Source organism: Rhipicephalus sanguineus, chromosome 8 (genome assembly GCF_013339695.2).
Source record: "Rhipicephalus sanguineus isolate Rsan-2018 chromosome 8, BIME_Rsan_1.4, whole genome shotgun sequence".
Classification (NCBI taxonomy): domain Eukaryota; kingdom Metazoa; phylum Arthropoda; class Arachnida; order Ixodida; family Ixodidae; genus Rhipicephalus; species Rhipicephalus sanguineus.
Window position 1 is genome coordinate 28,634,375 of NC_051183.1, and position 144,179 is coordinate 28,778,553.

A 144,179-nucleotide genomic window follows, 5' to 3' on the forward strand; every position below is an offset into this window, starting at 1 on the left:
TGCGCGCCCCTCCTAAGTTTTTCTTCCTCCGCCATGCTGCAAATCGACATTTTGTCACGGGCAGGCAAAGTCAGTTACATAAAGTCTTGCCACTTCGACCAAAAAAAAGAAAGAAAGATTGCCCGCAACGTACGATTAACGGTTCGTTCGCAGGCTTAACAATTGCAGCGATAGAGCGCTGTCAACATGCGGAGCGATATGCCAGGAAATACCCGCAAGAAATAAAAGGTCGAGCAAGCAAAGATAAAAAGAGAAGTCAAAATAAAATCAAAGGAAGCAAAAAAGAACGCGCTATCAGCGCTCCCTATCTTGGGGCACTTACGCGAAGCTCGATGTAAGCCACGGTGCGGCAATATCCAATAAGGAAGCAGAGAGCTAGCCGACTCGAAACGCCGCGGATCCCTCCGCCTCGGGGAACCTCCGTTATCTCTTGAAGGTCGTTACGTCCGTCTTGACGCACTCACTACGAGCTAAAGTGAACTACAAATGTCACGCCCACGAAACCACCTCAAAGTGACGCCGAATGCATCACTTACAAAATCGCGCGACACTGCTCCGATTGGGTGGGGGACTACTTTTCGTTGCGTAGGAATACCGCTAACCCGTTGGGCACGTTTGTTGAACGCGTGTGCTGCGTGTTGTGATATGGTCGTGGAAACAACGTGGACGTTTGACGTCAGCCCCGTCGGCGCTGCGTGAAAAAAAAAAAAAGAAATCGACATAACAAAAAAACTGCATGCGTCGCGTAAGCAACAGATCCTCTTGGCTAGCTGATAAGATCCATACTGCGCGTTCGCGTACGAACAATGGGTAGACATGGCGATCGTGTGTCCTCTGCTCGCCGTGTGCGGTATCGTCTGTTCGGTGGCGGCGGCAGCTAAAATGGACTTCAAAACTCGTAAGTTTTGGCGGATCCTGCCCACTGGATCTATTTGTATCTCTACAGACAAAACTGTAGCCGCGTTTCGATAGAGTTCTGGCACGTGCGGCGGCGCAGTGCGTCAGTGTTGCCAATTCGACGCGTATGGATTTCAAGAGGCGTTAGGACCGTGACTTTCTTATCTAATGTAATAAACAATGACGGTAGTCTGATTTGTGGAGGTGGGCGTGCATTTAAGAAAGTGGTGGATCTTGCGAACATATATATGTAAGCCACACGATGCGAAGGATCTGCGAAACCGAACCGTTGTCTATGCCGGCGGCGTGACTTTGTCTAGCCTTAATCACTTGCAACTCGCGGCATATATAAATGGTCCGACCAATAAACGGTTAAAGAACCGCTGTTTACACGGCACTCATACTTGCCCGTTGAAATAGCTAATCTCGCTGATAGGTTTCTTTTTCGGTCATATACCTCCGACCTTTGACACAAGCCGTTATCTAGTGAGTACGACAAAAAGCGTACGAAGGGAAAAAAAGGTTGTACTGTTATCAGTGATAATTATTATTTTTCGCAAAATAACTACACCGCATGTAAACATTCGTCGATGATTTCTCGCGGAATATGTTAAAGAAAATTGACGACAGCTTACTGAAGTCGATGAATCAAAGGCGATGCCACCCAGGGGCCTCTTAACCTACCCCATTATGAATATAGTTTCTCACGGAATTAAACTGGTCTCGAGTAGTTGCAAGCTTGATTAGCTGGACATATTACAAACCTCATTTGCATAGCCATGCACGTTAAGGCGAACGCAGTTTGTGCCAACAAACGAAAATATCGCGTGACATTATTGTGAATATTTAGTGCGAACACTTCAGTTCTGTAAGAACACCAACCACCTAGTTTATTTTCATCAGGTGGCAGCCAGTATCAAAAGAAAGAAAGAAAGAAAGAAAGAAAGAAAGAAAGAAAGAAAGAAAGAAAGAAAGAAAGAAAGAAAGAAAGAAAGAAAGAAAGAAAGAAAGAAAGAAAGGCGGCAGACATTGTCGTTAGTCAATCTCATTGCAATATGGGTATACGACTTTGTGACTTCAGTGCGAAGATGGGTGTATTATTAATTATTAAAGATACTTTCAATGAAGAAAGTATGTTTATACGAAAATAAACAGAACATCTTTTAGAGCACAATCATCCGCAACAGGCCCAACAAAAAAATAGGTGTTCTTAACCATTTTTATATTCGATAATGAACGTCCTACAATTAGTATAGAAATTAAAATGGAAGATTATCAAATCCTAATGGAATAATATATTATTCGACTCTTATTGAACATAAACTGAACATTCGCGCTCTCGTAGCCAGGCCGGCCTATGGCCAGGCCTATTTTGACTGCCTGCTCAGTTATCTCAAGAGAAATCTGCGCACTTCGATATTGAAACAGCACGTTTCCCCTCGCTGACATTTCAAGGTGGGAGTGCAATACATGGCGCAATGGGTGTGACATTTGAACGAGGCAGTGACGTTGATTGACCCGACAAGAACCAAGCATAGAGTTCCTTGTTTTCCGAACATTCCTCCACGATGAGCATGTTCGTATCTCCGAGACTATCGCGTCAAGTTTTTATTTTTTGTTTCATCAACACACTTACATCGCGAGAAGCAGAGTAGCAGAAATACAGAGTGATTAATTTAGAACTGACCTATTTCAGTGCGCTGTACTTTTGTTATAAATTATCCGATTTTAATGCGGTCTGCGGCAAAAGATTCAGGAAGGACGAAAATTTAATGACCCGCTCTTTTTTTATGTACAATGCAGATAAAAAAAGAACAACTAAGAAATAACAAAAAGTGTGACATTCCGCGAAATTTCATACAATGAGGGATGTATATTGTTGAAGTCAGAAGTTTGAAGTTTCGGGTTTTCAACATCTGCTGTAGGATAAGTGATTATAAACCCGCATAACCTTTATGAACCTTTACTAGTCACGTTTGGCATGTCGCAATGGAATCTAAATTTTTAATGTTTTATAGGTGCAAGCCATCTCTTGCAGGATAGCATTTCGCGCTGTTTTCGTTATTTCATAGTTATTCTTGTTTCTTTGCGTTGCACGTCAAAAAACGGGACAGTCCATTAAATTTTCGTCCTTCCTGAATGTTTTGCCGCAAACCGAAATAAAATCGGATACTTTGTAACAAAACTGCAGCACAATGAAATATGTCAGTTCTAAAAGAATCACCCTGTGCAATAAACAATGGTATCAAAATGGCGGTAATATGCTTATTTCAGGTTATTGCAACCACTTCCGCCGCCATCAGCCCGCAAGGACGTGGCCTTCGAGATCGGTTTCTAATACTGCGTAGAAGTGGTCGCTGGGATTTTAGACGCCGCGGCCATGACATTGCACGTTGCTCAGAGTGACAGGAATATGCGCGATGATTATCTCAGCGATGTGGATCGACAGAGGGAAGCGTGCACAGGGTTCCCCCCAAACCCGGTCGTCGATTCTGAAAGAAAACTGGCTTCGCCATGGATGCAAAAATGAAAATGAAGCTGTGACGTGCTTCCTACAACGGCATGCCTTTAATTCCCGGCTTTCAGAGGTTAAAGGTGGGAACTAAACAGTTTTTAGGATGCATCATCAGGGGCCCTGGGCAGCCATTATCGTCAAAAAAAAATCACAGCATATCCACGGAGTGAATGATGATGAGTGGGCGAAGCTGCGGAGGTTCATCGGTAAACCGTGAATCTTCCGTGAATTCTGCCCAGTACATCATCACCGACGTGAGATCGGGCGCGTTTATACTAAAGGTTCGATGAGTTATGACGACTTGCAGCTCACTTTAATTTTACATGTACGCTGTGAATTTTCATTGTTTAGAAAACCATTGCTTTAGGAAACATCTGGCGTCTTTCGTTAAGCAGCTGGCGTCTTTTCGTTTTGCTTTAGAAACATCTGGCGCTCTTTCGTTTTGCTTTTAGAAAACATCTGGCGTCTTTCGTTGGTTTATTTCATCAATCAACGGTGTTTTGAACAAAATTTTTATTGTTTAATCACGCACAGGAGAAATCTCACCAGGCACTACCTTGGAGGTAAACAATGGCTGCTAATGAGAATGAGACACAGAAGAAGTCGGCTTTTAGCTAACACTTACACTTCTACTTCTACTAACGTTTCCTACTGGAACATGCCAATGGCTGCTAATGGGGAATGAGAGACAGAAGAATTCGGCTTTTAGTTAACGCGCACGCTGCGAATTTTTTATTGTTCAACAACGCACAGGAAAAATCTCCCACCGGCACCACCTTGGAGGTCAAGATCTGGTACTAGCGTTACTACTGGTTACGCACTGCACGTTAAAGGTATGGGACAGACCTGGCGGACATAACGGACACAATTCCGTTGTGGTTTGAGGGCACATGCATGTGGCGCCATTCGTTAATAACCCTTTGCGACACGGCGTCCTCGTTTGGGGACGCGAACTTCGGAGGCGCGTTCCCCGCCGCGTTTTTCTTCATGACCTGAAACTCAGTGTGCACATTCGTGCACGCTTCCTGATTGGACAACTAGCGGTCATTTAACTTCATTGTCCTGCGTATTGCTGCAGAGGATCACTTCGCTGGAGGCACTACCATGTTAGACGATCGTTCGACGTGCCGCGTTCCAGGACCAACGTCAAGAGTATTTTTTTTCTCCGCTCGAAACGAATACAACCAAAAAAGCAAGTGTGCATGCTTTTCGGGCCTAATGATTGATTCTTTTTATGCAAGTATTGAAGCTGACTGATGGCAGAATAATTAGATAATGAGTTACACGCTAATTGACATTTTTTACTGAAACTCGCACAAAACAACACATTCCTTCGTTTTCTTTCTTGGAATGTAATAGTGAGCGTCTTGAAATGATGCCATGCGCATTTGACGCATTTGCAGACAGTGCATCATAATTCGTGCCTGAAGGGAATAAGTTCATCATTTTGTTCCACCAGGTGCCTGTCTTATTGAAAAAAGATTGACATCTATCTGTGCGAAACCACTTCATGAAAATCATTGGAGAGACGCAGATGAAAGTATGGCGATACTATGAGCATTTCGGGGCGTATAATTGATTCAAATGATGCGAAGCACATATTTAAACATAGGTCTCTGGGAGCAACATTAGTCGTGGAATATTATTTCATTAGTTGTGAAATTCCGTCATCTTGTAGACTCTGAATGGCCTTTTGAGAGCCGCTATATGGCCTCCCCGACTGGCTGAAAATACCGTCACATTATGCATAATCTGATTATATTGTAGAAGTTGACATGTTTACGCGGAGGGTTATGTCTCTGGAAGTTCAGCGGTCGCCTTCATAATGTTATATCTCGACCAGTCGTCATCAATTTCCATGCTTCCCCACATCTACCAAAGACTGAGAAACTTAGTGGAATAAAAGAAAAACGCCGACCAAGGTAAAAGTAGCACGGCTAATTGGACTAGTTGGTACTCGTTTATTCTGACAGGATTAGGCGCGCACGCGAACACGGACACTAGAAGAAAGACGCAAACAACACAGGCGCTGTGTTGTTTGCGTCTTTCTTCTAGTGTCCGTCAAGGTAAAAGGCACAAAAATTTTAAAAAGCCGTTTCGGCTCCCATAGGGGAGCCTTGTTCACAATGACCGCCTATGACATGACACAATGACTGTCATTGTGAGCAAGGCTCCTGTGCGGGAGCCGAAACGTACTTTTTAAATCTTTTGTGCCTTTCACCTTGGTCGGCGTTTTTCTTTTATTCAATCTACCCAAGACATCCCCTCAAAGCGTGCGAAGTGTCCCATGTATTAACAAGATTGTGACTGTGATCCCAATGGAAGTGATGATCTAATTTTACAATGACTGCCGGGTGAGTGTGGCATCTAACACCTCGCTCTCTCCTAATATTTCCTTGATGGTGTTAGGGTTAACGACACATCTAACATCATGAACGAATACCAAAGATATCCTATATTTTACAGGGCGAACTGGCTGTTGAAGTCCTTAATGTATAGTGTTTCCTTGCTTTACGATATCCAAGAGAAAAGATGAAACGACATCGAAATGTCTGATGATGATGATGATGGTGTGTTTCCGCTGCGCAGTCTACATGAGCGACACCTGTAGGACGAATGGACACCAGCCGTTGCGGTTTAAGCTCTCGAACACGGGTAGTCTCTCCATGCTCACGGTCCGGTCCCAGCGCGACGACTCCGCACCCTGGTGGGATATTTCGGGAAGCTGCACGTCCACTCTCATAGTGACCAGTCCACGAAGATCACGAATCACAATGACCATTGAGGAATTGGACATGTACGCCGAACCAAAGGAGAACTACTGCATCGACTTCCTAGATGTACGTAACTTCGCCGCCCTTCACTTTCTATTTTTTTTTTTTGTGTAGTACATTTTACCACGTACCTATAACATGACACGATTCTACGTTCTCTACCGAGTATGCTCAGGAAGACGAATATAAAGTTTACGTTTTGGCTTATAGCCTGATTTATGGGTCACAAAGATGTCACAACTCCTTTCTCAAGGTGATAATTTAGGAAGGTCCTCCGGCACTACCTATCTATCTAAATAACTTCTATCTAACTAAAAATTCCATAGGTGTTATTGCTAGGGGGTAGCGCCTAGCAAGAACACCTATCGAATTTTCTATTGGTCCAAAAGAAAATGGCTATAGGTTCTATAGGAGGAGGAGGAAGGAAAGACAGGGAGATCAACCAGACGCGCGTCCGTTTTGCTAGAAAAAAGCGAAGTAGAGGGAAGGAACTACTGTCAGGCTCTACAGGAAATTATCTATAGGTCCTATAGGAAATTTATGGGCGTTCTATAGGCTGCATAGGAATTCTAAAGCGACCTGCGGAGATCAACAGGGGCGTAGGCAGAAATTTTTTTCGGGGGGGGGGGGGGGTAGGGGGCACCACCTTGATCTGAAGTGGGGGCCGGGCAGGCAGGCGTGGTTGAGTGCCGTTTAGGGCTCTGTATGCCATGGCAAAAAAGAGTTTCGGGGGGGGGGGGGGCACAGGCCCGGTGTGACCCCCCCCCCCCCCCCCGGCTGCGCCACTGGAGACCAATAGCCGCCACCTATTATAATGTCGAAAATTTCTGGCTACGTCCGTGATATGCACCTACTCATTTCTTTATTTTGTACAGGCGAACAGTTTCGAAACGCTGGTGGTATTGACATTGATGTAACTGTCTTTATCCGTCCTCGTCTAATTACCTGCAAGGTTCGTCCCCTGGACTCCCTTGTGAGTCGATTCTGCGGTTCCCTGGAGGACACCTACCCAAAGACGTTCGCTTCAGTGGGCAACAAGCTGCACTTCAAATGGAACTTTTACACAGGCGCGGCTAACACGAGAGGCTTTACCATTCTGCTCACGGCCTTCACAGAACCAGGTATGCAATGCATGTGCAGTTGACAGCGTCGGTCGGCGTTCTACTAAGTTCCTGGAGTACGCAGAGGGCAGTTTAAGAGAACGCCCATATATAAGTGCGAGTGCATATATGTATATTCAGAGAGCTTATATCACTGTATAACTTATGGCTTGAATAGATGGATACAATTGCGCCTCGGGACACTATAGGGACGCAACCAGATTTTCTTTCGGGGAAGGAGGAGGGGGGATGCCCGACTATCCGTAATGCAGGGGCGTAGCCAGGAGGGGGGGGGGGGGAGTTGGGGGGTTGAAACCCCCCGAAATTTTTCGATTTTACATGTTTATATATACACGCACACATACAAACGCACGCACGAACATAAAAAAGGACGGTTCAATTCCCCCTCCCCCCCACGAAAAAAATTTCTGGCTACGCTTCTGCCGTAATGCACGTGTTTGCATGCGTGCGTGTATACAGGGTGTTTCAAGAAATGTGTCCAACGTTCTCAAAAAATCAGAAAAATGAGATATTTGCTCGGGGCTTTCAGAATTGCATTTTCTGTAGCGGCGGGAATCTTGAGGTAGTTAAGGACATCATTTAGGGCAGTAATTATTAAAGTTACACTAATTAACTTTTTAATTAGTGGAGTTGGGGGATTGTGTCAAATGGGAGAATTGAAGTTCTTTCCTCTAGTAATTGTTGTGGCGTAATGAAATTCAACGAAATGCAACGGCTTTCAACAGCGAAAGCCATCGAATTCGGTTGAATTTCATTACTTCATAATTATCAGGGCTGGGCAGAGATACTCAGAAAAGTATTCCGGAATACAGATATCGAAATACATGAACTGGAAGCCTAAAATACAGATACTGAGATACATTTGCCATTAACGTAACGGGATATTTCGGAGATACTTCTGCAATAAACGAAAAAAGTATTCCGGAATACAGTTACAGCGATACAGATACTGGAATACTTTTTTTATTTCGAAGGATGCTCATACTACGCGGACACTTATTAGTGCAGCATAATGTTGTAATTAAAGTTACAGTGCATCGAAACGTTCAGTTCATTTATTTATTTATTACAGTACCTTCAGCGCCATTAAGACATTGCAGGGGAGGGGGTGGACAAAGTACATAATTAGCAATAATGACATAATTACAAGTATCAATTGCAATAAAAATACATTATTTCACAGCAACAGTAACAAGGATTGGACACCGAACTCGACATACTTGGCGAACAAACTAAGCTATGCTAGAAATAGCACACTTTAAGCAAATCGCTCAAATCACTAATGAACACCAGTGAATTGAGAAAAAGTATGCATTTACTTTGCGCATAAGATCTGCTTGGCTGAGAAGGTTGCTGTGTGAGCATCTCAAATAGGCTGTCTTCTAACAGCGTCGGTTCAGCATCAGCACAAGACTCACGAAAGAAAAAAAGTCTGTCTACCGCTGAAGGCGAGCACATATTCGTGTTATAGTGAATAAATATCGCCTCCATAGCGGGATTGCCCTGCAGCGTGGCGATATCTCTTCTCGGGTCATCTAGATACCGAAACGCTTCCGCCCTCACTTGGGTTGTTCTGACTGTTCAGAATCCGAACTCTGTCCCCATCTTCGGAATCTTAAGCCGTCTGACCCTGTCGGCTTCAATGAAGCTGTCACCACCACCGACGCTACCAGCACCCATTTCAAAAAGCCGCAACAGGCGAAGTCGGCTCCGGCGGTGGGGGAGCCTGCTACCACAAAAGACCGTTTCACGCATGTAATCAATTAGGAACGCACCCTGACATTGGAGAGGTGGCTGAAAGCGCGTCAAAGATAGCCATCTTCTAGTCCCTTCCGCCGCGACTACGGGAACTGCTTTTGGAAGTGCCGCCGCTTTGAGAACGGAATGCACGCGAAGCATTGCAAAGCCTGTTCCAAGACGGTATCCGCGCGGGGGGTCGCGAAGTAATAGCTTGCCACCTGAAAAAAATTAGGCGTGCTGCACTGACCTTGAGAGACAGCGACTTTCGTCAGCAGAGGCCGACAACACTGCCCCCGCGATTCTGCCGTCTGCGACGTCGCGCGCTTTACCACATGGACCATTCTGTGCTTGAGCGGAAACCATCGCCGCCCTATCTGTCGGCGACCGGCGGCGCGCTTTTGCTTGTCTTGGTACGAAAAAGAAAAAGAAAACGCCATTCCCCCATTGGAAACACGCCTCAACTCATTTCCGACACAAAAAAAAAAAATGTAACGAGATACCCGTGTCCAGCATAGTATCGCGATACAGGCGATACATCGTAAATGTATTTCACTACTGAGATACAAATACATTTTTCAAATGTATCTCGATACAGAAATACAGATACTCAAAAGTATCTCTGAAATACTATCGCAATACTCTTGTATCGCGATACTGCCCAGCCCTGATAATTATTACCAGAGGCCGCTTTTTGAAAATCTCAATGTTGGGATGGATTTCTGGCACGAGGAACTTCAATTCCCCAATTTGACACAGTCACCTAACTCCACTAATTAGAAAGTTAATTAATTTAACTTTCTTAATTACTGTCTCAAGTCATGTGTCTAACCATCTTAAGATGCCTAGCGCTACAGCATAAAGTCATTCACTCATTTTGGATGTCTCAGAAGAACACGGCCCTTGCGTTCTTCCACGTTTATGTTTAGGTTTCGCCATTGAATTTGGTTGAAATTCATTACTTCGTAATTATTTCTGGATGACACTTTTCCGAAATCTCAAAGTTGGGTTGGGTTTCTGGCATGAAGAACATAAATTCTCCCATTTGACATAACCACCTAACTCCACTAATTAAAAAGTTAATTAATTTAACTTTTTTAATTACATTCCCAAATAATTTATTTAACCATCTTAAAATCCATGCCACTACAGAAAAAGCGATTGTGAAGGCAGCAATCCAATATCGCATTTTCCTGATTTTTTGAGAAGGTTGGACACATTTCTTGAAACACCCTGTATAGATGCTCACAAAATCTAAAAACACCCGGGGTGTTTGTGATCACCCCCGCCACCCTTAAAGAACCAACCCATCGGCTATACCCAGTTGAAAAACCCACCAGAGTGTGTTTGGCGTGTTCTGGTGTGTTGTGGTGTTAACACCAGAACACACTGGTGTGTTCTGGTGGACACACCAGCCTGGTGTGCTGTGTTCTGCTATTGTTTGGGCGCAGGCTGTGTATCTTTTTATTTTTTTATGGGCGGCAAATAACACTCCCCCCCCCCCCTGAAAATATTTCATAAGCCTATGCACGCGTGCAGCGTCTATATGTCACTAACATAACATCAAATAACGTTTTGACTCATTATTATAAAGATATACAGATATGTATTTAAACAAACCGTGCCCCTCTTCTAAATGTGATATAAGCTTCCAGCAGTTCTCACCCCAAGGTATCAGCACTTCTCCATGGAATCATAATCTCGCGAAGCCGTGGTTCACATATGTAAGCCGCGCATTACCCTTATTTTTAAAGATAATTCACGTTCCCGATCACGGTCGTTAATGCATCTCCCAGTCTGACATATATGTAGACTTTCTCACACAATGGTGGAATGGAATTCACGACGTCAAAAGCTGGCAGGCCTATGTGCACACGTATGCCAAGCGAAAGATAAGCACGGGCATGCTAAAGAAAGCATCCTAGGCAATGAGTGCGCTATCGGTGTCATGTGTGCCATTCCGCTGTTGTGTGGAAAGACCTACGTAGGTCAGATATATGAATTGTTTTTGAAACATAATGAAACACAATGTGCTATAGATGACCTAAAAACAGAGATAAGATGCCTCAAACTGGCTGGCCGACGGTTCGACAGCACGATCTATCTTCGTCAAAGCCATCACGCGTCATCATTGGCTGTTAGTTCTATAGGGGTTGGTTGTTGTAGTTGTTGTCCTCTCCTCATGGCACATACCCAATGGAGGGGATCGGCCGAGTATTTGGTGAATTCTTCCATATTGAACAAAGAATGAAAAGACGAAACGTTTCGCATCCACCTACGCTGACATATTCATGGAGACATCTATGATTGCCTATATTGTTGTTCAGACAAACATAACAGATACCTGCGGCACATAGACGGCATATTTATAATATGGGGACACGGTCACGACAACCTATCTATGTAACGTTCTTCAACTTTTTTATCGTCCGAAAATTCATCTTTGTACGTAAACCGTTTGTGATACAATAAATTTTTCTAAACATAACTACTGCATTCAACCACGTATATTGAGAACGAGATGACCCACAAGCCGACATTGTACGACAAAACCCGCTTAATTCGTGATTCACTTATAAGGAAAAATAAATACGTGTGTTTTTACCGCCACTCAGCTTCGAAAATTTTCGCATGCAAATAAAAACCGTTACCAACCATTGCGGACATTTTTGTTTTCGTTCCGGAGTGCTATTGCGGACACTGTCAAATTTCGCCATATTGTAAAATTTCGTAATGGAGGCATTTTAAAGGGGCACTGATACAAAATTTCGAGGCCGAGATAGCGTGCGAGATCGATTCCCGTGAACATGCGTATATCATCTGCGAAATACCGACAGCGAATGTTCTGTGTGATCGAGCGCTGCACCCGCTGGGTGGTGATAGTTGCACCCGGAGGCTTGTCGCTTTTGAAACCGAAACTGACACTGGTCGGTAATGAAGAGCCTGTAATTAATTATCTGTCGCGCGCTGCAGCAAACGATGTGCCGTGTTATGACTAACAGGACCGCAGTAACACATTGCAGAAAAAAAAAACGCGAGGCCAAAACTTTTGTGTCAGTGACACCTTTTTTTCGGAGGCGAGTTTACTCTGCCATATAAATCTCAAGATAGATTTACCAGCGCAAAAAAGACAGGACATTTAGGAAGGACACACACACATAGCGCTGCACTCACAACTGATTTATTACTTCGAACGCAGGGCCTTTTTGTAGGCACGCGTCGAAGCAACAGAAAGATAACATCGAGAAAAGCCACGCCACTCTCATGCGGCAAGTACTATGTTGGACAAACGGGCAGGTGCCTCAATGTCCGTCTCAGAGAGCACCAGCAGAACCTGTCAGCGGTCGCCTGCAGTCATTTAGCCATGCACTGCCGAGACTGCGGCTGCTCCCCGCTTTTTGAGGGTTGCACTGTCTTAGCCAGGCATAGTGAGCAAATTGTTAGAGAGATTTTAGAGGCAGCCGAAATCGAGAGGCTGGGTGACAAATGTGTCAGCAGGCCTTCCATTTCCCTCTCAAATAAGGAAGTCAGGTACCTACGGCGCTTACCTTTTTAATAGTTTTTACCCTGTCCTTTACACAGTAGTTTTTACCATGTGCTCTACACATTTCTTTTATTTCATTCTAGTTTTTAACGTTTTATACCTTTTTTTATCTTTCTTGTGTGGCTGCCTTGGCTTTTCTGGCTTGCCGGTTGGTTTTAAGATCAATTATAGTGTCACTTCTTTCATTTCGGGGGCGTACTTTGTAGCGTAAGAATTTTACGACTGCGCGGTTACCGTCGGTAGATTGTCTTTTCGGCAAGCAGTGTCACGTGGTTCCCACCGTTTCTTTTCTCGATGTTATCTTTCTGTTGCTTCGACGCGTGCCTACAAAAAGGCCCTGCGTTCGAAGTAATAAATCAGTTGTGAGTGCAGCGCTATGTGTGTGTGTCCTTCCTAAATGTCCTGTCTTTTTTGCGCTGGTAAATCTATCTTGATCATGAACCAACTCGCCCAAGCAGCCGTTTTAGCAATATAAATCTCCTCTATGCAGAGGCGGCTCTGAGCAAGTGTGAAGTTCGAAGTTCAGCAAATGCTGATAAGATATTTTATTTTGATATTAAAGTCAATTTTTCCATGGCGCACCTATCGACATCGACACTAGCTTGACGTCAGGTATCAAAACTTCCAAGATGGCCGCTTGTGCGTCACCAAAACTATAGTGCCTAGAATATACTGGAACTATACCAAAACATTGCGGAAAAGTCGTGGAAACGTCACTATATATTGTGCGAGCACATGACAAGAAGCTCAGAACCGTAATTAGCTTTTAAAAACGTACTGCAATTACTTTTTCAGGGCGCACTCGCGCTTAGCACTACATTTTCTAGGCTCTTGAGGGTTTGGCCTTTCACTTGACGCAAAAAATTAAAGACAACTGAAAAATTTCGTGTCAGTACCCTTTTAAACACCCGGAACATGAGGGAAGGAAAAAGGCAAAAGGATTAAGGCAGCGAGACTAACCAGGTTGCACCCGGTTTGCTACCCTAGACGGGGGAGGGGGAAAGGGAGGAAGAAGGAAAGAGAAGACAACTAATATACTAGCGTGCATTGCAGCGGTCACTGCGTATAGCCAGACGGTTTGAAACTGCGAAGTGCCTGTACGGTTGGACTTTCGCTTACTGGAACATAAACAGATGCACGGAGTAAATTAGCGACCCATCTGTGTATCTATATACCGGGTGTCCCAGCTATCTTTAGCCAAGGGTTAAAAAATACAATATTAGAGGCAGGCGAGTGAAATCAGTTGTAAATTACTGGCAGTCACCTTGTGCACTACAGACAATTTTTTGTTTGGTAATTATCTAATTTGTTAATTAGGATCATTTAACTAAATTGCTAAATATTGACTTTAGGCAAGAAGAGCGTCTTCAGAAAACCCAATTGCATTATTTGCAACAAAGAAAGTCTCACGTATACCATTTTTTCCAAGCTGCAAAGAAAGCCCGCGAAATACAAAAAGAACCACGTGACTAGCGCATTTGAGCACCGCGAGAATGCTGCCCTCGGCCGTGGTTTTAGCGAACGAAATCAGCTGCGGCCGCGACTCGCCGTCTCCGTTGCAACGGTAGGCGATAAGTGGGCGGTGGTTTCTTGGCCCGTTGCCAGCCAGTTGGCGCACGTGATGGTGCAAGCTGTAGCGAGCGCGGGCCAAGAAACCACCGTTAACTTATCAGCCTACCGCTGCAACGGAGACCGCGAGTCGCGGCCGCAGCTGATTTAGTTCGCTAAAAGCACGGCTGAGGGCAGCATTCTCGCGGCGCTCGAATGCGCTAGTCACGTGGTTCTTTTTGTATTTCGCGGGCTTTCTTTGCAGTTTGGAAAAATGGTATACGTGAGACTTTCTTTATCGCAAATAATGCAATTGGGGTTTCTGAAGGCGCTCTCGAACTTTGCAAGCAGCATTTCTTGGCTAAAGTCAATATTTATTAAATAATCCTAATTAACAGTTTAGTTAATTGCCAAACAAAAATTGTTGTGCGCAAGGTGACCGTCAGTAATTTGCAACTGATTTCACTCGCCTGCTTGTGATATTGTATTTTTTAAACCCTTGGCTAAAGATAGCTGGGACACCCGGTATGTAACAGTGAGTCAAAGTTGATTTATTTGATATGTCATATTAAAGATGTTGCCGCTGCAAGCATGCGCTTATGATGTCTACATCTGTGGCGTTTCTTCTGAAATAAATTGGCTGATGTTTCGCACTCGCCCTGCGCACAGTCTTCTTCTCAAGTTTTCTTTATTTTTTCCTTTTTTTGCGCTAAAATGTCGTATATATGTGTATCACCACCAACGTACTTGCCCAACAGCAAGTCTTACCAAACACTTCTCTTTCCCCCCACTGCATGCTGAAGTCTCAGGCGTTGCGGTTGAAGAAAGCGTCGCAAAATAAGAATAACCGGCGTAGCTGCTGCCGATATGTTCCGTAATTTGCACTGCGTTTACGAACGGGAAAACTTCATGCGCGGTGTTATATAGCATATTGAACCCTCGTTATAACGAAGTAGCACCGGGACCGTAAATTACTTCGTTATACTCGATATTCGTTGTAACCGTAGAAATCAGAATTGGCTCCACTAAAAGGGCAATCTGTCTCGCGAGAAATCGTAGACAGAAAAGCGCGCATTACTTTGGGCTTCAAACCAATAAACAAGGTAATTCGTAGTTGTCTCCTTCAAACTTCGATTCATACGATGGCGCAACCAGTCAAATGCGATTTTTTTTTTGCGCTGCATGATAATAATTTTCGCAACATTTTCAAAAGAGTAAAGTAAATGTAATTGTGTTTCAATATTTATTTTACTTTTTATGCTGCCTTTCGAGTTTTGAGCCTCGCGCGAACCAACCATTTCTTTGTTACAGCCGATATCGTAGCGGCTCTGGAGTTTTCGGTTTTCTTATAATAAAGTGGCTTTACTTATAAAAGGTATTAGTGCCACCGAAATGAACCATGAGTAGTCAAAGATCACATTTCGGTCGCTGTAGCCAATAACTCGCTATACCCGTGTCTGTTATAACGATGTTCAACTATGATTCAGCCATTCGACGTGGAAAATGTTCTAAACGCAAACAACACTATTTCTATTTCAGTGCGCGGTAAAAACTGCACCGCTGCTCACTCTGCACGCGACGCTCAGTTCCTGTGCGCTAACGGTCGCTGCATCGACGCCAGGTGGCGCTGCGACAAGCGCGACAACTGCGGCGACGCATCGGACGAGAAAGGTTGCAGAGGTGAGCCACGTTCATTATTCCCAAAACAGCGAATATGCGATATTACGAACACGATATTGAGTAGGCGGAAGTTTGAGGGAGCGGGGGAAGTGAAAGCTTGAAGAGCTGAAAAGTCCTTGACAGGGGCTGTCACTGGAGGTGGTGCCATTGGCTCCAGCGACACTGCCTGTTTTTTCATCCAATTCCGTTTTGACAACCCCCCCCCCCCTTCCCACAATTTTTTAATTTTGTACGTGTAGACACACGCACACGTACAAACACTCGTATGAACTTACGGCGTAAAAATCTGGGGCTGCGTACTCTGAATTCTGCTGCTGTGCCATCACAAGCGATAGCGAAAGGCGCGGTCGGAGATAACATCGAGGCGACTGTTCACTGGGGACCATCGAATGCTTTTTTACAGGGAATCGCTCCGCCCATCGTGATTCATGACCATAGGCGTGCGCACAGGGGGGGCGGCCGCCCCCCCTATTCGCCTAAGAGGGGGGGGGCGCAAAGTCAGCCCCATACATTTGACATAATAGAGGGGGAGCGCTGCGACTCGAGGGGGGGGGCGCTGCGAAGAACCTTCGCCCCCCCCCCCTGAAGGGGAACCCTGCGCACGCCTATGTTCATGACTTAAGCTTTAACTCTAGCGACCAACCAATTGCGTAACTGTTCGGCTACAAGGCCTGAGCTGCGCGCCCACCCCTTGGGCGGGTCACAATTTGGCTGGCATCAAACTCGTGGAAAACTGTGCTCCGTACGCTGCGCGTGCCCACGAGCACCCCTTCTTTCCTCCTCACCCTTTTCTTTCGTTCTCGCGTGCGATAGCAACGCCGGAAATCGAATCACGTGGCCGAGTTCAAACCGCGCAAGAAAAGACCCGTGGGGCATCACCCTCCTCCTCCGCGAACGAGCTTGATCACGTGACTGCGCACTGAACTCCACCCCGTTGCTTTCAGAAATTGCGGCGTCAACGCGGGCCTAACGAGGAACATCACGGCGACGGCAAAAATTTGCCTCTACAATCGATATACAGTAGACTCGTTAAACGGAACCTGAAGGGTCAAGGAAAATGTGTTCCATTTAACAGTTCCTTTTACTGAGAGTTGAACAGGGGTGCAGAATCCAAGTACGAAACCAATTATATTAGATGCAGTTCTGTTTAAGAGATTTCCGTTTACAAAGAGTCTACTAAACACAAAATAAAGCCACGCCGTTTTGAACCAGTTGGCCAATGACGTCACGAATTGTGCAGCTCATTAAATAAGGTGAAACACTGTAGTGAACAAACGTGTTTGGTCGAAGCGGCTGTGATGAACATGGTGCGCAACAAATGAATGTTTGACATATTGTGCTGCTCCTAATTCTCTCCGTTTTGTTTCAGACGAAGGCAGTTTCCTGGTGATCCTGAGCATCTGCGCATGCATCGTAGTTGTAGTCGTTTCGGGCATTATGGTCACAGTGGTTTGGATGAGGTTTAGGAAGCCTCCGAGTCAAGGCGCTACAGTCACTGGCATGCAGACTGCTTACAGCATCCCCGTGAACTCTGAGAGCTCGAACACACTTCCGCCGTACAGTCAACCGTCTAACACAGGCACGACAGTATTGAGGTCTGGCAACCGTTACTAGGTTGTGCAATATCATATGCAACATGCAACTCGCACCAGCAATGCCATCTCGCACTGCAGAATTATGCGGCATGTGTCGAGTTTTGTTCAGAGCACGAGAGACATGTCCCAGTTTTCCAGCAAACGATAGAGACAAGTTTTGGATGTGTACTCGTGTGTGTGCCACTAGTCTACTTGGAGGAGCCACTCGAATACTCGAAGCAAGCGCTCAAATGAAACTGTTCTACCAACGAATAGGTTACATTTACATGTCAATGTAAGCAACTTTGTTGTGTGATTTATGGTCGGGCAGACAACAAACAATACAGCGCAGCTTTTCACTGTGATGATTGTACAAGATGGCTGCCTCGATGACGTCAGTGCCAAGTATTCATGTGGTCATTGATCAATGTTAGTTTTTAAATTAAATTCTAGGGTTTCACATGCCAAAAATGTGTGTGAAGCGCACTGAAGTTTTGGGACCGAATTCTCACCACAAGGAGTTCAACAACATGCACATAAATCCCAAGCACGTAGGCCTTTTTGATTTTTTCAATGTAGAAGTCGACAGCGGATGAATCAACAGATAGGCCTGCCCAGGAGCGAACAGGCGTGAATGACAGTGAAGAAGAAAAAAACACCGAAGACTTCGGAAAAAAACTCAGTAATATATTTTTATTCCGGCGTGACGTGCCACTTTCAATATCAATAAATAATAAAACCATCGTCAATCTCTCAACACATGAACTGCAGCCGCTATACAGACATTTCGTGCTTGGTGTGTACCCATGCACAAGATAGAAAAAAATGCATGCATACAACTCTGGTCTTATAGTGTACAATGTTCTGGGTGCCGGGTTCTTGTGAACTCAACGAAAAAAGAAACCTCTGAACCGGCACCACACGATCTTCACACCTGGAAAAAGTATCTCTCCCCCTTTGCCAAATGGTGAACGGTAAAACTAACTGTATAGCTGTACTTGTATGACCCAGAAACCCAGGGCCCAGTTCGTTTTACGTATAAACATGACTACTGAATCTTTATCCGGCTCCGTTCTCTTGAACGAAGGCAACATGCGCTAAACCAGTGCTAAACAGAATGATAACGTCAAGTAGTGTCAATACAAATAAAGAACATCCTACTATCAAACTGCTTTCTGCTCTAGTGGCACCAATTACTGATACAATGTTGCCTTCACGTTACAGACGTTGCTGCAACATTGTGGCAACAATGTGGCTTACTAGGAAAAAGAACATCTTGCAATGAAACTGCCTTCAGCTCTAGGCACCACGTCGTACGACAATGTGTTGGAGGAAACAAAAAATTATCACAGGGCTCTTCTTTCAGCACAGCCTAAACAAGTTAATATCTTGGCATGCTTTCATAGAATAAAAAAGCACATTCATGTTCTTTCTCGCATCAGAGGCACCATCTATAAATTGGTTGCCCAGGTGGTTAGGAAGTTCTTGTGACATTCAATTAACTGCTTGACAAAGAGAACAAAGAAAAAAGGTTTGCCTCATAGTTTTAGCATCCAAATGTAGTGACAAAAGGCTACTTCGTGATGGCTGCCCCCAAACATCTTCTCAAGACTTTCCTACCATATGACACACACATCTTTACTCCATTATAAAATTGACAGTGACTGCTGTAATTTTGCAACACACTAAGCCCGTCTGATAATGTCGTTGGCGGGTAGTGTTTTGCCGCCACACCAGTTGCACGCATGTGGCATCAGGGCTCTACATATGTCAATTCAAATATTACACTAAACCCTTAAAACAACATTAGGGCTGACCTACATCTGTGAACTGCTGCACCAATCATTGACACGCTATCCAAGCAGCAGGCAATGAAACATGCCAACAAGACGTGGATATTGCATTGACAAGTGTGCCGGGTTCAAACAAATCTCGCGTTTAAGTCGGTGGCACGTTTCAACTCTCATTGTTCACAAGTGGTGTTGAACTGTATATTTTGTTTACCACCATGCACTGTCTGTGATAAGAGCTAATATAAAACGCCAACTTTACTGACTGGAAGGAATAGCAGCGTCCTTTGCCAGTCAAGGCAAAGCAGCTGTATTGGGAAATACACAGTGGCTTTGCTCTCCTGAAGAAAGATGGCGCTAACGTTCCTTTAGCTGAGAGAAATCAGTAATTTCTGTTAGGCACTGAATTGAATGCAACGCCCCTGCTTCATTTTGGACTACCAGGTAAGTAACCAGAGCCCACCCAAATCTGAGAAAGTTTACTACGAACGGGCAACCTTTGCGCAACTCTTGCACACAAAAAATCTAGTGGTTTAAGCTCAATAACAGCTGACACATGAATCCTTTATCGAAGCAAGGATTTGACAGTTTCAAATACCTCCCTTTCCGCTCACAGAGGACGCTATGGAGCCAGCTTGGAGCAATACAGTTATTTAGCTCTATGGGAGTCACTCTACATCACTAGACTGCACTGCTGGGCACGAAAAGTTTGCCGCAAGGCACATCGAATCGTCAGGCGTTAACGAAACGACCAAACCCCAACCGTTTCTACATGCACGGCAGCTACTCACCAAACGCCTTTTCACCAAAACAGCGTGGGAACTGTTTTCATAGGAAAACACTGCAGTCATCAAACACGACAATCCGTTGGAGCAAAAGCTAACATCGGTTTGCATTTTTGGAAAGCTAGTCACATTACCACAAAAACGGCTGTTTGCAAAGGCAGCCCCCGTTTTGGCTGCTTGTTGCATCACATTTGTGAAAGTTTCACAACCGGTTCTCATTAACAAAAATCTAGACTAGCTAATGGCTTAAAGTGAGACCTCGGGCAATACTCAAGCCCCCAACGTTTCACCAAATGATGCAATAGGCAATGTGAATACAAAATGCGAATTCACTAACGACCACAGCAACGCTGTTGATTTCACACGCCCCTCCAGAAGGGGGGACTGCCTTTGAATGTTACGCGGCCCCCAAAGGAAATCTTTTTTGGAGCGAATTCCGTAGCTGTGTTTAACATTGAAACTAATATATGGCCAAACAGACTGAAAACAGTCATCAAGAACCACCAACGCTCAAATCCAAATTAATTAAAAGAAAACAGTCAAAGAGAGAAACAGGTGTGCACAAAGCGTCAGGTTAGTCTACACAGCCTAAATTATAAGCTCCCCACCCTCAACAAGAGGGTAGTCTGCAAAACAGACCCACCTCTTGCTATGTAGGTATATCAAGTTAAGTCGTAGACCAAGTGCAGCGAGCACGACGAGTCTACAGAGCCTATACTACGATGACCCACTCACAATGTCTTCACCCGCACCAGATTATCCTACGAAAATGTAGACTACCCTCTTGCTGTAAAAACATGCAATACTCTGCGAACGAAAACAGTAGCCAGTAAATAGTCAACCCCCGTAAATGCTGATTAGTCTACAAACAAGTCTGGGACGGCTTACCCTGTTCATTAGGACACACATGCAGTTTGAATGGCCAAAGAAAACAGCTGGGATCAGCCAGAACAAAGAATGTAGCATGGTTTGCAGAATGTTGGCCAGAACTCAATGCACGACTTGTGCCGAGAGCAGCACTGCACAGAAATGGCTGCTTTTGTGGAACTGTACTTTCAATACAAGGCCTTCACATCGAGGCCATTCATGTCAGGACCTTCATGACAAGACCTTCATGACAAGATTATGTCAGGGCCATGTGTTGAAAAACAAAAGACTACTAAACAAACAACAAAGAGGTCTCGTAACTACACTACTGTTACATTGCAGTTGCAAAGATACTTGCAATGCAGCTAGAAACAAAAAGAAAAATGCAGATGACAGTAAATTATCTTCAAACTTATCTTGCAAAATCGAAACGTAATCCTATTTTTTGCAATGGTGAGGCAGACTAGACCCTTCAGAAGCCACTGCAATAGAACAAATAAGGAATGCAAAACACAAAAACCAAACTGAAGCAAGAGACTTAATCGTGCGGAAGAAAGCAGCTTGTTCAAAGAACATTACACATGATTTAGTGCTTTATGCGTGCGCAAAGGTGGAATGCCCGGTTATGTGTACTGAAGTACATCGCTGTAACATGTAGCCAATCAAGACCACTGAAATCCACTAATCCCACTCGCAGAGGTGAGCCACCAAAGCTTGTGTATTTGCATGGCGTTTGGATGCAACTTTAGTGCGGCTACTTGTCGTAGCCCCGAGCACACCGGGACTTGTTTTTAGGTGGTCGTGCAATGCGATCATGCGTACAAACAGTGACTGTAATACCACGTTGAAAGTTCACTGTTTGAGGGACCCAGCCTTTTGGGATGACCCAAATGAATCTTTACAGCATATTCACATATACAGTTCAGAAATAATACCTGCAAGTAAAACACTTGACAAAGCAGTTAAAATGGACCTTCGAGCGAGTGACTGTATCTCAACATTCATCTCAAAGACGACGCACATAGAGGGAAATTGTGCTATGGAACTAAAATGGTATCTTATTTTTGGGTAAGTTCAAAATGAATTGAGTCACTATCTGTTGCACCTGACAAAATGCTTCACCGGTGTGTCAGGCCTTTTGCACGATTATTCAACTGCTGATGGAGAAATACAAAGCATTTTACAATGACACTAAAAGGTAAAAGTAAAAGAGAACAGAATCACCGGTGTCACATGTTCAGTGAAATACTACACTAACCGGTGCAAAATTAGTGACTACACAGCACATCAAAATTCTGTTAAATTTTCTTGGACACGGCTGCTGTGACGCAAATTCCTCACTTCTGCAAAAAAATCAACGATGTTTAAGAAAAAGACAATCATGAAAGAAAGGAGGCAACATTTTCACTTGACGCGCTTGGAAACATTCAAAGGAATCTAAAATACATATTCAATATGCTGGGCATGTAGCCACGTTTCCGTATCAGTGTGGACTGTCGCAGTGCGATTCGACAAACAAAGTTTCGGTACTTTGGGTTCATGAATGCTTTCGAGAAGACATAAGAAAAAAAAATTGCACCTCGTTAATTTCTCTCCAAGGCATCTCAATAAGCTTTATATAGAGAAACTTCCTCGCACAGCAATTTACTCACAGCCATACATTGACCGTTATGATGAAACTAGACTCCGGGCCAGCTTAAAAGAAAAAAAAAATTGAATTGCTGTTGAGATCTAAAATCTTGTGAGCTAGTTTTCTGTACCTGAGGTGTGGCAAAGGGGGGAGTGGGCGGGGGTCGGCGCAGGTTGTTGGCGCCATCACTTTTTCTGGAAAAAAAAAATGAAAAAGCCTGCCAGCAATAGATTCGGCGAAGCAGCTAGAGTGGCGAATAAAAGAGTTTGAAAAAAAAATTAAAAAAGGCAATGCAGTTCAGAGCTGCTGAAGAAGTGGCTGAAGATAGTCTCCCCTTTCTAAACTGCAGTTTAAAAAAAAAGAAGAAAAATAGTTCGGGAGGCAAAAAGGTAGGAGGCACGTTAAAACGCGGACACGTTTCGGGTGCGCGCATTCTTTCCCCCCCCTCGGCGCTTTCTTTGACACGAAAGAGATGAAGACGCAGTTTGTGCACCGGGACACAGCACGTCTCTGTTGCTGACGGCGAGAGAGAAAATGTTGTCGGGGTTCGGTGCGGAGCCGGCGGGACGGATCCCCGTCGCTGTTGTCTTCCGTCGCCGCGGAGCAAATGCACCCGCCTCGCCGGCGCCCCATAGTCACAAGTCACTCGGTTGATCACTAGTGTCCTCTTTGAAGAAAAAAAATACCACTAGGCAGCAGTGTCGCGATCCTGGGTGGCCTGCAAATGAAAGAATGAGAGAAAAGGTTACAGCAGAAATTGACTGGCACAAAATATCGCTGTCAAGAAAAAAGCGTAACAGCTACTTGAAACATCATCAGCATTGTGGAAACACGCCAAGTGTCTCAATGTGCCAGCTTGCATGCCGGACATTCTTAAGGGGCCATGACACCCAATTTTCGATCATAATCTGTGTTATGTGGATTAATTCTTGTGCATTCGCAAATAAGCTTGCGAAATTTTAGCGCATTCGGTCGAGCACTTAATTTAAAATCGAATATTTTTATAAACACGTGAGCGGCCAGAGAGTCAGGCAACACTGGTGCACTCGCGAGCCGTGACGTAACAAGCAGCTAGCTGTGCAAGCGTCTGCATTGCGGCAAACGATTTTGTTCCGTGGTCAGCTGCTCATAATATCGAGATATTTTAGCTTTCTTCAGCTTGGCACTGAAATTGAACAATTTGCAGTGCCTGAAACTTTGGTACAAGACGGCAGCTCTGTTCTGTGCTGCACATGACGTCACACGCGCCATTGCAAAATGGCGGTCGCCGGGGTTTACAGCCGGCGACTTCTAGGGCTTGTTTTGCACTGAAATTTTCGTTTACAGCCCACTTTTGAAATCTGTATAGGCATAATAGACCCTCTACTTCTAGTTTTCGCTGAAAGCCACAAATCTTTGGGCGACCATGTCATGGCCCCTTTAAAGGCGTTCTGTTGCATTAGATAAGGCATGCGCTTGACGCATAGCGTTGAGAGCACCGGCCTTTGATACTAGAGGCTCAGAGTTGTTTGCACTTCGTACACTTCATAATTATGGAAGTGCTTTAGTGCTTCATCAAGCTTCAATGCAGCACAGCTGTGAGTTACAGTGAAGCATACAAAACACACACAGACAGGACCGGCAGTGGAGGACTCCGAAAATTCAGACCCCTGTTCTTCTTTAGCGGGAACCTAAATCTAAGTACACTGAAACCTCATTATAACAGTCATGTTTGACACGAAATTAACTTCGCTATAGGGTCATTCCAAGTGAAACGTCCCAGCCCAAAATTCGACCACCAGCGATTCCATTGAAAAAAAATTAGCTAGAAGGTAACTATGTGCGAGTGATTTTAGTAAAGTATTTTCGTTCAGAAAAATTATCTGGTCACGTGACAGCCCTTTGAATATTCCGGCGAGATGGCAGAGTTGGGTGGGAATATATTATGCGTATTCACCCTTGAAACTGGGTGCAATGACACATTGTGTTTTAAACCATTCTATTGTCATTGTTCTTTCAAGTGACGTCACAAGTAAAACCATATATTAATTTCCCGGCTTAATTAGGCTTAGTAAAGAAGCACGAAAACGTGCAAATTCAGTCAATTTTCGTAAAACCGGCGGCAACGTTTCAGCCGCAAATTTTTTTTTGCTATTTTACCAGTCAACGTAGTGTCTGCTAAAATTATTTTCAACCTTTGTAAACAAGCGTTTATTGAGAAAAATGCTTGCAAAGTTGACAAAAAATGACTTTTTGGGGAGATTCACTCGTAAATTAAGCATTGAGGTCCTCGCGATAAAAATATGTGAGAGGGTTCTTTATATGCTCCAACGTCTTCTCTTCTGATGTGGAAGTTTTCATTCCTGTAAATTTTGTTTAAAGCGAAAAAATAATTTTTGATGTCCACAACCAATGCCACCGGCAGGCACTACCAAGGTCTGTCTTCACTGCAGAACACGTGCTTTTTCTCACCGATCTTTTGGGCTTGCATGAGGACTCCGTTAGTTTTTCAAGCAAAATATGGCAGTGTGATTTCGCATCAGTGTATTTGTATATCGGAACTAGCTTACTTTCGTGCCTTCATAACTGGCTTTCTTGGCACTAGGGGAAGTCGGGCAGACGAGCACAGCATGGGCATTAGCGTTCGGCAGTGGTATTTATTGGCTGCCTCTGCTTCATATTATGCCACGCGGATGCGTGAATCACATGATAACCTTTCTCTCGGGTGTTTCACACTCGCACAAGAACAGAGTTTCATGGTTTACCAACACTTGCAAAAGGAAATTATGGCTTCAAAACAAACTTCTTCTTGTTCACGACTATTGCCTTCCGATGTGCAGTCCTCTGGTCGCATTTTCTACGCCTTAATAGTTAATGTCAAAGTAGGCCACCTTGTCATTCATACCGGCTTCCTCACTTACAGTTCATGAGTGTTAGAGAATGATGTAATCCCAACACGCGATGTTCTGAAAGAGTAATAACAGTATCTGGAGTTTTACGTGCCAAAACCAAGACGTGATTATGAGGCACGCCATAGGGCTCCGGAAATGTCGACCATCTGGTGTTCTTTAACATGCACTGAAATCGCACAGTACACGGCCTCTAGCATTTTGTCTCCATCGAAACGCGAACGCCGCAGCCGGGATCGAGCCCACGACCTTCGGGTCAGCAGCCGAGCACCCTAACTGCTCACCACCGCGGCGGACAGTGCTGAAAGAGTAGACGGTTTGAAATGGTACTGTTGTAGGGTCTCTTTGACAGAGATCAGCATGGCGAATCTCTGAGGGAGCTGTGTTCTCTTTACTTGAATTGTGCATTGTGACGCCCAAGTCACTGTAACACCCTTTACATTACTGGTCCAGCCAAACAAAAGGTGTGGTGGCGGAATCTGACCACCATATGGCCTTCGTAGACTTGCTCTTGCTGCCAGATGTTTCAGTGGGCCGCCAACATCGTTGCATGCGCTTTTGCCATGTGAAATGGCAAAGAAGTTCCACTATGCTGATAGGTTGTGGTGTTCCTCGTGGTAGCAAAGGTTCAAAACGTTATTTCTGTTTTAAGTGTGTAGCCCTTTAGGAGCCTGGCTTGTCGTCCATCTACTGTCTGATGCCTCATGGTCAATACAGACCTAAAACAAGGCTGACAATCCTCAAAACCAGTGCAAATAAGCTAACAAGGTCTAAAATAATATGAACTACAGAAATAACGAAGAATAAGTCACAATAATTTACCAAAAACCACGGAAAACGCTTCTGTTTGCCAGCGCCTACCAGTGACATTGGTTGTGGACATCAAAAATTATTTTTGCGCTTTAAACAAAATTTACAGGAATGAAAACTTCCACATCAGAAGAAAAGACGGAGCATATAAAGAACCCTCTCACATATTTTTATCGCGAGGGCCTCAATGCTTAATTTACGAGTGAATCTCCCCAAAAAGTCATTTTTTGTCAACTTTGCAAGCATTTTTCTCAATAAACGCTTGTTTACAAAGGTTCAAAATATTTTTAGCAGACACTATGTTGACTGGTAAAATAGCAAAAAAAAATTTGCGGCTGAAACGTTGCCGCCGGTTTTACAAAAATTGACTGAATTAGCACGTTTTCTTGCTTCTTTGCTAAGCCTAATTAAGCCGGAAAATTAATATATGGTTTTACTTGTAACGTCACGTGAAAGAACAATGACAATAGAATGGTTTAAAACACAATGTGTCATTGTACCCAGTTTCAAGGGTGAATACGCATAATATATTCCCACCCAACTCTGCCATCTCGCCGGAATATTCAAAGGGCTGTCACGTGACCAGATAATTTTTCTGAACGAAAATACTTTACTAAAATCACTCTCACATAGTTACCTTCTAGCTAAATTTTTTTCAATGGAATCGCTGGTGGTCGAATTTTGGGCTGGGACGTTTCACTTGGAATGACCCTATATCAGAAAATTCGTTATAAGCGTACAGTCGAACCCCTGTAGCTATTAGCAAGGGTATTCTTCATTAACTTCGTCATAACCGATAATTCGTTATATCTGTGTTCGTTATGAGGTTTGAGTGTACAGTCACAGCATTAAAAATATAAGGACCACGAGAGACAATAACAAAGCTGAACTTTGCCACTGCTTTGGCAGGCAGACTTGAATTTACATTTCTCGACCTGTTCCAAAATGTGCGAGCAACGTGTACTGAGCAGTTCTACCGAATACGGTAATAAATTGCTCAAAAATTGAAAGTTTTGTCAGACTTAAGGGTCTGTAAACTAGTGATGCCAAATGCGCATGGGCCTCTAGCATTTTCACCTCCATCGAAAATGCAATCGCCATGGACGCGATCGAACCAGCGCCTTACGGGTTAGCAGCCGAGCACAGTTACCGCTGAGTTACCACGGCGACAAGACTGAAATGGGAGTCCCACTCACTGCATGCTCAGTCCAGGTCGATAGGCACAGAGTTAAGGCTGGGCTTGGTGTTCGAGGACAGAGCTCCGCTGTCATTGGGTGGGCTGCCCATGTAGATCTTGAGGGCACGCTCTTTCCTCGGGGAGGGGACGGCCTTGGCACCCTTGGCAGCCCTGCAAAGGAGATTGTTCAACGCTCACGGAGGTGCTTCAAAACTTGCAAGGCCTCGATGAGACAAGACCTATGCTCCCATGTCTCGCAATTTAAGGGGCCCCTAAACCACCTTTTTTTCACATTTCAAGTAAACGTGCGTAACGTTCAGAGTGCCGTCACGATCAACCTGGGGTGTTAAGATTATGCAACAATTTAGGGCATTCATGAACGCATAGATCGGACCAAGGTTAATCAGTACAAGTCTGATTATTACGAATCAACCAACTTTTTTAAATTCGCGTTACAATGTACCAAATGGCCCACTTTACCACTTTCCTACTTCAAATGTCAAGATCATCAGCTGTTTCAGCTGGCAGCATCGCTGAATCCCGGTCGTCGACACCTGACTAAGTTTTACACGATGCCGCAGACATGTTGCTCAACACTGGCTCTGAGGTAACGCTGTGCTTGGAACGAAAGCGAGACAGAACATGCACGGTTTGATGTACCACAAGCCCCACTGTTGTACAAGATGCGCCAGTGACAATTTCAGATAAAAACGGCAACTCACAGCCCCGGAAAACGACGTCTAGGTGACACCAGAGTAGAAGCAGACAAGACGGACGCAGACTAACAACCAATTTATTGAAATCACATAATCTTCCCTCGTGGAACAATGTTCCTAGAAGCCTCGTGGATAGTTAGAAGTGGCCCAGATAAGTGCGTCAGCGATACATCCGTGTATCTCTCTAGGAAAGAGCTTGATTTTCTGGTGTAGATAGGGTCTTGGTGGGGGAGTGTGCTTTCGTCATGCGGTCGTGGCTGTTTTTGCGCACGCGCATTGTTCCAGGAGGGAAGTTTACGTGATTTCAATAAATCAGTTGTTAGCCTGCGTTCGTCCTGTCTGCTTCTAATCTGGTGTCTCGTCCTAAGCACAGTTTAAGTTTACATAACATGTCTTACCAACTAGCTCCTCAACACACGCTCCTCGGTGACATTTACACTTCAAGTCACTCACCCAGCAGCTGCTATGGAAGGTGAAAAAAAAAAAAAAAACACACCTGACATTTTCTCGACTGGAGATTTCTTGCTTCTCCTCTTCAGTTAACTCCTTGAGGGCTTCTGTCTGGTCACTGCATGGAGGTGAAAGAGCGGGAGTCAGTGGCAAAATCAAACGATGCACAGACAATGAAAATAATAGTTTCATTCTGAGGTTCTATGTCCCAAAACCATGATACTATGAAGAACACTGTCATGTGGGACTCTAGATTCACTTGGCCACCTGGCGTTTTAACCCTTTGCGGTCCGAAACCTTGACGCACCTTCCGTCCATTCCGGTCCGAAACTAAAGAAATCAAAGCTTGAGTAAAAGAAGTTCACTTACTCATTTAAAGATGGTGCAAAATGGAATAATAAAGACGCGTGTGTGAATCAACCATGAGAGAACTTCTGCAGCAGTGCCCGACCACGAACCACTGCGGCCGAGTTGCGTTATCAGGAGGTGCCCGACAACGGACCGCAAAGGATTAATGTGCACCTAATATGTACAGAGACGTCTTTTTTCAGCATGCCCTGTCTTATAGGTCATTTTGTCGCAGAAGTGTTTGGCTAGGTTTCCTTACAATCTGAACACAGTGACGACCTCTGGGGGTGTAATTCTGTGAAACAAAAATTGTCTACCTTCCAATGGATTGTGCTCTATCAGAGCGACAAAGCATATTTAACAGAAACAGAGCGTCAAGTTTTCAAGAAATGGGAGTGTGAGCGTGTTGGTGCTGTGTGACCAAAAACACCCCAAAGGAAGTAATATGTTTGAGTACTCCAGTACACTCTGCACTCTAACACAAAGAAAGGTGTATTTGAGGCATTATTCTGCCACACAATAAAAACTGTCATCTATCCCATGAGCTTTCCTTCTGTTGTTGCCGCATGGCCTGTATTTGCCGGTAAAGAACACCGTGCAGCGATCAGTGTGACATAGCACTCTTGATAGGAAAGTGGTGTGCGCAGTTTTTCAAGTAAGGAAACGCAAGCAAGCCAAACGATTATTGTTGTGTGCCAGAAAGATTCCCCAAATACCCCAGTTTGCCTAAGCATAGTCTACAGGGACACCAGCCCTGACACACCCTAGAAGGTGTAGCAGTGTCATTAGCTGGGCTAGTTGGTATGCATCCATAGCAAATAACAGTGCAAAAAAAAACGAGACGAGGCACCCAGAAAGAAGTGACAGTACCAAGCCACCCCGAAGGTGTACCAGCGTGGGTGTAATGCCCCTCTTATACTCACCGATAGAGCACCACGAGGCCGTCCTCGCTTATGTACAGCGGCCAGGCGGTGAGGGAGGATGCGGTACCGTGCCAATCCATATCCGTGTGCACAGTCAACGACGACACCAGACACGGGAACTGACCGGGGCACTGCATTCCACAGATGCAGAGAGAATCTGTGTAAGCAAAGCTCTCGCATCTCGGTGCATCACACCATTGCCGATGCAAGTGCCGTCTTCACTACACTGCCACACCTTTCCCGCACGTGTGCTCGCGATCACACTGAAAGTGAACCGTGCGTTCGAAGAAAAAAAAAGTGCTCAAGGTCATGACGCGCACTGATGAAGGGATGCATCTTCTTGCCCCCTTTGGCATCCCCCTCCCTGCGTAGCTTTCAGCACACCGGCTGGTACGAAAGGAGAGAGAGAGAGAGAAGCGTGCGGCAAATCCCTGGAACTCCGCTTGTACTTGACGTGATCTAAAAATTTTTGCGGCAGTTGATTCGTGGAACAATAAGCTTTTTTAATAAAGCCATTGGACGATTACTTGGAAAAGTGTCGCAGGGCCCCTTTAACGCCTTCACCGCTACCCCCCTTGAAAGCAACAACGATAATGACGCAATGACTACGATGGCGGTCACAAACGACAGGACTGGGAGGGCGGGATTATGATGGCACAGCGGTGGAGGAGTCGATGACTAAAGATTGATGCCCTAGTTTTCTGGCTAACAATTTGTCAGGGCCAGAGAACGCTGTGAGAAGTACAATCACGACAATTCTCACAGATGCCATGAAACGTGCAGCAAGTTTTAGCTCTCCGTTTCATGGCATCCGATATTCGGGCACTCACCTTAGCGACTTCAATGACTGATGGGTCCAGGCCACTCAGTTTGGACAGCTGCAAGTTTCAAACACAGACGAATGAGAACCGAGACCAACGGAAAAAAAAAAAAGGTTAAGGTCATTAAAACACAACTATATTAACATGAAATTAGAACGAGTTCAAAACAAAGCGGTAAGATTTATTTTAATTCATTACGACAGGGTGTCGGTCTCGAGATTCATGGCGAAAGCTAATCTAAAAGCACACCTTGGAGAGGAACAAAATTGCATGATTATACTCCATATTTAAAGGGACACTAAAGGCAAATAACAATTTATGTCAGAGTGAAAGTCCAATGTATGACAACTTCTAAAACGGCAATACAGTCGACTCATTAATTCAAACTCGAAGGGACCCCTGGATTTTGTTTGAATTATCAGGCTGTTTGAATTATCGGAAGTTCTCATATATGCGACTCTGGGTAAGGTGACAGCACAAATTATGATTAGACATCTATATTCACACTTTTAAGCATTTCTAGAGCTTAACTACAAAAAAACCGAAAGCAGTGCGTGTAAGGTCAACAAGTTTATTGACTATCTACTGCTGACCAGACCTTTTAAAGAAATCATCGATGGTCAACTGCTTTTTTCCACATGCGCTTTAGCACAAAGCTCTCGATGCCAGTAAGTGCAGCCAGTTGATTCTGAGAGTTTTCTGTTCCTGTCAGAAATTTTCTCACTTTAGCAATGTAGTGGAAGGCCTGCACAGTTGTCACATTTTCCCTTCTGGATTTTCCACTTCTGGTTCTTCTTCACCTCTCACTGCTGTGTTGTGCTGGCAGCACCTCTGCCACCAAAGTCATCGAGTGTGTCCTCCCTGCACACACACAGGTTATCATCAGTAGCTGCATAATTGTCGAGGTCGGCAGCTATGTTGTGCGCTTTTAGAGACAACAGCACTTGGCTTTCGTCGTCCTCCTCAGTCTGCGGCAATCAGGTGAAGCGGCAATTGCTGCAGCCAGGTACGCGGAATGCATGCTGGAGCATTTCCTTATTGTTGCTGATGTCACTGCATTCCATGCGTCGGCGAGCATCCCCACGACGAGAGGAGTGGTGACACTGTAAAGGCATGCCATTGTCCATACATATCACATTCTCTTCAGCAGTGTTTTCCCGGTAATTAGCTTCACCGCATTTGATTACCCCTTGATCCAGGGGGCTGGAGGACAGTGTTAGGAGGCAGAAATTCGAGGCGAATTGCTTCGCAGCCCCTCCACGGTCGCCTGTGCAGGGCAGTTATCAACAATCAGCAAAATTTTTCCTTTTGGCTCGCTTGATTCCAGTTTGCGGAGCAACCCTCGAACAAAGCTTGCGTCATCCAGGCTCGCGTGTTTCCGTCATATGCAACTGGGAGCGTTCGGACGCCTTTAAAGCACCTGGGACGCTTTGACTTGCCCACAACGAAGAGTTCTGGCTTGTGACTTCCGTCCATATTGGCGCAAACCATGACGGTTAACCGTTCTTTGCTGAGCTTTCCGCCAGTACAACACTCTCCTCCCTTGCGACACAAGGTTTGATCGGAGCAGGCACTTAAAAAACGCCCCATTTCGTCGGCATTATATATGTCAGCCGGGGAGTATTCAAGCAGCAGGCTTTGAAGTTTAGTCTGCCGCCAGTCAGAAGAAACAGTTTTCATCGACTACTGCCGCGCAAGTTCAACACGCTCACCGTTTGAAGGAGAGACCGTGGCGTTCCTTGAACCCGCGAAATCCCAGCCATCGCTGCACTTGAAATTTTCAATTCCGAAGCACAAAGAAGTTCTTCAGCTTTCCTCCTCGTAAGATTGGCCCATTTATCGGTAGATTGGAGCTCTCCGTGCGCGCTTGAGCCAAAGAAGCACGGCGTTTTCCGAGATCCGGGTACGCAGCTTCCCTAAGCCTTTTCCGATCGGGAGCGAAGCGGCTCGCGTTATTCTGCAGCTTGTCTTTGGCTTTCAGAATGGTTGTGAGAGTGCTCTTGGTAATTCATACTTCAGTGCCACTTCAGTCCTTCTTCACACCAGCGTCCGACTTCTGGATAGCGCCAATTTCTCCTTTAGGGGTAGTGTCCGGTACTTCCCTCGCGGCGACATGGTCGATCGAAAAATACGCAGCACATAAGAAAGACAGGCTGGCAGGTCACGTGCTTCGGAGTCGGCCAGCGGGCCAGCGCCACCGGCACGCCGGAAAAGCAGAGACAAGCCGCGAGCCAGCTTCGTACCCACCAGGCCAGCTTTTTTTATATTTTTTTTTTCCCCACCCGCGGCGCGGTATGCTGAGAAACGATTGTGCGGCAAAACCTTTTCCCTTGTAGCTTTAAGGCGCTTATTTTTCATTTTAGACTATTATGATAATCATAAGCACGCAAATTTCCAAATATTGCCGGCAAATCAGCAGAAATTTTCCGGTATGGACAGGCAGAAAGTACGAATTAACCGAATGACGAAGTTTGAATTAAGCGGCTTTTAAATACATTGAAAGCATAGCGGGCCAACCAAAATTTTGAATTTTGTATGAATTAACCAAAAGTACGAATTATCAGAGTTTGAATTATCGCGAGTCTACTGTATTATCAACAGCAGTGCCCTACTTACCGAGAAATTAAGCTAAATGTATCACATGATGAGCGCCACGAGTGGGACATTTTGGAAGTGATGCCGATGACTTATGGAAGTCGGCCTGCAATAAATCACTAGTAATCAAACTAGCAGCAGTAAAAAAAGAACCTTCCGAGCATCAAAAGACGTAATAAAATGCTGTTTGTTCGTTTCCGCTTGATTCATGAAAAAAAAAAACAAAACATCCGTGGCGTTGCCATGGGGAACGGCGCGCGTGGTTCAAAGGTTCCGTTTTCGCCGAACTGCGCCTCGCCCGTCTCAGTGGTAGTTTCGGGATCGCGTACTGCCCGCGTGTGTATTGCGCGCTCGTGAAAGTCGCTCTGACAGAAAGTTCGACAAAATGCCACATGAGCTTCGTCGCCCGACACCGCACTGCTGGGTTTCCTTGCTGCTTTCGGGCTCGGGCTCGGGAGAGTCGCTGCCGAGGCTGCTATCATAGTACGCAATGACGCCGGAACTACGAGCCCTCAGCAGCATACCGCGTTCATCGGGGCTCAAGTCACTGTATTGGAGCCCAGCGTCGCGAGCCAATGTCTCGTCAAGTTCTCCGTCCACATCCATTGCGGCGATTGCGGCAAGCTTCGATGGCTTCGATGGCCGTTGTTGCTACTGTGGGTCCCGCTACTTCCGCTCTGCTGCTACTAGTGTCGGCGGCCGCGCAGTAAAAGCGGGCAACGTTGGGCACGGCAGCAGTGACGTATGAGAGTCGTATTTTCAGGCGGGAGATTTGAAGCGCGCTAACTAGATGCGGACCACTAAAAACGTGATTTTATTTCAAAATAAGCACTTCCTTGGCACAAAAGCAGCGCTACGAGGCTTCTGGACCGCTATTTCAACAATCAACGTCGACTTAATATTTGCCTTTAGTGTCCCTTTAAAACAGTTGAAGGCTACCTCGATGGCAGTATATCTCATTATGTGCATCTTTCAACAGGTTATAATACTAGAGCGCAACGTCTTTCAAACGCTCCACTTCAGCTGACTGACAACGTTTTTAAGCATTCTTTCTTTCCGCGAACCATTGAGTGGAATGCCTTAGATGTGCACACTATTGAAACTGACAATACAGAAACGTTCCAATCATTGTATGCCAGTCGACTGTCTAAAGTTCATTGCCTTTGTTTTTTGTGCCTCTTGCTTATAATTATACTTAAGCCAGCTGCACTGATGTTGCTTTATTTCGTGTTTTATATGTTTTATATAGAGCTGTGCGAATAGCAAAATTTTGGGTGCGAAGCGAATTCGAATAATAAAGATTGAGTGCGAATCGAATCGAATAATTTCGAATAATTTTTGAATATTTCTCAAACATTTTTCGAATAATTTGAAGTGAAATTACAGAAAAAGTTGCAGAGAATCCCTAAGTATGTTCTTGTGAGATAGCAACATGAAAGTGTTTCTTTTCGCGAGGTTGATGAAGCGCTGGTGGGGTCATATGTTATAGTTGTCTTTCTTATCAAGAATGAGGCAATGTAGAGGCCAAATTGTATTTATGTACATGATTTGGTGCAACCAAAGTGTTGCTGACAACACTTTACACGTGACAGGCAAACATGCCATTTCCTCAGCCTCTCCTCCTCTTTCAACTTCTGTGGAAGCCCAACTGATGTGGTGGACAAGGTGTTCCCTTCAAGTCCGGAGTTCCAAATCTGCCTCGTAGACGTCGATATATAAGAACATCTGAAATTTTGGATGCTAAAAAGCTTCGGCGTCCGATTTTTCAGACTTCCTGCCCAAATTTCAGGTCCAAAACAGCATTAATTGAGCCCCCAACTCTGCCACATCTTTCACCTCCATATTCAGTGATGCTACCGAGGACTTCTGATTTGAAGCAATTTTTGGAGCAGCAAAATTTCCGTTTTGGAGCACTTTGGAGCAGCAAAATTTTAATCTTGGAGCACTTTGGAGCAGATAATTTTGCATCTGGGAGCACTCTGGAGCAGCGAATTTTACATCCTGGAGTGCACTACAGAAGCATATTGCAATAACATTCAAGCACCGGAATATTACTATGGGAGGCTCTTATGAAAGCTAGAAATATTTCGATTCATTGCAAATATCATGGAAAAGATCATCTCATGAGAACTCCATACTTCACTCGCTAATGAAAAAATAAGGGCTCATGCAGTTGAGTGTTCTGAATTAACCTCTTCGGGGATTATTTTCGACACTAGCAAATAAACAGAATACCAGATCAATAAAATTGAACTTTATGAATAACACTCTAAATACATCTATGTGGTTATCAGCAGACATTGTAGACAAACGCGTGATGTACAGCAGTGCCTCAATGCCAAAGAGCCACACTGTCCCTAATGCATTCCCCTAAGAAAACTCCAAGGCGAAAGCCAGGTTCTTTTTCTTCTCGATCCACGGGTTGATCCTCCCCATCCTTCTCTGCAAGCTTTCTGCATCTCACCTGGTTTTGCGCTAGCTCCATGATCGGCGCACCGATTACGGAAGCAGTGTAAAGCGACGATGTCGTGATGGTGTCATCACGTGACATCACGATATATGATGCCATGATGACGTCACAAGTTTTGACGATCTATGACGTCGTGATGGCGTCATCACAATTATTATTTTTTGCATCAATCGATTGACGCCGCCGACGGTCAACTTTCGTGTTTGATACAGCATCTGATGCTTTCGCATTAATATTGCGTATTGAACGTTAACAACCTGGCCTTACATACCAAACTGTCCTCCACCATGTCACCTCCTTGCCATGCGCGAAACAGCTTCGCTTATCATCCACTTCACAGAGTGAAATGGCTCCTCAACTTTTTTTAAATGTTTATTGTGATAACAATTATATGGACGCTCTCCGCGGATTTTTGTCGTCGACATTGCCGCAATTTTCTGTATAAAGACCAAATTAATAACATCACCACGCGCATTCTAGCCGCGGGTAAAAGCTCGCGAGCGCTGGCGACGAACGCGGCTGAAGCGGAGATTAAGCTAGCCGGCCGTCTGTCTCCGTCGTACGGACAGCGCATGAGATAACATCTTCCTGCGTGTGGGCCTGCCATCGATTGCTCATCAAACAGCGAGGAAACGCCCCGCCCGTCTTTTGTAATGAGCATGAAAGGACGCCAGAGGAGCGGGGGGGGCAGGGGACCGCATTGTTCGAAGGGCGCAGTCGCTTGGGCGCGCGCCATCTCGAGGCATCAGGAGACGGCTCGTAAACTTGGTTCGGTTCCTGGAGCGGCCATATTCCCTTAAACTAGTGTTTTGTTGAGTTACGCGAGATCGAATCCAAAAGAGTTAGCTGCTAGCCTTACTTCGTTTAAGGGGAGACCCTGCTTCTGAAACATGTTTCTTGTTTTTGAGCGTATCATTATGAAACTTTCACAGCTTATGTATTTTTACATGCTGATTTCAAATATGCAATTATTGTTCTAATACAATATGTAGTTTTGAAACTATTAAATAGTTTTTGTATTGTTAGGAGCAGGCTTTATTTCTAAACTGTGAGAGTTATCAAGCAAATCAGCCTATCACAATAACCTGGAATAAATGCTGTATGCAATAAGACAAGAATGGATGTCCTAGGCCCATTTGAACAAAAGTTATGGTATGTTGAACATTCCCAGCTTGATCCCAGTTTGACCGAGCTCAAAATCGCTGACTTGCCGTGTGTTCAACGTACTATAACTTTTGTTCAATTGGGTCTAGAACATCCATTCTTGTTTTATTGCAAACAGTATTCATTCCAGCTTATTGTGATATGCTGATTTGCTTTATAACTCTTACAGTTTATAAATAAATCTTGCTCCCAACAATATACATGAAATATTTGATATTTTGAAAACAGCATAGTGTACTAGAAAAATAATTGCATATTTGAAATCAGGACATAAAAATACATAAGCTGCGAAAGTTTCATAAAAATGTACTCAAAAACAAAGAAATATGTCTCCGAAGCAGGGTCCCCCCTTAACAATACAATTTGTTGGTATCGCATTCATTGCTTCGCCCTTAAGCGAAACTGAGTTTTTTTGCCCGTCAGCTATTGACCCCCGAAAGCGAGGGGCGGACGTGTAACATGGGGTAGCCGCTTCACTGTGGGCCGTCAGCGACGGGCCCGCTATTGACAGCTGCGTATTTGCGGCTGCTCCGACCAGGATATATGCTTTTATTAATGAGATGACATTTTTAAAAAGCAAGCAAAAAATTCGAATTGGAACCCTAGCACGTGAGCTCGAAAGGGCAGGGCCTTTTAGGGGGTATTCACCGCAGAGTGATTAAACTCGGACGTGCTGGTATAAGCAATTGAGAAAAAGCTCTTCCTAATGAAGATCCATGGATAAAGTATATCCGAGGAAAAGTGTGAACGCATTTCCACCGTTGGCGTGCTCTTCCATAAACGCGAAGCAAGGAAAATTCGATAGTGTTCCGTATATATACTGCTAGCGATCCCAGATTTCATTCCGCGATGTCCGGAAACAGAAGTGACAGACATTTAGCAGCACACATGTAGTTATTACTGAACATTGCTTTCCTTACGTGCCGTACGACGCTTGAAACAAGCTATCAGCAGCGTTTCTAGAACAGACGACGTCCGCCGATGAATCGCCGTCGCACTTTCTCGCTACCGAGAGGCCTAGACGTCACGAGCCTCTGCGGAGAGCGCGTTTTGCTGTCGAGCCGACTTGCAGAACAGAAGCTGCGTCGGCACCGTGCTTGGCATCGTGGCTTATTCGGGACGCACGCGCGAGCGCTATTTATTCAGCGAAATAATTCTTGGTCCATGGTTGTGACTTTGGCAACCCCAAGATCAAGCTGCACATGTTCTGACGCGCCGGCCGTGCGATTGCCGGTGATAGACGCCCCCAAACCCGAGACTTTGGCGCAGTTTGGCGCAATTTTCGTCGATATTATCAGGATGGCGCAGTAAATATAATTTGGCGCACTTTGGCGCAGGAGTGGAATCACTGCATATTGGAACCAGCGTTTTCTTGAGTTAATAAATTTGCGAGCGTAGCGGAGCTTGAAAGGCAGCTTTGCCGCAATACGGGGGTGTGATGAGGTGAAGCATATTGAAAATCTAGGGACCACTTCCAATCGGACGTTGACTGTGTCTTGGCAAAGTTCGACCGTAACGGAGCTCGAAAGGCAGCTTTGCCGCAATACGGGTGTGTGATGAGGTGAAGCATATTGAAAATCTAGGGACCACTTCCAAACGGACGTTGACTGTCTCTTGGCTAAGTTCGACCGTAACGGACCTTGAAAGGCAGCTTTGCTGCAATATGGGGGTGTGAGGAGGCGAAGCATATTGAAAATCTAGGGACCACTTCCAAACGGACGTTGGCTGTCTCTTGGCTAAGTTCGACCGTAACGGACCTTGAAAGGCAGCTTTGCCGCAATATGGGGGTGTGAGGAGGTGAAGCATATTGAAAATCTAGGGACCACTTCCAATCAGACGTTGTCTCTTGCCCAAGTTCGACCGTAACGGAGCTTGAAAGGCAGCTTTGCCGCAATACGAGAGTGTAATGAGGTGAAGCATATTAAAAATCTGAAGGGGTCACTTTCAACCGGACGTTGACTGCATTTCTCTTTGGGAAGTTCGAATAGTTCGAATAGTAAAATTTCAGTGCGAATCGAATCGAATAGCAAACACTATTCGAAAAATATTCGAAATTTCGAATATTCGCACACCCCTAGTTTTATACTATTGATTTCACTTAACCCTTTCGCTACCGAAAGAAAAGAAGGTGCCAAAATTATCGAAAAATTTTTTTGCTTAATCTTGTACAGTTTTCTTTTTCTGAATAAAATGGTACCATTCTTTCAATTCAATGGGGTTCCTTTATTTCACAAATCGCATAAAAGAAAGAGAACTTGAAGGTGGCTTCACCGTATGGCAATGCAATGAAAAATGGCAATAAAAAGAGGAGACACAAATGGCCTAACATAGACAAGTGTGGCCATCTAGCATGAAGAAACGGAAGTATGACTAGCATAGTCTTAATTGGTTCTGTGTGGGACCAATTTTTGCTGCTGACGAGTATAGTCGTCATCGGTCATATAGTTACAAGATCTTATGACTATACTCGTCAACGGCAGTGAAAGGATTAACAAGATAATTTTATGTGTTAATTTGTCACTGTGATCCACTCTGCAATGTGTGGGGGTGCTATCACCCTATGCAAAGTCGTTTTTGCCTCATGGCACTAGCGTGTCGTAGTTCGCATAGTTAGCTTTGCTGCCGAGCAAGAGTTGGCACTGTGTTCACGTGGTGGCGCCACCTAGTGGGAGTGAGGTTGGGCGAGCACGAGGAAGAGCTTTTGCACCTTGGGGTGGTCGGAGATGGTGGGCTCTCGTGGGAGGTCCGAGGGTGCGATACCGCAGCTCGTTCCCACAGGCTCCCACGGTGAGTCGAACGTCGGCGATGCCACGTTTGAGGTACATTGTGTGTGTTATGTTCTCTGTGTCTTTTATTTGCATTACAGTGGGTTATTTGTTGTGTTACTGTAGCTATTTCTTAGATTCAGCTGGCGAGCTCGCAGCCATGCAAAAGCTTTTAATAAATGTGCTAATGCTGCCCGCACAAATATCTTTCGGTATTCGCTTTTTCCCGATGTTATTCAAGAATGGAATGGACTACCTGCACATATTGCCGAGTGCCCTGATGTAAAGGCGTTTGAAAATTTTCTCGACAACCATGTTCCTCGAAATTTGTAGGATGGTGTTGATTTTGATATTTTGGAATTCTTTTGTTATAGTTGTTGACATCTGATGTTACTTGAGCGTTCTTTATATATCAATTGTTAATTGATGTATTCCCTCCCTGTAATGACCCACAAATGTGGTTGAAGAGTGTTCAAATAAATAAATAAATAAATAAATAAATAAATAAATAAATAAATAAATAAATAAATGTGCCCACGGCAACGAATAATAATAATAATATCTAGGGTTTAACGTCCCAAAACCACACTTTTATCAACAATGGCCGCTACGAAAAATCGGTTCCATTTACAAGCGAGAAAAAGCACGTACCGCATCCTTGAGGGCTCCGAGGCTGCGCTCGTTGAGTATCACTTCCTCCAGGGGGTCAAAGGTGAAGGTCGATGGCCGCCAGCGGCGCACAAACAGCACCAGGCTGTTTGAAGACACAACCTTCTCGGGCTCTGCATTGCGGGGACAGAACAACACAGGAAGACCTCGTCAGTTTCGCCTCACTGACGAAAAAGCAAAATTAGGGCAAAAAACATTTTTTTCCCTGGGTGACAGCAATGTCAAATTATATATATATAGTTGTCAGTAAAGTTATTGGATGTCCTGCTCCTGTGCTGTGACTGGAATCAATGTGGGTATTATTTATTTATGACATACTGCAGGCCCAAGGAAGGGCCTAAGCAGAAGGGGCTTAGGGAAAATAAAGTACAAAATATAATAAAAAGGGAAGCAAAATCGTAAGTATGGAGTAAATTAATGGGAGAAATACAAATGTTGGCATAAGAACATAGCATATACAAGTTCAGAAAAAAAAAAAAGCAGGCAACGCAATTATAACTAAATACAGTAGACTAATTGAAAGGAACCTGAAGGGACCAGGAAAATATCTTCCGTTTGACAGGAGGTCCGTTTATGACAGTCTACTGTAGCCAACTACATATAGTTAAAGCAACTAGAGTTCAGTATAGTTAAATTTAGGGGTGTGCAAATATTCAAACCCTCAAATATTTTTTGAATAGTGTTTGCTATTTGATTCGCACCGAAATTTGACTGTTCGAAATATTTGGAGCTTCCATAAGATAAATACAGTCAATGTCTGATTTTTCGGACTCCCTAGGGACCGCAAAATCGTCCGAAAAATTGGGCAGTCTGAAAAAAAAAACGAATTCATGCTTTTCTATTCCACTCAAGTGGTCAAATCCCCACAGCCACATTCAAAATATCTTTAATGCCTCCCAGCACACTTATCGGGCATTTTGGTTCATGCCCAGGCTCTCGTGAATACATTCGGTACCTGCCGCAAACCCCGCTTAACTACGTGAAAACTATTAATTGCAAATTTGCAACTCGTGATGAACGCCACTGATACCAGCAGGGTGTGGAATAGATTACAGCTCTCTCGCATGGAGCATTTGGAAACGAAATAAACAGACTGTAGCGCAAGAGCAGACGACTTGTCTGGCTTTCCCCGATCACTGTGCGCACGTAAATGATGCGCACACAAATCGCCGAATCTCCGTATATTTCCAGTGTAAAGACATCGCCGCACTGCGACGTGACAGTGGCCGCTTAAAATTTTCAACATGCTTCACCCCATAACATTCTGGCATTGCTGTCAAGCTGCCTTTCAGACTCTGTTACCACCGGAAATAGATTGACCCACGAAAGCGCTGGTTCGAACCTATGAGACTTTAAATGGGACTGAAATTAGGGGAGAAAGTTTGAAAAAACGGACACCGAAGAGTTTCAGCATCTGAAATTTCTGATGTTCTTATACAATGACCACTATGCAGCAGATTAGGAACTCCGGACTCGAAGGGAGCGCGCCCTTGTCCGCCACATCAGATGGGCCCCCGCAGAAGTTGGAGGAGGAGAGGTTGAGGAAATAGCATCTTTTCCTTTCACATGTAAAGTGTTGCCGACACCACATCGGTTGCACCGAATCATGTAAATAAATACAATTGGGCCTCTGCATTGCCTCATTCTTGATAAGACAACTAGGGAACACCATCCCTCCAGCGCTTACCAACGAAGCCAAAAGAAACGCTTTCATGTTTCTATCATCTCATAAGACTTGCTTGGGATCATAAGTTGCATAAGTTGCTTGGGATCCTCTGCAACTTTATTTCTGCAATTTCGCTTCGAAGTATTAGAAAAATATTCTACAAATATTCAACAACCATTAGAAAAATATTCTATTCGATTCTCACCCACATTTTGTTATTCGAATTCGCTTTGCACTCAAAATCTTGCTATTCGCACAGCTCTAGTAATTATTTACTAACATGAGAAAAATCGATCTCTTTAGTGTCTCTTTAAAGATATCAGGAAAAGAAGCAAATGAAGGAAACAACGAAAACGGTCAGCTCACCTGAAAGGACCTCTAGAAATACTTTGTGCGACATGAACATCGAGGCGTCGCTGTCCAACCGGTCCGAATCGAGGTACACCGCGCCGGGGTTACCAGAGACCTTTTTCCTGAGTCGACACCTGTGAACAGGCAGGCAGACATGACACTTCTTGTGATGTCGTTCCGGTGCACTTTAACGTTTCCTCGGCGCGACAATTTAGGGCTAGGCAATGCACATACTTTCACTTCCACCACCTTCAGTTTGTGTCATATCGGCCTGCAGTAGACTCTCGATAATTCAAACTCGAGGGGACCTCGGGATTTTGTTTGAATAATTAGAAGTTTGATTAATCAGTTCTCCTAAATATGACTCAGGGCTACACACCAACTAGTGTTATGTTTATTGTTTCCTAGTGCTGCAGAAGCATCATAGACAACTCTGCATCATTGCCAGTAAAGTTTTTAGATGCCAGTAATCATACTGGTACTCCTCATTATACAATGTGTGCCCACGAGTGTACATAAGGGACAAAATGTGTTGTGTCCCATGACAACTTGTAGCCTCTTCTCATTCTTATGACGCTTTCCCGCCCGACACCAGTGTGCTGCGGCAAAAGTGACATTAAGAGGCGTTCGGCACGCAATAAACCAAGACCAGGCCACCTCGGTTTATTTGAGACTATTAGTGACATAAAAACACGAATATGCGGCTAGAAGCAACAAAGGCGGTCGATATTTCGAGGCATCGACAGCAAAAAGTTTGAATTAGCCGAACTTGTGCAATGGGTCGTTCCACTTAAGTGGCTTGAAAATACACCGATAACATAGCAGACCAAATAAAAATTTAAGATTTGTTTGAATTTACGAAAACTTTAAATTATCAGATTAAATTTTTGAGTCTATTGTAATTTTGACTCCAAAACTTATGTCGGAGCCAACATTACCATCAGTGGCTAGATTCGTAGACGTGACGCGGTTATCTTGAGCATTTGCACATACCAGTCACTACACTAAATGTTTTGATGTGTTTCGATCCATGAGCATTGTACATCAATCCTGTAATGCTAAAAGCATCATACATGCCGCGACAAGTTGGAAGACTGCAATCTGATTTTAGTGTGCAAAACTTCATACAAAGCTAAAAACTGAATTTTTCATAACACACTGGAGAGAGTAACAAATCAATGACTGCTGTGAAGTTCCGAGCAAACGCCCCCTCCGATTTCGCTGCTAATTTCAAATTTCCGTGGAGTTCCGAAAAAATATCGAGCTCCAATTTCACTCTGGGCCGTCCAGCGAGCCGAGGAAGCCGCCAAGGACCAGCAACCCTTGGCCGAAGCCTAGGCGGGATCCAGGCCCATCCCACCAATTCGCAGGGCAATCAATAAAGTTAATTGATCTGATCTGATCCAATTTCAATGGGCGAACAAGTGCATCAACCAAGCAGTTTCATCACCTGTTCAGAGGAATGTCTCGGCCACAGCGCTCGCGGATCTTGTGCAGAATCTCTTGCTTGATCTGCAGCACTGTCGTCCCTTGTGTGAAGATCCAGTCCAGCAGGAACTTGCTTGGCTACGGTTACAAGAAGGCAGGAGGGTCAAGGGGGAAAAAAAATAGAGAGACATTTAAAAGCAAAAAAAAAACACAATTGTGCAATGTGGAGGAGCACATTTGCGAACAAAAAATATTTAGGAGCCCTTTCCCTGTCTTAAAAATTGGGGGGGGGGGTGCTCACTAAGTGAAGCTTGGCGTGTGTGTGCCTGACCTATTTTTCTTTCTTTCGCATTGTGCAATGCTCCCTCCCAACTTTTTCATTCCCCCATGATGGGAATTGGATGTCCACCTACGTGCTCAGCAGCACTGCACTTCTGTTGCTTAGGCAACCCCGACAGCCATGTGTGAAGCAATGAAATGCAGCAATAAAAGGTAATAATGAAATGTGACAAGGTGAATAAAAAGATCAGATTGCCATGTTAGAAACGGCTTATCGGCGACAAGCTCACGATCAAGAGAGCATCAATTATTGAAAAGCTGTGCAAATGCGCACGTGACCGGCACACCGTTGAGGGCCACATTTTTGTAGACCCGCATTTCTGTATGCACGGCGGTGCCGAGTTTTTCGAGAACTATGCCACCGCCGCCACCAAAACCTAACTCGTAAGCTTTGTTTAAAAAAGAAAAAAAAAAATGTCTCATTTACGATGGTTTAAAGATGGCAAGAAAAGTTGGACTCCTGATGCAAAAGAAGACCCGCTCTCACTCACCTCTGGAGCATTTGGTGACAGGAGGTAGACGTCCATGCGGTGCTCGCCAGGCTTCAGTGCCCGTCCCAGCTTGATGACAAGCTGCGCACAAATGAGAAGCCGTGAGGGGACACGTCCTACTCGGCCTCAATACCATCTGATGTCGGCAACGACCATGTGGCCAATTTAACCACGTTCGTGGCGTGTACACGTCTGCCCGTGCACTCTTGCGTGTTGACCATTATAGGCTGAGAAATTCCAAACCAGTAGCACGCATTGTTGCCATAACCTTGTGGCAACATTTGGTACGTATAGGCAACGTTGCAGTAACGTTACACCAAAAACTGGTTGCCATAACCCTGTAGCAACATTTGGAACGTTTAGTCAATGTTGCAGTAACGTTACACCAACAATTGGTTGCCATAACCTTGTGGCTACATTTGGAACGTTGCAGTAATGGTAGACCAACAATCGATTGCCATAACATTGTGGGAACATTTAGGCAACGTTAGACCAGCAATTGGTTGCCATAACCTTGTGGCAACATTTGTGAAGTTTAGGCAATGTTGCAGTAACGGTAGACCAACAATTGGTTGCCATAACATTGTGGGAACATTTAGGCAACGTTAGACCAGCAATTGGTTGCCATAACCTTGTGGCAACATTTGTGAAGTTTAGGCAATGTTGCAGTAACGGTAGACCAACAATTGGTTGCCATAACATTGTGGGAACATTTAGGCAACGTTAGACCAGCAATTGGTTGCCATAACCTTGTGGCAACATTTGGAACGTTTAGGCAACATTGCAATAACGTTACACCAACAATTGGTTGTCATAACCTTGTAGCAACATTTGGTATGTTTAGGCAACGTTGCAGTAACGGTAGACCAACAATTGGTTGCCATAACCTTGTGGGAACATTTGGAACGTATAGGCAACGTTGCAGTAACGTTAGACCAGCAACTGGCTGCCATACTCTTGTGGCAACATTTGGAACGTTTAGGCAATGTTGCAGTAACGTTAGACCAACAATTGGTACAACTAGGGAAGTTACAGAAGGGAATTGAAAGACAAGGAAGTCCACTAGCTAGACTGCCCGGTTTGCTACCCTACATGTGGGGAGAGTAATGGTGGAGTAAGAGAGAGGGAGAAGGCATGAGAATGGATGATACACAGGCACGGTGCAGCATAGCTACAGACGAGCACGTATCGCTTTCCAGGCTGACAACCTGTGAAGCTAGGCTGCCAAGACCTTGTTTTTTTGGTGATAGGATCTTGATAAGATCTTGCCAAGTTCCCATCATCATGCAACGGAGAGTGGCGTTGTTTGTCAAAGCAGGTATACCATAGTGGCGATGGAGGTAACTCGATAAGTGGCATCAGCACACGAGGTTATTTTAAACGTGTACCATCTCAATTTGGCTGCAGTGGAAGGGAGTCAATAGCCACAACTTTGTCGCACTCAGCCCGCAGTGGGCAGCCAGCCCCGAAAGCCCCGACGCTTGCATCCCTAACACACACCACTGCATTTGAACAAATATACGGAGATTTTTTTTATTCATTTCAAGCTGAGTGGTGCCCTATAAGCAAAGCTAGGTACAGAACAGCCACCGCATAAAAGGTAAGTCAAGTGAGGACCTGGTGTGCTGTTGATCATAACAATAATAATATCTGGGGTTTAACGTCCCAAAACCACGATTTGATTATGAGAGACGCCGTAGTGGAGGGCTCCGGAAATTTCGACCACCTGGGGTTCTTTAACGTGCACCTAAATCTATGTACACGGGCCTCAAACATTTTCGCCTCCATCGGAAATGCAGCCGCCGCGGCCGGGATTCGATCCCGCGACCTTCAGGTCAGCAGTCGAGCGCCATAACCACTAGACCACCGTGGCGGGCCGTGCTGTTAATCAAGCGAACTTTTGCACATGTTCAAGGTTCAATGTGGCGAAATATCACTACATACACATCGACAGATAGATGGACAGATAGTGCATGGTTTTGTCTGGTATGTATAGATATCAATGAAATCTTAAAAAGAGCCCAAATTTGTGAACATTACAAAGAGGTCGGGAGGACTGGCAAGAATAGCACCGAACTGAAAGAATTTGGTACCCGTTACTAGGCAGTCATCAGTCGTGGGTTTGGTACTTTTGTGGCCTTGTTCTGTGCCTGCGTGAGACCAGTTCATGGGCAGCATTAATTTGACACTGCATGCGCAAAAGGACCGCTGCCGCTCGGCGACACCTCCACTTGCCACTTCGTCCTAAGCGTGTCAAGCTCTTCGGGAGGTTCATGTAATGCAGTTTAATATGTATGCGCTTGGGTCGGGACTGGAAGAAATGTTGAATAAAGCAATACAACATAACGTGCATTCGCTTTGAGTGTCCTCACCTTGGTGTCTTCTGCGTAAGAGACGAGGTTGTCTGACAGCTTGGTGCACTCGAACTCCTGGTTGTTGGAGTACACCCGGAACACCTGTAGGAGCAACACAAAGTGTTGGATAAATTCCGCCAGCAGACAATATGAGCACTACGAGTTGTTTTTAGTGGCTTGTTGACAAAGTTGCAAATGAGGTTCCGAAAAACACTAATAGTAACAAAAAAATCTGCATGCATTAAGTGTGACACTTGAAAATTTTTTAATATAAAATGCAGGTAGAACAAGTTTTCCGAACACTAGTTGTCATTTGAGGGCACTTTACCTCATCGTGAACCAGGTGCTCATGGTCTCCGTGATTACCGTATTTACTCGAATCTAACGCGCACCTTTTTTCTGGGAAAACGAGTCCAAAAATCGCATGCGCGTTAGAATCGAGTACCGAAAAAAAAAGGAAACTCGGTTATCGCATTGCCATCGACACTTCAAAATGGCCGCCTCCTACGCGCCTTGGCCATTTCTGCCATTTTTTCAGTTCGTACGTGTGCTGAGGAGATTGTCATCCCGTTCTGCGTTTGCATCGACGGCATGGAAGTGCCGACGCCAAATACTCGACGACTGCACCACGATGCCGCATTTAAAAGAAGTTATTACACGTGCAGAGACACGGACGGAAATCGGGCCGCATCGCGGTCGTTCGGAGTTCCCGAAACGTGCGTGCGAGACTGGCGCAAACAGAAGCAGAAGATTTTTTACAGCAAAGCTTCACGAAAAGGTTTCAGTGGACCAAAGCAGGGCCGGTTTCCCGAAATCGAAGAGTGTCGACAGCGACAAGGAGTTGTCCGACAGCGACGAGGACTGATCCATTACGCGACTCGTATCGACGCCGTAGTGGTGACAGTTTTAGCGGCAAGGCCAGCTTTTTGACTTTGTGTTTTACTTTTTTGAAACTTTAGTTCTTTAAAACCCAAATACTTGTTTTCTGAATGTGCGATGTTTGACTCCTACGGACTTTTTTTTTTGTTCTTTTCTCTCACGAAAGATGGGTGCGCATTACAATCGATGTATTACTTTTTTTTTTTGGTCGCGGAAAACGGGTGCGCGTTACAATCGAGGGCGCGGTAGAATCGAGTAAATACGGTAGCTCTAGCAACGCGTTGCTGGAGCTAATCACAGAGGCTACGAGGCACTCTTTGTACTTCTCCAACTTGTTTAACGTTCATGCCGCCGCCACCCATGGGCATCAGATCATACGTCAAGCGAAGGCAGCGCCACTGTTCTGCTCAGTACAAACGAAGGCATATCTGAATGTTTCAAGTTGGAAAAGATTATGTGTACTGCATTTCAATGCTAATATAGAGACAATTAACAGCGTACTTCAGTAAAAGGTCAAGTGAATGTCATCAAGTGCACCTTCACTTTTTCGCCGCATGAGATGCCAAAAGTAATTTTGAGTAACGAAATAAAGATATAAATCCACGTGTAACGAGAAAAACGGGATTCGTTTTAGACAACACAATAGTTAATCTTTCCATTAGCGGGGTTATCTCAATTTGTGTTCTGAGCGGCTGTCTGTCCCTTTGAGGTGCCTTCTCAACTAAGCCGTAATTTGCACATTGACTGACCTTGAAGTGACTGGAATCGATGCCGACGTACTGCTCCAGCTCCTTCTTGAGCGCCCCGAAAGTGATACGCTTGTCGACGTAGACTCGAAGCTCTGTGCAGACAGGTTGATACCAGTTACTAATATCACAATGTGGTACAGGTTAACGCTGAACATCCTTTCCAACAAAAAGAGAAGTCCTGCTGTAACTAAAGAACAAGAGTATGACAACTTTCTTGCAGAAAAATGTGACTGATAAACCCCAACAATGTCAAATCAAAAAATCCATCAGTACTTGGTTTAAACTAAGAAAATATGTCAGCTCTGCCCACAGAACTGCGGTGCACCTGCTCTTCACCTGTGAAAGACTGTCATGGTAGGCGGTTTCCGCTTGAACCATAAGCATACCTGCCAACCTAGTGGCATGAAAATTCGGGAGACCGCAGCGGCGGGAGGGGGGGGGGGCTTTTTTTTGTTTTTGCGTATCGGAAATTACTGAAACTGAAGACTGAGATCAGACAGGGGTAAGGATGTTTGTTTTGAGCTGCTTTGTTCTTTCATCACGAGAAACTCTACTTCCTGTTTTTGTAGTGGAGGGAACTAAACTTTACTTGTGAGGGGACCTGGTTCCCATTTTCCGACAAAAACGGTCCTACGAGATCACACCTGCTTAGCGGCAAGTTGTGTTCCACAAGAAATCCCGTGAATAGGCATTCTGCGTGGATCGCACTGTCTTCGCAGCTCCTTTGGAAAAAGCTGCCGATGCTGCCTTGCCCTTCCGCAGCACGAACGTAGTTCTGATGCTTCTGTGAAGCGATGTGCACCTTTATATCGTCCTTCCCGCCGTGCGACACGCTTACATCACAGGCGCACGTGGTACAGAATCCGTACTTGTCACCTTTCCGCCAAGTCACAAAGCACAGAAACTCAGCTGTGTACGAGTCCAGAAACACATGCAAGTACTTCTTCTTTACTTTTGACACCGCCATCTACCTCCCAACTGAACTCGGGGAAACACGCAACCCCCACAACCACGTAACAAACACAACAGACGCCTAGGCAGGCCGCGTAGGCCTAGCGTACAAATTGCGCTTGAACTTCCTTCAAGCACGGTCGTGATTCAAACAATGCCTCCTCTAGAAAGATGTCTGCCTGCCGCGCTCATGAAAGATCTGTTTTCAGTGGTGATAGCTAGCGATGCTTGCGGAGGTCGCCCGCAAAACATTTGCGCGCACACCCCCCTTCCACCGAACCAACCGACCTCCATTGGCAGTTGGCGATCTGAAGTTGCGGGCGTTGTTACGGGTTTCAAATTGACAACACGTCGCATTAACGCAGACACTCTCGAAGAACTCGCATGAACGCATCCTGCCCAAAGTATGCGTGGAAGTGGAACGGGGGCCAAAACAGACAGACGCAAAAGTTTTTCGCTTTTCGGCCACTTTTCGGGAGATTCGAGATAGCATTCGTACAATCGGGAGATTAGGTCAAAATTCGGAAGTCTCCCGGACAATTCGGGAGAGTTGGCAGGTATGCATAGGTACATTTTCTCGACGAATGTAAAACTATGCATATAAATTGTTAAAGGTTTGTTGTAACTACCTAAAATATTACGTTTGGCTGAGGAGCGATGTCAGAATCCCCAGTGAACTTTACCAGGATGTTGAAGTTTCCAACCTAAAAGTAGCGACACAAACGTGTGTGTGCGTGTGTGTGTGGGAAAGTTCACCATCTGAAACACTCGACAGGTGCTTGACAGCACGAAAATGAGTATGAGGGCTATTGGATGAAGCACTTATGCAAGTTCTCTGTGGGAGGGACAGAACAGCTTCTTCGGTTGTAATTGAGTACAGCCAGAGGCGAGAATGAGCCTAATGACAGTAAAGATTGCAGTGCATTCTGCCATGCGCGTCGCCAACTTACTGCGGCTGCCGTCCTCTTTGTCAGTGTACGGCCATGCACGGAAGTAGCGCCTTGGTTCCTCTTTCGTGGCCGCTGCATCCACCTGGGACTGCTGCAGCAGGAAATGGATTAAGCGTGCAGCATTACTACAATGCCCAAATAGCATATACAGGCAAAGACCTCTCGTGCAGATGCAACAGCTTCTGACACAAAAAGCTGCTTGCCACTCACATGCACATATGAAGGTTTAGTTATACTGAAGATGCTTAGTGCAACTTGGAATTCGCTCAAAAAACACACTCACATTCACATACTCTTCGACTCAAGAACACACCCCACACACAGTGCTGAGTGGAAGCGTGTGTGAATGCGAGTGTGTTTTTTGAGTGAATTTCAAGTCGCGCTAAGTATCTCCAATTGACAAGTAACCAACTAGCCCAACAACAAATTCTGTCAAGGTTTAGTTAATCCCTCAGAAAGCAGTGATTTATGCTGTCAAAAAGTGACAAATGGCAAGGGCTTTGAGATCTGGTAAAACGTACAATGTTGGCAACAGGGATGAGACTGCGCCACCAGCTCGCTTTCCTAAAGTTTGACTGTCTTCTAGCAATTCGTAGGGTGGCAGTTCTTCATCAGCAAATGTCAGTTTAGTGCAACGGGGCATATCACCTGGTGAATCACGAGACAGGAGAGCAATGTTCGGAGTGAGGCAGGTGCAGTATCTCACCTGTGCAGAGACATTTAGTTTAAAGGGGCCCTGTAACATTTTTCCAACTAATCATCGAATGACTTATTAAAGGCGTTTATTGCCTCACGAATTGACTGCCGCAAAAATGTTTAGAATCCGTCAAGTATGAGTGGAGTTACAGGGATTTGTCGCGTACTTATTTAAGCGCCTTCCCACTCATTTCGTACCAGCGAGCGCAATGAAAGCTACGCAGGGTGGAGGACATCAGGCAAGGAGCCATGCCTGTCCGTCAGCAAGTTTCATGACCATGAGCACTTTCTTTTCGCTTTTTTTCTTTGAGCACGTGGCTTACTTTCAGTGTGACTTGAGAACACACTGATGTTATTTCACACCATATGTAATTCTAGCATTATAGAGTACAGTGTGTGCACGTTGTGGCATACCCCGGCAGCAGCGGCAACTATACAGCTCACAATGCTCAAATCAGCCAACGGCAGTGGGCTTTGTGTTTACGACGCGGCCATTTTGACATCACTTTCTTTTTTTTAATTTCGAGAGTTTGCCCAATGGCATACATAGTTAAATATACTGGTAGAGGCCGGCTTCCGCTATATACATCAACAATGCTCTATGGTGGAGCCCATAGAGCCACAAATCATAATCCGGTGGTCTTGTTGGATGAAGGCCCACTGTTCTCAGGTAGCGCCGCCGTATCTGATTCAGGCCAGGGCTTGTCGAGAGAAGAGCGAACGATTTATAGCCTAGATTGAAATTAATCGTAAATTATAGGCCTCATGCTGCGCTACAATGCTTGGCTCACATGTTCTTGGGAGCTTCGACAACCGATCAACCGCATCTTCTGACTATGCTTAAAAAGTGACGCGGGTCCCTTTAAGGCAAGGGCCTTGGCTGCTGCATTTTTGAAGTGACTGCTAGATAAAGCAACTACTCACCGCAGCGTCGCCACAGGCGTAGCCACTGGCCTCTGCAGAGGCGCCGTCGGCGGCGGATGTAGCGGCAGCGGGTGCAGCGGCAGACGTGCTGCCACTGGGTTCAAGCATGCTCCGCTTGATCTGGTCCGTCATCTCTGCAACGTTGCAGAAGACCAGACGATTATGAATGCGGAGTGTTCAGGACATGGGTTGTAAAGATATTTCCTGTATTTCATGACTAAATCCAACGAGACTAAATATGCTTGTTTAGCTTGTCATGCTGATTTCAAATATGCAATAATTTGCCTTGTAGGTCAACTACTTCAGGATATTGAAAATAATAATAATAATATTAATAATACCTTTTTATTTTTTTAAATAAAGCAGTACAGGGATGGTAAAAAGTTTCCAGGTCACGCTGCCATAGGAATGCATGGAATAGTGGCCTGGGAACGTTTGACCACCCCTGCACATATGGCTAGGCCTGTCAAAGCCATCGGTGGCTTGAGCAGCAGAACCTGGCAGGCAGCAAAAGAAACCGAGCACATTTACGTAGTAGTGGTACATGGCATAAAAGAGATGATAGTGCAAAAAACAAACATGCACATTAGATTAGCAGTAACAAGGTATACGAAGCTGTGCCTGTATTTTTTAGTGTAACCGAGTTAGCTGCTAGCCTTACTTCGTATAACATATGAATTGTTGCTATTGCATGCATTGTTTCGCCAATGTGGCGTTGACTTTTTTTTCTAGTAGACTTCACTCTTATGAGGGAAGCCCGTTTAATTTTAATGCTCTGTGCGATCATCAGAATTATTTGTCCAGACAGAAATTTAGGCACTTCTGAAAGTTTGTAAATGTTTTTTAGCCTCCTCAGTTGCGCTAAACAAACCTACATTCTTCAAGGTAACTTCTTGGATGAGTTTGTGTTTACTAACATATTGTAGTAGCGCAAAGTTCAAAAAGAAACAGAAAAGAGAAAAAACTGGCACTACACTTGCAGTGAGTGCAGTACCCGTATGAAGCAAAAATGCTGATGGGCGAGAGAATGAGTACAGAGATATAGAGAGAGAAAGAGAAAGAAGAAAGATAGAAAGAACAAGAGAAATAGAGAGAAAGAAAGAGAAAGAACGAACTATTTTTAGCAAAAAAATTTTTTTTGGCAAGGCAAGATTCGAACCTGCCTGCCCACGATTCGCAGGCGAGCGTTGTAACCACTCTGCTATCCAGGCACGCTAGCAAAGTACAGCATAGCCTTGTACAATATAGCATAGCAAGGGGATAGAGTAAAGCATAGCATAGAAATAAAGAAATAGAGACGGAGAGAAAGAAAGGGAAGAAAGAGCAAGAAAGAAATAGAAATACGCTCAAATCTCGATATAACGAACACGGATATAACGAATTATCGGTAAATGAGGAATAGTCTTGTCAAAAATACAGTGTTATGAATGAACGTTTTTAACGAATTTTCGGATATAACGAAGATATTTTCGTGGCATATGTGATTTTGTTATAATGAGGTTTGTGTGTAAACGGACAAAAAAAGACAGAAAAAACAGAAAAAAGAAAGAGGAAGAAAAAAAAATAAAGGGAAAAAGAAAAGGCTGCCCAGCTCCGGACTTCCTTCAGGCTTGGCACCACTTGTATGAAGCTACCTTAATTTTTGCTGTCCTTGTATTTCGAGGTGCTCCCCTACGATACGTTCAACCAACGAGCCGACAACTTCACCCTTCCTTTCTCTCTTCCGTTTCCTTTCTTTTTCGAACTTTGCGCTACTAAAATACGCCTAGTAAACGAATTTCGCATTAACAGACGTAAAACTTCGATGGACTCACCCACAGAAGGCACTAACTTGGGCTGCCGCTCCTCGCCTGAGCCGCTGCCGTCCGCGTCGGCAATGTCGGGTGAATTGTTGCGCGGTGACATGTCGTCGCCGACCAGGGTCCGCTCGCTGTCCGTGAGACTAGAGTCCTCCGAGTGGTCGCCGCCACGGCAACCCGAGGAGGACGAATCACAGAGGTCGCTGTCGTAGCCGTCAGACAGCGCCGTGTTGGCCGTCTGCGTCTGCTGCGTAGACCTCGCCATGGCTGCATGCAGAACAAGAAGCTGGAACTGAGCACTTAGTAGAGTGTACTCTTGTTACATGCAAATTGAAAGGACCAAGACAATGCGTTCCATTTAACAGGAGTTCGATTTACTGAAAGACAAACATGGTTGCAGGATTCAAGTATGAAACCAGTAGGGGTTTAACGTCCCAAAACCACGATATGATTATGAGCGATGCCATAGTGGAGGGCTCCACAAATTTTGACCACCTGGGGTTATTTAACATGCATGTAAAATTAAGTACAAGGGCCTCAAGCATTTTCGCCTCCATCGTAAATGCGGCTGCCATGGCAGGGATTCGATCCCACAAACTTTGGGTCAGCAGTCGAGCGCCATAACCACTAGACCATCGTGGCTGGCGACTTCAGAATAAACAGATATTTAATTACAATTTAATTGGTAATAATTACTATAACCCATACAAATTAATGTATTTTGACATTATTTTTGTTGCAACAGAATATCGAATGCCTTGAAATAACTAGGCCCCCTTGTGCGAATATTCGAACAAATATTACAGTATTCGAATTCACTTCAAACGAAGTTAGTTTTTCTAAGTTTCGAAGTATTCAAAATGACTAAATAGACATATATAAACATGTAACCCCCTGTGTAGGTGGTTTCACTGCAGTGCAGGAGTACTATGCCGAGAAAACAACCACCCAGAGGAAATCTGCACTGCCGCGAAGCCCCACTTCAAGGTTAAATGAACAAATTACCCTCACACCGATTTATCATTTTTTAAGTTTAAAAGCTTGTTACACTGGCTTATATGCTCCAATTACAGTAAAGTTTAAAATGTAACATATTTTACAGGTTATCACTTGCGCTCTACCGAAAGTCAAATCCTGCTATTATTCAAAGTTGCTTCCACTTCCTTCCAACCAAAAAGAATGACATTTGCACATGCCTTGTTTCAATTTCAAAAAATATTGTGCAAAAATTTGGTCGAAATTATTCGAACAAATCTCTTTGCTTCGAACCTAATATTTACTATTCGCACAAGCCTAGAAATAACGTATCCATTTGACACATTTACAAACAGTTCTTCCATGACACCCAATTTTTGATCATAATCTATGTTATGTGATTATTCCTTGTGCGTTCACGAACAAGCTGGCGAAGTTCTAGCGAATTTAGTCGAGCACTTAATTTATAACTGAATATTTTTTATAAACACACTAGCAGCCTGAGTCTGGCAACAATGGTGCACTAGTGAGCCGTGATGCAGCAAGTTGCTTGCTTTGCGAGCGTCTGCATTCCACCGAACGATTTTGCTCCGTGCACAGCACGCGTGAAATTGAGCTATTTCAGTTTTCTTCAGCTTGGCATTGAAATTGAGCGATTTACAGTGGCTGAAACTTCGGTAGAAAACGACGGCTCCGCTCTATATGTAGCACATGAGTGTTACACAAGTCATGGCAAAATGGTGGCCGCCGGCGGTGGGCGGGGTTTGATAGCTGGCGACTTTAGGGGCTCATTTTGCACTGAAATATTCTTTTACAGTCCATTTTTCATATATGTACCGGCATAATAGACCCTTTACTTCCATTTTTCACTGAAAACCTGAAATTGTTAATGACTGTATCATGGTCCCTTTAATGTACTCAAGGAAAGGAATTAACTTGGAGCTAACACCTTCGTTTCTGCCATGTTGAGGTCATATTATACACCAGTCTTCAGAGCAGATTTCTCAGCTCCTTTATCAACTACAAGTGTAGTGAAATGAAATTGCATTGTCAAGATATTTTGTGCACTGCTCTACATAAAAACTTCCGCATCTTATTTAATTCTTCCAGCGTAAGATATGCAGACATGGCTAGAATGTTGGCAGTCATTTTGCCACCACTGCTACACCACTGCGTTCATTTGTCACAAAATGTTTACGAGTAGCCTCACTTCCCAAGTAGGAAATGGTGACTGAAACTGCATGTAACGCCACAATCTCACTTTCAATCATTCAAGCGAACCCGTGTTACTTAGGGTGTATTCGCACGACGGACTAAATCTGTCTTTTCCGGCGTGGACGGCGCATCACGTGACCCGGCGTCACGTATTTGTGCTATCCTTACCGCGTCCGCGGACGGAAAATGCCAAGCTCTTTTTTGCATCCGGATTTTGGTGGTCTAACATAGTAGATTTGGCCGATGGTGCCGCTATATATATATTTGCAGGCAACAAGAGTTCTTCATCGTCTAATTATGACAAAACTACAGCCATTGCAGCTAATCGTCGCTTTCTTTCCAACTTCATCTTCAACTAGAAACGAACTGTGCACAAAAAAAAAAAAAAAAAACATTACCCTGCGCGCCATCTGAAGAAAAAAGAAACAAGCAAACAATCGTACAATATGGCCTCTGAGATTTGCTAGCGCTAGAGCTCCACAGATCTCTGAGCTATTGTTCTGTCAATAGAGGCACTCGCTAAGCCTACAGCTCCGCAAATGCGAGTACGGCTCTCGGAAACGGTGCGAAATCGTCATGAATATTTTGCTGTCGAAGCTTTCGGATACACATGTAAAGCAAATACAGGCGTCCCTTTTCAACTAACGGGCCACGCAATGCACCATGAAGAGCTTAAAGATTTGAAGCGGGCAGCTCTCGCTTCAGACGGTGCCGCCATGACATCTTATCTGGAGCGTTCGTCTGCTCGCTTTGTCCGCCGCCTGGATGCGCTTCGCAGCTGGACGGGCGGCGGAACCATCGTCCACAGACGAGATTTCTGCGGATTTGTCCGTCGTGTGGATACACCCTTAGTAACACAGAACTTACACCCTGCCAAGTTAGTACAGTGGCTAAAGTTAGTACAGCATGGCCTGGATGCAGCCATTACTATTTAAAGTACAGTGGCAGAGTGGCATGGCTACTGCAACATTATGCAACAAGCACGACTTACACTCACCTGTGCCGCCTTCGTCTTCTACGTTGCCGCACCTCTGGTCATTCTCGGCGCTGGAAGACATGCGCTGCTTCTCCAGCAACACTGCACACAGAGACAACACTGGTACAACACTAGTACAGATACAGTACTTGCAGATTGAAATGACGCGAAAATTTAGGGCTAAGTAATGCACATACTTTCGTTCCCAGCGTCGACAGTGTGTCATATCGGCTTAATTTTGGCTCGAGCATTCACATCAGAGCCAACGTGATCTTCAGCAGCCAGATTTGTAGCAACATTACACGGTTATCACGGGCAACTGCTCACAGCAGTTGTTACCCAAAAAAATATGATGTTGCATTTTAATCTGAGCGCTGTAGACTTATTTAGGCAACAGTTTACTTTTCTGATAATTTACCAAAAAAAAAAGTATTTTTCTGGTAAAGAATGGAGTGGTACTGCTGCACCTTAGGCACAAAACTGTCCGCAACTGTGTTATGCTGGCTTGAAACAGTGCTGTGTGGGTGAAATGCTAGCAGATCCTCACAACATCGTCACGCAAGCCTGTAAATGCACCGACACTGGAGACACTGCTTGCTTGAAGGAGAAAAAGCAGTATTTCATTTGCCTCGACTTGTTCGGAACCAATTATCCAAAGCCACGACGCAATCTCGAATTGGTTAAATTAAAACCTACGCTTAGTTTACCAGCATCAAGAAGCACCCCCTTGAAGTGCCCTAGTTGCTAACTCTCATCGCAAAATTTTTACGTGCTCGAGTTTCGACATATCGCTAAACGCCGATTGGTTAACCCTGAAATTCTTAAAAATCCCGCAAACCCTGTGCCTGGCTACAGGAACCTGTTCGAAGATAGTATCCTTACTTGAAGGACTACTACAGGTGCGATCATAAACCGACAAATGAAAGCTTTCTATCAATAAAATTAGTACAGCAGAACTCCACTGATACGTTTTTGATGGGAACTTCAAGGGACGCTAAAGTGAGACAATGAATCGGTTTAGATAAATTTTACTCTGCATGCTCTAATGTCGTCAATTTCACCATCATAGCCTTAAAAATAGAGGCAAAAATCAAGGTTAAAGTCTCATTTTTAAATCTTGCGCTGAAATTTCTGCGCGTGACATCACGGATTTCGAAGTGCATTTTTCGTATTTTGGAGACATTGACCCAACTAGTTTTCCTGAAACTTCGTATTTTTAAATCTCTGGTCCCTTCAGAGGACAATGTACTTCATTTTGACCAATTAGGAATGACGTAGCTCCCAGTAGACGCTGTCAAAATCTATGACGTCATGACGATTGGTGCGGGAACTTCGATGTGGCGTTGCCACCCGCATTTTCTTTTTGCCCGTTTACTCACCAAGCGTCTTCTCGCGGCAAGCGCGAAGTGTTTGGTTTCTAATAATAATATTTGGGGTTTAACGTCCCCAAGCCACGATATGATTATGAGAGACGCCGTAGTGGAGGGCTCCAGAAATTTCGACCCCATGGGGTTCTTTAACGTGCACCTAAAAGTAAGTATACGGGCCTCAAACATTTTCGTCTCCATCGAAAATGCAGCCGAGCGCCATAACCACTAGACCACCGTAGCGGGGCTGAAGTGTTTGATTTCGTGAAAGAGTAATTTACTAATATGAGGAAAATCTGTGTTCACTTTAGTGTCCCTTTAAAGAGTAAATGTAAGAGCTGGAAAATGCAAGAGCCAAAAAAACAAAAAGTTTTAAAGATCTGAGTGGTGGTGAACTGCCCAAAATTTTATTGCAATGCGTACGCTTGAAAAAACCATGCAATGTTGCTTGGCATGTTTACTCATGCCTGATTAGCACAAAGGGCACGCATTCAGTCAAATTATGATGATGATGAGTCCAAGCCAAAGCGACAGCAGAAACAAACTAATCCTGAAGACCTTACCTTCGCTAGTGCCACACAAACTAAAACTAATTACATCATGGACGTCATCTTTGCAGAAATCTCAGAGGCTATTCATTACTTGTGGGAATCGTAAGTATGTTTTGGGTGTTGCTTACACCATTCGTGCGCCGCCACGGTGGTCTAGTGGTTATGGCACTCGGCTGCTGACCTGAAGGTCGCGGGATCAAATTCTGGCCGTGGTGGCTGGAGGCGAAAATGTTTGAGGCCCGTGTACTTAGATTTAGGTGCACGTTAAGGGGGGACACTGTACTTGAGAGAGAAATGCTAAATTTTTTCATGTATTTAAAAACAAACTTAACAGTATGATTCAGTTTTTAATGCTGATTTTGAAAATGTAATTATTTTTTTCCTATGTCGATTAGTTTTTGAGATATCTTAAAATTAATTACCCATTGTTTCCAGGTACGGCACACAAAAAAATTTTATTAGAGAGCTACTATTGACACATGCCTAGATACTAATGAACATAAGGCACACAGGGGTAGGAATGTTTTTTTGATCTGATGATCTTTAGCTAGGTTGTAGCACCTTGATTTTCAGTGTTGCAGACACACCCACTTTATGCTCCAATTTTGTGCCAAATATAAAATGTTTGAAGATATTATTCAAAAATTCACAACTACCCCTGTGTGCACTACAGATAGAGCTACATGTCACAACAAAAATGACAGTCCTAGCTGCTCTGAAGGCAGAGATATCTTTCTGGCAAGTTTGCAACCGCAGCAAAATTTGAATCCTGAGAAATCGTGAAAAAACACAAGTCCATTTTGGGCAAACTCTAGCATGGAATAGTCGTGTATTTACAATAATTTACAATTTGAGCATTCTCGGTAGGCACCAGGCAGGTAGTCCTTCTGCTTTGAGTCCCCTAAATGCCTTTTTTTCAACGCCCGCTGCATGTTTTCTGCAGAGGCACGCTTGCGAGCTGATGCTGTTGATCTGCGACGGTCTTTTTCTGCATGCGTTTTTTAGCCGAAGGTCCAGGTCCAGACACATTCATTGTAGCGAAGATCTCATTCAGCGCTGTTTGGTGATTGCCAGTGGTCTTCATAGCGTGCGTGGCAAGAATGTTCACAACGAACGGGTTACACGTTTTTCCGCTGTTCACGCGCGGCGAGCTCCACACCGGCGCGTCATCACCGCAGATCTCGCACGACGTAACAATCTTTACGGCGAGGCCGTATTCGCGCTCACCTATGCGAAGACACATCGCCGTCGCACCCTTTGCACTTCACGTTTGACTGCAGAGCGTTCAGAGCGTCGAGGCTCACCAGAGCGAAGCGCGTCTCCATCACATCCGAGCCAGCCGCGGCGTCGTCCGTGGCAGTGTCGTTTGCACAAGCGAGAAGACCCGATTTTGGCGTGATGGCCGGCGTTTATGCTAGGTTCCGGAGTTTTACTTCCGCGTCCTTTTCGATCTTCAATAAATCACCGGGCTCCAACATGACGGTGTCGCGCCGAAACGTCTGTCGAACGTGGTCGCTGTCAGAGCCGCTTTCACCCGCTAGGCCTAACCCAGTCAGCGTCTTCGGGGGCGCTTGGCACGGGAGGCAAACTACCGTCGACATCTTCTGAAGGTGATCGGCGCCTCTTTTGAAAGTTGTACACTTTCCGTTTCTTTGTCCGCCCACCGAATTTGTACTTCGTAGCGAACTTTGGCGTCGAGTTCGGCATGGTTGCGCGTTTCAGCCGCGTTGTCCGACGCGAACTCCCGCGGCCCGAGCAGACGACTGTGGAAATCTGCCAATGGCGTGCGCGCTCACTGTCACGTGCACTGGTAGACCAACAGGACCGCGCATCGGGACTAGCTTTTCGCGGGCTTTTTCTTAGAGGCCGCTTGGCGTATGCAGTAGTGGTGGCGCGAAAAATAAAAAAGAAACGCGGCTCTTTCGAACGGGACCAAGATGGCCGCGATCAGAGACGTAGAATGGCAGCTGCGCGTCCTGCAAGAAAGCCCATTTTTGCGCGTCCATCGAAAAATATTCGCGTCACATGCATGATATAAAACGCTACTGCGGCTAAAATATCAATCCAGGACGCGTGAAAATTTGCCAGATTATGCATCAGTCACTGTAAAATCCGAAAATAACATTTTCAAAAAAACGATTTTTTCGCGATTTTTCGGTTTCTAAGACCCGTGTCCCCCCTTAAAGAACCCCAGGTGGTCGAAATTTCCGCAGCCCTCCACTACGGTGTCTCTCAATCATATCGTGGTTTTTGGACGTTAAACCCCAGATATTATAATTATTATTCGTGCGCCTAATCTTACGATCAAGCCAGGCCAAGCTGCGTGAAAAGTCAACGTGGCTGCTCTCCTCTGTGCCCGTTCGACTGGCTTGAAACGCCCTTCGCAACGTATCATACAGGAATGCTTCCACAGATGCAAAGTAATAGCGGGGTTTCCAATACATTGGATCCCATGGAAGCTATGCTGGGACCAGCAGAAAAGGACGTAACAGCTGGGAAAATGCAGCACTGGGGAACGTAAGAGTAGGGTTTTACTGCCTAACATGAAAGTGTCCATTAGCTAACGAAACAAGCCAAAATTCGTAAACTTTATAGAAAGTTCAAGAGGGCAGATGGGTATAAGTTTTGTAGTGGGATTGAACAACCACAGCTCATGCCCACTGTGGGGGACGGGACATGAAATAGGTGGTTACAAGAAAGGGTGAACAGGGGAATCTAAATATTCTAGACAGAGAATTCAAGGTGAAACTGAAGCGCGCAGTACATGGTATTGAACGGTACGAACCTTCCTCTTCTTGTGGCAGGTGGACGTAGATGACGATCGTGTTGATATGCCGATCGAGAATCTCGAAGAAACGAGACTCTCGGAAGGGCAGCTTGGAGTCTTCCTCGTTGAGAAATTCTATGAACACCTGCGTTTTCATGCAGATGTGAGCAATTAAAAGACGTGAACCAGCAATGAAAGAACAGAGCTGCTCCTTCGCTTCAGTAAAACAATAGTGGCCTGCACGCTGGCATTGACTTGGTCAAACATGGTTTAAAATAATGCCCGACGTGTATGTGCCCAAGATGTTCACTGCATTTCCCTGGGCATGTTTATGCCAGGGTGTCATGTTCCCATCGGTGCCTCATACACGTCAGGCATGATGTTCATGCCGTGACTTATATGCATGTGAGCTGTCATGTTCATGTCAAGCCATCGATTCAAACTATGGCACCTTTATGAACGCAGGGTAATATATCCGAAATCAAGATTGCCACAAAATTGCTACTCAGTGTTTCTACAGAAACTGTATACGTAGAGTTGAACAAGACCTGTGGACTTAGACTGCATACCTCATTTTTGAAATATTTATTGCCAAAACAGGAGTAACGTATGCATTTCTCTTCCCGTTAAACCTCTCGTCGACTTACAAGAGCATTTCTTGCGTAGGTAACATTAGCTAAGTTTGACATTACATTTTGCATGGAGTGCCTATTTCATGTGCAATAAATCTAATGTGCACATCGTCTCCTGTGTCAATACTAAAAATGTTGCAGGTTTTTTTTTCTTTTCCAAGGTTTTGCATTTGTGAATGTGGACACTGTGATCACAGCACTTAAGCGACGTAGACGAGCAACAATGATAAAGATGGTGTACAAACCAACTAGTAAAAGTGCCCAATCCAAATAGCCCAAAAGTCAGTACAACTGAACAGTTAACAGCTATTGTGACTAAGCTGACTTACCGTATTGCTCTTGCCAAAGCCTTCAGACCTGAGCATGCGCCCAGGTGCGCAGAGGAGTTCAAGGCCGTTGTGGTAGTTCTCGAGCACCATGCGCATGTTGCTTGAAGGCAGACCCAGTTGCTGTGCAAAAACAAACAGCTTGCTTGAATGAAGCCACGTGCCATGTTAACCCTAACGTTTACAGTGCTCACAGATTGAAACACGATGTCTAAACTCTTGAGTATGGTGACTGGCAAGCGCAACTGCTCGAAATGCTACAAATCTGGTCTCTCAATGTAATTTATAGGGATGGGAGAATAGTAAACTAGAGCTTCGAAGCGAATACAGTGCAGACCACTTATAACGTAACCGCATATAGTGCAGGACCGGTTATAATGCGGTCTTTTTCAACTCCCGTTTACCCTCCCATAGAACCGCATGTATACGCATACCGCTTATTGTGCAGTCCCCCAAGATGAAATACCGTTTATAATGCGGTTGCGGGAAAATATTTCTGACAAACGGGGTAGCGAGTGCGGTTCTCAAAGGAGGTACGCCGCTGGGGAGGGAGCGACGAGGTCGTTACGAAGGGCGAGGGCACGCACAGTGAACGAACGAGGGGCGGAGGGAGGAAAAAGACCGCGGCAGCGCTGTGCGGGCTCGCCGAGTGGGGAAGGATGGTGGTTGCCTAGGCGACGGAGTAGCCTTTGCACCGGCGGTGGCGAGGCGGCAAGGCTCCGCGGCCGCTTGCCGACAGCGCGTTACGCGTGGAACGTAAATTTCCTGTCGGTAAAAGCGTCGTCGTTATCACACTTGCTACAGATATCGCGCTTTCGCCTTTTCTGCCAGTGCGCGGACTTAAACGAGCTTGGCGGGCTTTTGTCGCCGTTGATCTCCCGGCCGCGAACACAAACTTCGTATCACGCGCGCGCTGTTCTTGGGTTAGTGCTTGAGTGCGATCTTTTCGACGTCCGATCTTCATGTTGTCTTGGACAAACTTCCCACGACAACATGCTGAACCGCACGCTAGGCCTAATCAGCGTTGGTTGCTTTTCGGTAGCAGTCGCGGGCGATAAAAGTTGCGGTTTGGTGCGGAATCAACGAAACTTTTTGCGATGGCTGCACTTGAAGGGAAGAGAATCATATCGTTAATGAAAACGAGGGCATGGTTGGCGCATGCAACTCGAATGGTGGTTCCGGATTCGATTGCAATGTCGGACATCGCGTGCGCGCCCGTGAAATCGAACGATCGGTACCGCTCAGCACGTGAAATTTCGGTCGCGATTCGACATGGTTTCTGTGTAATGCGCATACCTCGAGATGGCCTGAAAGGTAGTTGGCGAATTTCCGCGATGGTACTTTGTTTTGTTTGCTTTTTTTTCCCCGTGTTATTTCGCTGGCAATGCGGGTCTTTGGCGGTTAATTTTTGAACATTCGGAGATTTAAGAGGTTGTAAGCGCCCCAAATCGCATATGTCGATTATCGGACACGCGAGGCTACATGCTCAACACGTTTTGCGCAAGTGCCGCCTTTGAAGAAGGTTGTTTTGGTTATAGTGCGGTACCGCTTATAGTGCGGATATTCGCGACTCCGGCGACTTACGTTATAAGCGGTCTATACTGTAGTGACTTAATAGAGTAATGAAAATCAAATAATTTCAAATAGAATAGTTTGAACGGTATATATCACATATTAAAGAAAAATGAGCAATTTTGTTCTGACCCGCCTTACGTGCACAGTATTTTTTAGAATTAGAACAACAAATTAGAACAACGCTTGTGCGAACATAACTTCTTTTTGGTTCGAAGCAAAGTGGAAGCAACTTTGAATCGTAGTAAAGCAAAAGTTATAAGCGGTGAAATAAGTTAAGTTTTAAAATTTGCTATACTTTGTGCACATAAGTCCGTATAACATACAAAAATAATTATTCAAGGTACTGGTAATATGTACAATTAACATTAAAGTGTGGCTTCATGGCAGTGTGGTTTTCACCTGAATAGGTGGTTTCACGGTATAGCAGCATCACGCTGCAGTGAAACCATCCTTTAGGGTGTTTTACATGCAATTGAATATACGTCTATTTGTTCATTTCGAATACTTCGAAATATCAAATAATTTAAATTGATGTCAAAGCAAATTCGAATACTGTAATATTTGCTTAAATATTCGAAATGCTCAAATATTCGCCCATACCTAGTAAGTTCAGATCTGACGCAAGTGTGAGTTGAAATTATGCCGATATGAAAAACTGAAGACTGTGGAAACTAAAGTGTGCATTACCTTGCCTTAAATTGTCGCGTTTAAATTCGCGAGTCCTGAACAAGTATGGCCGAGACATGCAGATGCATGAGTACACACCCCTAATGTAACATGTAACTGTAACATGCCACATAATGAATGACTACTGGCGCTAGCTAATGCCAGTTAGCACCAGTTCACTATCATCATCATCAGCCTGACCATGCCCACTGCAGGGCAAAGGCCTCTCCTATGTTCCTCTGGTCAACCCTATCCTGTGCTTGCTGTGGCCCCGTTATCCCCGCAGACTTCTTAATCTCATCTGCCCACCTAACTTTCCACCTCCCCCTCGCGAGCTTGCCTTCTCTTGGAATCTAGTCTGTTGCTCTTAATGACTAGCGATTATCTTGCCTGTATGCTACATGCCCTGCCCATGCTCATTTCTTCTTGATTTCGACTAAGACGTTCTTAACGCCTATTTGTTCCCTGACCCACTCTGTTCTGTTTTCGTCCCTTAGCGTGTATCCACACGACGGACTTATCCGCGGACATCTCGTCCGCAGACGATCGTTCCGCCGCCCGTCCGGCTGGAAAGCACATCCAGACGACGGATGAAGCGATTAGACGGACGCGCCGCAGCAAAAAAACATGGCGGCACTGTCTGAAGCGAGAGCTGCCCGCTTCGAATCTTTAAGCTCTTCGCCGCGCATTGCACGGCCTGTTAGTCCTAAACTGACGATTGTGTCGGCTTTAGGTTTGTGTCCTCAAGCTTCGCTGGCAACGTATTCATGGCAATTTGGTACTGTTTCCGAGCGCCGTACTCGTTTTCTGAGAGCTGTAGGCTTAGCGAGTGCCTCTATTAACAGAACATGAGCTCGGTGATCTGCGGTAGCGCGAGTGCTACCAAATCCCAGAGGTCATAATAATGTGCGAATGCTTGCTTGTTCCTTTTTTCTCTAGATGGCGCGAGCAGTCTGAAAGTCGAAAACGCATTCATCGCTAGCAAAATTATTGAAGGTTTTTATGTTTCCGTCTACGGCGCAGAGTTTCTTTTAAGTTGAAGATGGAGTTCCATACGAGAAAAAGAAAAAGCAGCGCTTGTTGCCAGACCGATAATGGCACCTTCGGCTAAATCTGTTGTGTTATTCCGCGCGAATCCGAATGCGAAAAAGAGCTTGGCATTTTCCGTCCGCGACGTCCGCGGACGCGCCACGGATGGCACAAATCCGTGACGCGGGGTCACGTGATGCGCCGTCCGCCGCGGAAAAGACGGATTCGGTCCGTCGTGTGGATACACCCTTAAGGGGGGACGTGGGTCCTAAAATTTTTTCTTTATTTTTGAGTCAATATGAACTAAACTTCACTCTCTTGACCAGTTTTTTATGCTGATTTCAAATATGTAATTAGTTTTTTAATAGCTGCACTAGTTCAAAAGATCTCGAGGTTCGAAAAAATAATTAGTGCCTGCTTCTTACGGGGCTTTTAGGCAATTTCGACCTACTAAAACCAATATGTAAGTGCATGGGCCCAATGCCCAGATCATGCTGTAGGGGGTGATGCTATTTTTATTCCCTTGAGAGCACTGTGAAGGTCAGAAAACAGATGAACACTCACTTGTGGTTATTTTTTCTGATTCACTCTCATTAGTATCCTTAATTAAAATTTGTAAAATGGTGCTAGAGTAATGCAAATAGCATCACCCCCCAGATCGTTTCAATACGAGTAAGATGATACCAAATTTGTGATTTTTACTCAGCAACAACATGGAAAAAAACCCCGTAAGGCTGAGTGCGTTGAGCAAAAATATCAAACTGAGAAAAACGCATTTGAAGTTTCAGACAACTGTAACTTTTGTGGAAGTGCAGCCACAGCACTAGTGGTTATATCATTTGATAGGTCTCTTCTTCACGAGAACAGCCATACCAAATATGTGACCATGACCTGCCAATGTACTGGCAAAATCTTCTTATAAAGCCACATAGTGCACCCAGTACCAGAGTGATAAACTCCACCTTTAGCAATTCATAGGCCTGTACCAATTCCTTGCAAGCTAAAGAAATACAAAATTTGTCTATGAATGTGGCTTTGCAACAGGCAAATAAAATAGACAGAGAAATTAAGTCTAAAAAGCACGTGGGTTATTTATTAAACCAAAAATCAGTTATTATTGTCCAGCAATAGCACTTGGCTCAACAGCAGGCAAGGGCTGTACTCGGGGTCCCCTGCTGGTTTGTGTAATTTTGAAAGTCTGTGCTTGGTATCACTACTGTATACACCTTTTCACAGGAGCACCCTCGCACCCATGCTCGCTCCAGTGCGCTGCAGGGTTCGAGGGTATGTTTTCAGTGTTGCCATCGCGCTTTGGGCTGCGCATGTTGTATCTGTACGCTTGGTACGCTTGGATGTTGTTTGCGAATTAGGCCCTTCTTTGCGATAAAAAGCGATTGTCATGGCCGGAAATGGTGCGTATTCAAAGAACCGATCGTCTGGCCATCACTGTGTCGTGCATGGGTGCACGAACAATCAGCGGAAAAGGAACATTTTAGGCGTGTTTGTGTGCCCGCAGCACAGCACGCCGCGCGAGGATTGCAAGTGTGACATGTTCTCGCTGTATCACTTTCCGTCGTCGCCGGAATTGCAGAAGAAATGGGTGGCGTCGGTAAATCGGAAAAACTACCGTGCTTTGGGCTGCGCCAGTGCTGTGTGTGTGTTGCTTCGGTACGCGTTTGTGTGACTGTGTTATGCGCCTGTGTCCGATACGAAGTGGACTACCATGGCAGAAAATTTACTGCATTCGCATAGCAAGTCATCTGGTCATCACTGTGTCGTGTACGGGTGAACGAACAAGCAGCGGAAGAGAAATATTTAAGGTGCAATCGTGTGTCCGCAGCGCATGTACGCCACGCGATGAGTGCAAGCGTGGCATGTTCGCGCTGCATCGTTTTCCTTCGTCGCCTGAATTGCGGCAGCAGTGGGTGGCTTCACTAAATAGTAAGAACTTGCGCGTGTCGCCCTGGTCACGCCTCTATTCCCGGTATTTCGTTGGCGGCAAGAAAAACGACGAGAACAACGTTCCCAAGCAGCATCCTAGATAGGAAAGAAAGGTACGCAAGCCACTGATGACTCACCTACTAACTCGTGAGAATGTTGCGGATTCACACTTCATATCGTCCATAACACAGCGGCCGACACGGCTGCAAACTCCGCCTTGCCCGGTTACGCATGTGCAGCCTGCGCGCGCCGTACTTCAGCGGACGGCCTAGCGGAAACCCACGCGCGATCGGCTTGCGACGGTGTCACATTCCCCTTCACCAGCACGACTTTTTCCTTCACATTGTGCGCCAGCGACTGACCCACACAGTCAAACTGCACGTAGCTGCGCGACTCCAGTGCCTCGTAGTTGCACACCTCGCGAAGACCCCACGCATTCGCCTCAGCGAGATATAACAATGTTCGCTCGCGGTATTTCTGGCCACTCACAGGTCTCCTCGACCTAGTCTTCGACGTCGTCGGGGTGAATGTAGGTCAACTGTATCTGTGAAGAAGGATTGTGCGGTGTTTACAGTTTACAGCTGACAAACTTACGCGCCGCGAACGAGTATGCGCGGAGGTTTGAAACTGATGGATAATCCGTAGACATTTAGTACGCCAATAAAGGAAAGCGGTAGACAGCTGCAAGAACGCTCTAGTTACCGATTATTAACACTTCACGCCGTGATCGACCTGGTACTACGCTGGCTGCTACTGGTACCGACGACGAAGCACTGCCGTTCGCAGACGCGGAGCTAATTCTTGCGTCGCACGGGCAAATGCGCGCCGCTGAACGGTTCAGACAGCGACGAATAAGTCAATGGCAGCGACGATACCAAACAAAACAGCTTAAAGAAACGAAAAATCAGCAAACACAGGCTTTAGCAGGGACCTCACACCAACAGATAGCGTGCCGGTTCGAGTACGCGCAGCCCAAGATGGCGATTTCGCCAATCTTGCACGTTAGACGGCGCGCATTTCAATATGGCGCCTCCCTGGCGTGAGAACTTGAAAAGGTGTATAAGTGCTTCTTTTGCAACTTCCAATGTCAGTTTTTAACCTTCTCAAGGCTGTGGAGCACAAATCAATTTCCCAAAGTGTAACACGGCGTCTCTGCAATTTCGGTGTTGCTCTGTCAGGTCGTGGTTGAAGCGACTACCGTTGCACCCTTGTCGACAGTATTTGTGGCCCTAATTTAATGCATTTCACTTCAGATGACATTAATTATCTTATCACCACTACCACCAGCTACGTCCTACGAGAAACGCTTCTCGCGCGAGTCGCACCTATGATAATGAAGCACAGGCTTTGAATGCAGCCTATACCCTCTGCCTTGAAAAAGGTCACTGCTTGAGCCGAACTCGGAACGAAGCACAAGCCCAAAGAACGTTTTTATCACGGATAAGTCCACGCGGATAAATACTGTGCCATTTTCCTTGCCGTCGTTCACCAACATCCAACGGCTTGAACTTCCGCTGCTTCGTTGCGCGCTGCGATGCCAAGCACTCCTCCCGTCGCCGTATTTCCCGCGCACTCGGCAGTCCCGCATAGTATGCCATACGAACGCGGTTTCGAATGCCACTGAAGCGTTGCCTAATGATCCGATGGCTGCAGCTTGACCAAGGGGAACCGGGCAGTTCTCGTAGACTCGACGCTCCGGTAGCGACAAGTAGTTTCGGCATCGCGCCCTCGTACGCTTCGCGCGTCTTCTTTACACGAGAATCTCCGGATGTGCCAGCACAAAATAAGGTAACTGTGTGTCGGCGGGCCGCACAACGCGATCGTAAGAGTGGAAGATGACACTTGTAACAACACACGAGCACACGACACCGGCAACACGGCAGCCGTGAGCGCAAAAACAAAAATACAAAAACAAAATGGCCGCCTCGGGTTGCGCCAGCCAATGGGAGGCGCAAGAGAAGGGGCTCGCCTCGCGCGCGCGTGCTCTGGCCAATGAGCGTTCTACAACCACCCTTCGGAAAAGCGCGGATAGCGGCAGTTCTGTTGCAGCGACGCCATTTTGAAATGCCGCAAAATGTACACAAAGAAAACAGCTTCAAAACAAGCCAAAGATGGCGGCGATCGGCCAGCTGCTGCGCCCGCGGCGCGCGCGGGAAGTTTGAACAAATTTTGCCTGTTGAGATGCATTTTGCGGCTCCCGTGGTGTATAAGTTTTAACCCATTTCCCGGGCGAAATCGGCGATAATATTTTGAGGGCAGCTGCTTAGGGGTGCAAACATGCCTAAAATGCGTTTTTCTCAAAACTGATTTTCTGTCCATTTTTTACTATTCTAAGACCCGCGTCCCCCCTTAAGGTTACAAAGTGCTGGTAAGCACTGGTTAGTGTTGGTTAACTACTGGCTCATCGCTGTCTATTCTTTCTCTACATACTAATCGTTAAGCTAACTACTTCCAAGTTAAAGTCAGCGTCGAATTCAATAATGAGAAAATGGCGATTATCGATACAACAACGGTAGTTCCAGTATTGAGGATCGAGAAAGTGATAACGGACAGAGGGCTGAATAAACAGAGGGCTGAATAAACACACTTCCAAGATCTACTCTGTCGAGTCCAATAAAGATTAAAAAAAAGTGCCAGTAATTCAGAAGATGAAGAGTAGTTCCAATATCTACAACACTACAAAAGTGTTTAACGCGAACACAAACACGAAGTGACGCAGGTTTGTAAAGCAAGATCAGAAACTCACCTGAGCCACCTGAGCCTTGAACTCCTCGACCGTCTGAGTCTTGAGGCCGCGGACTACAATCGCTCGCCCAATCTCGTTTGCCTCCAGATTCACAATGTGCACCTTGACCGTTGTTCCTGAAAACCAGCGCATGCGACAGCAGTCAGAAATCACAAATAGTGCAGTCTACAATCGAGATCACTAGCTCATTTTCAATATAAAAGAATAACGCTGTTGCATTTGTCATGCCAGTTAATATCAATATTGCCAGGGGATAAAAAGGTTGCAAATTATGTCTTCTTGTGTTTCATCCCCAGAATAAATTCTGACCAACCGTGACCACCATTGCACTTTCGTTTGTGGTTTTTGTGTGCCTTACTGTGTCTGTGTTTCAAGCGTGTCCAAAAATAATGTGACCACCATATTGTGACCAATCTTGACCCCCATATTCCGACCAATCTTGAACACCATATGACTAATCTTGACCACAATATTCTGACCAACCTAGACCACAATATTCTGACTAACCTAGACCACAATATTCTGACCAACCTAGACCACAATATTCTGACCAATCTTGACCACCACATTCTGACCAATCTTGACCACCACATTCTGACCAATCTTGACCACCGCTAATGTTGGCTAATGCTAACTAGTGTTGGATAACATCAGCTATCCTTTGCTATAACATCACCACCTCCATTCAACATCAACTGAAAGATTGACTTGTCTACCGATTTTTGTGCACTTTGCCCCCTTCACTACAGCGCACTTCACTATGCCTGGAAGAGCTCAGCCACCACAAGTAGATGAGACTTTTGCTGCTTGGTTGATGGAGGTCAGTGAGTGGCAGATGCCTGCTCCACTCCATTTTTTTATTCCCTTTACTTCTTTAAGCTGTGCTAACCTTGCGGCCTGCAAAAAACTAGATTCATTTTTCTTTTCCCAGCAAGAACCACCTCCCCTATGGTTGGCAAAGAACAAGAGACATAGGCTTCAGGCAAAACCGAAGCATACCTCTGAAATCTCAGTCTACACCCTGAGGAATGCATTGATGATCATAGGCGTGCGCACAGGGGGGGAGCAGGGGGGCAAATCACCTAAGGGGGGGGGAGGTAAAATCTGCCTCGTACATTGACCCTTCTAGTCACCTAAGAAGGAGGGGGGGGGCGCAAAATCTGCCCTATACATTGACTTAGTAGGATGGGGGGCGCTGCGATGAACCTTTGCCCCCCCCCCCCCCCCCCGCCCCCCCGGCTACCGGTTACCCCCCCCGGTTACCGGCTCACCCCCTTGCTCACCTCCTATCTTGTAGGGCTGGAAGGTCTCGTGGGGCTTTCGCGTCTCCAGCAGGAGGTCGAAGGGGTAGGTGGACTTGACGCCGCCCAGGATCTGGCCCATGGTCTGGTGGGCCACCTCTTCCAGCGAGCACTCCAGGGATTCGGCGCAGTCGTCGTACATCACAAGGCGGCAGCAGTCCAGCGGAACCACGTCGCCCAGGTTCATGATCTGGGATGATTTTCGACGAATTTAATAACGCATTAGCGACCTGTCTGTAGGGGTTGTACCACAAGTTAAAGGCCGCAAGGTGGAGTAATTAACGTTCATGGACGGCAGAAATTGTCATGCACCTGTTAGTAGCCAGGAAACTACAAACGGTCAACTACACATTTCTTGAAATAGAAGCTTCGTGCTTGACGAAAAAAATGTGTCCCTGTCTGGGATGCAAACCTAAGACCAATGCTTTCCCAAGGCGGTCACTCTACTATCAGGACTAATCAAAATGCAAGCAGATTACTGAACAACTCAAAGCAGAGGGACAGTGAGCATGGCAAATAAACCTTGTAGGCTTTCGCAGAACCTACCGTATTTACGCGATTCCAAGCACCCCCCGATTCTAAGCACCCCCCGTTTTCACTATAAATATTTTGGAAAAAAGTTTGCTTGCGAATTTAAGCACCCTTCTTTTTTTTTTTTTTTTTTCCTTCTGCGAACACGGCGCAGTCAGGGCCGCCAAGCGCGCCCTCTCGTCGCTAATCTCTGAAGCCGCGATGTCGTATGTTGCTAGGTTCACACAAGAGATGGCGGCACAAGAGTCGGCAGCCAATCCAATCCGCAAGTCTGGACAGGTTGCACTGGCTTCGCGGTAGCGGGTGGCGTGCGCACGTTTCTTTGTCAGTTGTTCGATAGCCCTGACATCGGTCAGCATGAGTGCAAAGAGGGCATCCTACAACTTGAAGTTTAAGCGAGCTGCGATCGCGTTTGCCGAGGACAATGGCAACCACAGTGCTGCTGCAGAATTTGGCGTGGACCAAGCCTGTATCATCAGGTGGAGGAAGCAGCGGGACCAGATTCTCAAGGGCGCCGCGACTCGCAAGAAATTCACGGGACCGCGCAAGGGCCGACACCTCGAACTCGAAGAGGAAGTCTGCGAGTTTGTTCGCAGCGAAAGAAACAGGGGCTTCGCTGTCACTGCCGATGCCCTACAGACAAAGGCGATGGAGATCGCGAGGAGAATGGAGATTCCCCGCGCCGTGTTCCGTGCTAGCCGTGGCTGGGCGGAGCGCATGATGCGAAGGAATGGATTTTCTTTGAGACGCCGGACCACGATATGTCAAAAGCTGCCAAGTGATTTTGATAACAAACTCGTTGCTTTTCAGCAACATGTGCTGGATCTCCGCAGATTAAACAGCTACGATTTCGGCCAGATCGGCAACGCCGATGAGACGCCCGTTTTTTTCGATATGCCGAGAGCAAGCACCGTTAACGATGTAGGAGCCCGGGAGGTGAGGGTGAAGACTACAGGGTATGAGAAGCAGCGTGTCACAGTGATGCTGTGCATTACAGCTGGCGGCCGCAAGCTTCCGCCCTACATAATTCTGAAGAGAAAAAACATGCCCAAAAATGAGTGTTTTCCGAAGGATGTCATCATCCGAGTCCAGGAGAAAGGATGGATGACAGTCGAGCTAATGGAACATTGGATCCGGGTTGTGTGGCAGCGGCGCCCCGGGGCACTACTTGGGGAAGCTTCAGGTACGCGGTCCATGCTTGTCTTAGATGCTTTTCGCGGCCACCTCACCCCGGATGTGAAGACCAAGCTGCTAAAGAGCAACTGCGACTTGGTCGTGATTCCAGGAGGCATGACACCAGTACTACAACCCCTGGACATTTCGGTGAACAAGCCGTTCAAGGCCCACCTTCGACAGGAATACGAAGAGTGGGTCCGGAAACCCGAACGAAAAAAAAAACGCCGACGGGAAAGTTGCAGAAAGCGTCCCCGTCCACCATGGCAACATGGATTTCGGACGCGTGGAAACGAATCAAAGTCGACGTTGTCACGAAGTCGTTCAAGAAATGTTGCATCACGAACAACCTGGACGGCACCGAAGACGATGTGCTGTGGGACACAGAGAGTGACGGGTCGAATGGTGCGACGGACTCGAGCGGCAGTGATAGTGACTGACCTGATACACAAGTGGTGGGTTCACTGTGTGAACCTATTTTTCTTTTCATTATTTTTGAATTAAAATGCGATTTCTCGCGTCAGCCTCGTTGATATGTTGTCGCAAAAGGGGGTGGGGCTGTGCGGTCATTTTTCGATTTTTCGAATCTAAGCACCCCCCCTAACTTTTAATATCGCGATCGTGAAAAAAAAGGGGGTGCTTAGAATCGAGTAAATACGGTATTTGCTTCAATATTTTGCAGAGGTTATCCCCATTCTATCTCAAAAACTAGGCTTTCTGCGTGGCAGAAAATTTCATCGCAGGAGCCTCGAAATTGATACACTGGTGTAAAGAGTACGGTCGGTTACAGCTTTAGAAGGCAGTGCTATTTCCATCTCAAAGGAAAAGGCACATCGATTTGCCAACAGTTTTGCCAATAGGCACATCAATTCGCCATCGATTTGCCAATAGTTCTGCATCACTAGCACACAGTCCTGCACCAATGAGCACGCACCCTAGACTTGACATCAGAAGCCGCACGGTTGCTGATGCAGCTGTCTGAGAACATCGCTGAGTACGTGAGCGGACTATTTTTTTAGTCGCAGAGGCGTTTGGCTGCCGCGCTTCAGTTATCTGGCCGGAACCTCTCCTGCCTTTTCAAGTTGTACTCGACTAAAGTTTCGAACAATTTTCTTTGCATGCGAGAAGGAATACTCACCTGATGGGCCGTCTGCGTTGCCTCGGCAAGTGATGCGTCCTTGTGGACCTTGAGCCGCATCTCTTGCATCGTGTGCTTGCGCGGGTGAAGGCAGAACAGTTTGATCTGTTGGATAAAAGAAATGTTGGGTTGACGATGTTCATCGTACCAAAGTACTACAGGCTACGAAAGACACTTTGACGACCTATAACAGCCCAATGCCCATAAAACGCAAGGTGTACAAATGCTTCAGCATTCACTGGTCATCAGAATACAGCAGCAGCTACTGGGAGACGAACCCTGAACTTTGAAAGTCACTCGCCTCATCATTATCATTACCAACATTACTGGCCTCACCATTTACCTCACATAACTCTGTCAACACTATTGTCTCATAGTGCAATCAAGCAATTCGTCATGCCAAGCTGCGGCCTCCATGCCATACTTTGTAATGTTATAAAACCTAATCTCTCCAAATAGAGACTGTGAGCGGTCAGTCGTGAAAGCCGACAACATGCAAACTTCGCTGCTACTACTGCTTTTGCAATATGCCAAAGTTTGTAAGAAAGCGATGAAGACCTAACATCAGCAAGAATGCCTTCAGTTCATCAACAAAGAAGGATGAAGTTGAGAGCATGACAGAAGCTCGTCTGGCCGGGATGAAACATTTTAAAAGAAGGGATCCATACACCTTTATCTTGAGCCCTTGGTAATCCAAACCACACCGCACACTCTTAATCGCAATGACGGTAATCTTCCTCCGGTGTACGCCAGGTGCCTTAGCCACGTCATGCGCCGCATATAAAAAGGCGAACAGCTGTGGCGATGTTTCTATTGTGAACATAGTTCCCGAGAGGGAGCTGAAACGTTCATACATTTTTGTCATTTTGGTAGGTGTTTACATTCCTTCTTGTAAAATCAACGAAAAAGATAAGAGTATTGAAAGCACAACGCAACAAGAGATAGAAGAAAAGCTACAAGCCTAACATGAAAGGACAGTGTTGATTTGAGTGTGAACTGGTGCAGTAGTCAATATTGCACAGTGGCATTTGGAGCAAAGAATGGAGTTGAGCTGGCTGTGCAATACGCAAAGCTCATAAATGGTCAATTATTTTGAGCAATCAATTGGAAACTTAAAAAAACAGGAGACAAGGCCATTGAGGAATGACACCCCAATCTTTTGATTCAGTCGTAGTTACTGATGAAGATGTTCTGATGAACTAGGTTAGTCCCTGCAGACAAAAAAAAAATAGTCTTTCACAAGCTGCTGCTGCCCCAACGATTAGTCACTATTTGACTAAAATTGACTACAGAAGTGTCTCAGTCGTGAACGGCCCAAACTTTTCAACAGGCATTGAGAGAAGGAAGAAAGAATATAAATGTCTTTATTTGAGACCGATCGAGGCGTATCCAGAAGCGATCTTAAAGCCAGTGAAGCCAAGGAAAGCCAAGGAAAGGGAACTGCAATCAGAGATGGCAGAAGATACACGCGATGCGATTAGTACATTTGTAGGCTTACGACAAAGTGATCTGACACAGTAAAATCTCATTAACTCGAACTAGGTTATTTCGACCTTCCACCTAACTAGAAGGACTTCTGCAGTCCCGCATATTGCGATGTAAATTTGAGTGCATAATTTGAAGCGGCAGTCAGCACCAGCCTGGTTAATTCGAAAACTTTGGATGCCATGCGCCACTTCCTAATCCAGATTTCGCCGCAACACAGCAGAAATGACAAGGAGCCACAAGCCAATGCAATGTAGAGATACTAATGAGTTACAGGTGAAGCACCCCAGCCCTGCTGCTGCCAGCACAAAAAAAAAAAAAAAGAAAAGCGGTCTCGTGGTCAGCTGAAATGTGCATCTGTGGAAAAGAAGACATGCTTCACTGCAACAGAATGGTGCCTCGTGGGCAGCATGTCGCATATGCTTCTCACAAGGTCAGCATGTCATGATTTGCCCATTTTTTCTGGGAAAAGAAAGAACAATAAAGGAACGTCTAACGAAATTCGTGATATATGCGAACCTCCAAGTGGCGGTTGCTCTGGCAATCTACGTACTTGCGCCGCTGGCAGAGTTTTTGCCTGCCAACGCCTACTTCGAAAACTGTTCGAAAACTTCAATGATCATGTTTTCCAGCCAGAACACATAGCGAATTATGTCACACTGGTCCTTATTAAATTCTTTATTTTGTCAGAAAGAATGGCTGAATGGTCGCATCATGACGCGCTGACGCTACGAGGAGCAGGTGGCATGCTCTCGCGTCACCGATGTGTGCTTCTTTTCCACAGGCATGCATTTCAGTTGACTTCGAAAAAGTTTTTTTTTCTTTTTCTTTTTCTTTGTGTTGGCAGCACCAAGGTCCACCATTTCCCCGGTTTAGCGGCAATATTGGAACTGGGTATTGCTGGAAAACATTACCCTTGGAGCCGCAAACTAGCAGGCACAGCAATCGACCACCTCTGATTACTTTGAGTAATTCAAAGTTCCTTGCATCCCACTTTTTGTATGTTTGGTTAATTCGAAAACCCACTTAATTTTGAAGATTTTTCAGTCCCAGTGACTTTGAATTAACGAGATTTTACTGTAGTCCCGTTCTCAATCTGTGTGCGTGCGCATGCCTTTAAAACTATGTCGCTGCTATCTATGATCACAACTACTGCTGTTCTCTCTTTGCTTCTGCTCGCTTCGCTTCGCTTCGGCTCGGCGAGCATTGTATGCGCGTGTACTTTCGGAGTCTCGCAGTCGTCACACATGATCGTGTCGATGGCAACCGCGGCTTCGTCCACGGCGGCTGTGGGAAACTATAACCACAGTTCTGACTGCATGTGCGCTGGCCATGCACGTACTTCCGAAGCTTCTGGAGCACGCTGCTTTTGGCTGTCGCTCGACAGTTTTGGCACCCATCGCGACGCTAAGAAGTGTGCAGACCATCGGAATTTTGTCCCACTGGATGCAATAGAATGCGGCCAGGGAATTTTACGAATTCGTATCAGACCAACATTCGTATCAGCCGGGTTCTAACAGAAATTCTACGGTACTACGTTTTTATCGTTAGTTTAATTTCACATTTTTGCCTACAAATAAAAGCTATTACAAAACTTTACGAAACATTTTTTTTTTATCCGTAATGGAAATGGAATGGAAGTTTTACAGGTGGAACAAAACTAAAGCAGAAATGAAAAACGTTTCATCCCGACACCCTGGCTGGGAACATGCTCGTACCAGCATGAGTTACAGAGCACGTGCATATAAGTGAACCAACCTTGCACATGGAGCGGTCGAGTTCCTTCTGCTGCCGCTCCCTCTCCTCGGCTTCCTGCATGTTCTCGAGCAGCACCTTCAGGTGCTCGGGGAACTGGTCGGGTGTCATGGGCACCGCGTTCTGTTCCTTGTCCACCCGACGGTACATGAGCATGTAGGCGTTCGTCGAGCTGCATTGGCATGGGGCGCCCACACATCTCCATTAGCCACACAAATTCTACATAAATCCACTCTCTATTACGATTAAGGGGGTACAGCCGCCCAAATCTTTAACTATTGTGCGCGAGCGCTGGCTTTTTGGTGTGTCAGCGCTGTACAACAGAGCCAAGTTGCAAACAGGGCGAGAGTAAGCGCAAGAAAAAAAAAAAGCATTTGCGTCGCCAGATCACGGCTGGACTGGAAAGACGCGTGTGGCCAGATAAAAAATGAACGATCCACATTTGTCAGCTTATCTCATGCGCGCGGGCGTGTGATGTCTGCGGATTTCATTTTCTCGGTCGCTTGCTAATCTTCGGAATATAAGATACGAGCAAGACGCGCTGCCTGTTCGTCTGAACTGAGTTAATGCAGGGTGACGTTCCCACGAAGGAATAGCCAAGGAGACGATGGGCCCAGCTGAGTGCGCTTTGTGGGCATGCGTTTACTCTCGCCCTGTTTGCAACTTGGCTCGGTCGTACGGCACTGACGCACAAAAAAAGTCTGCGCTCGTGCAAGATAGTTAAAGATTTGGGCGGCTGTACATGAGAACTGAAAAATTTTTCTGAATATTCTTTAGAATACTCGAACGAAAATTACAGAATTCAAATTCACTTCGACACGAATTTAATGATTCAAAATTTTGAAGTATTCGAAGTAAACGACTGGACATATATTTGACTTCATGTAATCCCCTCACCCCACCACCCCCTTCCCTTTAAGAAGGTTTCACTGCAGCATGAGGCTGCACTGCTGTGTAACCACCTATCCAGGGGAAAATTTGCGCTGCTGTGAAGGTAAACCTCACTCATGACGGCCAGCGCAAACGGAACACGGATGAGAAAACGAAACTACGACAGTGTTCCGTTTGTGCTGACTGTGATGAGTATTTTCCAACTCGCTACCATAAACTTCAATGTTAAATTTACAAATTACCTGCACTCAGATTAATTATATTTTTAAGCTTAAAAGCATGTTATACAGGCTTATATCCGCTAAGTACAGCAAAGTTTAAAATGCAACATATTTTACCCTTAACAACATGAAACCTACAGCTATTCAAAACTTGCTCTTTTCGAGGTCGCTTCAACTTCACTTCGAACCAAAAAATTAACAGTGACACGCACCTTGTTCCATTCTTAAAAAATATTGTGCAAATTCTCATCTTGCTTTACAATAAAACATGTTATAACTACTATACAGACTATTCGATTCAAAGTTATTTAACCAAGTCACTATTTGCTTCAATTTCGCTTCAAACCTCGAGTTAACTATTCACCCATCCCTCCTGGTGTAGAACAGCTGTAATAGCAAGTTATTTAGGGCCAGGCTTGTCAGTACTCTGGCTCTGGTTTGAAGGGGCCCTGCAACACTCTTTCAGCATGGTCAGAAAACGCTGCCGATTGGTAGACGAGGCTCCCGAGAACACGCGAGCCAACATTATGGCTCAGAATGTGGCCCGAAATTTACAATTAATTATTGAAATCAGCTAGAAATCGCTCCCGCTATAAATTGATCGCGTCACAATCATTATTCACTTCGTTGTTTTCGCGTTGGAGTCGCACAAAAGCGGAGTACGTATACGTGTGACCTCAACTCCTCACCTGCATACACACGTGTGTGAATGAGCGTGCGCGGGAACATGAGCTGTCACTAAAAGTTAAAAATGGGGCACATTTGCCAGCCCACTGCAATTCCCACAAGTGTGAGCCGAATCTGCATAGAATTCAGATTCTTGGGAGAAGCAGGGACACCACTTCTCGGGAGCTGTTGGAAGCTTTTCACATAAAAGCACGAGGTTTATTATGCATTAGTGACACTTCATTGTTCCTTTCGCAGGCAGAGAGCACGTTCTTGCATCGCAGGTTGTGATTAAGATGGTATCCGATTGTTGTGAGCCTCCCCTTTTGCGCATGTCTGTACCTATGTATTGCATTGCACAAAACGTTATCGTTTCGATGTTTGTCTCGCTTTCTGCGCATGCGTTTGCATATATATATACAACTGCAGTAAATTTGAATAAACAGTCGAAAGTTTGCGCTCCCCTTAACCCTCTCCTTGTGTTTTCTTTGCGCGAAATAGCCACATCCGTGGCTTCTGAAAGAACATGAACCGACTAGCCTAACAATGTGTGCTTCTGGAATACACATGTTCAATGTCAGTGAAAAGGGTTCCACGCTGTAAAAAATACTGGCTGAGGTTTAACTTTTGCAATCCTAGTGATCACGACCCAAAGGTATGTTTGGCACGGTTTAGCAAAGACTACGCACACAGGCGGCGGCTGCAGTAGCTTCGATCTTGGTGCGCTTCCGCGCTTGGTCAGCTTCTCTTTAACCCTTTGAGGGTCGAATTTTTTCGCAAAATCCAGTCCAAAAATGTGTAATTTTTTTATTGCTGAAATAAATTCTTCAGACGATTCTATTTCAGAAAAAAATTGTCTAGAATTTTTTTTCGTGACCGTAAAGTGACAAAAAAATCAGTTTTGTTGTTATCTGCATATGGTTTATTCGTAGTAAAATCAAGCAGAATCCTAAAAAAAAAAAAGCTTCACAGTTTTTTATGAATAAAAATTATGCATTGTATTAAACATAGCTCACAAACATACAAAAATAAGCGCACCAGAGTATGTTTCCGGTTAAAAACGCTCGTGCTCTAACACTAAAAACTTTTCAGCGTGTGATAGTCTTTGAAGCATGGCTCCCCGCGCACGCGTTTCAGATATCGCTCCTTGATCGTCATCGAAGTCTGAACTCGTCAAAAAATCCTAGTCTGACGAACTGAAATCCAATGAATCAGATTCTGATTCGGCACTTGGGGAATAGTCCGCATCGGAAGAATCGCTGCTCGACTCACCGGCAGCAGAGCAACCGGCGCGCGCTTCCGTAGCGTAAGCGAACTGCGTCAGTGAGCGCACGGAAGAAAAGTATGGTCGTGCGCCCGTCCGGAAAGCAAAAGGAGTGAAAAAGCTACAGTAATACTTCGTCTTATCGCCAACAAGACGTAGTTAGTTTTTCCGAGACCCCAAAACAGGAAACGAAATCACGGCGGCGTCGTTTGTGTAATTTAGCGCCGCACGGAAACAGATGTAATCGCGCGCCGGGGTGCAATAAATGAGAGAGTAACAAGCGGTCACCCTTTGAGAGATTAGAAACCAAACAGCCATCAGCTTTGCGGGCGCAAGAAGCGAAAACCACCCGAAGGACGAAACCGAAACGAGCCGGACCGCGTGCGCGCGTTCCGATGCGAGACTACAAGCCGCCGCGCCTCTTTGGAAAGAAAAAAAAAAGACTGAGAGACATTAGCGCATAAAAAAAAATTACACGTATTCCCGAAGCGTGGCAGCACATTCCAAGCAAGAGAAATGGGAGAAGGCGCGCGTTTTAAACCAAACCGCGCCGCGGGCGCTCTCGGTTGCGCAAGCGATAGCCGGCGCGCGGCGCGCCATTTTGCGAAGCATAAAAAAAGCAACAACAAAGAGACATCGGCGCATGAAAAAAATTCCACGTATTCCCGAAGCGTGGCAGCACCTGCCAGGCAAGAGAAATAATGGAAAAAGGCGCGCACTTTAAACCAGCTGCACCGCGAACGCGCTCGGATGGGCAAGCGATAGGCGGCGCGCCGTTTTGGGAAGCGAAAAAAAAATACAACGGAGAGACATCGGCGCATGAAAAAAATTCCACGTATTCCAGAAGTGTGGAAGCACAGGCCAAACAAGAGAAATGATCGAAAAAGGCGCGCGTTTTAAAAATAAACGCTATGCCGTACATGTACGACGAAAACCCTTTGGTACCAGGCAGCTTCTGCCGTACATGTACGGCGAAAACCCTGAAGGGGTTAACGTGCTAATGCGGCCACGGCCATTGGCTGAGTTGAGCGTCGCGAGCTGCATAGTTACTATGGCCGCTGCAAGATGCCGCCACATGAACGCGCGCGCACGCTAGTCATCCCACTGAAAGTAAGCTGCACGTTCGAAGAAACAATGAAAAGAAAATGCTCAAGGCCAACACGCGCTGACAAAGGGACGCATCTTCTTGCCCGCTTGCCATCCCCTTCCCTGCGCTCTCGTTGGCACAGAAGGAGAGAGAAAGTGCTTAAAGCGTGTGGCGAATCCCTGTAACTCCACTCGTACTTGACAGATTCTCAAAATTTTTGTGGCAGTATATTCACGAGGCAATAAGCTGTTTTAATGAAGTCATAGATGATTACTAGGAAAAGTGTTGCAGGGTCCCTTCAAAGGTCAAGAAACATCACTGAATACAGTAGAATGGAAGATTAAAAAAAAAAAACGCCACGTGAGAACTCTATTAGCAGAAAAATTCCACATCTCTCGAATTGACAGCTGTGAGTCAGCAGCTTGCACGATTAAGCTGAGTGCTCCCCAAAGTGGTGCCTACCTCGCATAGGAGCTGATGTAATAGCCGCCTCGACTGGGCCCCCCGCCGTACGTCTTGCGGATCTCGTCGTACGTCACTCGCGACACTTGGGCGTCGTTGAAGCAGTACCACTGGTTTTCTGTAAAAGACCTTCGAGATGCGCAGACAAAACCGGGATAAGAACTCAGAGCCCAACATATATTAAACAACACAGATTAGGTAGTCGAGAGTTCGACGACAGTTTGTCTTGTCAGGTAAAATATAACAATTGGGTTGCGCTTGCTGACTGAGTCAAGAAGGAAAAAAAACGCACTGACTGTTTGGGGACTTGATAATATAATAATAATTCTTGGGGTTTAACGTCTTAAAACCACAATATGATTATGAGGGACGCTGTGGGGAGGGATCCCAAAATTTTTACCATCTGGTGTTCTTTAACGTGAACCTAAACCTAAGTACATGGGAATGTCTGGGTCTTGTACGGATTTCTCGCAAATCTCTGAACTCCTGAATCTGAGACCGCAGCTGCCTTGCAATGATTCGGACTACACTTTTTGAACACATGTGAATTGGGCTATGGAGCTGAACAAAAGCAACACCAGTATTTCAGTTTTGACATGTTGTTGGCACAACAAAGCCGAAGCTACTGAACCAATAGGTCTAGCAGCCTCTGAGTGCAGCTGAGCTACAGAAGCCAAGCCAAGCCATTAGGTCATAAAAGCTGCACCTGCTAGATATGTCACGAGAGTTCTTTTCTGCACGTCTAGCGTTTTTAACAGTCTTGGACAGCTTTTGCAGCCAGTTCCACGCGGGGCATCGCTCCCCTCCATGTCTGCACTGATGTAGGCAGCGAGGGAAGTGGTGTATATTGACTATGAAGGAATATGCAGGCATTCGGCAATCAGAGCACTGTCGACGAGCTACAACACTGTGGCGATGCCTTTCATTCTATCTGGAGCCAATCTACTGTTCATGATTGACTGATCCCGTTGATAATGCAAGCAGAGCATCGCTCTGACCGCCAATAAATTCTTAAAGCATGAAAATAAATAGCGTAAAAAACGAGTCATTACGAAATTGCAGCCATAGATTGTTTAGGCCATACACACGACACCAGTTTTGTCAATGTGAATAGAAAAGGCAGTGTGCTCAGTACTATGCCAGGAATGCCTACACCGTAGACTGACGAGTCTACGGGACGTCTTGCGCGAGCCATGAAACATTTACGTTATCCTTAAAAGTGAAGGTCTGAGAATACGACACACTTTTTTTTTTGCCTTTTGTAGAATAAAGCCCCATATTTTTTGGCGATTCCGATATTTTTGACTTCCCAATTGTTGTTCGGTGATAGTGCGCAGCACATTCTTATGAGCAAATGCGATTCTGAGCCAATTCGCTAAAGTACTCACTTGATGTAGGCGTAATAGTGGCCGCCACTGGCACTCCCAGAGTGCACCATGATGGAGAAAAGCTCATACATGTACGGACCCTGCAGAAAGAACGGAGGCATGAAAAGAATGTTATATTGGCAACAACAGCACTATGTGTTGATGATGTACAGCAGAACCCCACTGGTGTGTTCCCCATTTTGTTTTCCCAAGTATAACATTCCTGCTGCAACAGACACCTATGTGTAGGAATCCTCTTTTGAAACTTAGTCCACGCAATGTTCCTGCCTGATCCGTTGCAAATTGTCACTGCACTGGATGCGCTGAGGAGGGACATCAATGAGATGATTTGGAGCGCCACAATGCCATTCAAGTGCCTAAAACAAGGGTCTCAAGCACTTGGATGGCCAGCAGAGGTGCGAAACAAATGTCCACCAAGCACTCATTTCTTTGAGCCATAAACTGACGAATAAGTTCTGAGGTAGAGCAGCGTGCAATAGGCCTGTTTTATTATTTAACAGCCCTTTTCCCCCTATACCGACCGCACGTTCATGTTACAGTAGAACCCCGCTGATACGTTTTTGAAGGGACCGTAGGAAATGAACGTAAGAGACGGGAAACGTAAGAGCCGAGAAACAGGAAAAACGACAAAATATTTAGTGGTACAGAATTTTATTTCAATGCTTACGAGCAGCACGAAAATTGGCGCGCTCAGCCGCGATCTAGTCGATGGATAGAAACGCGGAGCTGGGGACGGCCTCATCAACAGAAATGTAATCACCGTATGTGATTTTTTTAACACCAACAGCTGTAGGCATGAAAGAACTAAGCACATGCAATCACGACCAGCGCGGCGAGTCCGACCGCGAACCGCGCGCACGACCATGCGAGCTCCAACCAGCTCAAACTCCTCCCGTCCTCCGACAAATAACGATGATGATGAGTCTACGCCAACGTGATGGCAGAAGTGAATGCCAATCTCGAAGGCCTTGCTTTCGCGAGCAATTACGTCATAGACGCCATGTTTGTGCAATACAAATCTCAAAGGCTATGCTTTTGTCAATAGTAAATGTCAATCTCGAAGGCCTTGCTTTCGCGAGCAATTACGTCATAGACGCCATCTTTGCAATACGAATCTCGAAGGCCATGCTTTTGTTTGCATCAATCAAAAGATCCTGTTGCTTGCGCCTCTCATGCGGCTAATATTACGGTCAAACCAGGCCAAGCTGCGTGAAAATGCACCATGGCCGCTCTCTTCGGTAGTCACTCTGTCGGCTCCGAGCGCACTTCGCAACGTATCATACGGGAAGGGTCCGATAGTTACGACGTAACAGCGGGGTTCTCAATACATTGTATCCTATGGGAGCTATGCCGGGACCGGCGGAAAACTACGTAACAGCCGGGAAAACGCAGCAGTGAGGAACGTAACAGCGGGGTTCTACTGTATAAGTTTCCTGGTTGCTGTGCCTTTTTTAGCGGCTCCATGAAGACCATATTAGAGGGGTTCTACTGTATGGTGTTTAATGGTGCAGGGGCTAAATATGGCCAATGAGCCTCGGGTGTGTGAGTTATCGTAGTAGCAGGGAGTTTATCAATGAACAATGTGGGCACAAAGACACCTAAATACCATAGCTGTATATTGCGTAGGATAGATATGCACATTAATATTATGGCTGATAATTAACTGACATGTTAAATGAATATGAAGGACATGCTTCAAAGATAGTATTAAAATATGTTCCTGCTAGCAGTGTCACTACCTCACAAGAGCCTTTGATCCGAAAGATACGGAAGCACATGCCATACAATGGCACTCTGCATAAATATTGCATTTGCTCGTCTATAAGCCACCCTCATGTATAACCCGCACCCCCAACCAATGAATTAAAATGAACTTTCGAAGCACGCCGACAAGCTGAGCTTGCCCAACAGTCACAAGTGTGAAAGTGATGAAAATAGCTAAATAAAATGTTGATAATCAGTTACCAGTTGTTGCACTATTCTACACAGAAGTTGCAGTGGTGCAAGAGTGTGTTGATGTGCGCTGTTATAAGACCGACTTGAGTGTAACAAGTGCCCAAACCACGTGCGAAGTGCAGGTTATACACGAGTACATATGGTATGCAGTAAAACCTTAGTAACTCGCAGTGGGGCCATGCGGAAAACCGTCAAATTAAGCATCTAGGCTTTTGAATTAGCTGAATGCGCAACAATACTGGGTGCAAGCAAAAACTGTCCCTGCACAAACGCAGTTCTTTTATTGGACAAATTTCAGACAACTTGAAACGATGGTGGTCCGCCACGTCCGATAGCTTGCAGCTCTAAGAGTGCCATCTTCAGTTCGCCAGTTACCCCACTTACTAGCATAGCAATCCCATCTCTACACATTGGCATCCAAATTTGATTACCAGGTGTGCTTGCCTTTTGTCCCCACTGAAATGCTGCTGCATGGGTGGGGAATCAAACTCGCACCTTTGTGCTAAGCAGTACTACACTTTAGCCACTAAGCTATCCAGTGGGCTGTTAATTAACAGTGAACTCTACGGCTTAAGAAAAAAGACAGTATTGGGGGTGAATTTCTGCCACGCTAGAATAACCGTCACCAATCTTACATTGTAAAGAATGCCTAGCCTGACCAAAATGCACCTGGCGCGCGGAAATGATGCAAGGAAAGCTTGCGAGATAGATAACTGTTGCGGGCAGAAAAAATGCCCCAAATATGCTAGTTCTCTATAAAGTGCACTGCAACAGCAAACACCAGAGAGGACTCAGGGTGGGAAAAGAAATTGCTCATCTCGACTTTACAATGCTGATACGCTTGCGCAAGCGCCTCGCAGGACAAGGTTTGAGCTCACCGTGTCGACATTCCGCTTCAGGTTGCGAGCGTTGGCCGCGGCATCCGTGTTGCTGCCGCTACCGCTGCCCACGTCAATGCCTTCGTCGTCGCTACCCATGTCCTCGCATGGCCCGTTAGCCTGCCGGCTGCTGCTGGGACCAGATGACGTTGAGGTCGCCGCAGCCTCATCGTCGAGCGCCGACCCACTGTCCGTCGTGTCGGCATCGTCACTGGGACTGTCGGTCTCGCTCTCGGAACGCACAAACTGGTTGAGGTCCAGAATCTCCGGGAAGGTCACCCTGTCGGAGAACGTTGGAACACGCAAGATGTGGCTGTCAGCCAAATGATATTCACTTCATAGCAACATGTGGGATACACAGCATATTAAGGGGAAATCCTGCTTCAGAAACATTTTTATTTTTGAGCAGATTCTCACGAACCTTTCACAGCTTATGCATATTATGTGCTGATTTCAAATATGCTGTAAAGATGTTTATTGGACGCTAGCGTAAGGGTCGACCGGTAGCTCAGCCAACGGCTCAATGCACGGACTCCGAGCACGAGCGGCGTCCGCGAGCAATGCGAGATAGCGCTTGAGAGGATTCCCCACTGTAACGTAACTCTTCACTAAAACGCAATTACTTTACTAACACAATACAGTGCAACCTCGATTATATGTAACCTGGTTTTGCGACGACTCACATTTTACGAAGAATCTGTTTGGTCTATGCATTTTACCACACGTAAAATACGCTTGAAAAGGTGGTTTCACTGAAGCATGGTCTGCTACGGCGTGAACCACCACTTTATGGTTAAGTGTGCAGATTACCTGCACGATTAAAGCTTTTTTTTAAAAGTTTAAGAGATTGTGATACGTGCTTGTATGAGTTAACGCCAATTTTAAAACGTACAGTACCATTCGTGTTCACACCACTGGAGGGAGAGAGGAAAACGTTTATTAGGTGGCCAGTAAGTGAATGTGGGAGGGTCCCTTATTCCAGGAACCTTCTGGCCTAGACCGCCTGCCGGGCCCACGCGACGAGTTTTCGCTGGTCGACCAGATCCGGTTTGGAGACCTGGACTTTTTTTTTTTACTCATGAGCCACGTAAGCATACCTGCCAACCTCAGGACCTTGAAATTCGGGAGATTTTATGAAGTGGGGAATAGAGAGGGACAGGGAGCAACAAAAAGTCAGTTTCGCCGCAAGGGCGAAGCAATGAATGCAACGGCTACAAATTGTTATGTTATATGAAGCGAGGCTGGCAGCCAACTCTTTTGGATCCGATCTCGCGTAACTCTACAAAACACTGGTGTAAGAGAATACGGCCGCTCCAGGGAGAGATACTCTATCTGCAGTCTCTTTGCGCTGCGAGCGCAGCACGTAGAAGGGTATACGAGCCGCCCACTGATGGCTGCTGAGATAGCGCGAGTGCCAGTGATCGCGACCGCAACCTTAAGAGTCAAAGTTCGAAGTGCTTGCTCGAGCAACATCCCCTCCCCCCTTGCCCTCGCGTTAACATGCTCGTTCAAGACGGGCGGGACATTTCCTCTCTGCTTCGATGGCAGGCCTCCTGAGCGGGGTGATGTTATCGCATGTGCCCTCCGAGCGACGGAGATGGGCTGGCTCGTTTGATCTCTGCTACAGCCGCGTTCATCACCCCCGCTCACGCGCTTTTACCCACAGGTAGAAACTACGATCCGCGGGGGGGATGTTGTCAATTTGGACTTCGTACGGAACATGACGGCGACAGTGACTGCAAAAACCAGTCGAGTGTTCGTATAATTGCTAGCGCACTAAAAGTTGCAAACATTTTTATTTAAGGTTTCACAGGGCCGCAGCAATGTCATCGAGAGCCATGAATGATTGCCAGTAAGGTTTCTAGACATCAGCAATCATACCGGTGCCCATAATTATACAGCGCATGCCCAATCATGTAATTACGAGACAATATGTCCCCTGTCCCATTACACCTGGTAGCCCTTTTTCAATCTTAGTACGCTTTCCCGCACGACACCAACGTACTGTGGTGAAGTGTAACAGGTGTTCCTTATGTGATAGACCAAGGCCGGAAAATTTTAGAACCACTTTCCTTCATTTTTTTTAGAGCTGTGCGAATAGCAAAATTTCGGGTGCGAAGCGAATTCGAATATTGAAGTGTGAGTGCGAATCGAATTGAATATTTTTCGAACATTTCTCTAATATTTCTTGAATATTTTTCGAATACTTCAAAGTGAAATTGCAGAAAAAAAAGTTAGAGAGGATTCCTAAGTATATTCTTATGAGATAGCAACATGAAAGTGTTTCTTTTCCCTAGGTTGATGAAACACTGGTGGGGTGGTGTTTCATAGTTGCCTTATCAAGAGTGAGGCAATGTAGGGGCCGAATTCTATTTACCGTATTTACTCGATTCTACCACGCCCTCGATTGTAACGTGCACCCGTTTTCCGCGACCAAAAAAAAAAAAAGTAATACATCGATTGTAACGCGCACCCATTTTTCGTGAGAGAAAAGAACAAAAAAAGTCCGTAGGAGTCAAACTTCGCACATTCAGATGAACAAGTATTTGGGTTTTAAAGAAGTAAAGTTTCAAAAAAGTAAAACACAAAGTCAAAAAGCGGGCCTTGCCGCTAAAACTGTCACCACTACGGCGGCGATACGAGTCGCGTAATGGATCAGTCCTCGTCGCTGTCGGACAACTCCTTGTCGCTGTCAACACTCTTCGATTTCGGGAAACCGGCCCTGCTTTGATCCACTGAAACCTTTTCGTGAAGCTTTGCTGTAAAAAATATTCTGCTTCTATTTGCGCCAGTCTCTGACGCACGTTTCGGGAACTCCGAACGACCGCGATGCGGCCCGATTTCCATCCGTCTCTCTGCACATGTAATAACTATTCTTTTATATGCGGCATCGTGGTACACTAGTCGAGAATTTGGAGTCGGCACTTCCATGCCGTCGATGCGAACGCAGAACAGATGACAATCTCCTCAGCACACGTACGAACTGAAAAAATGGCAGAAATGGCCAAGGCGCGTAGGAGGCGGCCATCTTGAAATGTTGATGGCAATACGATAGCCTAGTTTCTATTTTTTTTTTTTCGGTACTCGATTCTAACGCGCATGAGATTTTTGGACTCGTTTTCCCGCAAAAAAAGTGCGCGTTAGATTCGAGTAAATACGGTATGTACATGATTTGGTGCAACCAAAGTGTTGCCGACAACACTTTACACATGATAGGCAAAGATGCCATTTCCTCAGCCTCTCCTCCTCTTTCAACTTCTCTGGAAGCCCAACTGATATGGCGGACTAGAGTGTGCTCCCTTCAAGTCCGGAGTTCCAAATCTGCCTCGTAGACGTCGATATATAAGAACATCTGAAATTTTGGATGCTAAAAAGCTTCGGCTTCCGATTTTTCGGACTTCCTGCCCAAATTTCAGGTCCAAAACAGCATTGATTGAGCCCCCACCTCTGCCACATCTTTCATCTCCATGGTGGAACCAGCGTTTTCTTGAGTTAATACATTTGCGACCGTAGCGGAGCTTGAAAGGCAGCTTTGGCGCAATACTGGGGTGTGATGAGGTGAAGCATATTGAAAATCTAGGGACCACTTCCAATCGGCTGTTAACTGTGTCTTGGCAAAGTTCGACCGTAACGGAGCTTGAAAGACAGCTTTGCCGCAATACCGGGGTGTGATAAGGTGAAGCATATTGAAAATCTGATGGGGTCACTTTCAATCAGACGTTGACTGTGTCTTGGCAAAGTTCGACCGTAACGGAGCTTGAAAGGCAGCTTTGCCGCAATACCGGGGTGTGATGAGGTGAAGCATATTGAAAATCTGAAGGTGTCACTTTCAATCGGACGTTGACTATATTTGTTTTTGTTAAGTTCGAATCGTTTGAATAGTAAAATTCTAGTGCGAATCGAATCGAATAGCAAACGCTATTAGAAAAATATTCGAAATTTCGAATATTCGCACACCCCTAATTTTTTTTCTTCTTGCGGTGGGGTTAATTCAGGAGATTAGTGGCTGTGCCCGTAAAATTTGGAGGATTGTTCAAAATTCGGGAGTTTCCCACCCAAATAGAGAAAGATGGCAGGCATGCGTAAGGCTTTCTTTCACCTTGGTAGACGAGTCAACCTACGAATGAATTGATCATTCTTTTTCGGCAACACACAACCGCTAAGAGTGCACAAAACAAAAGACGGCAGCAAACTCACTTGTCGTTGAGCTTGATGCGGTGCATGGTGGCTGGGTCGAAGTCAAACCGCTTGAGTTGCAGCGTCAGCAAGTACGGAAAGCGTACGAACTTGAGCCCCTTGTGGGCGTCGCACTTGCGGCCGCACCGCTCGCACGAGTACTGGTTGCAGCCGTCCAGGGTCTCGGGGGTGACGAAAGCGCGCAGCGCCTCCTCCACGCTTCCGTACGCCTGGCTCGACCCGAACGGCCGCACCACCAGCGGGATGTCCAGGAAGGTGTCCTCGCGGGCGCTCTCAGAACCACACTGGTGAGAACCAAAGGAAAGAATTAAACGGGCCCTGCAACACTTTTCTGAGTAACACAATATTAATGAGAACTAACAGACAATAATGCCAAGGAAAGTACACTCAAGCCTTGATATAACGAACTCGGATATAACGAGTTATCGGTTATAACGAAGTAAGTGAAGAATAGTCTTGTCATAGATACAGTGTTACAAATAAACGTTTGTAATGAATTTTCGGATATAACGAAGTTATTTCCGTGGCAGATGTGACTTTGTTATAATGAGGATTGAGTGTATAGGGGATGTTATTTGTAGTAATTAGCATCTAAATGTGAAGAAAGTGAAGTGGACGAAAAGATAAGTTGCCGCCGGCAGGGACCGAACCTGCGACCTTCGAATAATGCGTCCGATGCTCTACCACTGAGCTACGGCGGTGGTCATCTTCCTGTCCACTTTTTGGGGTATATATGTGAATTTAAACCTGGGAGTGTTAGTCAATGCCTATCACAGCCATGGCAGCGAGTGTGGAACACTGTTTTTCTGCCTTTTTGGCATCACGTAGCACGTGATCTTCTTACGAGCTGGCAGCTGACCAATAATCCCTCGCATACTACCTGAAGGCATCAAGACTGCCAGAATGAGACCCTCGCTATGAATTTTCAGAGTAACCATCACATGGCTTTAAGGACTTTATTGCCTCACAAATCGACCACCGCAAAAAAAAAAACATGCGGGCACGTAAAAGCATGTAAAACATGCGGGCACAGAGCAACGCTGCGCCACATGCTCTGGGAATGCGCCGGCAACAGCTGTCGAGAAACGCCCGCCGTTCGCGATGCGCCTATGGCTGCTGCCAATACCAGGCAACAGGAAGCCTCGAGCTCACTCGTTCCCGCCGCCGTCCCGGCTGCGGGAGCCGCGGGGGACCTTCTCCGTCGGCGATGCTGCCGTTGGGAAGCGGCGCTCAAAGCTCGGAGCTCAACGACCAGCTCTGGGCCGTCCGGCAGGCTGAAGATGCCTCCCGAGTTCAAGGACTCAGCGCCGCCATCTGAGGCCACCAAGACCAAACTGCCGGCCAAGTGTTAATAAAGTTTCTTCTCTCTCTCTGGAATTCGTCAAGTACGAGTGGAGTTAGAGATTTGTTGCACGCTACAGTGCTTTCTTTTCTGTCGCCCCGACGAGCGCGCTGGAAGCCAAGCAGGGAGGGGTGGCACGGGGGAAAGAAGTTACGTCACGCGCGCATCATGACCTTGAGAACTTATTCTTTCTTTTTTTTCTTCGAACAGTGTGCAGCTTACTTTCAGTGTGATCGCGAGCGCTTATGCGGGCACGTGGCGGCCACGGTAACTATGCAGCTCACGATGCTCAAATCGGCCAATGGCCGTGAATTTGGGTATATGGCGTAATTTGTAGAAAAAAGAGGGAACGATCTCTAGCTGACTAAGAATTGTTAGTTCCAGGCCGCGTGCCGAGCTACAGTGTTAGGCTCACTTGTTCTCTGGAGCCTAGGCTACGGACCTGCAGCGTTTTCTGACAACGTTAAAGGGACACTAAACAGCAAAACGATTTTTCTCGCATTAGTAATGTAGTCTTCCACGATACCAAAAACACCACGCTTGCTGCAAGAAGACACTTAATAAGGGAGAAAACGCGCAAAAAGAAAATACAGGTGGCGATGCCACCTTAGAATTCCCACACCATTTGCCGTGATGTCACATATTTTTGGCGGCGCCTGCTTGGCCCTACGTAGTTCCTAATCGGTTAAATCGAAGTACATTGTCCTCTGAGGGGGCCAGAGACTTGACATAACGAGTTTGTGGAAGTTTCGTTGAGCCAGTGGCGCCAAAATACGTTAAATGCTCTTTGAAGTCTTTTACGTCACGAATTACAAAGTCCGGCGCGAAATTCGAAAATGAAACTTTGAACTTTGTTTTCTCCTCTAATAATAAACCTATGGTGGTGAAATAAACTACACAAGAGTTCTCCGAGCACACTTTATCAATCTAAACCAATTCATTGTTTCTCTTTAGTGTCCCTTTAAAGCGTTGCAGGGCCCTTTAACCCCTTAAGCGCTTACGACGATCTGTGCTCCCATGGCTCTTCAGCAATGTTTCAAGAGGCTTCTGACGAGCCCAGCTCATCAAATGGTGTTTTCCTATTTGAAACAGATGGCAGCACGGGTTCCGTGATGGGTGCTTTTTAGGCTTGTGTGAATATTCGAGCACTTCGAATATTCGAAGGAGTAATACAGTATTCGAATTCGCTTTGATTCGATTTTGAATTATTGGAAATTTCGAACTATTAGAAAGAAAAGGTGTATATTAGTCTGCTTGTAACCCCCCCTGTAAAGGTGGTTTCACTGCAGTGGAGGGGTGCTATGACGTGAATACACCTTCCAGGAAAAATCCGCACTTCCGCGAAGCCCCACTGCAAGGTTAAATGAACATATTACCCTCACATTGATTCATCATTTTTAAAGTTTAAAAGCATCATGTTGTACCAACTTATATGCTTTAATATTAATATCTGGGGTTTAACGTCCCAAAACCACGATATGATTATGAGAGACGCCGTAGTGGAGGGTTCCGGAAATTTCGACCACCTGGGGTTCAACGTGCACCTAAATCTAGGTACACGGGACTGAAACATTTTCGGCTCCATCGAAAATGCAGTCACCGCGGCCGGGATTCGATCCCGCGACCTTTGGGTCAGCAGTCGAGTGCCAAAACCACTAGACCAGGCTTATATGATTTACGTATACAGTCGAATCCCGCTATAACGAATACCGCTACAACGAAATTTCCGCCACAACGAATAATTTTCGATTCCCCGTCAGCCGCCCATAGAAAACAATGCGAAAAATGTCTCGTCACAACGAATACTTTTTCTGGGTATTTCCACTTGAACGAAGTTTTCGCAAGTGCCACCACATAAGGAAAAGGAGCTTGCCTAGGATTGCCGCGAAATTCCGCTAGAAACTCGACCATTTCTCGTTGCCAGAGCCGTGCGGCCGCATCGCAAGACCCGTGTCTTCATCGGAGACATGCTTTCTGCCACCTCACGCACATCCCGGTAAATTTTTCGCCACTGAGATGCTCGGCGACAGATCGTCCATCCGTCATGATGCTGCCGGCGGGTTTGATGCGTGTGCGGGCCACGGAAGAATCGTTGATGAACTCCCGCCATTGTTTTGACGTAGCTCTCAAAACAAAACTACTGCTCGTCGTCACAAGCCCTGCGATCGTGAATGATATCCATGCGAAAGTACGCACGCATCCATCGAACGCAAGTAACCACGAAAGTACGCGCGCGTCCATCGAACGTACGCGCACCGACTCAATGCAATGCTGCAGCCAAAACCACGGTAGACGCGATCACAGATAGCAACGACGCAGTTCTGAAGGCACACGCACGGCCAGCGCACACAGATTGAAAACGGAACTACCGTCGCTACCGTTTGCCGGAAGCGCTGCGCAGAAAACCACGGCAGAGACCGCGGTCGCTATCGTCGCAATTATCGATAGCGAATATGCTGAAGTACGCAGCTAACACACCGGAAGAAAGATTAAAGGCAAAAAAGTCGTAAAACGGCACGAAGCGTTTCGACTTTCCTTTCTCTCGCTTATGACTGTGGTAGTGCGGAGCTTCGGCACTTCGTTTTCACTTATCCTCTACTGAACTTTGGCACGCTTCTTCGCGGCGCTACGCGCTCGGCAGGCTTCGAGGGTAGCCTGCATATAGTATTTGCTCGTGTATAACCCACGTGTATAACTCGCCTATTGACGCAAAGCCGCCTTCATTGCGTTGCCGTGAAGCCAACTTGCGCAACGAAATTCGCGTATAACCCGCACCCCGAGTTTAGCGCTAAATTTTCTGTATATTTTGTGCGTATTATACGCGAGAAAATACATTCACACGGTGTGCGGCCAGGTGCGTCCGAGTTAGCGACAGTTAAATGCAAAGGACAATGCATGCGCTTGCCGGGACCAAAGGACGAGTCATGATCATCAGATCTTCCTAACTTTTGTGGTCTATAGATGAAATTTCGCTGCAACGAAATCCGCGACAACGAACTTTTTCGCGCGTCCCGTCAATTTCGTTGTAGCGGGATTTGACTGTAGTAAATTTTAAAACAACATATTATACACAGGTTATCACTTGCATTCTACCAAAAGTCAAATCCTGCTACTATTCAAAGTTGCTTCCACTTGCTCTGAACCAAAAAGAATGACATTTGCACATAACTTGTTACAATTAAAAAAAATATTGTGCAGGTTGGTTGGGTCATGACAAATATGCTCATTTTTCTTTATATGTGATATATACTGTTTGAATTCAATTCGAAATTGTTCGACCAAAATAACTATTCGCTTCGAACCTAAAATTTACTATTCGCACAAGCCTAGTGCTTTTATTGAGTGAGAGTCTGCACGCTAAACTGCGACCGCGCGCCTTGCGTTTCCCATGCGTTATAAACAAACATGGCACAGTGCCATGCTTTGAACGTAGCTACCACAAGGATGGTAGCCTCATCTAATTTGTATTGAACTATCAAGAAAACGCCACTTAATGGATAAGTGTGCACGCTTTAGAAGAGTGTGAAAAGTGTTTAAAAGAGTGTGATATGGACTTACATGGGCTAACTATGGCCAGTTTACTAGTTACAATCACAACATCAGTGCTATAAAATAATTTTGGTTAGGCGGTGAGCCTAAGAAATTGAGGTGGCCCACCTGTAGGCACTTGACGTAATCCTTGAGCTTGCCCTCGTAAAGCTGACAGATGAGCTTGGCCTGGTCCGTGTGCTTGAACTTGTGCTCCAATGCGTCAAACATGACTCGGCAGAGCTCTTGCACATCGTGCTGTTGCCATGCTGTTTGTGGGAGAGGTACAGCAAAGTGAGAGAAAAAGATTTTTTTTTTTACAGCACACAGAAGCATCGGTGATGTAAATACCTTAAGCTTCGGTTAGGTGCACAATGGCAGTTAAATTGCAGTGGCAGAGGAAAGTGACAAGACAGCACGTAACTGCACTGTCTTGGCAATCCCACATTGTAACAATGATTGACAGCGACCCTGTCTCTTCATTACAACTTCATTTTTTTTTATCAACTGCTGGCTTGATTCCGGCCCATGCAAAACTAGATACAGTAGAACCTTGTTGATACGTTCCCGCTTAGTACGATTTCCCGGCTCCTACGCTCGAAATCGCAAAAATTAAAAATAACCCAATATAGCTGTGTGTAATACGTCCCGGTTAATGCTTTCCCGGAAAATACGATTATTCGGCAGCAACGTTCAGCACCGCAGAAAACTGCGGTCGTATGATACGTTTTGTACTCTGAAACTTTCATTCAGGTGTGCAAAAAGGGCCCTCTCGTGTACTTGTGAAGCGCGAAGTGGCAGACAGCCGGCGCGCAGCGACCGCGGCTTCTCCGCAGTGCCTTTCCCCCCCTCCGCACCTTCTCTGAATTGCTTGATCGCCGCTCTCCGTCAACCACACACCGATCCGAAAGCATGCGGTAACGCTGGCCGTCAAAATATTCAAACGGCTTTCAAAAAAGAAAAGAAGTATTATTTTGTAGCACTTGGCACAATTTGGCTGAGCATTACAAATCCTTCAGCCGTAGCACAGTACATAGACGCACACTCGTTCCACACACTTTTGTTCAGACCCCATGGCTACAACAGCTGGGGGAACTAACAATGCAGCCCAAAGAATGGAGGATGTCGCTCCTCCAGTCCGTCACGGTTCTGTACAAGACCTACAGAAACGCACGTGCCGCCGCTGCACAACACACTGCGACATGTAACCATAGCAACGCCGCCATTGTGCCCTGTGAATATGGCCGATTCCCCCCACACGATTCTCCCGGAGCACATTTGTTTTCGGGTTGCTCCGCCCATCGCGCGGCGCAATTCCAGTCGACGTTCGTTTTTCTCTGGCTGGACAATTCTGCCTACCAGCAGGTCATCAGCAACTGCCGGAAAAAATTTGTTCCGGAGGATACCTGGGAGGTTTCTGTTTATCAGACGCCAAAACGAGATGATGCGCGCTCACCGCCATCTTTGTGAGGACTCAATGGATCGCAATGCGGGTGCTTGGGGACTTCACCTTCGGTTGGCATTACGCCGGGCGTTATCTTTTAAAGCCCGTTCCGCCGTGCGAGATGGTGCGATTACGAGTGGCAGCGAACATACCAGCGCATGTCTCAAGTTAAGACAGAACGCAAAATGATCAGCACGAGTGTGCGACGTAGTATGCGATAGCCGCGAGCAGCTGTCACTTTCGGGGACGCTTATCACTTTCGCGAGATTTCGCATATCGTGTTGTACCGCGATTGTTACGTGCACTGCGAAGAGTTGAGCTTGTTAAGCCTCTAGCGGAGTGGTAGTTTTCTTCACGGACGGGGCGAGCTGCGCGTGATCTTGCGAACGTATACGTGATCGTATCCCAAATGCGTATGCTTGAGAATAGTACTTCCGCTCTTCGGCAAACCTAGCCCCATATTTCCATGTGGCAATGCAGAAAGAACCAACGCTGATGCGGCGCAAAGTTTCGTCTGCTGACACTGCGGTAGCGTTGCTTTACGTTTACGCTGGTTGTCCCAGAGTTTGATTTTGCAATATTTGGGTTGTCTCGGGATTTCAACACATGTGACCACGACGTTATTTCCGGTCAGGACCGGAACAAGCTGGCTGACCTCTGGCTGCCAGCGAGATGCCAAGAGTTTGAAAATCGAAGCCGTCCATGTTATTTGAGAAATAAATGTTTTTTGCCCTTGCACCTCAATATGGGCTTGTCAGCCTCAATTTTTTCTTGTTGGGATTGTACGTTTATTTTCCGCGTTTTTTTCAGAAGCGTATAAACACAAAAGTGTATAAACACACACACAAAAAAAGGCTTTTACATTCTATTGTCGGGAACAACTTAAGAATGCAGCGGCATTTCCCCTACAAAAGTGAATGCATACAAGCCTGGACCAATCAGCACGTGCTCTAGACTGACATCATAAGCAGGACGCCAGACGGCCTGTGACCCTGCCATCGGAGAATATCGCCAAGTACACGAGCGGGACAAATTCTAGCTGCGGACGCAATCTGCTTCCGTGCTTCGGTCATCTGTGTGAGGCCTCTTCGAGCTTCTTAAAGGGATACTGAACAAAAATTGGAAAAACTGACGAAAACATCGAAATTCTACTCGGAAGATGCAACTGTTCCGATATACAGAGATTATTTCACATATTTTTGAGCAGTTGGCTGTATTTTTGGTGAATTGTCAGCACGCAGTGGCTGCACGCCAGTGCGAGCCATGACATCACATTCACCGGCGCATACAAAGTGCATGTGCTCCTGTCCTCCTCTTCTCTTTCTCCACCTCTCCTTTACATCTCACTTTCCCCCTTCCACAAAGGCGCTGAGATGTGTCGCACCATTTAGGGGCTTTACCCCACCCGGGAGCTTTGTTCACCGCCAGTGCCGATCGTACTGGTTCTAGGAACCGTAGTGGCAGCTGAGCGGGTTGAGAGATGTGAGCGACGGCTAGCATTGTTGGCATGCCCGTTTCCAGCAACAAACTTCACCTCCTCTAGTTCAAGGCATGGCCACTAGACACTGCGCTTTGTGCGAAACGCTTTGAATTCATTATTTTCCTCTAGTTTCTGCCTGAAATGAAGGTTGTCTCTACCGATTTCAGCACCCAATCTTTCAATTTGGCTGAAAATCTTGGCAGCCAAAATTTTGTTCAGTATCCCTTTAACTGTGTCCGACGGTACAGTCGAACCTCGATATATCGAACGGCACGGCGATCGCGAAATAGTTCGATATATCCAGAATTCGATATAAAAAATCACGTAAAAAATGCGTCAAGAACTTGTGGAAAACAACCAACGAACCAATCGTGGTGCAGTAAATACTCACTTGAAGATTCAAACAAAGTATTTATTGTGTTGGCTTAAAATACTGAAAAAGAGTAGCCTGCTTTTTGTTGGCAATGGTGTGTTTGACGACTGCGTCCTCAACATAGTCCAGGCGATCCACAAGTGAAAGGCCGGTGCCTTCAATCGCGCTGCAGTGGCGGCGCGCAAGGGCCAAAGCGGCTACGACCTCAGCTGATGTCGGGAGCGGGGCACCATCAGCGCTTGCGGGATCCACCTCGGCAGCGTCTTCATTCGGCTGCTCAGCGGTAGCTTCGGCGACGATCTCTACATCCGTTAGCTCCGCCGTTGTACCAGTGCTGTCGTCACCTCCAACGAAGTCTTCGATGCACATGCTTTGCGGCTCCGCACCAACAAAGCTCTCCAGCTTGCTCCACGTTTCGGCGAGCTCGCTTTCTTCATCTGGGCATGCCAACTCAGCTTCCTCGGATTCTTCCACTGATGCTTCGTCAGTGCGTCCACCGAAGCCCGCATGCCGAAAGCAGTTGGCTATCGTCGACTGCTTGACGTTTTTCCCACGACGCCTTGAGCATTTGGATGGCGCCCAAAAGATCGATCTTCAGATCTTGGCCCATCCGGAGTCTTACAAGCAAAATGTCGATCAGCCGACGCTTGTAGATAGACTTAAATGTGCGGATAATGCCCTAGTCCAACGGTTGGAGCTTCGAAGTGGTGTTGGGCGGCAGAAATACCACTTCGATGTTGCTCAGCTGGGCATCGGTGTGGTGTGCCGTGCAGTTATCGACGATAAGGCATACCTTCCGTCCCTGACGCACCAGGTCCGAATCCCACGCCTTCAGCCACTTGAGGAAAATATCCCTCGTCATCCACGACTTCTTATTCCAGGCATAAGTCACCGGAATATTGGGGCAGTTCCGCATGCACCTCGGGGTTTTAAATTTGCCAATTACAAGTGGCCGCAGCTTCGTGCTCCCATCCATATTGGCAGCCAATAGGACCGTCACACGGGCCTTGCCTTGCTTGCCCCCGTGGCACTTGTCCCCGCGAGTGTCCAGCGTTTGCCGCGGAAGCATGTGCCAGAACAGGCCCGTCTCGTCAGCATTAAAGATTTGGCTCGGCTCATACTTGGCGAGAACTTGGGCCACTCATGATCAAGCCACTTCTGAATTTCTTCATCATTGGCGTCCTCACTCTCTCCCACACAGTCTTCCCGACAATGTTGAAACGAGTCCTTAAAACGTTGTAACCAACCGCTACTCGCACTGAAATTCTCGACGCCGAGAATGAATGCAAAGTTCTTTGCCTTCTGTTGCAACATCGGCCCCGATACAGGAATATTTCGGCCCTTGCGTCCATGAACCACTTGTGGAGAGACTTCTCAACATCTTCAAAAGCAGCTTTGCGTACACGCCGCGCGCCCGAGTGCTGACTCTTCTCGGCCTTGGCCCTTATGTCGGCTTTGTTTTTGAGCAGAGTACTCAATGTGCTCCTTGGTATGCCTAACCCGTCCGCGACGCTCGACTTCTTCTCACCATTCTCAACGCGCTGGATTGCTTCCAGTTTTGCTGCAAAAGTCAGGGTCGTCCGTTTCTTCGCGTCTGCAGCCATCGCTACACACACCACAACGCGCGGCAGGCCTAACACACGAGCACAACAACGACCGATGCGACGGATGCCTGGCGATACTATCAAGGAGGAGCTGGTGCAACAAGTGCAGTGCGTCGTTGCTGCAAGGCTGCGGCGCGCGTATGCCGCTACGTTCAAGTGGCGCAGTCGGCGCCATCGATGTGTGCAGCAGTCGTAAATGCCCACCGCGCTACCGCTATTTTCGAGAGTTGCGGGAAAGCTCGCCGCCTGTCAACGGAGCGCGGGCGGTTTGGGGTGGCCGAGTTCGATATATCCATTATACGTCAAACTTCGTTCGAAATAAAAAATTAAAAATGCATGCGATTTCCCACGTGATATAGGAACCGTTCGATATAGGCAATAATTCGATATGTCCGTGTTCGATATATCGAGGTTTGACTGTAGCTGCTTACCTTCAGTGATCAGAAAAACCAAAACTAAACTAACGAATAAAGCGCAGTTTCACTAGTGGCTACAGCAACTAGCTGATTCGTAACCTAATTTGCCATTCTACAGTTCACAGTTTTCAGCAACTACTTTATCGAGGACTTCCATTCGACATAGCGAAAGCTCACCTTCGCTGCTGTCCCATCCGAAGCTGGTAGTCAGATCCGTTGTTCCAATCGCAGATTTTGAAGATGTCTGCAACAGAAAGAGAAATAAAAATCATGGAGATCCTAAACAATGTGCAAACGTTCCAACTGAAGCCTTCACGAGCCGGCAAGGAGCTACTGATGATAAGAAACATGCTGCCGATTTCACCGACAAATGTGTCACATAATCATCGACCACGACAGCATACTATGCAAAGCAAAGGTAGGCTTTATTCAAATGCAATATTCTTGAAGAAACACTATGAATGATACTACAAGCTCTGGTAGATTTCACCGTGAGTCTGCACAGAATGCACTGTAGTGGATGGCTTACGATACTTCCAAGCAACGAGTTAAAACAACTTTGTACAATGCCAGGTATGTTGTACGTGCAGGTGCACCCAAAGCAAAATTGCGCAACACTTTGATACAGTAGCCGAATCCTCTACTACGACAGCTTTTACTGCGAGAGATGGCCAACGATGATGCACCGAATTGCAAAGCGCCAGCAAAGAAATTGTTTCATTAAAGGGACACTAAAGGCAAATAATCTATGTCAGGGTGAAAGGTCAATGCTTGGGAATGTCTAGATCGTCACTATTACACACAGCAGTGATTTAACAATCAAGAAATTAAGGTAAACGTAGGACACGATTTGCGCCACCAGTGGGACATTCTGGAATACAAGCCCGATGATGTAGCAGGGCCTTAGTACCATTAATCACAAGTACTAAAACTACTCATCACAGAAAAGAACATTTCAGTGCATTACAAGATGGAATAAGGTGCAACTAGCGCATTTCAGTCTGGTTCATGCAAAAAAGAACTCCTTGGTGTTAACCTTGACAAAGAACCCTAGTTCCATTTTCGCCGGGCAATAAAGCAAGTAAACCGCGCACAAGACTATGTCAGAAGGCCTTTCTCGGAGGCAGGCAGTTTGACAGTTTGAACTGCGCTAATGCATGCGGACCACTGAAACGAGTTTCTTTTTTTAAAACTAAGCATTTCCTTGGCCCGAAACAAGCACTACAATGTTTCTGGTACGCTATTTCAACAAACCACGTTGACTTATTTGCCTTCAGTGTCCCTTTAAGGTGATGTGGCCACGGGTTTGCACCTTTCGACACCTACTCACCTGCAGTAAGAGAAAGAGTTTCTGCAGTTGGAAGGGTATGCTCTTGGCTGCATCCTGCTCTGTCCCGTCAAACTCCCATCTGCGAACAAGGTGCGCAATTGACTAAACACCACAAGGCGAGGCACAATCAGGAAGAGAAAATGAACACACGCCACAAAGCTTCAGGTGACAAGTAAAATGCCTCACCCTAATATAAGTTTTTTTAGGCTTAATCCTACAGTTAAGCCTAACACTCCAGAATTTTTATGCTTGACGCTCGTGCTGTTGGTAGAGAACATGTCCTCAAAAAGAACCCACAGTTTCTTCACATGAAAGATGGTTTACTGTTTCACCAAGGCACTATTATTGTCGAAAAACTAATTTCAGGGCTACAAATGCCGGTCTGAAATAAGCCGAGCAGGGTTTGGTTTGCAAGTAACAGCGCACTGCACGACACCGTGCTAGTGAAAATTCAGAAGTGGCAGTACCGATGCAATGCACTCAGTCGGAACTAATAATAATAATAATTACATGACCTTCAGGATTGCTCATACACGTGAGAACAGCACTACAGCCTTTGATAATGGTGGCACAGCTGTGTACGAATAGTGAAGACACACAAGTGCACATGCCATATTTTCTTCTGTATAACCTGCACCCTCAACAATGATTTGCGCGAAACTTTCTAAAAATGATCCCGTGCATTGCCGCAAAGCCACCTTTGCAGATCGGAATTCACAATTTTTAATCTTGACTTTAGCTCCAATATCTTTTTGTGCAGGTTATGTGAGAAAATACGACAATACTTCATCATATTTTTAGACCTTATGCAAAAGTCACAAGACAGACTGGTTGCCTTCTGTTAATTTATTCTGTAACTTGAACTTGAAGTCACCCGTATGTTCTGAAACAGTGGTGCTTGATTTTAACTCACCTGTACAATGCATTTCTAAATTCAGGCGTCATGTAGAGGGTCTGTAAGAGGCTGTTTAGGTAGCAGGTCATGGCTTGGTTGACCAGGCCCACATAACCTGGAGAAAAACCAAAAGCAAATGACAACCTTCTATGCATGACATTAACGAACTAACCCCACAGAATGAACACTGCTCTGAAGCAACTCCTTGACCATAGCAAGGTGCCTTGCATCATTACAACACTAGGCATTTTACTGTGGTCACGATATGCAAGTACTTTTGCACTCTGCCTCCACGACAATGAAATGCGGCTGCCGAGCAGTGCCTCAGCTGGTAAGCCACAGTGGTGGCTACTAGCACTACGTAATGTTTGAGTTTAATTTTACCAAAATTGTTGACATTTTTCAGACACACACGTGAAAAGAGTCAAACTGTGGTGTAAAAAGCGCATGCATTCTGGAAGATACATACAGATAAGTTGGAACATCAAAGAGTAAAGCAACAGACAAAAAAATTGAACAGTCGCGGTTGAAAAAAAGAAAAGGTTGAACTTCAGTGCCCAGGTTGTGTGCGATTTTGTCCTTGTATCTTAAATTAGTGCTGCTGTTTTGTAGATCTTGTAGACAAAAATATGAAAATTCAAAAGAACACAAACATTGGACTAATAACGCGGACTAATAACTTTCCATTTAAGTTTGGGGAACCGTGAGGAAAAAAAAGACGCACAAGAATTAGAGTCATACAAATTTTCAGCTTTAGGCCGGCATATACTCGATACTGAAGAGCATTATGCGATCATAAAACACTGAAGTGCGAATGTTGCCGGAACAGTGTTTAGACGTGGGGCCTTCTTTATCAGGACCATCATCATTTATTGTTTTTTTTAAAGACCATTTTTAGGGTATTACATAAGAGGGGGGGGGGGCAAGAGCATCAATAACTGTATGGTCATTAACATAATGGTAAAAATAGTTTTAAAAAAATACAGTATACATGTCTGAATTCAAGAAGCAAAACAAAGGCAGTGCAACTGGTAGATGTGAAATAACAGTGCAGTGGTGGCAGATTAAGAGTTTAAGAAAGGTAAAAACTCCGCACAAGAGAAGACCGTTTGTCGACGATCTGTCGTCGCTTCAACCCTGTATCTCCCCCCGAACTTTTGTCTTGTTTAGAAGGGTGTGAATGGCACGTACAAGAGCCGAATGCCAAATAAATGAACAAAAGAAGCAGGCGTACCGACGGCGTCCCTGGTTTCCGCCGGGTAGTACTTGCTCTCGGCGGCAGCGCCTCTGGTGTTGCGGACCCAGTCAGGCTGCCGCAGAGGTCGAGGAACTGCCCTCTTCCGGTTCGGGCCCCTGCGAGACATAGGTTCATACAGGCCACCGTTTTCATTCCCAACATCCCCTTACACTTCGGTCACCATTCCCAGTGTTTTTAACGTGCTCCGTTGACAACGTTAAAGGAACACTAAAGTGAAAGAACGAACTGTAATGCTTTTAACTTACATAATTATTGGAGTTTAATGTCCGAAAACCACAATATGATTATGAGGGACACCGTGGTGGAGGGCTCTAGAAATTGAGCAGCAAGGCGAAAACCATCACACTGGCGTGCCTGCCAGCCCACCATCTATTTAAAGGGGTACTGACACCTTTTCTTGAAGGCGAGTTTACTCTGCCATACAAATCTCCTGTATGCAGCGACCGCTTTGAGCAAGTGTGAAGCTCAGCAAATGCTGATAAGATATTTTAATTTGATATTAAAGTCAATTTTCCCATGGCGGACCTACTGACATCGACACTAGCTTGATGTCAGGCTACAGTAGAAATTCTGGTGAGTTCACGCAGCAGTCTGGCCAGTTGTAATGACGTTAGGTACCAAAACTTGCAAGATGGCCGCTTGTGCATCATCAAAACTTCCAAAATGGCCGCTTGTGCGTCACCAACGGAACCACAGTGCGAAGCAGCTGTGGAAACGTCACTATATATTGTGCGAGCACATGATGAGAAGGTCACACCGTGTTGCTGACGTCAGGGTACAGTAGGAACCGAAACCAGCTTTTAAAAACATACTGTAATTACTTTGGCGCACTTGTGCTTAGCACTACCTTTTCTAGGCTCTTGAGGGCTTGACCTTTCATTTGACGCAAAAAAAAAACAACTGAAAATATTCGTGTCAGTAACCTTCTAACTTGACAGCACTTAACTAGACCATCCCACCTTGCAATGAAGGAGTGCTAAGGTTCAGGAAAAAACGAGCTAAGACACTCACCATCAACCGTTTTGGGGGTTCCCGGTCCCGGTCATATATGACTAGTACGTTGCGGGTTGTGCCATCTGTGTGGAACCCGATCTCCTGGAGGGTTTTGTCCCCGCATGTGTGCACCGAGACCTGTTGTGCAAAGATTTATGCATGCGTCAAGTGCAGAACTATCGAAGATGCAGCATTATGAAAGACCGATTTGGTCTGCTGTATTAGAAGCCAGATCTTTCATTACGGAAACAAAGGTACTGGCTTGAAGGGCCCATTTTCGTTAGACAACCATTGACTGTATTCTCTCGCGTATAATCTGCACGAAATTTTTTGCTTTAAATTTGGAGCTAAAGTAACAATGAAAAATGCCAATTCCAGTCGGCAAGTGTGGCTTCACGGCAGTGCTTTCACAGCTATGCAAGGAATATAAGTTCGTAGCTGTATGCAGGGCTGATTTTAGGAAATTTTCCTGAAATTGTTGTTAAGGGTGTGGGTTATGCATGAAAAAATATGGTATGATGCCAAAAGATAGTGAAGACACAGAAATTAAGGGGGCCTTACTTGTTTTTAGCGTAGTGTAGCTATAATGAGATGAAGAGACACGAAAATGAGCAAAAACAACCAACCTGAAGCCAGTGGGGACCAAACCCGCAACCTGCGCATAATGCGAAGGGTACGGGTTCGGCCCACACCGGCGGCAAGTTTATTTTCCCCTTCAACATACGTTCACCTTTGCTCATTATTATATATCTGAACAACACGTGCATTACGTACAGTGGCCCTTCCATTCAAACAATAACTTGAACAAACTGTCCGATTTTAATAAAAACCAGCAGATAATGAAGTCAAGGAAGATATAGGGGACGTTAGTTGTACCGTTTTAAGTGTTTTGCAGAAATTGTGACATACCGTATTTACTCGATTGTAATGCGCCCACAAATGTAACACGAGACGAGACTTTTCATTACGTCCAGGAAAAAAAAAAACATTGGTATTTCGTATGTATTTCGATATTCGATTGTAATGCGAGGGTCAACTTTAGGTAGCAAAAATATTGAAAGAAACTTGCATTACAGTCGAGTAAATATGGTAGATGTGAAGAAAGTAAAGTAAACGAAAAGACAACTTGGTAAGCGCTTCGGGCGCGTAATCCGTAGGTTGCAGGTTAGGTCCCTGCCGGTGGCAAGTTGTCTTTTTGTCCACTTTACTTTCTTCCCATCTATCTCACAATTACTGCAATACACTTAAAACAGTACGATTAACGTCCCCTATACCTTACTTGACTTCATTATCTGCTGTTTTTCAATAACGTTGTGTCAAACAAAGAAACGAGCCCTCAAAATTTCCACCTTTCATTCAGACTACCCTGATTTGCCACTTCAAATTTTTCAAATATTTGCACACCCCTTGTTCTCGTTTGAGTAGGGACAGCAGTGACGCGCGAAAGCGGTGCCGAGCAGCCCAACTCACACAATCGCCGTCGGTGATCCTCTGCAGAAGCAGCTCAAACGAGTCTGGTGTGTACTGGAAGTGGCGACCGATGGCTTCCATCAACTCCGTAGCAGTTGTCGTCGCTGGAAGCGTCAGCGTCAGCTTCGCCACACTCCCCCCGGTGGTTGAAACTGTGGAACTGTGGGCCTGCATTGAGAGAGAGAGAGAGCCGGAGCGAGAAGGTACAATGTCGTTTGAATGCAACTCTTTCAGGTGCCACCTATGAAGAATTGTCTGTAAATGCGTCAAATTCTGATAACCTTATTTCAAGGCACTGGATATTCTATTGCAACAAAAATAATGGCATAATATCTTGACTTGTGTGCTCTACAGTAATTATTCGCGATTAAATTGCAAATTAAATATCTATTTATCCTGAAGTTATTCGCGTTCTGTTTTTGCATAAGTAGGATCAAATTTGAGGTTAGAAATACGGTGCACGTTCGTTTTCTGTTATGTTCATTTCTAGGCAGCGAGAGTGCGGCGAGAGCCTTCAAATACGGGCGCTGCTGAATGCATGCTCCTATGCTGCATTATTCGTTCAAAGGCGTACTGACACGAAAATTTTCAGTTGTTTCTTTGTGTCAAATGAAAGGCCAAGCCCTCAAGAGCCTACAAAATGTACTGGTAAGCGTGAGTGTGCCTTGAAGAATTAAGTGTTTTTTAAAGCCATTTCAGTTCCTATTGTACCCCGACGTCGTGACACGGTATGAATTTCTTGTCACGTGCGTAAAATATTGTGAAACTGCCACGGCTGCTCCGCTCCGTGGCTCAGTTGATTCACAAGCGGCCATTTTGCACGTTACCTTAAGTCATTACAACTAGCCGTTCCGGTGCGTGAAGTCACCAGAATTAACAATGCAGCCTGACGTCGTGCTAGTGTTGACGTCAGCAGGTGTGCCATATGAAAATTGACTTCAATATCGAAATATCTTAGCATTTTCTGACCCTCACACTTGCTCAGAGTCATCTTTGTATGCAGGAGGTTTGTATGGCGAGGTAAAGTCAGCTTCGAAAATCTGTGTCAGTACCCCTTTGATGCGCGTGTAATTTTGGCAACTGTGAAAGTGTGGTTGACAGCTATTTGACCGCAGAGACCACCGAAATGTGCACAAAGTGAGGAAATGCTGTTCTCACCTGGCCAGTTGTCATGTTCCGAATAATGCACAGCGCCCCATTTTCCTGTGGCCCTGGAACCTGAAAGAGGAAAACAGATGCTTAGACCAGAGAACCTTCTTAACTTAGGGGACCCCAATCACTAGGTTAAGGGCATGGCAAACAAACAGGTGCGGCACAAAGATTGCTTTTGGAATGCCTGAAATAGCTCGGTGGTGTGAACATGGCTAACATTTCAAACAAAAGATCACATGCACTTCTTTTTGAATAACAATAATAATATCTGGGGTTTAACGTCCCAAAACCACGATATGATTATGCGAGACGCCGTAGTGGAGGGCTCCGGAATTTTCGACCACCTGGGGTTCTTTAACGTGCACCTAAATCTAAGTACACGAGCCTCAAACATTTTTGCCTCCATCGAAAATGCAGCCGCCACGGGCACTTCATTTCAAAGGAGCTGCACTTTGAGAGAGTGGAATTTGTCACACGAACACATGCCCTACGTAACAGGCAGTGCTTAGAACTTCACCTGACCATCGTCCAATGCAGAGCATGCAGTGCTTCCACTAGGCATTCACTGCAAACACAAAGCAGATGGGGAAAAAAAAAAAAAAGGCGAAGCTTACACTAAGTCACACAAATCACGCAACAGCGAAACTGGACGATTCTGAATTGTAATGGTTGCTTCTAGGTTGTTGCCAGGATTTAGATAGGTTAATCACAACACGGATGTCCAAACACCAGAACTGAGCGTTCGCACCTCTCACAGATCTACGGGCACGTTGTCGTAGGGCTTCCATCGCTTCAGGCTCTTTTCGCAGCCGCCGTTGCCTTTCCCGTTCCTTAGTATGGCAACTTCGTACTAGTCGTGCCAAGCCTCAAGGAAGAGCGCAGCTAGGTGGCCTTCTTTGTTTCTCATTATTTTTTTTTCTTCTCTTCTCATATTTATTTTGTGTCTTTTTCTTTCCATTTCTTCCTATCTATTTCTCTTTCTTGCTCTTTTTATATTTCTCTCTCTCTTTCTGTCTCTTTCCACCTTTCAATCTTTTTATGTATTTATTCCCATTACTCCTCTTTCTTTCTATAGCTTTCTCTCAGTGAACCAGTGGCGAGTGTGGGATTTGCCCGATTTATGTGGCACATACCCGTTCATGACGATAATAGTTTTCTGATAGGCTGCACACACAAAATATGGCTAGCTTAAACAGCTTCGCTGTTAAAAAAAAACTGAGGTGGGGCTTGTCACAGAAGATGGCACGCTTCCTCAGAAGTGGATCACTCAGGAGAATACAGTGGAAGTAGTCAGCATCAAAAGCTTATGGACCGCGAAACATAAGAAAAAGCTGAATATTCCCGATTCTTTGGCAGGAAGCTTTGATCTAATTAAGACTTCCGGCCCGTTCTAAAGTGCACTTACAAAATGTACCGTGCAGTTTGACCGAATACAGTAAAAAATTGCTGAGAAATTCAAACTACTGTCAGACCTTCTGGTCTCCTCTAAACTTTTGACACTGACTGTACACTGCCTGTGGATGCTAGCCGTGACAAAAGGGCGAAGGGGGGAGGGGTGGAGGTGGGAGAAAAGTTTCCAGTGACAGTGGCCCTCCCTTTTTAGCACCATGATTAATACCTGTGACACACGGGCATGTTTGAAAGGCCATTGAGTCAATGGCCATCGAAACGCTACAACTCCATCGAACTCGATGGAGTTCTCGCGTTGCCACACGACGGTTTTCAACGGCCGTTGAGTGATTCAGGTGTTTGTCGCAAAAATTTTGTGGCGCTGCTAATCCTATTTTCGTTTTCATGTCGTCGTAAGTGAACTAAAATAAATCCACTTAAAAGCACACATTTGTGCGTTGTTTTGTTCTAAAATATCAAAAAATTGTTTATACATAATTATAAGTGCATTATTAGTCATAAGCAGAGGTGGTTGTAACTTTGTTGAACAGCGAAACTGCGGCTATGTTACAACCGCTTTACCCGTCCTGCCACTTTTCCAGGTTTGCCACGTAGTTTTGCCGTTTTGCCTGGTTTTGCGGTTGCGTGTACTCATTTCGTTTCATTACGTGCTTGTTCCGCCGTCATGAGTGACCGCGAAACAGATGACAAGGCCGCTATGGTGTTCTACATGGCTGTGATCATGCAGCTTGATGCTGGGATCGAAGCGGCGAAAGAGGAAGCCGACGCCATCGAGGATGAGCTGCTGCTGTTATCGCGAGCACGCGCAATTCCTGCATTCCAAATGGCACAAATACTTTAGTAAATAAGTTATAACACCCATGCACACTACTTTTAATGCATACTCGTTAAATTTTTCCTTTTCTAATCATGGGTATGAGCACACTGGGAACGAGAGGGTGCGGTGACGCTGTTTCCGCTTCCGCCGCTCGATGGCCGTCAAAATTTCAATGGAGTTGTGGAGTGCTCGGTCAACTCGATGGGCCACTGACTCAATAGCCTTCAAAACTGCCCGTGTGGCAGCGCGTGCATGCCCGTTGAGTCAATGGACCATCGGTTCAATGGCCTTCGAAACGCCCGTGTGACACGGGTATAAGACAGTTCATATTTCTTCGAACTCCTCATATAATGAGCCAAATGGGAAAATCCTTTTGGTTAAATGCTCCCTCAGTGGGGCTCAATGAGAGGCCCACTATGCTTGCGTTTGTTTTCTTTCTGAATGGGCCTCAGCTGAAGCAGCATGAGCCTATCACACTTTGCAGCAACCTCTGGTTTTTAAGTTGAAGCCATAAAACTGCACAATACCAGTGTCATAGGCGTGCACAGTGTTCTCCATTGGGGGGGACAAGTTTCATCACGTTTTACTTGGGAACTGCACACTGAATTTCATTCAGATAGTATTAGCTTGTTTTTTCACACGGCAAGCACAATTTTCAAAACCAACACCGAGGGCCTTGAAGGATGATATCTAAATGTGTATGAAATTGACACTGATGGAAAACTGCATCTATTCACTTTTCTTACCATTCACGCTATGTCGTCTACCAAGTAGATGCGTGATACAATTCAACATGAAAGCAACAAAGGGCTCATAATGGAACTGAGAATGCAATGCCAGAGACATTTCCAAATTGGCAACGCCACTGCATAAAAAGAAAAGAAAAAGCCATCGTCTGCCAGGAGCTCACTGTTTTACGGCATCAGACGCTTAAATGCTGGTCGCACAGTTTTTTACTGCCGTACCTGGCGACGTGCCAGAGAGTGTTAGTGTTCCCGACAGAGGGAAGCGTCTGACCCATTCAGAAATAGTCGGCGAGCGGCTACGGCCGATGCACAGGCTTTCAAACGAGAGTGAGGAATCTCGGAAAAAAGAAAAAATAGAAGAATGTAGCGGACACGAAACTTGGCACTGCCAGCCAGACGATGCCACCTGGCTCACCTACAAGCCGGGAATGTCAACGAACTCTGCCTAGACTGAACGACGCCGCGCTGTATAGGTGACACCATGCATCAATGCATGAAACTGGACTGTTAAGTGGCAGCGAGTAGCTAAACACTGAGCACAACTGCACACGGTACTTAGAAAGCAATGCTTATTGCTTACACCAGTTTCATAAAAACAAAGTTATTACGTGGTTTTTGCATCAACAGAGTATTCCATGACGGGAAGTGTTAATAACAATTGGGGTTTAATGTCCCAAAACCTCGATATGATTATGAGGACCGTCGTAGTGGAGCACTCTGGAAATTTCGACCACCTGAGGTTCATTAACGTGCCCATAAATTTAAGTACAAGGGCCTCAAGCATTTTCGCCTCCATCAAAAATGCAGTCGCCGCGGCCGGGATCCGTCAGCTTTCTGCAGGATGCGTTTTTTCAACAAGCCCAAGGGGTGCTTCATGACCCCTTTAAACTGCCTGCCCGTGCCATCTACTGTCGACCACAGCGCTGGGCCGGAACTGGGTCTTGTTATTCACTGGCATATCAATTTACTACTGCTGCGGAGCACAGTGTTAGTCCGTTGTTTTCATGCGAAGCGTTTATTTTCAGTATGATCGTCACACTTCTGCTTTGATGGCAGAATCACAGCTATCACGGCGTGCCGTTCAGTGGATATCACTGCGCAAAAGAATGTGGCTGATAACAGTTAAGCCGATGGAGTGCGCTCAACACAGAGGCATGTAGCCATGGCTACCGAAGAGCGGGTCATGTTAAAAAACAGAAAGGTGGAAAATATTTGTGCCCAGTGATTAAACAGCAGGCCACGCGTCTTGGTCATAACGCCGTGACGTTGCAGAAATGTCGTGAGGAGGCTCTTGACCACGCACTCGCATGGTCCGTAAACTTTTGTGGTGGACTGCACCTATTCGTTTTAACACACTACGTCAGAAAGGAAGTCGCACACTGCTTTGAACTGTGAAACAGTCCTAAAAGCAGATGTTCGAACACAATGAGGGGCTGCATTTGCTCCCTGAACAAGTTCTACGCATACAAGTGTTTAAGCTTATGTCCTAATCCTGCACTGCTTATAACAGTTGACTCTGATCCTACAACTGTTCAAACAAGCACCGTAGAAGATGCTGTCCGTCGACTATGTGTATCGGGAAGGGATGTACCGATCCGCTAAACGGGACTATCATTGACAATGAACCCACATTACCCACCCAACGAACAAAAAAAAATACTACATTGCGATGTCTGAAACATTATGCCTTCCCCCGTGAGCCTGCTGTCAGCTGCCTGCTACAATAACGGCCAAAGAATGTGAGCTCAAAAGTGCAATTACACTCCCATTACCGACATACTTGATAACTTATCACCTCCTATAGTACGTATTGTACGCAGAGATGTTTATCTGCATTTGGATGCCAGCCACACATGCTAGCAGACCGAAGATTGCGCGCTCTGGGAGCAATGTACTGAAACCGCGGAGGAGGCAATCACTAGGTCATATCTATGGCGCTTATCTGAGGCAATCTACGAGCTTCGTAACGTTTCCTACAAGACCACGCAAACAGGGGACGAGGTTCGAGCAACGGGCACTTTAATTTGAAGAGCTTGAACCCCGTTTAGGTTCAGTATGATGAACACTGGGCGATTTGTTATAGCTTCTGCGGCTAGAGCGCGAAAGGCACAGAGAAAACGCAAAAGAAAACGGACGCAACACGGCACTGTGTTCAGGTTAGGTTAGCTCTCTGGCGATAATGTCCAGCGCAGTCTTCGGTTTCGAAACTACACCCGCCTTCGTCAGTGCCAGCGAAACTCGTGCCTTTGCGCGCGCGGCTAGGCTAGCCTAGACACCTCTCTTCGCATTTTTAAAACCCCGGCCGCGTGCCTGCAAGCGTTGCCTGAAAGCGGCTAAAAATACCCGTCGGCGCTGCCCCATTTTTGGCGACTGCCGCTAAGATCCCCTTGCCTAAGTTACCACACGGCAAGGGTTTCGTCCTGTCCAGTAGTGCTGTAACTTCTCTTTTTCCCCCTTCCGCTTCGCGCACGCGAACTCTTCTTAACAAAACTTCCATGTGTCTTCTTGTTTCTCGAATTTTTTTTTTCCTTTCCGCTTCACTTTCGCCGCGTACGCACGCTGCCACCGACTCGTGCGTACACCGAGTAACTCAGGGGAAAAACGTGTTTCTCTTTTCTTTATCATTCCACGCCAGTTGCCTCGGTGACCACCGTATCTTAGCAGCTGCGAAAAGCGCCCACACACGTTCCCTCCATTCATTGGAAAGCCACGCACCCCCTGCCGTTCTACTACAAAGTGGACACACAAGAGTAGCGCGTCGAGGCTACAGGTTCTTGATTGGCACTCGCCTCGGCACCGCATCGCACTGTCGTCTACTAAAAAAAGACAATGGACAAAAGAGGGAGTGAGGAAAGAAAAAAGCGTCAACAACATGCGTGACAGAAGCGGTACGGGCCACCGAAGTGCGCACGAAAGCCGAACGCGCTGCCGTTACAGTACGGCGCACTTTTTACGCAGCACCTACGACTTGTGTAACAGCTGACTTGTGTAACGTAGCAGAGAAACCGAGCGCCGAATGCCGCTGTCAGCGGTTCTGAAGTAACGATCCGGCTACGGGTCCTTAGAAAGGACAGCTGACTATTCCCTTTAAAGAGCATTAAAAGGGGTGTTATAGCGTTAACCGCTGCCGCTCGGGGCGGTATCAAACCGCTGTCGTTCGGGGAGGTATCAAGAAAATGAGGGCACTTGCCTCGGCCGAATCGACGGACTCTCCTGGAGTCATTTTCGCAGTTTGCCCTGCCGGGTTTCTTCGTTGCAAGCCTCTTCCTCGGCGATGTGTCTCGAACGAATTAAAAAAAAAAATTGACCAAAAAAATGGGGGGAGTTATCCGCACGACCACTGTTGTTTTTCTTCAAGCCATGATGTTCAGCCGCCGCAGCACTCGCGGAGCATTCGCAGCCATGACCGACAGCCCAGCCTGTGCTTTAGAGAGAGAGAAATAACGTGTCACGTGATTGGCGGAAACGCCTGATGACGTCATCGAACGGAAGTAATGAACCAATCGGAACGGGCGTATCTTTGGGATGTACCGACCGTCGAGGCGTTAGCGTCAGAACGTTTATTCTCGTATCAACAAAAGCTTAATAACAAGAAAATTATGTCTTGCATCAGTTCGAAAACAAATTTTGGCGCAAAATGAAGTTACGTGTTTACGCAAAGTTAAATTCCTCATGAAACCGAAAATGTTTTTTTCAATTTTGCCCACCAGGGTGCCGCAGGTCACGTGCATGGTCACGTGAGAGTCACAAAGAGCGCAACGAGCGCTTCCTTTTCCGCTCGTTCTTTTGGTCGTTCGCCGTGTGTGTGGTCGCTTCGGCTGCCTAAACATGAGGTATGAAATCTATTGGAATCCATCGCCGTATTGTTATTTAACTGTATAATGTGTGTAATAATCCGTAGTGAGGTGCATTAGAGTGTGCAGCGTAATCTGATTTCAGTAATTAACGTCAGATTTTTGCTTATATCGCGTCGATCTGCTTCATAGTGCCTAACCCACAGTGTCACCGTGGTTACTGATCATACGCCGTTCTTGTTCTATTCTGCAGCACGAAAATCAGCAGGGACACGCTGTACGACTGCGTCAACGCAGTCCTGCAGGAGTCTGCGCGCAAGCACCGCAAGTTCCTCGAGACGGTGGAGTTGCAGATCGCGCTCAAGAACTACGATCCCCAGAAGGACAAGCGTTTCTCGGGCACCGTCAAGTAGGCTTCGGCGAACGCCATCTTCACTCCTTCGCCTCGAGCATCGCACGCACAAAAATGACCTGAAACGCGCAGCTTTTGGCGTCTTTACCCACTCTTTTGACTCCACTTAGGCCTAATTCTCATTCAAACTTGACCGACAAGGCGTAGTCTTGTAACTCGTGTTCCGAAGCAAAATCGCCGGCCCAGTAGGCCTAGTTCTCATTCAAACGTGATCGATAAGGGCACGCGTGTTATCGTCCTCGCAGTGTGAGCGTCTCGCGAACCTCACTTGCAATGCTGTGGATTGCGCCGTCGGGGTTTCCCACAGCGCATGCGCATCAGCCGTCATGCAATTCTGGACGATAAGAGCTTTGTATGCCCGGTATTCCTCCGTTATAAGCGGCGTTTTCCGCGTAATACCGGTTTCCAGGACAATGGTATTCCGGTAATTTGACAGGCTTCACGTAATCGCAATGACCTCACGTCTTTTACGTGATCATGAGTGATCTCGAAAACTACGTTTGAGACAGGCGACGCATGCGCAGTTACTGGCACTGCCGATAAATTGGCAGGGCAGTAAAAGTGAATTTGGTTGTCACTGTAATGATGGAATAGCGTTTTCAAACGCAGCCTAATTCGTCGATGATGGATATAGTTGCGTGCAGTGACACAGGGTTGCTGTTTTGCCATTCCACTGAGACGCCAAGGGCCTGTAGCGCAACAGGGAGCTCGGTTTTTCTGTCACGGAAATGCCGGGCGGACTCGTACCCAGAGTCTTAAAACTGTGGGGAGGTGTTTTCGCTTCGGCGGCACCAAATAGCTGTTCGTGCCCCCGGTGTCGCCTGGAAGCCGGCTGCGTATGTATGAGCAGTGCGCTTGAAAACGCGCACACCAGGTTGCTTTGGACGTGGCATTCAGTCGCAGCAGACAGATTCATCCTTTTGTCAGCCAATGGACACCTACACATAACACGAAGACGAATTGGATCTTAAAATGCTGTCATCTGCAATAGCTTGCAGATTGGCGTAATAGGTAGGGTGTTTGCTGCGACTGTTGCTGCTTTTGAGGTGCCGTGGCTGTTGCTTGTTTGCAGTTAAAACAGCCTTTTTTGAAGTGCTCTGCGTACTTTGCTTTGGCTTCAGGACAGGCTTAGGACTCGAAATGGCCTGAGGGTTGTAAGTGCATCATTGCAGTGATGATGCTAGCACTGGGCAATGACCTGCGTTGATTACACGTGCATTTCTGAGCAAGATGCACATGTTCACAAGGAAACTGCAGTTTTACCTATTGTGCAGTTAGCTCTAAAGAGTTCATTCAGTCCTCTTCAGCGTGTGAAGGTGTGGGGCAGCTATATCCTATGCACAATGGATTTTGACTTGCAGCATGTGTTACTTCAGTATTGGTGCTAAACCTTCCAAAACTTTGCAGGCTGAAGCACATCCCCAGGCCAAAGTTCCAGGTGTGTGTGTTGGGTGACCAGCAGCACTGCGATGAAGCCAAGGCCAACAACCTTGCCTGCATGGACACCGAGGCGCTGAAGAAGCTGAACAAAAGCAAGAAGCTCGTCAAGAAACTCGGTGCGTGTTTTCTTTTCTTCTTTTACTTACTGAGGGGCTTGGTGTGCTATTGTAGGATCGTTCGCTATTTTCTTTAGAGCTAGCCCTACATTTGCTGCTTTTCATGTAGTTGTGCACGTGACTTGGTCACCACTCCAGTGGTATGTGCCTGCTGAACACAGGGCTCTAGATTTTCGCACTTGTAGGCTGTGTTTCAGTGGATGTGAATTGCAATAGTGACAGTGCACTTAAAATTAGATGCACGCCCAAGAACTGCTGGTGCCCTAGATGATATGGAGTGCTCCCCCACTATGGCATACTGCTTTTAGTAGTTAGTAGGTGGTCGGTGAATGCTACCAGAATGATGACTTCACAAAACTGCATGTATTACCTGAAGATCTTGTGATCGACAAAACAAAGTCTGAACTGGTAGCTCATTCACGACTTCGCGAACGGCCCATACGCATACAGTGCTTGTGCGTTTTTCAACATTGAGAGCACGAGAAAACTCGGGCAGAGCTTGCGCACCTGCGAAGCCTGCTTTTGTCCTGATCGCTGGATTGGGTCGTGCTCAGTGCGTGCCTTTGTTTCTCGTTCCTCACCACTGCAGCCAAGAAGTACGATGCGTTCATGGCATCCGAGTCGCTGATCAAGCAGATTCCCCGTCTGCTGGGCCCTGGCCTGAACAAGGCGGGCAAGTTCCCCACCCTGCTGACCCACAACGAGTCCATGATGGCCAAGCTGGACGAAGTCAAGGCTACCATCAAGTTCCAGATGAAGAAGGTATGAACAATGTACCACTCTGGTTAACTTACAAGTAGCTAGCAAAGCTAGTCTGTTCATGGTGCAGTGCTCATAGAAGTGAGGACCACTGTAGCTTCACTGTAGCAGCTCAGACTCGTAATAAGCATTTCTAATAGAACTAAAACCTATATAACTGGACATGTAAATGTTATCGTAAGACAGTTTGTGTATTTTTTAATGCATTTGTACGACCCTCTTTGCATATGGAATAACCATGGCTTGCTGAGGTTGGTTAAGCTGTGGTATCCGCTATTGCACCTTATCTGTGCACTATTCTCTTGAGTATTAGGATTCTACTGGCATAAGTTTGCATGACAGTCATTAGGGTTCATTCATCAAGTATTTAGTGAATTTTTTTTTCTTTAGTGTCCCTTTAATGTATGCACGTGATGAGTCTAGCACTGGGCAATGAACTTTTGCTGATTACTCGTGCACCTCTGACACCAAACACTGTTGGGTTCATGGTGCGCAGCATTCTTCACCTTCGTGCTCACTTCAAACTTTTTTTTTTTTTCTTCCTTGTTAGGTGCTGTGCCTTGCGGTTGCCGTGGGCAACGTCAAGATGACCCCGGACGAGCTGGCGCAGAACATCAACCTGGCCATCAACTACCTGGTGTCTCTGTTGAAGAAGAACTGGCAGAACATCCGCTCCTTGCACATCAAGTCCACCATGGGTCCACCCCAGCGACTCTACTGAGCTGTGTCCACCATTAAGACGGCTGTCATTAAATGCACAGTCTTTCTTATCTTACGTGTGTAGTCGTTGTTTTTTTACACTTGGCAAACTCTGCAACGTGTTGCAAAGGCCTAGTTCAAATTTACTTTCACACAAGGTACCTTGGGACACTACTTGTGTACTGATGTGCTGGTGCTGCCTGCAGCCGCTATCTCACGTAGCTACAAGCTTCTGTTCATGCTTCAATTATGGCACAATGACCTCGCACGCGGTATGACTGTCTGAGTGGTGCCATTACGGCACAGGTCTCTGCATATTTTTGGAAAAGAAAAATGCCACGTGGCTGCTTCATACTTACCTCAACGTGCTTTGTTATAATGATCTGGCTGTACAATTTATTCACTTTAAAATGTGGGATGTGCGGGGGTTTAGGTGTGGAATTCAACAATGAATCTGACCTTTACTACAAATGCACTTACGGTGGTCGAGTAAACGACGAGTTCTCGGGCTATCGTTTGGTCACTTGAGCTGACCTTGTAAATTGCCGCGGGAGCGAACTCGGAGGAATTTAAGTGGTGAAGCTGGGTTTTGATGGAGGCTCCCGAAATAAATAGCTGCAATCAAAACTGAATGGTGGAGTTCGTTGACGCACGTAAATTTAACCGGTGATTGGGGATCCTCAGGTTTCCTACTGTGGTGGAGTCGTCATACATGTGACCGACACAGATGCCCAATAAATCGCGACACAGGGCAATGATGCAGAGCTTTCAAAATGTGACCTATAATCCAGTAGTAGGAAACACAGCATCGTCCAGACGCTAATTCCAGGAACGAATGAAGAAATGGGAATACGTACGAGCGGTAAGAATTTAGACTACTGTATGGTTGGTCGTGCGAGTCTGCCTTCTACAACTGCAGTATCTAATGAAACCAACAGGCAAGGAAGATAAAGGGGCATTATTTGCCGTAATTATGACATCAATATCAAGAAATTTAAGTAAACGAAAAGACAACTTGCCGCTGGTAGCATCGGATGCATTTTCTGAAGGCTGTGCGTTCGGTCCCTACCAGTAGGAAGCTTTTTTTTTTGTCTACTTTAATTTATTTACATTTACATCAGAATTACTACACTGCAGTTAAGAGATTACAAATGTAACCTGCCGTTCCTTGGCTTCTTTGTCCGTTGGTTTCATTAAGTTGTGTCGAACAAAGAAACCGAGCCCTTCATTCGATCTATTCCCCTTATTTCGTTCATATAGCCACAGCACGTATTAACGCGACACGTTAATACACACAGCTGTGACACGTAATCGCGAACTACCAACTGCGTATTTCATGCCCTTCGAACAGGTTCTTTTACACGCGCCAAAACAGCTCAACTTAATGTGTTGCATGCGTTCGTAACCAAAGGTACATCACAGGCAGCCTTTCTTTCGCTGCCGTGTCATGACTGGCAAGATTAGACAATAGTGCGCAACGTGCGAAGTTGGCTGGCAACCCTGAATACCGTTTCACACGGACATGCGGGACCAGCCGCGTAGCTAATTGCTACTGCGTACCAAATATTATCCGAAATTCCAGGGGGGGGGGGGCAGCCACCTCCACTTGCATTCCCCTTCTCCGGACGCCAGGGGCGTAAGCAGAAATTTTTTTCAAGGGGGGGGGGGGGGGGTGCACCTCCTTGATCCGACATTGGGTCTGGGCAGATAAGTGGGGTCGAGTGTCACTTTGTGCTCTGTATCCCATGGGAAAAAAAAATTCGGGGGTGGGGGCACAGGCCCGGTGTGCCCCCCCACCCCCTGGCTACGCCACTGCCGGACGCGTATGTATAGAAGGCGAGCTTACACATACATGTATGTGTCCGAATTCAGCTTCTTTTGTTTCGCGTGTGAGCTGATTTCGAAAGCGGCCCACGACAATGCGTTTTGCATAAGGGATCCAATCGCAATCTTTGCGTTGTAGCAGTGATCGCGTAGTCTCTCAACTGAGGCACCTCTACGTCTCACTAATATAGTACTTTCAGCACGATAACGGAAACATGTACCATGGCAGCTATATACTATAAAAAAACAGGTTTTTTTTTTTATGTAGCGGCCGTGCATGTACACAACACACAATCTACAAATATTACATGGTGCTTCTTTTCACAGATCGAGAGAGCCAGATACTTTTGTTTAAATGCGAAGCATTTTTTGGCGAACCGAAGGCATTCAGAACACATATCTATCTATCTATCTATCTATCTATCTATCTATCTATCTATCTATCTATCTATCTATCTATCTATCTATCTATCTATCTATCTATCTATCTATCTATCTATCTATCTATCTATCTATCTATCTATCTATCTATCTATCTATCTATCTATCTATCTATCCGCTCGCGGCTCATAGCTCCAACATGTATGCTTTTCTGAGAAAAATAACCTAACTGCGCCCTGAAACGATGAATTGAAAACTACGATGAGATAACTGATTTCTCGAGCTTTTGTGCTGTTGTACCTACTCTTGGAATCATATGCGGCAGATTAACTACTTTTGCCGATCGATGAAGGAAGTTATCACGGTCTAATTACTTGAAAAACAAAAGCCTGAAAATGGCGACTGGTTTCTAAGGAATCACGGCAAGACAAGGATTCTCTGTTTGGTCGATGGCGGTGACACTTACGTCACGACGGTATGAATTAGCTTGGTATATGATCTCATTGGTTTGTCGTAAAATGCGGGGGTGGGTTCGGAAAGTTTTGTTGCTATCCTAAATTATTGTAAATATAAATAGTGCTCACGTAGAGCATATGGGATACACCGTATTGTGTGGTCGAGAAAAACGGACAAAAACGGGTATCATCGCAATGGAAAGCGCTAATTATATATAGAGGAAGAGAAAGCTAATGAGCGGGTGAATATTGACACAATATTGGCAAATAAAAACATATAGATAAATATAAAAGTGTTAGGCGTAACCAGTTTGCAGGAGACACGAGCCCCTCGGACAATTCCCCTTCTTTCGCAGTTTGCAAAGGATATATAGTCAAGATGTTAGTTATGTTAAGTTTAGTGGTGAAAGATAAACTAAGGCTACTCTACCAGCCACATGTGATAGAATTTCGCGTGTAGACGCGGCATACATTGCATACATAATATTTACTGTAAACGAGTAAATATGATGAAGCGTGATCATGGAACTCGTGGTGCAAACCACATTACAGTTTATCAATTGATTTAACATCCTCGAGGAACATGAACGGAAACTTTAAAATCTTGACGTTGCTGAGAAGGAGAATGCATAGGTCCAAGTATACATCCTGGAGATCTAGATGTACTTGGGAAGTTGAGCATACTCTACTTTGGAGACAAGTTCTTTCTTCCCCGTATGCCCGGTAATCTAACAAAATACGTTCCATTGTTCCTTGAGCACCACAATTTTCACAATACGGGTTAGTGGTCAATCCAAGGCGCCACATGTAGTTATTGGTGAATGCGGCGTTGAGGGAAAGTCGATGATAGAGTGTCTCAAGGTGACGAGGAAGTTGATGCGGAAGTCAGGTTCTATAGAACAGAGAAAAAGATCGTGAGGCGAAAGATTTCATAACCTACTCAGTAGCAAGTAGGCGCCTTAATTTATATACGCCAGCAGAATTCTCTGTTCTTCAATAAAGAGCCTCCTCTCTCTCTCTCGAAACTCGTACGGGTCCGGAAACGTCTCCTCGTGTTTGATTTGAACAATGATGATGATAGTCGTGGCGGTGATGATGATGATACGTTATTACTGCTGGCCCGCACCCGCCATCGGGGATATCCCACGAACCGGGTGGTATATATGGATGGAAAAAAACTTTATTAAGGTCCCTCGGAACGCGCTCTAGCACGTAACGGGTCGCTCCCACGTTGGAACAGAAAGACCAAGTCTCGCTGCTGCGTTGCGGGCCCATTGGTATATATCGAATGAATGCCAATAACGAATAAAGTAAACTTGAAAGAAGTATATGAATAAAAATGCGAAAGAAGCATCGCAAAATGAAGTTTGATGTACGCAACAGTAATTAGACAACATTGATTTAATATGAAGCTTAGATAAATAAAAACAGGACATAAGTTCAGGGGACGGTGCCCGCTTAAAGAAACGTCGCTGAAGCCAACCTTTTGACGAGTACGTGGACCTGTCTTCTTCAGGGTAGCTGCTGCCCTGGCTAAAAAAACTGGGCTTGTCGAAACGTTGGTGACGTTTCGACATAATTAAGGCGACATGTTCAAGGTAAGAGTAAATTCGCGTTTCTTCCTTGTTTTCCTCAACTAGCCGTAAGGTGGCATGCTAGCATAGAGCGTGGCTGCAGATCGCGTGGGCCGCGTTCGCAGGCGCGTGCCGTGCTTCTTCGCGAAAGCCGACGGCGGTCGGAGCCTTTCAAACGGACACGGGTGGGCCGGGCTACGTGCAACATGAGGTACGCAATTCTTCGTTTATTCTTGTTTGCTTCTTTGTGGATGTCATACGGCTGCGCGATAGACGGGCACCTTATTCGATTCCTTACGTTCCAGACTTCTAGATGTGTGCTTGCGTTCGCACTAACTCTCCCTTCCTTCTTGTTGTAGCGTTCCTTTTTTTTTACATATTGCATCTAGTGTTATCCGTTTCTCGTAGAGTAGTTTAGAGTAGCCAGCCAGCTACGTCCTAGGTTGCCTAATAGAATATGCTTTGCTGGGCGAGTTGGTTCATGCATGGACTTCAAAAAGTCGGGACAAGAGAGACAGGACGGAAAGAGCGCTCACTATACCAACTCTCTTGTCCTGTCTTTTTGCGCACTGCTTTTATTTAAAGACGTCCTAGGTTAACACGCACGGATAAAAATACATCGCATCGAAATGACTGATCAAACGTGTCGGATGGAAACGACAAATAACGGCTTCATCTGTAAAATCACTGTTCATTCAGGCTACTGACAACACCGTTAACTTACGTAATGGACGGCAATCGTCACCTTCTCATGAAACGCCAATCTATGCGAAGTCATGACGTTAGTATTCAAGAATGTGTAAAAAGTTTTCGCTATAACCTTTTTTCTTCGATGTTCCGTGAAGCTTTCCAGATTTTTTTTTTCGTCAGTGATAAGATTTAGAATAGATTACATCGTCCGTTTCTCGTAAAATAACCGTCAACATATTCCGACGTCGGGTTCCTGCGTCGCTGATTGGTTCAGCACCTTCGCGAATCCCAGTTGCGGAGTAGAAGAGCCTGTCAGTGAGCGACTTCAACGAGTCGGTCGCTTTTCTGCCGGGTTTCCTATTCTGGACATTGTCGAATTCATCCATTGGTTAACTCTCATGGGCCCAGAGGGCTGCTACGGCCTCTGATTGGCTTAAAATGCCGTCATTACGAAATTTGACAATATGGCAGATTTTGACCGTGCCCAGAATAGCACCCCAAGGCTAACAATTGCGACCAACTTGGTCGCGAGACCTCTATCGGTCGCCGCGGCGTGAACGTGGCCATAACTTGCATGCCTTTTTGAGACTTGCATTCACTCTTCCCCTGACGCCAAGAGGGAGGGCTTCTCCCTGGTACAAACAGGTTCAAGCGCTTTGCAGTTATTACGTCAGACCAATGAGGTCGAAACTGCAGGTTGCCTATCGCACCTCCTCACCCGATGCAAACTAAAGAATAACTGGAACGCTCTTGAAGGACAAGGACAACAGCACTGTTGTGTTCTTCCTGTTATCCTTGTCCTTTACATTTATTTCGTAGTTTGGATTGGAGGAGGAATAAACTTTATCGGATGTCCTGTACAGAGAGCCTAACTATGCTCTCGCGTACGAACCGGAAGGTCAGGCCTCCTGGCTCTATCGTGGGCGTACTGGCCACAGCTAGGACTTGCTGCTTGTGGTGTTGGAAATCGCATAGCCCGAAGATTTTAAAAAAATCACGTGTTCATTTTATGCAGTACCAAGATTAGCCGAGAGCTCATGCGCGAGAGCATCAACGCCCTCCTCGACGAGTCGAACCGCAGCCACCGCAAGTTTACCGAAACTGTCGAGATGCAGATTGCTCTCAAGAACATCAACCCCCACAAGGACAAGCCCGCCTCCGGCACATTCAGGTGCGCATATAGAGTCGTCGATGGGTAGTAACCACTTACTAGCAAACCAGTTACTAGGTAACCAGATTGCTCTCACTGAGAAGCTCAACCCCCACAAGGACAAGCCCGTCTCTGGCACATTTAGGTGCGTATAGAGCCGTAAACTGGTAGTAACCAGTTACTAGAATAACTGGTTACTAGTTAACCAGATTGCTCTCAAGAACATCAACCCCCACAAGGACAAGCCCGCCTCCGGCACATTCAGGTGCGCATATAGAGTCGTCGATGGGTAGTAACCACTTACTAGCAAACCAGTTACTAGGTAACCAGATTGCTCTCACTGAGAAGCTCAACCCCCACAAGGACAAGCCCGTCTCTGGCACATTTAGGTGCGTATAGAGCCGTAAACTGGTAGTAACCAGTTACTAGAATAACTGGTTACTAGTTAACCAGATTGCTCTCAAGAACATAAACCCCCACAAGGACAAGCCCGTCTCTGGCATATTCAGGTGCGCATAGAGCCGTCGATAGGAAGTAACCAGTTACTAGAATGGGCAGTAACCAGTTACTAGAATAACCACTTACTTTCCGGGTAACTTCCGACTGTAACTAAACTTTTCCGTTCAAGGTAACTTGTAACTGCAATACAAGTGGAATTTTTTCGAGGGCTATAGACTCTTTGTTGAACAAAACGAAATGAATCCAAGGGATAATTAGGCCAGGCAAAGCATAGGGGGCATGAATTTCCCCTATGACCTAATTGTCAGTTTGATTCATTTAACTGTAATAATGTTACTTTGTACCATGGCGAATATTAATCACTAAATTCTCAGTGTAAATTTCAAAAGTAACTATACTTTCGTCCGAAAGTAACTTAAATGCAACTCTGTTGCTTTGTACACAGTCAATGGTAATCAGTTACTTTTCCGGACGTAGCTTCCAACTTCAATTAAACTTTTTCGTTCTAAAGTAAATTATAAGTAATGCTGTTACATTGTACAGCGAAAATGTAATCAGTTATTTTTTGGGTAACTTGCAACAGTAACTAAACCTCTTCGTTCAAAAGTAACTTGTAACTGATAGCTGTTCCTTTGCAGACGGTGGATGATAATCAGTTACTTTTCCGGGTAACTTACTGTAACTAATCTTCGTTCGCAAGTAACTTGTAGCTGTAATACTGCTGGTTGGTACGAGGGAAATGGTAATGACTTACGTTTTTGGGTAACTACCAACTGTAACTAAACCTTTTCGTTCAAAAGTAGCTCGTTAGTATAATAGTGTTACTTCGCAACAGTCTGTAAATGGCAGCGTTACTCGGGTACAGTTTACCAAACAGCGCAAACTGTTGCATCTTTCATAGCGAGTGTTCTCCCGTTGATCAAAAAGCGAAAAAAAAAAGAAAGGCAGGTGGATGACGTTGATATATGTAGCGGGAAACCAAACCCCCCTTTTTTTGCCCAGCACATAACTTGAAATATTATACATCGTTTAATTGTAGCTGGAGTATTTTAATCACTGTTCTTACAGCAACGGAAAAGTAGAAACGTTATTTACTTTATCATTACTGTAACGGTGTTAGTTACGGCCTTAGTTTAAGCTAGGTGTAGTAAACTGTGTCAGTAGGGCAGCCAGAATTTTTTTTACGTGGTGGAGTTCAATGCATGTGCGCGTTTATCAGGGCAGGCCCGTAGCCAGGAATATTTTTTTTTCTTGGGTGGGGGGGGGGGGCACCTCGACTTTTCGAGAAATACACCTATTTTTATCATTTATTTTTGGTAAAAACGCATACTTGACCCGAATTTCGGGAGGGAGGGGGGCGGGCCCCTAGCTCCCCCCCGGCCCGTAGCCAGGGGGGAGGCCAGGGGGGAGGCGGGGGGGCGGGCCCCCCCACCTCCCCCCTGGCTACGGGCCTGATACAGGGTGCCCCAGCTATTTTTAGCCAGAGTTTAAAAATATGCCGATACACTCGATGACGACGCGACCAGGTGCATGTTGCCGACTATTGCCTGGAGTACGTCATACTATTTCTTGTGTTATGATTAATTGCTTAATTAGGCCACTTAAATTAACTAACTTTTGAAGCAACGAAGCTGGGCAAAAATTACAATGAGAAAGTTGTGCATTGGTTCACAGAACGTCCGATTAGAGTGTTTCTAACTTTATATCCATTAAGTATTAGTCTTTTTCTGCTTACCACAGATGCCCTCGAGAAAAAAAATACCACGTGACATGCCCACTTGCGCGCCGTGATTCTAGTGCTCTAAATCTGAATATACTATCTTCACCATGACATTCATGGCGTTAAGTCATGAAAATTGCTAACATTTATGTCTCAGCCTTATTTAAAAGCTGTTCACAAAGTACCGCATTGAATACTGCAGTCACTGTAATATTTCAGCCTGCAGCTACAAAATATATCGAAGGCTCTAGTTGCTGCTGTGTACGAGCTTTCCTCAGTTTAAATAACCGTGGTATTTTTGTCGGTTAGAAATAATCGTAATGGTCATTTGTGAATGTTTGTTTCAAATAAATTGTTGTGGAATTCTTGGGCTGTTTTAAAAAGTCTTAACTTAACAGTCCATGGCTGCTTTGAAAATGGTTGTCTTAATATACGAAAACTATTCGAAGAGTATTCGATTTGTATTCATATTCGATTCGGATGCCATAACTGTTCGATTCGTATTCGATTCGGTTTTAATATTCACTACTCGCACACCCCTACATGTTTTCATGCAGGTAACTGCGGAGAATCGGAAGGATGATATCGGGAAATTTGCTGGAGACATACTGCGGCTTTGTTGACGAAGAAGTCTCTGTTCTTGCGGACGATGACGGTTATGTATGTTCTACGCTGATCTCTTTCGCAGGGTGAAGCACAGCATGAAGCCCAACTTCAAGGTTTGCGTAATCGGCGACCCGGAACACTGCGACGAAGCCAAGGCGAAAAAGGTCAACTTCATCGACATGGACACCGTACGCTTGATGAGGAAGAAGTCCAGCATCGCCAAGAGGATAAGTAAGATGCTGCGATATTTCACGTTACACTCGCATATGTATGGACGAAAGAAGGGCAATTTAAAGGCTCGCTTTCTTTGTTGGACCCATTTAAACCAGTGCATTCAATCCCGGGTGTGTAAGTGGAAAACTGGCGGCGTGGGACACCAATGCCTAAAGATTGTGTGATCGACTCCTTGATTTGCAGTTCGTTTCCTTCCTCCCGTGAAAATGGCGTTAACAGAGTCGTCTTTATGCCTCTTTGGTTGTTGCACTATCGTGCATGATGTGTGGCGTTACCTTATCCACGCCATAAGGAGATTTCGTGTTGCTGACTTGCTTATTTAATGGTCATAGGTGTGTGCAGGCTTGGCAGTTAGGTGTGGGGGCAAATTTCACTGAGTAAAGGTGTGGGACAGACTTGGTGCCCCCCTTAAGATGATTAGCCCACCCCCCCCCTTCGCGCGCGCCTATGTTAGTGGAATAACGTAATGCAAAGCGAGAACTGCTGTGAAAGACACGACGACACGCGTCGCAGAGTTCTTATATACCGCGCATTTCCCGAAGTACGTCAATGAATAACAGCACCGTTTATATTTTCTTTCACAGTCAAGAAGTACGACGGGTTCCTGGCGTCGACCACCATCATTAAGGACGTCACCAACCTCGTGGGTCCCATGATGAAGAGGATGGGCAAGCTGCCTATGCCCCTCGCGCATGGCGATAACCTGTACGAGAAGATTCTCGAGTCCAAGACCACCATGACGTTCCAAATGAAGAGGGTGAGACCGTATTCGCAGAGCTTCACTTTCTACGCCTAAGGTCATTATCATGAGCTCTGACTACGTCCACTGCAGTGTTGGGAAGGCCTCTCCCATGTTCCGCCTATCAAACCGGTCCTGTGCTTGCTCCTGCCACGTTAAACCCGCAAACTTCTTAATCTCATCTGCCCACCTAACTTTCTGTCTCCCTCTGTAATGTGGAATGCCCGTTGGTGAAATTTAGAGTCATCGTGGCATACATCTTGTCGCAAATGTTGTGGTTCGAACCCCCTTTGCTCCGTGGTTTAGAAGCAGCAGTGAATGCTGAATACCCATGGGTGAAGTTCACGTTCACCACGACATACACCTTGTCGCAGGTGTTGTGGTTCGAACCCCTACTGCTCCGTGATTTATGAGCCCCCAAGTCATTGCTAAACCAGTAACTGTAATGTCGAATGCCCGTGGGTGACATTCGCCGTGACGACGTACGCCTTGTCGCAGGTGCTGTGGCTCGCCGTGTGCGTCGGCCACGTCAAAATGACGCCCGATATGCTCGCCGAGAACATCGACACAGCCATCAGGTCGCTGCTGACGCTGCTCAAGAAGGACTGGCAGAACATCAGGTCCATCCACCTCAAGTCTACCATGGGGCGGCCTCAGAGAATCTACTAAAGCCACGCCCACCCCTGCATGGTCGTCCAGCTCAACGAAAGAAAGGCGGCAAATAATTAAAGCTGCGACCCAAAGGCTCCGCCATCGCGCAAACGCTTGTTCAGGAGTGGTTAAGGTCAGGGGTAGTAGTCGGGATTTGTTTCGGCGGGGAGTGGGTGGATGGGAGAGAGGGAGGGTTAAACCCTCCAATACAGCTCCCTGGCTACGCCACTGGTTCAGGTCGTCCTCTGCCCGAAGCCTCGTTCTTTCCTTGGTTAAAATGTGGTATATAATCTAGTCACGTGACTAAAAATTGCGCAAGAACGCGTAACAACTAGTCACGCGAGAAAAACCGCCAAAAATATCGATTAAATCGACGAAAATCTCGTTGGTAAGTATTCGCCAATTATTGCCTATGTAACAGCTACTCACGTGACTAAAATCGCGCGACATCGAGTCACGTGACTAACACATAAAGGGGGGGGGTTCCGGCATCTTGAACCCCCTTTGAATCCGTCCTTGAGATCAACTTTCTCAACACCGAGTCAATGTCTCAACTTTTACAAAACCAGGGGAGATGCCAAACTGTGGCCATACAAAGTATTCGCTATGTGTGAATACATAAGCCATGAGGTCGCACTGGAAGCTATGCGTAGTAAGACGAAAAAAATCCCCCTCCGTACAAACGACTAACCAGATAAGTTGACACGTGCGGCCACGGTGTTCATCATTAGGTTGCGGCCAGCAAACGACTTCACCTTTAGTGTATACCAGTGATGAGTAATGGGGTTTGCTGAATTTCTGTGGCACACACGAGCTCGACTAACCAGATAAGTTGACACGTGCGGCCACGGTGTTCATCATTAGGTTGCGGCCAGCAAACGACTTCACCTTTAGTGTATACCAGTGATGAGTAATGGGGTTTGCTGAATTTCTGTGGCACACACGAGCTAGGAGTTCTTGCACGCGTTGCACGGACGAATTTTGATTTCGCCAAGCATTATACAGCTTCGCTGCAAAATTAAAACAATCCTACACTGCCCGTCACTCCCACAATGGTTAATCACAGCTGCACCAGATCTGACGTCGTCTGCATTTCCGTCCAGGGTCGAGAAAATATATTGGTTTGTGGGGCACTTTCGTACGAATGATCAATGGCATACACGGGCTGTTGTAGAACTGGAAATATGCTTCGCGTTAATTTTTACGCCTCTCTCTAGTCCGACGATACAAAAAAAAAAAAAAATCGCCAGGCCTACGCCGAACACGCACTACAGTCGCAGCGAAAGCTGATGACGTCGTCCACCGGGCACTGTCGGACGATACGCAGGAGCAAGAAATTTGTGGGCCACACGTTAATCACACTTGTCGCGTAGCCTTCCTCTCAGCGATTTCTTATAGCGCCAAAACAAGGCCCTCCCATTCAACAGCTCCAAAACAAAAACTTTAATATTCGCACTAGCAAGCGAAACCACTACAAAACATGTCGCTTAAACGGCAAGCGTCGGCGCCTGCGTCAATTCGACGCACTGCATTTACAAAACGTCGCACATGACGTGCGACCTCGCAATTCGACAGGTTGCGCCCATTCCGTTGCAGTGGCGTACGAGCGAGAACTGTTCAGATAAACGCCGTTGGTCGGCAACGGATCATTCTAAGTCCTAGTAAAACGCATCTGCACTGATGGCACGACACTAAAACACCGCCTTCATGCATGATGGCACCGTTGGAGTAGGTGGGGCAAAATATTTGTCCAGGGACGTCCCCAGGGGAACGTTTACAGGGGCAGTCTTGTGGAAGGTACCCATGACTGACCCCGACACCCCAGCTCCCACCCGCTCGCGTCCTCGAGGCGACTACCCGGTAATGTTGTAGTCCCTGGGCGGCTGCATCGGCATCTCCTCGATGGCCGTGCAGTTGGGACCGGCCGCCATCTGGACCATCTTGCTTTCGTTCTTGCAACTGAACGTCTCGGCGAACACCCTGGCCCTGTTCAATACGGCCACCGGGACGTTGCACCTCAGTCTGGGCGTCGTGTAGCCCAGCGACGTCTTCGACAGCGAGTCGGGCGTCGCCGCGCACCACTTGAGGCAGGACGCGATGAAGAAGAGGTGCTGGGCCGTGAATCCCGTCACGTCAGTCACGTTCCCGACGTCGCCTCCACCCGCCGGCTGCGAGGAACCGTTGCCTTCGCGGTAGAGGGCGTAGGCGACCTCGAGGCCGACGACGTCAGCCACGCTCTCGGGTGAACTCTTGGCGGCGTCTCGCTTCGACGCTCCGGCCTTCGCATAGAGCTCGGCGACGCACTGGTGCCTTTTGAGGTGCTCGTCTCCTAGGGTTAGGTCCGACTGGGGTGCGACTCCCAGGGGCATCTCGCCTAACGCGGCATGCCAGAGTTCGTGAGCCGCCAGGTGTCCGAAGGCGCCCATGCTCAGAGGGTCGCTGCCGTTGAAGAACAGCGGTTCGAGCGCGGCGCTGGGCGAGACCAGGAGACTGCCGTACCAGGCGCTGTACCGGACCGTGGGACGCATCCCGGGGAAGGGACCGTCCTCCTCGCGGGCGATCTTGTCCTTCGAGCCGGGCGTCCGGTCCAGGAGCTGCGCCATCTCGCGGTTCCGTATGGCCGAGACGGCGTCCAGATAGATCTCGACGTAGTAGCCCCGGAAGTCCGGCAGGTGCGCCAGGAACTGGTCCACGGCTGAGCCGGTCGAGTCGTTAAAGCGGGAAGGCCAGGCGACCATGCTCTTGAGGGAGCTGAGCCTCTGGAGGGCCGAGCGACGGTCCGGCTGCGCGAGCCAGGAACTGGTCACGGCACCGGTCCTGTTTTCAGCGCGTCCAGATGGTCGTACGCTGCCTGGATTCGCTCTTGCGGTACCAGGTCCTAAACCAATATGACACGAGAAAATTTCTTAATCTTCCTGACATTTTGTTCCTTATTACCACGAACTTACACGTCGGGGTCACGGCATTAGGGTGCCCTAAGGAGTCGTTTTTTTAACTGAAGGGTTCCTAAGTTTTACAGCATTTCGCTTATACAAATGGGAACAGATAAGAGAGTACATGTAAGTTAAAAGAGTCGTGTTCGATTCAGAGATGCGATTAGCTAAAATCGCCAGGATGCTTCTTATTATGAGCAATAATAAATAACGTTATGGGTTTTACGCCTTATTACGAGCAACACTCACGTGGCCCACGGAGATGGCAGTTCACAAAACAAAGAAAAATGACAGTTTAAATGCAATTCTTTGATCTGTCTTCGCTGATCACATATTGCAAGCACGTGTATTATTATGTGAATATGAGCAGCCTCCCACTGCTGCGGAACCCGGTTCCACAGCAGTGGGAGGCTGCTTTGTCCAGCACCAGGCCGGGTCTCCAACTTCGGCTGGCGACTTGGGCGGAGAACGTCGCGACTAGGCACGGCCTGGACGCCACAACCGGCAGCCTGAAGGCTACCCACAACACTGCTTTTTTATTTTTTTTAATTTATAAAGTTTTGCAACACTTCTTTTCAGCCGCCGAAGACCTGTGCTCTAATACACCCGTTACACGCACAACAGCAGTTAAGCCAACAACTGCTATAGCTAACCATAGCTACAGCAAGCTACCTGGCAGGCGTAACCACAAGTCGGCAAAAAATCTAGAACTTACTCATAAATATATTTTGCCCTTAGGGCTCACTTGGACTCAGACTCTTCAAAAATTTCCTAAATCGGACTCAGACTCACTAAAACTTTTCTCAACCGGACTCACTCGGACTCTAACTCACCAAAATATTATTCCCTCGGACTCAACTCACGGTTCAACCCGAGTCTGAGTGAGTCGACTTATGAGTCCGTTAGCGTATTAATTAGATTTTTTGCACCATAATATCAATGCTCTTTAACAACAATATATCGCATAATCGGTGCTCTACTTGGCGCATTTTCATCTCGTACCTTCAATTACGAGTTATCAGAGGTTGCAGTTCAGTAATAATAACAATTGTTTGGGTTTAACGTCCCAAAATTACGAGATTATTATGAAAGACGCTGTAGTAGAGGGCTCCGGAAATTTCGATCACCTGGGGTTCTTTAACGCGCACCTAAATCTAAATACAAGGGCCTCAAGCTGCATCAAAAATGCGGCCGCCGCGGTCGGAATTCGATCCCGCGACCTGCGGGTCAGCAGTCCACTAGACCATCGTGGCGGGTGAAGTTCAGTAAGGACGTCTCTATTCAAAAAGATGACTCACACGAGATATTTTTATCAATAAGTTCCCATGAAAGAGTTTGCGAAAGGAAGTCAAGGAAACTAACCCCCGCCCCCCTCTCCCTAACTCACTCCTCTGATCAATACACGCGTCTTATGAACGCTAGCGTGTCGAAGTATCTGTGAGTATAAACGTGAGCCGAGATAAGGATGATAGTAATGCTGAAGTTGAGAAGACAGGAGTCGCCTAACCGCAGTTAGTCTCATAACCGAAAACAGAGCTTGGCAACCCCGGTTTATTCTCGCAAACCGAGAAGCAGTCAACATGGACATCACGGGAGCTGCCATCGCTTTCTCTCCCCGGCGCCGCTTCTACCCTATATCCAGAAGGGTATAGGGTACAAGTCAGTCCCGTATTCCGCTATCGCAATACTGGATAGCGTGTGCCATAGATGCCGCCACGTCAAGTGGCGCCAACTACGCAGGATAAAAATGAACTAACAAACACTTAATCTATTTCCTCCCAGATTTCGGAAGCGCCCTTCGCCACTCGCCATAAGCCTACGGCATCAATTATTTGAGTATGGCTCTCGAAAATGGTGCCGCACCGACACGAATACTTTGCTGTCGAAGCTTAAGGACATGAATCTGAAGCAAGCAAAATCATCAGTTAGGAGCTAACGAGCTACCGAGCACACGACGGCCACTTGATAGATTCGAGGAGGACGGCAACCACTTTCGGCGGTGCGGCCATATTATACGGCCGCGCGCATGCGCAGTTCATCCCGGCGTTCCAGTATATGCAAAGCATTTTGCGTATAGCGGAATACCGGACCGAATAAAACGCTTGATGACTTCGAGGACATCAACGCGGGGACGCTGCCCAGTGGTGCCTACCTGAAACACGTAGCTGGCTAGTGCGAAGGAAGTGAGCCGGCTGGCGGCTGCCGCGCATGCGTCCGCGTAGTACACCAGGGCCGCGCTCTCGTTCTCGGGCGAGAACAGGGCGTCCACCAGCCGGTACGAGGTGAAGGGCGCCAGCTGGCGTACCACGTGGAACGCGGCGTAGTAGCGCAAGTGCTTCGTCGGGTACTGGTCGAGCACCTCGCGCACCAACGCGAAGAGCCGCGGGTCGGCCGCGAACAGCTGCTCGTCTGCCGTGACGTTGCCCTTGTCGCCGAGGGCGGCGTTGAAGGCGTCCAGCCACGGGTTGGCAGGTCCCGTTTGAGCGCCTTCCTTGTCATCCACGGTGCCTTGGACCCCGCCACTGCGCATGCGCACAACAAACGTCGTGGCGACAGCGGGACGAAGCACTACGGTAGCGATAGGATGAGCGATGGCGTAACCGTCGGCATCGGTATGTGAAATGCGTAGAAAAAGTTGTGTACGCGATCTCGCTTACGGCAATAAAGTTATTCCATCCATCCATCCATCTCGCTTACGTGCGAAAATAGGTACAGTACTCACGGGTTGAAATGCGACAGTGTGAGCGCGTGGCCGCTGGTACAAGGAGCGCCACCCATGGGTGCTAGCGGAAGCAAGCAGCCGCATTGTGGTATAGCGCGAGGGCGAGAGTGTTCTTGGCACATGATATCGCTGCTACCGATTACAGATGAGCTGTTCTGTTGTTCACCGTAGCGCCAGCGGTGCGCTGCAATCTCGGCGCGCTTTTATATGCTTACGGTAGTGACTCTTCTGCGCGCACCATCATATTTATTTATTTATTTATTTATTTATTTATTTATTTACATATACTGTCAGCTCTTACACAGGGCTATTACAGGAGTGGAAAACAATACATAAAAACATAAGAATCCTTCTAGAATCAGAACATAATTAACGTGTACAATCAGAACTTACAGATAAAGGGACAAAATGAAGTACACCAAGAAACGCAACCAGATAAAAAAATTAAATGCACTAGATCACAGTATGCGGCACGCCAAACTTCCAGAGCACCACTGGCGTTATCGTAACCATAAAACGGCTCATTGGGCGACAGGACGCAGTCATGTGCCAAAAATACCCTCGCCCTGGCGCTATACCACAATGCAACAGCTTGCTTCCACTGGCACCTATGGGCGGCGCTCTTTGTACCCGCGGCCACGCGCTCCCACTGTCACATTTCAATGCGCGAGTACTGAAGATAGAACAGGAAGGTACCTGAAGGATATGCTTCGATAAATAGCAATGACGTACTGTACATAGGTCAGGGCAGGGCATCTAGACATAAGTTTTCTAGAGGTATTATGGTCAGGCTGAATTTAAGTATGAATTATGATTGACCTAACCTAACAGCTTCGCCATTAGAAACGTCATGCCTTGCAGTGACGTGGCCACTCTATCTCGATGTCCTTACTGAAGCCTTCGACTATTTGAGGAAAGTACCTGTTTTTCAGTAATTATTACAACCTCCACTCTAAAATTTCGAGAGGGGTGGGGCCTTAGGCCACTCCCCCTTGGCTAGGGGCCAGACTCTGACATCTAGCAGCTAGGAGTCTTGACAACTAAGTAGACGGATGCGTTCTTGCCTTTGTCTGCCTGACATTAAACTTGGTTACAAGCTTTTCAGTCCCACTCTTCCAAGTGCAAAAAATGATGACGTACGCGGAAGGGTCTGATGACTTGGCGTTGCCACTTTCTTGCTCCGCACGGCCTTTGACGACGGGCGGCACCACCTTCGCCGTTTCCAAGGCGGGAAGCTGCGCGAACGTGACGAAGGTGCCCGCGCCTAGAGACATGGCCGCCGCGGCCGCCATCTTGGCGGTGATCTCGGCGTCCATCTTGACCAGCGCGGCGGCCACTTCCACTCGCAGCGCGTGCTCCGTTGATAGGATGTTGATGAACTCGCGTATGCAGGTGGCAGTGGCGGCGGGCGTCGTGAGCTGCTCGCGGTGTCGCTTCCACTTGAGCAGCGAGTCGCTGTGCGCCACGCTCACGATGCGCCGGCTGTCGGTGCGCGGGTCCGGGGCCATCAGTATCTATCAAAACAGGGGGGGGGGGGGGCATGAATGACGTCAGGCTGACTGCGGCACGTAGCGCAATAATACTCGTTTCTGCGAACCAGCCTCAGCTTTGGTAAGATTCACGTTCGATAGCGCTAAGGAGGAGGAGGGTGAGAAAGACGGAAGGACAGGGAGGTTCGTCAGTTCTCAGACCGGCTGGCTACCCTGTGCGGGGGGAGGGGTAAGGGAAATAAAAGGTAGAAAATAGATGTTACAAAAAACGAAGAATAAGATAACGAAAAAAAAATCACAGCATATCCACGGAGTGAATTATGATGAGTGGGCGAAGCTGCGGAGGTTCATCGGTAAACCGTGAATCTTCCGTGAATTCTGCCCAGTACATCATCACCGACGTGAGATCGGGCGCGTTTATACTAAAGGTTCGATGAGAGTTATGACGACTTGCAGCTCACTTTAATTTTACATGTACGCTGTGAATTTTCATTGTTTAATCACGCACAAGAGAAATCGCACACACGCACTACCTTGGAGGTCAAAATCCAGTGCCTATATATAAGGGGTGGTCAGTGAACGGTTGTGCAGCGCGAGCGGTCGGTTTTTTTCAATCAAGACGCTGCCGCGACGCTGCCTCGCGACGCTGCCTGCGTCGGCGCCGCTGCGCCGCGAGGCAAGATAGGGGGGGGGGGGGGGTTGGTGAATTGGAGGCCGATAAGCCATTATGTCATTATTAATCACATCCTCCGACATACAACACTTTAGTCTTAATAAACACCAAACGAATGACGCCACCAAGGGTTTGCTTGCGAATAGTGACTGCGTGACGTTATAACACTCAATATTAGTTCTTTCTCTTTAAAATAAGCCTCCTCTGTGTCTCTCCGCTGCCAATAGACGAAAGAAGGCTACTCCTGGGTGATGGAAATAACCTATATATGTAGTATACCACGATGCCTGGAAGTGGCGTAGCCAGGGAGGGGTTGGGGGTTGACACCCCCCCCCCCGAAATTTTTCGATTTTGCATGTGCATATATACACGCACACGTACAAACAAACGCACGAACATACAAAAAGGATGGTTGAAACCCCTCCCCCCCCAAAAAAAAAAAAAATCTGGCTACGCTTCTGCTGGAAGCTAAGGCATGTGGAAACCGCGCGCGTACCCGACAATCTGATGCCGTCCCGTGCTGCGCGACAGCGGTGCGCGTGGGCCACTTGTACGAAGTATAAGGAGCAGCCTGCGCTATGCCTATAGTGTGCCTAGGGCTCTTACTTTCTCTTCGGCGCAAAAAGGACGTTCTGCAGCACTTCCACCTGGATTCTCTGTTGCCTTGTTCGTTGCGTGAGTATGGTAGGCCGCCAAAGAAATTGTCACTCGTTTGTTCGATGAGTCCCCGGTCTGCTTTGCATTGACTATACGGGAGGGACGCAGCAAGCCGTGATACCCGCCGGCAGTACCAACGTCGACTCGGTGGCATACTTACCTTGAAGAGTACGTCGATGTCCAGGTCGAGCGCCAGCGACACCAGGAGGCGAAGTGCGGCGTCCTTCGTGGTCAGCTTGGCCGTTGTCGGATGGAGCAGGGATTCGCTCCCGCCGCCGTCCTTGGCTCGCCTGAAGAGGAGCTGGGTAATCATCCAGGGCACGTCGATGTGCCGCGTCTGCACCTCGACGCATGCCAGGTAGCTGAGGGCCGCCTTGTCCGTGCCCGAGAGCGGCTTGTCCGGCGGAGGGAGCTTCTCCATGCGTTCGCGGAGCTTGTCGTTCGCCGTTCGGTACACACGCGCCTGCGGCACATAACACGGGTACGCTAGAGATCGGTTACATGCATAGACGTGTGCACACGAGGGGGGGGGGGGAAGCAAGGGGTTGTCCCCCCTTTAATCTAAGGGGGGGGGGGGGGGGGGGCAAATGAGCATCATATTGATACGGTAGAGCTGGATCATGGTATGAGCCACGAGAGAAGAAGAAGAGGTCTGCCGGTTCGGCCTATGGACGATATCGCCACCTATCATTGTCTGACTTCAACTGTGAATAAACACAGTTAACCTCAATCGAACCGTAACAGTATGTTTACTCCGGCGGAGTTGTCCTGCCATTGTTTATTGTGCAGGATGTGCCATGCTATGTCCCTGTAGGCTTTTAAGGTAATTGCGCGCGAAGACCCGTGATATTGCATTCCAACAACGGTTTACTTCCCCCATTCACTCGCTTAAGGCCGGGGACCAAATGCGGGCAGGCCGTTGTGAGCAGCACGTCAATACGCCAATTTCAATTTTGAAATAATTGCGAAGCTTGTTTTCTGCCGGATTCGTTCAATGAAAAGATGGAGCGGGGGGGGGGGGGGGGCTACTTGTAAAGACCGACTTTTCGGGCTTTACAAGTAGTCTTGAGGGCTTTAGACGAGATCAGGTCTAGACTACCAGACCCAATTTTTTCCTTAGAGAGTAGTTGCGTTCTGTGTAGCGAAGGGGGGGGGGGGGGACTTAAGAATACTTGTAAGGGACACAAGGTCTCTACGTGACTATAGTTGTTAGCTTGTGTAATTACGAGGAACACAAGCGGGAGGCAGCGTTCCATCATTCGCCATTCACCACTGGAACGGCTTACGAGTGACAAAGGGGTGGACATTTTTGAACCTGCATGCTTGATTAGGTTATCAGTTAAATGTTGAACTAACTAACTAACTAACTAACTAACTAACTAACTAACTAACTAACTAACTAACTAACTAACTAACTAACTAACTAACTAACTAACTAACTAACTAACTAACTAACTAACTAACTAACTAACTAACTAACTAACTAACTAACATGAATGCCTTACCTCCAGGTATCGGAACTGGTCCTCGTAGTCAGGGTGGTTCTCGGCCCAGCGGCCGCACGTGTACTGGTAGAAGTCGTCGCAGGGGTTCGAACGCAGGTCCATGGCCGTGTACAGCTCCTCGCCCAGGTTGTAGCAGCTCAGGTTCAGGCACGTGACGTTACGCGGCGTGCGCTCCGGAGGCGGCGTGAGGAACACATACGTGGCCACCCCGATGATGGCGAACAGCTCGATGCACGCGAACGCCTCCACGCGCACGGACATCATCAGGTTGCGTGTCGGCGGGGGGAGCCCGCTGTCGCTCTGTAGAAAGCACCATCGACATCAACATGAGCCCGTCTCATCAACATCCTATTCACCCAAATTACGCCCACTGCAGGGCAAAGGCATCTGCCATGCTTGTACTGTTTACCCTGTATGCATGGTTTGACGCTAAAAACACGCACACAAAAGAAGACGGGGACGACGACACGCCTTCTTTTGTGTGCGTGTTTTTAGCGGCAGACTATGCATTCAGTATCTCACCAACTGGGCCAAGAACGAGCTCTCCTCAAGCACTTGTTAGCCCTGTCCTGTGATTACTTAATAACCACTGCCGGGGTATGCCACGATATGACTATGAGAGACGCCGTAGTGGAGGGCTCCGGAAATTTCGACCACCTGAGGTTCTATAACGTGCACCTAAATGTAAAGCGGAAATTTGGGCGAGGTGGTGATGCATCGCGAACCACAGCGCAACTACCTCGTCTCGGTATAGTTGCGCTGTGGTCCACCATACATCTAAGTACGCGGGCCTCTATGATCTTGCCTCCATCGAAGTGCAACCGCCGCCACGGCCGGGATTGAACCGGCGTTATTCGGGCCACTAACTCAATGCGTGGCCTCCGCGATTAGCGCTGACAGCGACGCGCAGCCGGAGCTAATCGCTCAGGCCAAGATCAATGTAACCTGGGCTGGTTTTGAGAAGTTCAAAGCTCACCCTTCGGTCTCTCCCATTTCGCAGCTCCTCTGCACCGTAAACAAGCAACGGTCGATGAAAGACGCAGGAGTGGCGTCTTGAGGCAAGCAAGCTGCGAGAACCGTGAAGTCGGCAGTCGGGGTACGACGCTTCTTCTATTGAGTCCGTGTTGCGCGCGCAGAAGGCTCGCGGGAAGACGACGACGACGATCGAAATAATAACGATGATGATAATGATGCTGTTAACTACCTCATGACGATAGATACATAAGAAACTTTATTGATTAAATGAGCGAAGGGAATATTGAGGGCTTGTTTCTTTGTTTCACACAACCTAAATGAAAGCCAGCAGATCATGAAGTCAAGGAAGATGGGGAACGTTAATGGCACCGTTTTAAAGGGGTCATGAACCACTTTTCCAAGTAATGGTCTAATGGCCTCAGTATCGGAGTGTACTGCCTCCCGAATCGATTGCCGCAAAAATTTCTCGAATCCGTCAAGAATCAGCGGAGTTACGGGGGTTTGGCGCACGCTCCCAGCGCTTTCTCTCTTTTCTCGTGCCGACGAGCGCACTGGAAGCTAGACAGGGAGGGATGGCATGGGGGAAAGAAGTTACGCCAGCGCGCGTCATGAAACGCGATCGCTCTCCCGCTGTGATTCGCTTGCGCGAGTGCGGCGCCGGCAAGTGGCGGCATTCCGCGGCAAGAAGCGCATCTGATCCGAACGCCGCTCTCGATTTACGTCGGCTATCGGCCAATAAGCATGCTATGTCTTTGCGACGTACAGCGGACAGACGCCCCGCCCACCGACGAGAGTGAGAACCGGCCTCTGTTTGAAAAGAGGGTGCCTGGGGAAACGGCAACTTCGCGCTCCGCTTGTGGCCATTACGCGGCGCGCACGACTGTAATATTTGGCAGAGCAGTTCATAGCCGTGTCAGCTTTCCGCAGGATGTGTTTTTTCAATCAGCCCAAGGGGTGCTTCATGACCCCTTTAAATGTATTGTAGTATTGGTGATATAGATACGGAGAAATGATTTTTTTTTTATGTGCGTATCATTAGTGGCGGTCGTCGTCGTATACGAGCAACGCTTGACTATACCTAACGTAGTCAGTGTTTATTACATTGTTATAAAGGCCAGTACTGCCACTACTATTGGCGTTGCACCGACATGATGCGTTATAGGGTCTGTTTGCTAAGCAGTTTAAAGCACCGGCGTCGCTCTGCGGTAGAATATGTGACTGCCACGCAGAAGGCCTGGGTTCGATACCGACAACGTCGCCGACGCCGGCACCGGAATTACTGCGACGAAGGCTCCTTAACGCTTTCGTGTTATGATTTCCAAAGTCTATCCTCGCTGTCCCGTGGGCTTAATTCATATAGACTATGAACCACCTGTGGCGCATACCCGTATACGACGGGCGTGTTATGCGGGTATGTGCCACACGTCACTAGTGGAAAGGGTTTCATGACGTATGCGAGAGGCAATTGAGAGTCAGGTTATTCATGCCATGCATGATCTGTGTATCGCGTCCGTCATGCACTCATGTCCTCCTGTGCCAGTTTTGGTATATCCAAAGTTAAAGGAACGACCACGAGAATGCCCTGATGTGGGCGGCTAGATAGATAGATAGATAGATAGATAGATAGATAGATAGATAGATAGATAGATAGATAGATAGATAGAAAGAAGAAAGAAAGAAAGAAAGAAAGAAAGAAAGAAAGAAAGAAAGAAAGAAAGAAAGAAAGAAACGGACAAAGTGTCTTTGGTTCGCTAAGAAATGCTTCGCATTTGAAAGGCTAGGTTGTATATTGCTGCTGATTGTACTTACGTGAGCTGAGAGGCTGTTGTCAAATAAGCGCGGGACCGCGTATTCAGAGTTTTCAGAGCTGCAGTGGCAGTGAAATAAAATACTCATGATTATCTCTCAAAGGCCGGACTCGTTTAACGCTCACAGGGGCAGAACCACGTGATGAGAAATTTCAAGATTATGGAGATAGAAGATAAAAGTGAAGCTGACAGCGTTCCCAAAGTAATTATAGTTAGCAACGGTCAACAAAAAATAAACAGCGAATGTTACACCAAAAATTATTATACTGGCGGGATGCAGAAGTCTTATAGATATTCATGTTGGAAAAACATTCCACAAGGCCTTAAGGCGTGGATCGCTATCAACTTGAATATAAGTTTATTACACTCCGTAAGTAAGACAATTAGATTATGCAACGAGCCAGTTTCTCTCGTTCATGTGATTGCCGAGCCACGCGTTTCATGGCAGGTCCGTATCGTCTTTTGAAAAAGCGGGGTGTCCATTGCGGTGAGCGTGTCGCTGAACGGATAAAGCGTGTGTTGTCCCAACGTCAGCTTTCGTAGCATCTGACGTCACATGGCTCTTGAGACCTTTGCTTTCGGTAGTTTCGTTATGTGGCGTGTCTTTCAGAGTAGTCGAAGTCGAAGTCGTAGCCGGCGACTTGTTGGACGAACGGTTCCACCTTCTGAACCATTCGGCCATTGTCCTTAGGTGACCAGTGGTCTCGGAAGCAGAGTGGCTGCTGCCCTTGTCCGTCGTCTGATTGAAGCTTTTAGTTCCAGGAGACGAGCGCGAACTGGCGCGCGTGGGCGCTGTTGTTGGGCGATAGGTGGCGCTGGATGACGGCGGCGACCATTTGATGTCACTTCCGGTGACCGCAGTTAGACGTGTCGTCTTCGTTATCGCGTCGGATCGAGGGGCGACGGGTAGCCGGTGTCGACGATTCGCACTCTTGCGCTCGTCCGGTGTGTCTTCTAGTAAGCTGTTCGGTTGGTGAAAGAAAAAAGCAAAAACTAAAAATCACACCATCTCCCACTAAAGGGGACCATGAGGCGATGCGAAGCAGCGTTTCGGCATGTCGAGCCCGCGTTTCAGAGGGGGAGGGGAGAGGGTAGTGGAGAGGGGGAAAGGAGGAGAGGGTGAAAGAGAGTGGAGAAGGGGAGAGGGGGAGTGGAGAGGTTTGCGCATGCGCTGTAAGGGTGGTCACGCCGCACACCACCGGTTTGAACTCCGCCATAAGATGCTTCGCATCTAAAAACCAAATTAGAAAATGGGCGTGTCAGCACTATTTCAGAAATACATTCTTATTCACACACTAAGCTTGGAGCTCCTCTACGTGCTTCCCTTCCTGTCATTGAGTGAACTAGTGTATTTTTGGGTGCGCTTGATATAGACTAGGACACAGGCACACAGGAAACCACGAATGGAAGCGCCCTAACTCAAACATTGTTGTTCGTGGTTTTCTGGGTGCCCCACTATGTCCTTGTCATTATCAAGCGCGTCACAGTGTGCTATTCCTACTAACACAAGAGACAGCACTCCTGGAGTGAATTCTGTTCGTGAGCGTCTTGGGGCGTGTGATAACCCGCCTGTTTACTTGAGTAGCGTTTACTCACACCTTCAGACCCACACGAAATGCTCAGGGGTAGTGGGGTAGGGGTGCGAGCCGAAAGAGCTGTGTATTCAGGGAGGCGCACAAAAGATATCAGCGTTATGATCAAAATGTGAAAGTCATTTACGCGAGACGGCTTAATCTTGAAAAAGGTTACACCAGTAATTTTTAAGGTTTTCCTTCCGGCATGGACCAATCCGGGAGGAAGGCAAGCGCGCCCTGCCCCCCCCCCCTCCTCTCTCCCCCAGTGTTTGGCGCCTCTGCCAACACATTTTATTTATAATCACGATACCGTTGGCCGTGAGGCCGTTTACAGGGTGGGTTGTAAGGCGCCACAACAACAAACTGGCCATTACAATAAAAAGTTGTATAAAATACGAACTCGGTGTTACAACAAAAATTACACCAGTGAAATTTCAAACATGACAATACAGTCATACTCATAATTCAAACAGTGGTTATCAAAATACGAAGCGAATTCTGACAAATGACATTAATGAAGCGTAAGTCGTAGGAAATAACAGATGAATACGTGAAACAAATCAATACTTGAACATTACAATACCCATCACCGTGGTCTAGTGGTTATGGTGCTCGACAGACGGCCCGAAGGTCGCGGGATCGAATCCCGGCCGCGGCGGCCGCATTTCCGGGGAGGCGTATTGCTTGAGACCCGTGTACTTAGATTTAGGTGCGCGTTACACAAAATAAGATGATCAAAATTTCCGAAGCCCCTCCACTACGGCGTCCCCATAATCATATCGTGGTTTCGGGACGTAAAACCCCAACAATTATTAATATTATGAACATTACAATGCATTTGGAAGTAACGTGTACTCACTGGTGAGGGTCGGGAACGATGTTATCGT

General features: G+C 46.3%; 5 protein-coding genes across 5 annotated transcripts; 3 read left to right on the plus strand and 2 right to left on the minus strand.

Annotated features, from left to right (window-relative positions):
* Positions 1–749: 749 nt before the first annotated feature.
* LOC119401603 (uncharacterized) lies at positions 750–18,151 on the plus strand. Its single transcript, XM_037668503.2, has 5 exons — positions 750–898; positions 6,002–6,252; positions 7,139–7,307; positions 15,676–15,816; positions 17,186–18,151. The coding sequence occupies exons 1-5, from the start codon at positions 817–819 to the stop codon at positions 17,428–17,430; spliced, it is 888 nt and encodes a 295-aa protein (XP_037524431.1). The 5' UTR covers positions 750–816; the 3' UTR covers positions 17,431–18,151.
* LOC119403099 (ubiquitin carboxyl-terminal hydrolase 47) lies at positions 18,062–108,359 on the minus strand. Its single transcript, XM_049418802.1, is given in 34 exon segments — positions 18,062–23,180; positions 27,357–27,508; positions 28,550–28,621; positions 29,775–29,905; positions 30,605–30,652; positions 40,241–40,371; positions 42,291–42,409; positions 43,726–43,841; positions 44,534–44,614; positions 46,906–46,989; positions 48,516–48,607; positions 50,417–50,507; positions 52,037–52,170; positions 53,851–54,102; positions 57,023–57,103; positions 61,705–61,831; positions 62,648–62,767; positions 70,602–70,717; positions 71,885–72,092; positions 74,745–74,849; positions 77,988–78,156; positions 82,576–82,704; positions 83,964–84,043; positions 86,798–87,077; positions 90,995–91,278; positions 95,994–96,133; positions 101,359–101,425; positions 102,512–102,590; positions 103,425–103,521; positions 104,641–104,713; positions 104,715–104,759; positions 105,676–105,795; positions 107,128–107,295; positions 108,286–108,359. Coding segments are annotated over 33 exon segments (3,999 nt in total). The 5' UTR covers positions 108,301–108,359; the 3' UTR covers positions 18,062–23,180; positions 27,357–27,363.
* A 6,601-nt stretch (positions 108,360–114,960) lies between these two features.
* Positions 114,961–118,509, plus strand: LOC119401604 (60S ribosomal protein L10a). Its single transcript, XM_037668504.2, has 5 exons — positions 114,961–115,085; positions 115,300–115,455; positions 116,866–117,014; positions 117,604–117,776; positions 118,324–118,509. Exons 1-5 carry the CDS (start codon positions 115,081–115,083, stop codon positions 118,492–118,494), a joined length of 654 nt encoding a protein of 217 aa, XP_037524432.1. The 5' UTR covers positions 114,961–115,080; the 3' UTR covers positions 118,495–118,509.
* Positions 118,510–122,828: 4,319 nt separating this feature from the next.
* Positions 122,829–129,008, plus strand: LOC119401606 (60S ribosomal protein L10a). Its single transcript, XM_037668506.2, has 5 exons — positions 122,829–122,917; positions 124,412–124,567; positions 127,414–127,562; positions 128,150–128,322; positions 128,803–129,008. The coding sequence occupies exons 1-5, from the start codon at positions 122,913–122,915 to the stop codon at positions 128,971–128,973; spliced, it is 654 nt and encodes a 217-aa protein (XP_037524434.1). The 5' UTR covers positions 122,829–122,912; the 3' UTR covers positions 128,974–129,008.
* Positions 129,009–130,389: 1,381 nt separating this feature from the next.
* Positions 130,390–134,228, minus strand: LOC119401605 (uncharacterized). The gene is made up of 2 exons (XM_037668505.2): positions 134,041–134,228; positions 130,390–131,833 (listed from the first exon to the last, which is right to left on the minus strand). Exons 1-2 carry the CDS (start codon positions 134,096–134,098, stop codon positions 130,809–130,811), a joined length of 1,083 nt encoding a protein of 360 aa, XP_037524433.1. The 5' UTR covers positions 134,099–134,228; the 3' UTR covers positions 130,390–130,808.
* Between the last annotated feature and the right edge of the window lie 9,951 nt (positions 134,229–144,179).

What these genes read in the sequence shown, in the direction of transcription:
- LOC119401606 (XM_037668506.2), top strand. An exon ending in CAGCATCGCCAAGAGGATAA is followed by an intron (nt 127,563 to 128,149) that starts GTAAGATGCTGC and finishes TTTCTTTCACAG; the next exon opens with TCAAGAAGTACGACGGGTTC. An exon ending in TGACGTTCCAAATGAAGAGG is followed by an intron (nt 128,323 to 128,802) that starts GTGAGACCGTAT and finishes GCCTTGTCGCAG; the next exon opens with GTGCTGTGGCTCGCCGTGTG.
- LOC119401604 (XM_037668504.2), top strand. An exon ending in GAAGCTCGTCAAGAAACTCG is followed by an intron (nt 117,015 to 117,603) that starts GTGCGTGTTTTC and finishes TCACCACTGCAG; the next exon opens with CCAAGAAGTACGATGCGTTC. An exon ending in TCAAGTTCCAGATGAAGAAG is followed by an intron (nt 117,777 to 118,323) that starts GTATGAACAATG and finishes CTTCCTTGTTAG; the next exon opens with GTGCTGTGCCTTGCGGTTGC.
- LOC119401603 (XM_037668503.2), top strand. Translation starts at nt 817, where the DNA reads ATGGCGATCGTGTGTCCTCTGCTCGCCGTGTGCGGTATCGTCTGTTCG. An exon ending in ACTGCATCGACTTCCTAGAT is followed by an intron (nt 6,253 to 7,138) that starts GTACGTAACTTC and finishes ATTACCTGCAAG; the next exon opens with GTTCGTCCCCTGGACTCCCT. An exon ending in GGACGAGAAAGGTTGCAGAG is followed by an intron (nt 15,817 to 17,185) that starts GTGAGCCACGTT and finishes GTTTTGTTTCAG; the next exon opens with ACGAAGGCAGTTTCCTGGTG.
- LOC119401605 (XM_037668505.2), bottom strand. Translation starts at nt 134,098, where the DNA reads ATGCGCGGCAGCCGCCAGCCGGCTCACTTCCTTCGCACTAGCCAGCTA. An exon ending in TAGCCAGCTACGTGTTTCAG is followed by an intron (nt 131,834 to 134,040) that starts GTAGGCACCACT and finishes ATATTGGTTTAG; the next exon opens with GACCTGGTACCGCAAGAGCG.